We start from the raw sequence: 144,179 nt of genomic DNA, 5'->3' as shown, positions 1-144,179 counted from the left end.
TCAGAGAACCCCATTGGGTTGGAAGAGACGTGAAGGAGGTCTGCGTGGGTCGAAGGCACCTGGAAGTAAGATGTAGAGGTGAGTGATGGGTGCAAGTGTGGAGTGGTAAGTATGTAAGGTGAGTGATAAGTTTTTTTAAATATTCACTTACCTTGTTTTCTTCCTATAGCCTTCATCCACCCTGGATCGGGAGACCCGACATCCTCCTTGTCGATTTCACAGACTGGCTGTTGGATCCTCCGAACCAACAACCATGTGAAATTTACAAAGTTGAAAGGTTTGATGAGTCCTGAACGCAAGGCCTCATTAAACTACAGAGAATGTCGGTGCTTGAAAGCTTCACAGAGCTGTCAAACGCTGATATTTCTTCTTTCAAGAAGTCTTGACAGATAGCACGTCTGACGTTGAAGTGCTCTGTCAGTGACTTCCTCCCTAATTGGCCTGCTGAGCCCGCTGGGCGGGCTTAACAAGGTCAATCAGGGGAAAATCCCTCTGGTTGGTCAGACGATGACGGAGGCGGGACATTGACACGACAAACAGCAGTCCCGCCTCCAACCCGTCTCCATTGAGAAAATCCAGGCAACAGCCTCCATTCATAAAGCCAAGGATTCTATTCTATTCTAAATAAACTGGGCAGAAGCTCAGGTAACGAAATGCGCATCCTTTCAGTTTGTATAAGTGGCAAGCTCATTGGTTTCTGCAATATTTTTAACTCTGGTGATCTTTCAACGGAGGGAGGATGCCTAGCTCACAATGGCTGTAACCGCCAATCATGTCAAGCTGAAAAATAATTGACATGGCATCTCCCACGTTACCTCAGTCTAATCCTTGAGGCTTGTTGTGCACCATTCTTTTCTGACATAATTAAAAACCAGCATGTCCCACCCTTCTTAGCAATCCTGACTATACCCAGGGGCTCTGGGATGGTCGAATTATACCTTTATTTAACATAAGCTGAACTGATGTCTCAATCAGTGTCTCCGAGTACCTAGGAATTTGTTCAACTGGTTATGCATTCTCGGTGCCAATACTGATGAAGAGAGTTGATCGGGTACTTCCTGTGAGTCATGAAAAGGAACAATGTCACTGCACTCATCAGCAACAGCAATAACCTGCATTTATATCGTGCCTTCAACGTCCCAAGACACTTCACAGGAGCGATTATCAAACAAAATTTGACACCGAGCCACATAAGGAGATATTGGCCCAGAAATTTGGGTCGGAGGCTTCCCGTGGGTGCAAGCCCCCAACCTGCACTTACCTAGCGTGCCGGCCGTTGAGCTGTGGGCCCCCGTGGAATTCCGATCCTGGGCCTCCTCCAACTGCCGGCGCACAGTGCTTGCAGTTAGTTCGATGCGTCCCCTGGGATCACGTGGGCCATGGAGAGCCAATCGGAGCAGGGAATGCCCATTCATAAGTCAAAACTTATAAATACTACGGGCCCCAAAACATCACTAAATCTTCAAATACATTTTTAAAACATCACATTTTTTAAATAAACTATAAATTACATGAAATGACTATTTTAAACAATAATTTAAATTTTTGAAAAAATTAATTTTATTTTCTAACGGGGCTAAAAATAAACTTACCTTGCTTTAAAGTATTTAAAAATAATAAGCCTGTGGAAAAAATGTTTTAATTTTAATTAATTCACCACTTACCTTGGAAAAAGCAGGCCTTACGCGTGCTTTTTAAATGTCTAACTTCTGGAGACTTACCCTCCCGGGAAAACCTGCAAAAAAAACCTAAGTTCGATGTGCACGCGCTGCCTCTCCTGCGCACGCGCTCGAACTCTGAACCCCTTCTTTCAGGGGAACAGAAGTGCCGGTTTCCCGTGCATGCGCAGTGCATGCACGAAACCGGCACTTTCATTGGGCCTATGGGTGAGTACCCAGCGCATACTCACCCGTGGAGACCCGAAGTTCTGGTCCATTGATATTAGGGCATGTGGCCAAAAGCTTAGACAAAGAGGTCAGTTTTAAGGAGCATCTTAAAGGAGGAAAGAGAGGCAGAAGTTTAGGGAGGGACTTCCAGAGCTTGGGGCCCAGGCAGCTGAAGGCACGGCTGCCAATGGTGGAGTGATTAAAATCGTGGATGCACAAGAGGCCAGAATTGGAGGAGCGCAGAGATCTGTAGGGCTGGAGGAGGTTACAGAAATAGGGAGGGGGCGAGGCTATGGAGGGATTTGAAAACAAAAGATGAGAATTTTAAAATTGAGGCGTTGCCGATATTGGCATTGGCCCATTCACCCATCACCCCTGTACTCGCTGACCTAAATTGACTCCCGATCTTGCAATGCCTTGATTTTAAAATTCTCATCCTTGTTTTCAAATCCCTCCATGGCCTTCTCCCCTCCCTATCTCTATAACCTCCTCCAGCCTTACAACCCTCCGAGATCTCGGTGCTCCTTCAATTCTGGCCTCTCGTGCATCCTCGATTTCCATCGCTCCTCCATTGGCGGCTGTGCCTTCAGCTGCCTGGGCCCTAAGCTCTGGAATTCCCTCCCTAAACCTCTCCGCCTCGCTACCTCTCTCTCCTCATTTAAGACGCTCCTTAAAGCCTACCTCTTTGGTCAAGCTTTTGGTCACCTGTCCTAATAACTCCTTCTGTGTCTCAGTGTCAAAAAAAATTTGATAACTATCCCATGAAGCGCCTCGAGACGATTAATTACATTAAAGGCACGATATAGAGTCATAGGGCGTGATCTTGCCAGCCCTGGGGAGATGGGTATGGAGGCAGGACCGCCGGGAAAATGGCAGAATCTGGGGACGGGTGCCTTACCCGCCCCCAGCCCGCCTCTGTGCCATCTTGCCAGGAGTTAACAGGCAGATAAGAGGATTATCCCCATTTTGGCCACACAAGTGCGGGCTTCCCAAAAGCTCCGAACCCCTCCAGGGTCACCGAGGCGAGTAGTGAGTCTGCGGGGGTCGGAGGGGTGCAAAAGTGCGCTGTGAAGGTAAGTGATGGGTGCAAGTGTAGAGAGGTGAGTGTCTGAGGTAAGTGGAAAGTGTGAGTAAAAGTTTACTTACCTTTGTTTCTTCCTGCAGGCTTCAATCGGTGTGTATGTGGAGAGTCTCGCACCTCCACAGTAGAGATGACAGATGGCCATTGCATTCTCCAATGCAACTACCATCTAATTTCTGCTAAATAAAGAGGTTTGATGTGTCTTGAATTCAAGAACTCATCAAACTACAGAGAATGTCAGTGTTTGGCAGCTTCTCAGAGCTGTCAAACGATAACAATTCATCTTGACAGATGAAACGTCATACGTTGACGTTCTCTGTAACCGGCTTTCCCTTAATTGGCCTGCTAAGCCTGCTGGGCGGGCTTAAAAAGGTCAATCAAGGGAAAATAGCGTGGGTTGGCCAGAAGTTGATGGAGGCAGGACTGAAACCCAACAAATGGGAGTCCCGCCGTCAAAAGTTCCCCATTGGCAAAATCCAGCCCATATAGTCATAATGGCACAGAAGGAGGCCATTCGGCCCATCGAGTCCGTGGCAGTGAGTTCCAGGACCTCACCACTCGCTGCGTAAAAAGGTTTTTCCTCACATCCCCTTCGTATCTCTTGCCCAAAACCTTAAATCTATGTCCCCTAGTCCTTGTACCATCAACTAGTGGGAACAGCCTTTCCCCGTCTAGCCTATACAAACCCGTCATAATCTTGTACACCTCTTATCAAATAACCCCTCAACCTCCTGTGCTCTAATGAAAACAACTCCAGCTTCTTCAACCTGTCCTTGTAGCTAAGATCCCCCATCCCCAGAACTATTCTGGTAAATCTCCTCTGCACCCTCTCAAGTGTCTTCACATCCTTCCTAAAGTGTGGTGACCAGAACTGGACGCAATACTCCAGTTGTGGCCTAACCAGCGCTTTATAAAGATTCAGCATAACTTCTCTACTTTTGTACTCATTTGTGAAACTCAAGATCCCATATGCTTTGCTAACCACTCTCTCAATATGTCCTGCCACCTTCAGGGACCTATGCACATTAACTCCCAGGTCCCTCTGTCCCTGCACACTCTTTAAAACTGTGCCATTAAGTGTATATTGCCTCTCCCTGTTCCTTCTGCCAAAATACATCACCTCACACTTCTCTGTATTAAATTCCATCTGCCACTTGTCTGCCCATTCTGCTAGCCTTTCTGTGTCCTGTTGCAGTTGATTGGTATCATCCTCACTGTTTGCCACACCCCCAAGTTTGGTGTCATCGGCAAATTTAGAAATTCTACTTTGTATTCCAATATCTAGGTCATTTATATATATCAAAAAAAGCAGTGGCCCCAGCACTGACCCTTGCGGAACACCACTGTCTACCATCCTTCAGTCTGAAAAACAGCCATTTACCACAACTCGCTGTTTTTCTGTCCTTAAGCCAATTCCTTATCCAAGCTGCCACTGACCCACCTATTCCATGAGCCTCAATGTTGTTAACCAGCCTTCTATGTGGTACTTTCTCAAACGCCTTCCGAAAATCCATGTAGACAACATCCATTGCATTCCCTTCATCGATCCTCCCGATATAAATGAACATTGATGACAGACACTAATGAAGTCACACTGGTCCTCGAGTATTCTCAACACAGTCCAGCTTCCTATTACCTCCACCTAAGCCTGTTACAATAAAATCTGACTCCAGAATATTTTTGGCACCACAATAGCATGCCCATTGGCCTCGGGCCAATCTGGATAGTAGGTCCGCAGCCCCTTTAATTGTGACCTCCTGTCTTCCAATCTCCTGCTCCCAGAGAGGACCTGACGGTTTCTTTACTTATCATCACTAATAAAGTCCCCAGTAATAGCTGACCTAAACAAAGGCAGTTTAAATTTATTGACCCAGGCTCTCAGAAAGATAGCAGTTGGTGAAAATCTATTAATGCAAATGGTTTCAGTGTCAAAATGTCTGTACGGTGGCTCCTAGCCACCAGCACGGCTACTGCAGGCTCCTCTGCTGGGGTTAGATAAAATATCTGTTGTAGCACCTACGGTGCGAATAGCCCCAACTCACTGCAATACAGCACGTTCCTTTTCTGTCCACACCAATTAAGAATGTGTTGCTCTTAGTATCCTGAATGGTAAGAATTCCTGGCTGGTCAGAACACTGACACAACAGTCTCTCAGAAGTGGGGGCGGGTGGATGGGAGATTATTGTCTGTAGCTCAGGGCAACAGAGAAAACTCCTACTGCTTGCATGTCACGTTCAGCAGGAGACAACCTTTCAGCGAGCTGCGCAGTGCTTGCGAATTCAGTAACCCCCCGCCCCCCCCCCCGGTGAGGTACTTGACACATTCAACTTGACCTTCGGGGGACCAAGGCTGCATACCCTGAATAAACTGATGTTGTCACACTGTATCCCTGCGATGAATGCTACGTTTAGGACTCAGTGGGTGCACTGAGTAAGAAGTATGCATATTAATGGCTCAATTGGGTTTCCACTGCCTCTGTTGATACAATAGCATCCATACTTGGTGAGGTTCCCTGAGAGAAAACGCTTGCTCAAGTGCCTTCTTTATGGCCATTCCTTTCCATCTTTTTTAATCACTCTTTCATAGACCGCTCATACGCTCTCACTCAATAGCATAGCAATTTAAATAAGATACACGTAGTAACAATGGGCAGCAGCTGTGTATAATTCAAACTTGCTGAACCAGGTGGCAACATCCTCCTCCAAAAGTGCTTTAGGCAAACGCAGGCCCAGTGACCTGTTGCTTTGGAGTCACGCAGCAGATGTTACACCTCTTAAGCTGTCCTCTTCAAGCATCTTTATTGTGAAATAAAATTGTACATTAGCAGAGGAATGGCAACTTAAAAACCAGTTGTTTTTTTCTTATTCTCACGCTGCACATGTACAGGTCTCACAGAGCGGCAGAAATATGTAAAGAAGCCATTTTAAGCAGTTAATGCTTTCCTCATGGACCCCCTTCGAAAAGCACTGGAGGAAAAATAGGACGTGGGACAGAGTGAAAGAAATGAGGATAAGCATAGACACTGCTAATCAATAAGCAGAACAAGCACATACCATTGGAACACTTATCATCCCAGCCTCTTCTTACAACTCTGAAAATGGCGTCTGTGGAATACAACTGGTGAGGGTTGAATAATGTGGAATGCAATGTTAATAAAAAGAACGAACTTGCATTTATATAGCATGTCCTGAGGATGTCCCAAAGTGCTTCGTAGCAAATGGATTATTTTGAAGAGTAGTCACTGTTGGTTTGTAGGCAAACACGGCAGCCAATGTGCGCACAGCAAGATTCCACAAACCCACCAATGAGATAAATGACAACTTAACCTGTTTTTTTGGTGATGTTAGTTGAGGGGTAAAACTTGGTCAGGATACTAGAACTCCCCTGCTCTTCTTTGAATAGTGCCGTGGGATCTTTTACATCTGACCGAGCAGGCAAATGAGGCCTCAATTTACTGTCTCATCCAAAGCATGGTGGCCCTGACAGTGCAGTCGTCCCTCATTCCTGACTGAAGCGGCAACTGAGATTAGGCACTCAAATCCATGGAGTGGGCCTTGAACCTATGACCTTCTGACTCAGAGGTTAGATGCCCTGCAGTTTACATTCAATTACCTTTGGGAGAATTTCGCAGAGGTTTATCGTTTTTAGAAATTTCATCTGTGGCTATGCGTCTCCATCACAAGAATAAGGGGACACAGTCAACAACAACAGCTTATACAGGAAACTCTCGATTTACCGGCACCTAAATAACCGGAAATCTCTATTAACCGGCAAAATTCAGGAGTAGGTTCAGGCAAGTTTTACTTCATATTAGTGGCAGTTCCTGGATCTGTGGCTGTGTAACTGGGGTTCGTGCACTTGTTGCTAAGCAACAGGGACGCTTGGTCTGTGGCCGGAGTTCCTGCACATGTTGCTAAGCAACAGGGAAGCCTGGATTTGTTGCTGTGTACGGAGCTCTCGTACCTTTTAAACTATACCTCTCTGTAATCCGGACTTTTTGATAAACCGGCACCACGCCGGTCCCGTCGGTGCCGGATAATAAAGAGTTTCCTGTATTTCCAAAGCACTCGTCGGGCAGTTTACAGGACTGAGAGAAGAAATTTGGATGTTGAGCAGAAGGGAGAAAGTTAGAGGGTGAGGGTGAAAGCACAATTGAACAGAACAGTTTTTTTTTAAGGAGAGCTTTGCAAATAGGAAGGGAGAGGGCAAGGCAAGGAGGGCAGCCCAGACGGCAGGGGCTTGTGGCTGAAAGAATGGCCACTGATGGTGGTGCGAGAAGTGTCCCTAATAATTAAATATATACATGGTCCGTTGGAAAGAGTGAGTTTGATTAGTGAATGGCCTATTTCCAATCCATACATGTGTTCTTATGCAATTCTTCCCAATTCCCCAAACCAGCTGACTTCTCTTCAACATGTTTCTAGCTTCTTTTGGATTGGTTTCAGTTAGTGATTTGCAAACAAAAGTTGACACCGAGCCAGATAAGGAGATATTAGGACTGGCGACCAAAAGCTTGGTCAAAGAGGTCGGTTTTATGGAGCATCTTAAAAGGAGGAGAGAGAGAGAGGTGGAGAGGTTTAGGGAGGGAATTCCGGAGCTTAGGGCTTAGACAGCTGAAGGCACGGCCGCCAATGGTGGAGCGTTTGAAATCGGGGAAGCGCAAGAGGTCGGAATTGGAGGAGCGCAGAGATCTCAGAGGGTTGTAGGCAATGTTCACTTTAAGCTGGCTCACCGGCGTGTCAATGGGAAAAACCGTGTATGCGCGCTATTTTGAATGGCCCCTTAAAAAAAACATGAACGGGAACAAGGGCAGCACGGTGGCATAGTGGTTAGCACTGTTGCCTCACAGCGCCAGGGACCCGGGTTCGAATCTGGCCCCGGGCGACTGTCTGTGTGGAGTTTGCACATTCTCCCCGTGTTTGCATGGGTTTTCTCCGGGTGCTCCGGTTTCCTCCCACAGTCCAAAGATGTGCGGGTTAGGTTGATTGGCTATGATAAATTGACCCTTAGTGTTAGGGGGATTAAATATGTGGGGTTATGGGGATAGGGTGGGATATGTGTTGGTGTAGGGGTTACAGGGATCGGGTGGGATATGTGTCGGTGCAGGCTCGATGGGCCGAAATGGCCTCTATCTGCACTGTGGGGTTTCTGTGATTCTGTGATTCTGTGATTAGTTGTAGAGCAGGAGGAGGTTACAGAGATAGGGTGGGGCAAGGCCATGGAGTGATTTGAAAGCCAGGATAAGAATTTTAAAATCGAGGAATTTTAAAATAAAAGCTGAAAAAGTAAAAGTTACCACAGTACCTAATAATCCCAGCTAATTGCAACAAGATAACCTATAGTTCCTATCTACTCGGGTCCATTGAATGTTTGTTCAGTAGTGTCTGTTGGGAAAATAACTTACGGAGTTAGATTCCTTCGCCTGCTTTCTATAGGGATTCTACAGTTTCTGCAGCTCCAATCTACCTAAGCAGCCAGTTAACATTGTCCCAACTAAGACCTGATCCATAAAAAGCATAAAAACGTGAAACATTTTGAATTAGCCCATATGTTGAAAGTAGAATTCATTTTGTCCTGTAAGACGTGTATGTATCTTATACAAGAATCATTTTAAAGTTGTGATAACTGTAAGTTGCTTCATTCGGCTGATTTTCTACATCAAAGCACGAGGAAGCTTTGATCCAGAATGAGCTGAGTTACAGGTTATCATGGACGGGAGGGGCAGCTTAACTGCTAATGCCACGATCAACATTCCGGATGAGTAATTTGTTTGCAACTGGTGTGTCAATAATGATACTGGCTTCCCCACCATCTCGAAATTAACTGATGGATACCCATGACCCTTTGCATATATAATTGCTAAGCAATTGGCAATCCATTGTAAATTGTGGTTTAGAAATGACATCATTGTCACAAGGCAAGAAACCATTGTTGCTTTGATGTTTAATGTAATCAAGCTGCGTGGCAATTAAAGGGATTTGGTCCGGCTTCAAAGGAAGGAGATCTTTTAACCCATGGAGCTTCTCATGCTCCTCAGTTATCTATCCCCGCGCGTTGCTACGTGGGACTGAGGCCCATGGAGCTCCTGAAGCAGAACCTATGTGTGTCCCACCAGAAACAGTAGCCTGGAAATTCCCGTGACAGCCTCCACGGGGTGGATTAGGATTGGAGCGGAACTTCCGCCTGCCCCATGGATGTACTCCTGACCAATGTTCCCCGTGATTTTGTTTTTGGGTGCCCGACCCTGTCCAAAAGCTCCAGGGGTCAGCTCATTTGAATATTGTGGTTGGGCATCAATGTTCCCTGTCTTCATCTTCTTAGGCAGTCCCTCGGAACCGAGGATGACTTGCTTCCACATTAAAAATGAGTTCTCAGGTGACTGATGAGTCCAACGCGGGACCTGCAGTCTCTGTCACAGGTGGGGCAGACGGTGGTTGAAGGGGCGGGTGGGTGGGTGCTTGGGTTGACGTGCGCTCCTTGCGCTGCCTGCGCTTGGCTTCCGCTTGCTCCCGGCGAAGAGACTCGAGGTGTTCGGCACCTTCCCGGATGCTTCTCCTCCGCTTTGTGCGGTCCTGGGCCAGGGATTCCCAGGTGTCGGTGGGGATGTTACACTTTTTCAAGGAGGCTTTGAGGGTGTCGTTGAGGGCGTGGGACCCCTGTAGGCTGTGTGGCACGCTCCAGGGATCCCGGGAAGCCGGCTTTTCAATAGAAAAACCGCAAATTTTTGAATGGGCTGAGCAGCCCCTTAAAGGGGCCGCGCACCCAAAAAAAAACAATTAGAGGGAACATTGGTGGGCATCCATGTAATTTTCGATGCAACTGGGGTTCCAGCCTCAGCAGTGGGAGTGGGGAGAGGTATTGTTGCAGCAATTTGCTTCTGTGTAGGATGGGACACCTTGCTGACCAAAGATCTCTATAGACTTTTTTATCTAATAGTCTAATTTCAAAATTTGCTACTTTTCTAATTACAGCCTGTGATTGCCTCTTACTGTGACGCCCGCAGAGAAGGGAACAGACACAAGAAGCCTCCACCCCGACTTCAGGCGGAATTTTGACTCGGCCAAGAAAAACACTAGACGCCCAACATAACCGGGTCCCGCCCCAAATTAATTCGCCAGATAATAGCAGCTTTGCGTTGCCAGGGTACAGATATTTCAGGGCTCGTGTCCTACTAAGAGCTTGACAAGAGAAGCTGGAAGAACAACACACTTTTTTATGCAATACAAATTAATGCTGGTGAAAATATTTTCCTCATTTCTTTTTGTTCCCAATAATTATTTGCAAATAAACCTGGCACTGTCATTTAGCCTGTATAAAGTGGCCCAGAGGTATGGTATTTTCCCCCATTCATGGTGATAGGAAGCATATTGGCTAGCCCAGAAGCAATTCACTGCCATCAGGGTTAATTGTTGGACCCGGGCTGCCCTAAACCCAATACAGCAGACAGAAAAGATAATGGTTTCAGTTCCTAGATTCTGGCCTCTTGCGCATCCCTGATTATAATGGTTGCATTGGCGGCCGTGCCTTCAGCTGCCTAGGCCCTAAGCTCTGGAATTCCCTCCCTAAACCATTCCGTCGACGCTGCTTAAAACCTACCTCTTTGACCAAGCTTTTGGTTATCTGCCTTAATTTCTCCTTATGTGGCTCAGTGTCAATTTTTTTTTGTCTTATAACACTCCTGTGAAGCGCCTTGGGACGTTTTACTACCTTACAGTTTTGGTCTCCTTATCTAAGGAAGGATATACTTGCCTTGGAGGCGGTGCAACGAAGGTTCACTAGATTGACTCCTATGAGGAGAGATTGTGTAGAATGGGCCTATACTCTCTGGAGTTTAGAAGAACGAGAGGTGATCTCATTGAAACACAAGGGGGGAAAAATTCAGTATCGCCCCGTTTGGGGCGCCATTATCGGCCGTGCGCAAAGTTTAGCGCCTGGCGCTAATTTTCACCTCTGACAGCAAACTTGGCTTTTATCGCCCCTGGAGGTGATTGGAGCGCTAAATCAGGTGCTTCACACCTGTCTTAAGATGCAAAGGCCGAGGGGCGAGGCGCTACCTCAGAGCGCTGGCGAAGCAAGGAAGGGCAAATCAAAATAAACCTGCAAAGTGCTGCTCAGTACTCAAAACTCCTTCACACAGCGTTGAATCTCTCCAGAAGTCTCTCTCACAGAATGTGTGGTGCAAAAATGTCACCGGCAAAAAAAGGCAGGAAGCGGTCGCCTTTAAATAGTGCTCCCCCAGTCCCTTCCTGACAGCAAATCGCTCCCCTCAACCTGTCGTTGCTAGCGGCAGGCGGTAAGGCAGGGGGCGCCACTCAATATCCGGTCCGGGGTGCTAATGGGGCGTTGTGCACTCGACTGACGTCACGATCTGCCGGTGCAGGAGATTGTGGCGGTAGTGTTTAGCACTGCCGCAAAATGTCTGGTTAATTTCGCGAGCGGTGCAAACATCGCCGTGCCCGGGCGCCAGTTGCTTTGCGCCCCAATTGGCGCCCTCTTAAGGCGCTAACGTGAGGCGCAAACAACTGAATTTTCCCCCCATGATTCTGAAGGGGATTGACAGGGTAGATGCTGAGAGGTGCTGTGTTCTGATGAAGGGTCCCAGACCTGAAACGTTAACTCTGTTTCTCTCTCCACGGATGCTGCCTGGCCTGCTGAGTATTTCCAGCATTTTCTGTTGTTATTTCAGATTTCCAGCATCCGCAGTATTTTGCTATTGTAATAGATGCTGAGAGGTTGTTTCCCCTGGCTGGAGAGTCTAGAACTAGGGGGGAAAGTCTCAGGATAAGGGGTCGGCCATTTAAGACTGAGATGAGGAGGAGTTTCTTCACTCAGAGGGTTGTGAATCTTTGGAATTCTCTGCCCCAGAGGGCTGTGGATGCTGGGTCGTTGAGTATATTCAAGACTGAGATCGAGAGATTTTTTGGACTCTAGGGGAATCAAGGGATATGGAGATCGGGCGGGAAAGTGGAGTGGAGTTGAGGTCGATACTCCTGCTCTTATTTTTTATGTTATTCTTATGTTCTTAAGGGCGCTATATAAATACAAGTTGTTGTTGTTGTTCAAACATGACATCTGTTTTCCCACAGGCTGTGAAAATCAGTTGACGCAGCCCATAAACAGCTATCAGAACTGGCGAATAGGAAAAGAAAATCATAACTATCACCTCCTCCACAGCTAGCACCCTTCCTTAGCCAGAATGCTTCTTAATACTTATATTGAGTGCTTCATGCAGATCAGCTGATAAAATCTGGATAAAATAAAATGATTAAACTAAATTATTTTTAAAACATGAATCGGCAATCACACCCTTTGGATGAAACATTAAACAGAGATCCTGCCTTAAATAAAAACAGAACATGCTGGAAACACTCAGCAGGTCAGGCAGCATCTGTGGAGAGAGAAACAGAGTTAACGTTTCAGGCCAAAGTCCTTCCGTCATAATTGGCAAAGGTTAGAGATGTAACGGGTTTTAAGCATGTAGAGAGGCAAGGAAAGGGGGGAGAGGGAGGAAAGAATAAATCAAAAGGTCTGTGATAGGCTGGAAGTCAGGATTGATTTGAATGACAAAAGGGATGATGGTGCAAGGCAAAAGGGGGTGCTGGTAATGGGACAAGTAAAAAAACAAGAGATGGGTCTAGAGGAGCTGTAAGTAGCAAGAGCGGAATCATTACCAGTGCCTGCTGTCCGGAAAAAATTGGAGCAGTAGTTATGATCTGAAATTGTTGAACTCTGTGTTGAGTCCGGAAGGCTGTAAAGTGCCTAGTCGAAGATGAGGTGCTGTTCCTGTGTCTTCCATTGAGCTTCATTAGAACAGTGTAGGAGGCTGAGGAGAGAGAGGTCAAATTGGGACGGAGAATTAAAATGGCAAGCGACTGGAAACTCAGAGTCACGCTTGCGGACTGAACAGAGGTGTTCAGCAAAGCAATCAGCCCAATGTAGAGCAGACCACATCATGAGCAGCGAATACAGTATACTAAATTGAAAGAAGTCCTAGTAAATCGCTCTTTCACCTGGAAGGAGTGTTTGTTTGGGTCCTGGACGATGGGAAGGGAGGTGAAAGGGCAGGTGTTGCATCTCCTGCGCTTGCACGGGATGGTGCGGTGGGACGGGGAGGGATTGTTGGGGGTGATTCAGGAGTGGACCAGGGCATCACGGAGGGAACGGTCCCTTCGGAATGCTGAAAGGGGAGGGGAAGATGTGTTTGGCGGTGGCATCGCGCTGGCGGTGGCGGAAATGGCAGAGGATGATCCATTGAATGTGGAGGCTGGTAGGTTGAAAGGTGAGGACAAGGGGAACCCTATTGTTGCTCCCGGAGGGAGGGGAAGGGGGTGAGAGCAGAAGTGCGGGAAATGGGACGGACACGGTCGAGGGCCCTGCCTACCACGGTGGAGGGGAATCCTCGGTTGAGGAAAAGGGAGACATATCGGAAGCACTGGTGTGGAAGAGAACCTGCCTGCCTGTTCAGGTGGATGTTAAAGATCCCAAAGTTCTAAATGAACACAATCAGGGAGCTTTGCTTAACCAACACCATGAAAAAGTACATACTAAGTGGTTATTCAGTTCATTGCTGTCTGTGGATTGTTGTTGGTTTAGAATGGCTGCCGCATTTGCCTTCGTAACGTAACAGCACTTCAAAACTAACTGATTGTGTGAAGCGCTTCTAGACGTTTCAATGTGACAAGGCGCTGTAGAAATGCAAGTAACAGTGCGTGACACAAGCCGGTGGGGCAAGAGCAAAAAAAATTAAGACTCTCTGGATGGAAAAAAAGGCTCATTATACTCTCGTTTCAAAACAGAAATTAAAATAAGGCGTAACACCTCCATTCAGTCCGTAAGGGTGACCCCGAGCTTCCGGTCGCCTGTCATTTTAATTCACCGCCCCATTCCCACTCGGACCTCACCGTACTCGGCCTCTTGCATTGTTCCACGGAAGCTCAGCGTAAGCTCGAGGAACAGCACCTCACCTTTCGATTAGGCACTTTACAGCCTTCCGGACTCAATATCGAGTTCAACTATTTCAGACCATAACCTCGGCCCCTATCATATTTATATATTTTTTATCCACACCTTTGGTTTGTGCCTTTTCCTTTCTCTCTCTCCCACACGGCAACTGTCTCTCACTCTGCCAGCGCATTTCACACTTCATCTAGAGCCATCCATTGTCTCTTTACCTGTCCTATTACCATCTCGTCTCGCCTTGAATATTTCTTAATGTCTCTTCACCTCTCCCAGACCTTCCCTTTTGTTCTTTCATCCCCTCCCCCATTTCCCAGCCCCCAAACTTGCTTTTGCATCTGTTTCATTTGCTGCCTTTTTTTCTCAGTTCTGTAGAAGGGTTTCGACCTGAAACGCTGACTCTGTTTCTCTCTCCATGGATGTTGCCTGGCCTGCTGAGTTTTTCCAGCTTTTTCTGTTGTTATTTAAAATAAGGCGTACTGCTCCTTTAACCTCTCCTCAGAATGGTGATCTCATTACCTCTCCCAGCCAGCTGGTGTGTCAAGGTTTCACATGTTTTTTTTTGTGTGTGCACGTATCCTGGACTCTGCAACAGCACGTGGCTTTCTGTTTCCCTTTCCCCCTGTGCATTCAACATCAGTGCCCCCTTTTTTTTTGGCTTGGTTTATTCGCTGTGTGACTCATTTTCAACATGTGCAATCTCAGTGTAAACAGCAGGCTGACCCCCCGCCCCTCCCCTTGCTTCCATTCAGGTACGTTCCCTACTTTAGCTTCCATTGAGCGTTTCTCATAAAGTCTTCTTCTTCTTAGGCAGTCCCTCGGAACCGAGGATGACTTGCTTCCGCATTAAAAATGAGTTCTCAGGTGACTGATGAGTCCAATGCGGGACCTACAGGCCTAGAAATTGAGTTGCCTTAGCGCCGCTTTTGCGGCGCTAGAGGGCCTAGCGCTGCAATTGGCGCCGGCGCCGAAATTGCCTGGGGCCCTTCCGCTGCGCTAGACCGGTAGCGCTGCGCCGGCACCGATGACGTCATCGGTGTGCGCAGCGTCCCGGTTGCCATGGCGACGGGCCCCAGCGCCGAAATTCAGTTGCGGCCGCCTCGCCCGTGACAGCCGCAACTAAGACTCTGGCAACAGAGTCTTACCTGACTTTGCGCCGGCGCATTAAAGGCCCCGCGGCGGCCGGCCGCTTTCCCGCCGGCCGCCTGGCCGCAGCTCCCTCCCCGGACTTCCCCCCCCCCCCCGGAACAGAAGCAAGCCCGGCACTTGTCCGAGGTGCCGGGCTCATTTTTAGAACGATTTTCGCGGGCCGCGGCCGGGTGCAGGCAGCTCCTCCTTAAGGGAAGGAGGAGGCCTGCACTTCCCGAACCTGCCGCACCGCAGCGGGCGCCGCAGCGCCGGAATAGCGCCGATATTCAGCATGTAGCGCCAGTTTTCAGGCGCAAACACCTCTCAGCAGCGCCGGCAGCCGTTTGGGCGCAGAACTATTGAATTTTGGGCCCGACCAGCGCGACTTAGCTCCGGCACTAACTTCCGGCGCTAAAGCCCTGGCTGCGCCAAAACTCAATTTCTAGGCCACAGTCTCTGTCACAGGTGGGGCAGACGGTGGTTGAAGGGGCGGGTGGGTGGGGTGCTTGGGTTGACGTGCGCTCCTTGCGCTGCCTGCGCTTGGCTTCCGCTTGCTCCCGGCGAAGAGACTTGAGGTGTTCGGCGCCTTCCCGGATGCTTCTCCTCCACTTTGTGCGGTCTTGGGCCAGGGATTCCCAGGTGTCGGTGGGGATGTTACACTTTTTTAAGGAGGCTTTGAGGGTGTCCTTGAAGCATTTCCTCTGCCCACCTGGGGCTCTCTTGCCGTGCCGGAGCTCCGAGTAGAGCGCTTGTTTTGGGAGTCTCATATCGGGCATGCGGACAATGTGACCCATCCATCGGAGCTGATTGATCGTGGTCAGAGCTTCGATGCTGGGGATGTTGGCCTGATCAAGAACACTGATGTTGGTGAGCCTATCCTGCCAATGGATTTGCAGGATCTTGCGGAGGCAGCGTTGGTGGTACCTCGCCAGTGCTTTGAGGTGCCTGCTGTACATGGTCCATGTCTCTGAGGCACACAGCAGGGCAGGTATCACTGTTGCTCTGCAGACCATGAGCTTAGTGCCGGGTTTGAGGTCCTGGTCTTCAAACACTCTCTTCCTCAGGCGACCGAAGGCTGCACTGGCACACTGAAGGCGGTGTTGGACTTCATCGTCGACGTCTGCCCTTGTTGACAGTAGGCTCCCGAGGTATGGAAAGTGGTCCACGTTGTCCAAGGCCTTGTCGTGGATTTTGATAATCGGGGGGCAGTACTGTGTGGCGGGGGCAGGTTGGTAGAGGACCTGTTGGTAACGTGGCTCCAATTATTCAGCGGGCCGGTTTCATTACATTCAGTGCATCGCACGGGTCTCTTCCCACTTCTTGCCGACTGTATAATTCTGAAATGATTTTTAGTTCAGTTCAGTTCTATCAGGCACAGCGTATAACAGGAGGCCGATCCGATGCCCGTCCATTCTGCACCACTGCCCGAGACCAATTTCTCGGCCCCTGTATTTATATAGCACCTTTTAAAAGAAAGACTTGCATTTCTATAGCGCCTTCCATGACCACCGCACGTCCCAAAGCGCTTTACAGCCAATGAAGTACTTTTTGAAGTGCAGTCACTGTTGTAATGTAGGCAACCCGGCAGCCAATTTGCGCACAGCAAGCTCCCACAAACAGCAATGTGATCATGATCAGATGATCTGTTTTAGTGATTGACATGAATCAGTCATTCATGAAAGAAAGACTTATGAAATAATACTGAGAGGCCTGCGGGTGGCGCTGTCCAGGGAGAGTATAAATACTCGGGCACGGGCCCAGCTTGCGCAGGACATTCTTAACAGGAACTAGTGAAGGACACAACTAGACCTCCATGTAGTAAAACAGTTGATTAAAGCTTTGTTTAACGCTTAGACCAAGTGCCTAGTAGTTTTCTTACGTCAGTGATGTTGGTTGAGGGATAAATATTGGCCAGGACACCGGGGAGAAGTCCCCTGCTGTTCTTCGAAATATTGCCGTGGGATGTTTTATGTCCACCTGAGAGGACAGACAGGGCCTCGGTTTAACGTCTCATCTGAAAGACGGCGCCTCCGACAGTGCAGCGCTCCCTCAATACTGCACTGGGAGCATCAGCCTAGATTTTTGAGCTCAAGTACTCTGGGACTTGAATCCACAACCTTCTGACTCAGAGGCAAAGGGTGCCACCCACTGAGCCCCTGGCTGACACGTTACAGAGTAAAAGGTCCCAAGGCACTTCATAGGAGCGTTAGCAAACATAATTTATCACTGAGACGCATATTTGGACAGGTGAGAGGCAGGTTTTAAGGAGCGTCTTAAAGAGGGAGCGAGAGGTAGAGGCAGGGAGGTTTAGGGAGGGTAGCCTACACGGCATAAACGACATTTTTAATCGCTCATTAAAAAATACAACAGCTGAATAGTTTGTGCCTTATTAGCATAAATATACCTTTCGTCCTGAAGCAACCTGACTCCCAGGCCCATTCTCCTGCACAAAAATGTATTTAATCTCTTTAGCTTTTGTTCAAAAGCATTGAACAAAAAGTTATGAAAATGACTGCAGTAATTATATAGTACTTCTATCTATTATCTCATTACATATCTTACAACATTAGTTAAAAGTACTTATCCCCATTTCTATAGAGCATAGGAGCAGTTTCAGAGATTACACCTACATGCTGCCAACCAGAATTATAAAATTATTCTCAATAATTTCACTCAAGGGCAGGGGAATGTCCCACCTTCTTTAATGTTCCCACCTGCTTTTTCCCCTCCTCTCCTGAAGGCACTCGTATAGGTTTAGTTGAAAGTCCAACCTGTGAGCTTCAGAATCTCACCTCTGAGGCTACTATTTGTGAGGAGTGAGAATGAATGTCGACAAGCTAGTGGACCCTGAGACAGGGGGAGGGGTATCATAATCAAACCCAATGCTCTTCCTTGACTGACAAATGCGCATTTCCAGCAGGATCACTGGAGTGCTATCAGGAGTGGGATCTCTGGCTGATTTTAACCCTCCCTAGCCTGAGGAGGCCAAAGCCAACTGTAATGTTTCTACCACCACCTGTCAGCTATTCAGCATAGAATCATAGGCCTCGGTGGTTTGATAACTCAGTAACACTCATGGTGGTGCACTTACCAGCTAATCAACCAAGGAGGACCATAGAAAGAAACTGATGAAGTTCCAGAATCGGCGTGGAGGTCAAATCATCTTGGCGGTCATCAAGAAACCAGAGCAGGATGAGTGAAGCAATGGTCTGGAGGCGATGCAGAGAGCTCTGCAGATGGAGAAGAATGTCAACCAGAGTCTGCTGGATCTGCACAAACTCTCCACTGGGAGTGCCGACCCTCATTTGTGTGACTTCCTGGAGACCCACTATTTGGATGAACAAGTGAAGATGATCAAGAACTTGGAGATCACATCACCAACTTGAAGAGACTAGGAACCGCTGAGAATGGCATGGGAGCGTACCTGTTTGACAAACTCACTCTGGAAGAGAGCGATTAAAGTGACTAATGCCTTGTAACGAATGATGGCTTGTGACTTTGTACAAAGAGCTGAGACCTGGGCTCTGTAATGTCATTAACTGTAAATAAATTGTTCAATATTAATTTTTTTTTAAATAGAAAGAAAAGAAAGACTTGCATTTATACGGCGCCTTTTACGATCCCTGGATGTCCCAAAGCGCTTTACAGCCAATAAAGCACTTTTGAAGTGTAGTCACTGTTGTAATATAGGAAACATGGCAGCCAATTGGCACACAGCAAGGTCCCACAAACACCAGATAATCTGTTTTTAGTGATGTTGATTGAGGGATAAATATTAGCTGGGACACCAGGGATAACTCACCTGCTCTTCTTCGAAATAGTGCCATGGGATCTTTTACATCCACTGGAGAGGGCAAACGGGGCCTCGGTTTAATGTCTCATCCAAAAGACAGCACCTCTGACAGTGCCGCACTCCTTCAGCACCGCACTGGAGTGTCAGCCTAGATTTATATGCTCAAGTCTCTGGGGTGGGACTTGAACCCACAACCTTCATGACTCAGAGGCAAGGGTGCTACCCACTGAGCCACAGCTGACACCTAACACCATACAGCCAAATCTCCTTGGCCTTTCCAGCATAGTAACACTATATTGAGGGCAGGCATGTTTATACTGGGTCTGACTCCTTTATCTCGCCTGTCAAAAATCCCGGCCCATTTGGAAGCGGGCACATGGTATGCCCACCTAGAAATGGGCGAGTGTGTAAAAATACTGCAATGACGTCGTTAAACATCAGTTTCGTATTTGCGTGCTTAGCAATATGGGGCACAAGGGACACCTACGCACCCCAGGCATCCAGTGTTGCTAAGGGCATCAGAGGCTGTTAAATTGTTGACGTCCAGATTGCAGTACAGATAGTGCCATTTTTTAATCCATTTCTGCAGGATAGTTTACCAACTCCACAGCTTCCCGCCCCCCCCCATCCACCCCCACATCCCCGACTCTGAATTTCTCTAAGTGGGTGTTAATGCTGTCGGTGTTAGCTGTGGCTCAGTGGGTAGCACACTCACCTCTGAATCAGATGGTTATGGGTTCAAGACCCACTCCATAAGACTTGAGTACATAATCTAGGCTGACACTCCGGTGCACCCCACCCACCCGCCCCTTCAACCACCGTCTGCCCCACCTGTGACAGAGACTGTAGGTCCCGCATTGGACTCATCAGTCACCTGCAAACTCATTTTTAATGTGGAAGCAAGTCATCCTCGGTTCCGAGGGACTGCTTAAGAAGAAGAAGAAGAGTGCTGAGGGAGTGCTGCACTGTCTTTCAGATGAGACGTTGAACCGAGGCTCCGTCTGACCTCTCAGGTGGATGTAAAAGAGCCCACAGCACTATTTTGAAGAAGAGCAGGGGAGTTCTCCCGTAGTCAAAATCACTAAAGCAGATTATCTGGTCATTATCACATTGCGGTTTGTAGGAGCTTCCTTCCTAAAGTGTGGTGCCCAGAATTGGACACAATACTCTTGCTGAGGCCTTACCAGTGATTTATACAGGTTTAAATAACGTGTGTAATGTCCTGGACAATATTGATCCCTCAAACAACATCACTAAAAAAAAAGGTTATCTGGTCATTATCGCATTGCTGTTGGTGGGGCCTTGCTTTGTGCAAATTGACTGCTGCGTTTCCTACATTACAACAGTGACTACACTTCAAAAGTACTTTGTTGCAATGTTCCCCTTAAGCAGCGTGGCCGCTCTGAAGGTCCCGCGCAGGCTGGTCACCGGCTTTTGAAAAACCGCGCATGTGCAGAAATTTGACTGGGCCGTGCAGCCAAATAAAGATTAAAGGGAACATTGCTTCATTGCCTGTGAAGCACTTTGGGATGTGCTGAGGTCGTGAAAGACGTCATAAAAATGCAAGTCCTTCTTTCTATTCTGAAAATTTTAATTTTGCCTTTACATTATCTCTAACTAATCACCCTATTTTAGTCACTGTTGTAATGTAGGAAACATGGCAGCCAATTGGCACACAGCAAGCTCCCACAAACACCAGATAATCTGTTTTTGGTGATGTTGATTGAGGGATAAATATTGGCCGGGACACCAGGGATAACTCAGCTGCTCTTCTTCGAAATAGTGCCGTGGGATCTTTTACGTCCACTGGAGAGGGCAGACAGGGTCTCGGTTTAACGTCTCATCCAAAAGACGGCACCTCTGACAGTGCAGCACTCCTTCAACACCGCACTGGAGTGTCAGCCTAGTTTTTTGTGCTCAAGTCTCTGGGGTGGGGACTTAAACCCACAACCTTCTGACTCAGAGGCGAGAGTGCGGCCCACTGAGCCACAGCTGACACCTAACACAATACAATCAAATCTCCTTGGCCTTTCCAGCATAGTAACACTATATCGAGGGCTATGACTTAAAACACTTTACTTGGCTGCTTTTTCTCACCCTGCCATGTCCAAATGTCCATTTAGGAGGTTAGACCCACAGCATCAAAATTATCCGTCGACTGAAATTCTGCTCTAAAGGCTCCAGTTTCAGCCGATCACCCACCAACGACACTGAGTGCACTAATTGCCAGTAAAATGGTTAACGCTGCTTCCATGGATTCCACCGTACATGCTATAAAGAGAGGTGTACGGTGGAATCCATGGAAGCACTTACACATCTGAACCATCGGTTGTCGACTTTTATCCCTCTATTTTTATTCTGCTTTAAGCAAAAGTCTCACCATCAAAACCTGTTTCAAATATCAAGCCGATAACAAAGAGTTATGATGAATTTGAACACCTGTTTAGTTCTTTTTTTATAATGCCGTTTTTCTCAATATTATGATTTAAACACTGAGTTATGCCCTGCACCATCATCAACGCAAGGTCTTTCAGCCTCAGCTGTGTGTATGTTATTTCAGCTTCTACAAACCGTTGGCCTCAGTATCTCCTCTAAGTCGCGCTCCTCCAGTGATGTCTCACTGGGGCTCAAATTAGTCTACGCCAATCACGCGAAACGGGCTCACAGCCAATTAATCGGCACCGCGATTCACATCGTGCCCGATTTTCTAGGGTGCAGCGTAAAACGTGCTACGATTTGCTACGAGCTTGTTTCGCGCTACTAACGTAAACTAATTTCACCCCCACTGTTTAAACAGTTTTTTTTTAATCTACAGAACTAAACCAGAATAATGTCAAGATGGGCAGGATTTTCATTGGGCCGTGGAGGCGGGATTGGAGGCGTGTGGGGGGTTAAAATCTCGAAATTGGGGGGCACGAATCCATCCCGCCCCCAGCCCGCCTCCATGCCAGTTTCAAAAGAGGCGGATACCCAACCTGAGCTGGGACCCGCCTCCCCGAGGCGGGAAGGGGATTAGTGCCAATTAACTGCCTGTTAACAGGTAGTTAACAGGCAGTTTTTAGCCTAATCCCTATTGTTAATGTTGAAGTGTGGGATTCCCGACAGCTCCAAACCACGCCAAGTTAGCGAGGCGGACCGTCGGGATGAAGGGCTTGGAGGGGTCGAGATGTCCGGTGTTCAGGTGAGCGATGTGTGCATGAGTGCAAAGGTAAGTGTGTTTGGTGTGTGTAAAATGTTTAAAGAAGTTTTAAATACCTTTACTTACCTTTACAGCCTTCCTTCCTTCAGTTCTCGGGAGTCCCTCATCTCACCGGCACAGAAAGCAGAATGGCTGCGAGCTATCAAAAATTGCAGCATTCAGCTTTCTGTTCCGGGGAGATCTCTAAATCATCCTGAGAGGAAGGAATTAACTTAGAATACAGATTGTCAGTGTTTGACAGCTTCAAACAGCTGTGAAACGCTGATATTTCATCTGTCAAAAGGTCTTGACAGATGAAATATCAATCTGTGACGTCACCTGTTGCCGGGTGGCCCTTAATTGGCCTGCTGAGCCCGCTGGGCGGGCTTAACAAGGTCAATCAAGTGACAATCGCGTGGGTTGGCCACAACTCGATGGAGGCGGGACCACAACCCCGAAAGTTGTAGTCCCGCCTCCTACCCGCCTCCTCAATGAAAATCCAGCCCTATATCTTTTTAACTCGATTTAAAGAAGGTGATGTGAATAGTTCCAAAACTGGCCAAATATATGGATTCCTCCATGGGAAACAGAAGTTTGAGGATAGTGTTTAATTTTCAGCTATGTGGAAGGAATGAAGTGAACCGAATGCACTCAATTTAGATCAGGTATATATCTTGGTTATACTCATGTTCACTACTTCTACAAGGTTGCCCATGGTCAGCTAGGATAGACGCACCCTTTACTCTGCCCCATTTTTGAGGTTCATATTAACAAAGGACGTACTGGAAACATTTTCTCCGCATCAAGTCTACAGGAACCTGCCTTGCTGACCCAAATAGGCAACAGAAATTTGGTTAAACGGGCTAAATGATATTAATTGTGTAATCGGAGACAGCACTTCATGCCTACCAATAAAATAGGTAAAGCTTTGCTGGGAGACATTGTAAAGCATTGAACGCCAATGTGAGCGTTGACATAAGAAAACTACTAGGCACTTGGTCTAAGTGTTAAACAAAGCTTTAATCAACTGTTTTACAACATGGAGGCCTAGTTGTGTCCTTCGCTAGTTCCTGTTAAGAATGTCCTGCGCAAGCTGGGCCCGTGCCCAAGTATTTATACTCTCCCTGGACAGCGCCATCCGCAGGCCGCTCAGTTGATTCATGTCAAGCGCCATGCCTGTTAAGTGCTATTTCATGTTCGAACTATTTCGGAAGCTCGACAGATATGAAATATTGATCCTTTGAGCACTGCAATTACTGATGAGGCCCCAAAGAATAAATATAGAATAATGAATACCCAGGTCTGATTACAGTGTTGCAATCTCTGCAGTGGTCAAATTGCATCAGAAACTGTGAGATTACAGTGATTACAGCTTTAAATCACTTCCATGTAACTGTTGCTTTTTATAGTACAGGTTGAGCGTCCAAAATCAGGAGTTCCGGAATCCGGGATGCTCCAGAATCCGGACTCTGGGACAATTGGTGGCAGGGTCGTCCGGAGTCCGTAAAATGTTCCGGAATCCGGACACCCTGTCAAACCGTTTTGAAAGAAGCGAGGACTACAAGGCCTGCGAGGAGAAGAACTACAAGGTGACGTCCAAAAAAACGGACGTATCGCAACCTGGGCCCAGGCATTTCCGGACCCGGAACGTGTAACCAGTTTTTGCGGTGGCCAATTTCCTATGGCCCCTGCCGCAATCGCCAATTATTGTAAGTGGATTCGCCCTGCCCATAGCAAGCACGCAAACTGCCTTACTACAAGTTCTGGACGATAGGGATTACTGAGGACAGATTTGAACATGGACAGCGTTTTCGGGCTCACCCGTACAGTGTTTATTAAGGTTAACAAAAACCACTCCACTCGCGTACAGTACGAGCAGTGTGAACACAACAGTACAGTTTAAAACAGTACAACCCTGACTTGTCCAACAAGCCCCTGCCGTGCTGACTTATCACGGCCTAAAAACACCCTCCCATGAATTAAACTATCACAGGGCCCTTCCAACGCTAAACCCCCTCTGGTTTGGTAGGAACATACAGGCACCCCCTCACACAGCTAAGTGATCTTGTGGGTGTGTAGGCTTGGCAATGCTCACCTAGAATGCCCTTTTGATTTTGCTTGCAGCTTTCTCCCGTACGTCTCGGCTACCTGGCTCCATACCGGCCTTGCGGCATGCAAGTCCCAGCCTCAGTCGAAGTCCGTCTCGGTTGGAAGAGCAAGGCCCTGCTCCCCTTGATGTTCCATTGTGTGAAGGGCAGGAGAGAGGGAGAGCTTTCCAAACTGCTCTCTAAATATACCCCTCCAATACACAAACCGTTGTCTGTGGTTTTAATGGACACATGGCCTGGGGGAATGGTTTTCGATCTCTTGAATGGTTTGAATGGTTTTTGATCTCTTTCCGATCTTCCTGCCGATTAAGTTAACGAGTTCATCTTGACTGGAACAATGAGTCATCAGCCTTGTTAATTAAGACTTGGGAGTGGGCCTCTCGGGCCATTGTTTCCAGGACAGTTTGTTTCCATACGAATGAGTCATCTCCAGCTTGAGTGGGTTTTCACTGCCACCCCCCCCCCCCACCCCCAAACAGCCCGTCCAGTTTTTAATAAGGGTTAAAAATCCAAAAATCCATGGAGTTTGCGCCGACTGCTACAAACGTGTTTCTGACGTCCGAAGTCCGGAAACGCCCGAGCCCAGGTTGCGATATTTCCGGACTTTGGACATCAGAAACACATTCCGAAGTCCGGAAAAACACGAAAACCGGCTCGGCCTCGGTCCCGAGGTTGCCGGATTCAGGACGCTCAACCTGTGTGTACTTTGGAGTTCACGAGAGCAATTTTAATCCTTTTTTCTTTAAACCAGCAGCAAGTATGTTAAGCGTGTATGATGGTTAGTATCATTCACACTGCAGGATTACTGAATGTGATGCAATCACTATGGCCCCGATTTTAAAGGGGTAGGGGGTGGGTATGGTGTGCATGAGCCTTGAAGCGGGAGGCAAACCCGGGGAGTCTGGGAACGTGGAGACCTGGCTGATATTAACGGCTGGCCTCATTACCATAAATTTGCTCCTCCACGGTTCCTAATCCGTCATATTTAAGAAAATATTCCAGTTTGCCTTCCTTGGGATCCAAAGTGGATGACCGTTACACTTCTCCATATTAAACTCCATCTGCCACAGCTTTGCCCACTCCCTTAATCTGTCTATGTCCTTTTGTAACTTCCTGCTGCCGCCTGCACAACTTCCTCTGTTTCCTAACTTGGTGTCGTCTGCAAACTTGGATATATAATTCTCTATTCCTTCATCCAAGTCATTGATATCCAAGGTGAAAAGCTGAGGCCTGAGTACAGATCCCTGGTGAACACCACTTGTCACATCCCGCCAATCAGAGTACATTCCCTTTATCCCTGTTCTTGGTCTCCTGCCTCCGAACCAATTAGCAATTGGTAGAAAATGCTGAGATAGATTTTTTTTCCCTTCAAATTTCAGCAAAAAGGCTTTACTGTCAGCCACCTATAAATGACCCGTTATTACTTTATACATAAGCTTCACATCTCTGAATCAACAAACCCCCCTGAAGGTGCCTGCAGATGAACTTTAAGCTTTTACCTCTGAAAGTGTCACCATGCACAGGTGCATTTCCCAACGTATGTTGTGGTGGGGGTGGAGGAGGGAGGGACTGATGGCTACCATGTGCCCAGCCTGAAGCTCATACTGAGTGTCAGTTAGTAACCATGAGAGGGATGAGAGGGGATCTTATTGAAACATATAAGATTCTGAAGGAGCTTGACAGGGTAGATGCAGAGAGGATGCTTCCCCTCGTGGGGGAATCTAGAACTAGGGGGCATAATTTCAGAATAAGGGGGCACCCTTTTAAATCGGAAATGAGGAGGAATTTCTTCTCTCAGAGGGTCGTGCATCTTTGGAATTCTCTTCCCCAGAGAGCTGTGGAGGCTGGGTCATTGAATATATTTAAGGTGGAGATAGACAGATGTTTGAACGATAAGGGAATCAAAGGTTATGGGGAGCGGGCAGGGAAGCGGAGTTGAGGCCAAGATCAGATCAGCCATGATCTTATTGAATGGCGGAGCAGGCTTGAGAGGCCAAATGACCTACTCCTGCTCCTACGTCTTATGTCTTATGTTCTTATGTGTTCTAAAGCTTTGCTGTATCAGTCCCTTGGAAGATGCGAATGTGGCAAGGTTTTCAATTGCACTTTCCCCCTGTTGCATGAAGGTGCAATGAAAAGAGCTGTAAGGTTATATGAGGGCTGGGCATTGTCAAGCAGTAAATGTGAAACAGGTTAACTGGACACATTTTTTGCGGCATGAAATCATGGGCCATCTACCACGTGTATGGCGCTGGTGGGTAGTCCTACCTTGCCAGAGTCCTTAAAGTGTACCGTCTTTTCCAGGTAATCTTCTTCTTAGGCAGTCCCTCGGAACCGAGGATGACTTGCTTCCACATTAAAAATGAGTTCGCAGGTGACTGATGAGTCCAATGAGGGACCTACAGTCTCTGTCACAGGTGGGGCAGACGGTGGTTGAAGGGGCGGGTGGGTGGGGTGCTTGGGTTGACGTGCGCTCCTTGCGCTGCCTGTGCTTGGCTTCCGCTTGCTACCGGCGAAGAGACTCGAGGTGTTCGGCGCCTTCCCGGATGCTTCTCCTCCACTTTGTGCGGTCTTGGGCCAGGGATTCCCAGGTGTCGGTGGGGATGTTACACTTTTTCAAGGAGGCTTTGAGGGTGTCCTTGAAGCGTTTCCTCTGCTCACCTGGGGCTCTCTTGCCGTGCCAGAGCTCCGAGTAGTGCGCTTGTTTTGGGAGTCTCATATCGGGCATGCGGACAATGTGACCCGTCCATCGGAGCTGATTGAGCATGGTCAAAGCTTCGATGCTGGGGATGTTGGCCTGAGCAAGAACACTGACGTTGGTGTGCCTATCCTGCCAATGGATTTGCAGGATCTTGCGGAGGCAGCGTTGGTGGTACCTCTCCAGTGCTTTGAGGTGCCTGCTGTACATGGTCCATGTCTCTGAGGCATACAGCAGGGCGGGTATCACTGCTGCTCTGTAGACCATGAGCTTAGTGCCGGGTTTGAGGTCCTGGTCTTCAAACACTCTCTTCCTCAGGCGACCGAAGGCTGCACTGGTGCACTGAAGGCGGTGTTGGACTTCATCCATATAAATGCAGGTGTGTCGGCAACATTCGGGTGGCCACCACCTCCTGCCAGGCATGATGCTCTGCCATCCTCTGGAGAATTTCCCTTGGAATGCCAAGCCGGGCAACTCTCCTTGTACCCTCCCATACAGCAGCATGTCCACTTTGGAGATTGGGTGCAATTTGCCCCTTAGTGTCATCTCACTGTCGTTTGAATGATGTATACAATCTTTCCTTCAAAAAGAAAGTGTAAAATCCACCAATACAAAAATTCTGTCAGCTACCGATGATTGACAGCTATAGTATCAGTGAAACTATCGAGGTTTCCTACATTACAACAATGACTACACGTCAAAAAGTACTTCATTGGCTGTAAAGCGCTTTGGGATGTCCAGTGGTCATGAAAGGCGCCATATAAATGCAAGTCTTTGTTTTTTTATTTTCTTTTTACTATAATGGTCCAGAAATGGTGAAGTGTAGAATAGAATTGTACAATCATACAGCACAGGAGGCCATTCGGCCCATCGATGCAGCGCCGGCTCTTTCAAAGAGCAACCCAATTGCTCCCACTCCCCCTATAAATATAAATATTAAATTCTATGCTTCTGATTGAGATTGTTGAGAGCCCTGTATCTATGGTGCAAAACGTTATGGTTTTTGCCTTTTAGCTATGGATAAGAATCGCTGTTTTTTTGTGATTTATGGGACATTTTACTGATTACTGGATATGCATGCCCTGTTGCCTGTCACGTAGTCATGTGTAAACTAGCACACGGGGTGCTCGGAGGGGAATGGGAGCTGTAGCATGGTCGTGGATGTTTCGCTGTCAGGTGAGTTAACACACGCACAAAAAGCATAAGGGGATATTGGTTTGCTTAGACCTGAAAAATGGGCCTGTACACAGATGAAGTCTGCAAAGGACACTTCAGGTTACAGTTTGGGCACCATTGCTAGATTCCCTGGCAGTAGCCGGTACCAAACCAAGTTACAGCATAAGGAGGTCACATTGTCCATGGAAAATAAGGGTCTAAATGCGGTAGAGGAGCAAAGGGATCTAGAGGTACAGATACACAAATCACTACAAGTAGCAACACAGATTAATAAGGTCATTACAAAAAACAAACAAAGCACAGGGGCTCATTTCTAGATAGATAGAACTGAAAAGCAGAGAAATTATATTAAACTTGTACAGAACCTTGGTCAGACTACATTTGGGTATTGTGCATAGTTCTGGCCTCCATATTATAAAAAGGATATAGAGGCACTGGAGAAGGTGCAAAATAGATTTACAAGGATACCAGAACTGAGAGATAATACCTATCGGGAAAGGCTGAACAGGCTGGGGCTCTATTCTCTAGAAAAGAGAAGGCTGAGGGGTGACCTGATAGAGGCCTTTAAGATTATGCAAGGGTTTGATGGGGTAGGCGTAGAGATGTTTCCACTTGTGTGGGAGACCAAAACTAGGGGCCATAAATAAGATAGCCACTAATACATCCAAAAGAATTCAGGAGAAACTTCTTTACCCAGAGAGTGGTTAGAACATAAGAACATAAGAAACAGGAGCAGGAGAAGGCCAATCGGTCCCTCGAGCCTGCTCCGCCATTCAATAAGATCATGGCTGATCCAATCTTGTCCTCAACACCGCTTTCCCGCTCTCTCCCCATACCACTTGACTCCCTTGTAGTTCAAATATCTGTCGATCTCCGCCTTGGATATATTCAATGACTCCGCCTCCACAGCTCTCTGGGGTAGAGAATTCCAAAGATTCACGACCCTCTGAGAGAAGAAATTCCTTCTCATCTCTGCCTTAACTGAGCGACCCCTTATTCTGAAACTATGCCCCCGAGTTCTAGACACCCCCATTAGGGGAAACATCCTCTCAGCATCCACCCTGTCAATCCCCCTCAGAATCTTATATGTTTCAATAAGATCACCTCTCATTCTTCTAAACTCCAATGAGTATAGGCCCAACCTGCTCAACCTTTCATCATACGTCAACCCCTTCATCCCAGGAATCAACGTAGTGAACCTTCTCTGCACTGCCTCCAATGCAAGTATATCCTTCCTTAAATATGGAGACCAAAACTGTACGCAGTACTCCAGGTACGGTCTCAACAGCGTCCTGTAAAGTTGCATTAAAACTTCCCTACTTTTATACTCCATACCCCTTAGAATGTGGAACTCACTACCACATGGAGTAGTTGAGGCGAATGGCATTGATACATTTAAGGGGAAGTTAGATAAACACATGGGTGAAAAAGAAATAGAAGGATATGCTGATAGGGTTAGATGAAGTAGGGTGAAAGGAGGCTTGTGTGGAGCATAAACACCAACATAGCCCTGTTGGGCCGAATGGCCTATTTCTGTGCTATACATTCTATGTAATTCTATGAATTGGCAACATGTAAATTTCTTTATCACAAACTGTCACCTCCCTCAGTGAGTTTACTGTGTGATTTCAACCCTCCGCCCCCCCCTCCACCCTTCGCTCCCTCTGCAGTTTCTCTTCTCGAGCCTGTTTTCTCACCTAGTGTGTCCCTACCAGCACATCACTGCTATTCCCTGTAAATACATGGAAGATACAGCCATTCTTTCCCCCCGTCTATGAGCTGCAGCTTTTTAGAGCACCCAAAAGTTAGCGCAGACGTAGGTTAAGATTTCAGAATGAAAGAAAGAAAGACTTGTATTTCTATAGCGTTTTTCATGACCTCAGAACCTCCCAACCAATGAAGTACTTTTGAAGTGTAGTCACCGTTATAATGTAGGTGGGTTGAAGGCCTTGAGTTTCTGGTAATGGGTTCTTCCTGAAGCATTAACCTACCTTTCTTTTTCAGATCCTGACTGTATGTATGTAATTCCAGCATTTTCACTTTTTCATTTCAGGTTTCCAACATTTATAGCTTTTTTCATCTTTTTATTCCCAACTCGTTAGATGGTTGGTGATTTTCACTCAAATGTGTCTGTCACCACTCTGCCATCTCGGTGACCTGTTGGTACTGTGAAGTCCTTCAAAGTCAGGGAGGTTCTGACAGTATTGCTATTCTTTTCAGCTGGATGAAAATCCCTAAGTCCAAGATGGAAAGTTGATTTTTATTTTTGTAGTCAATATTCACCAACTGTTCACTCTGTTTAGGAAATATTGCCAGGTGCTCGCGGTGCTGTTTGTTGGCTAGCAACATAACATCCAGCCTAATCTCCTAGTCACTAGGGGGTCAACTTTCCGGCTGTTGGCCATTCAGATTTTTCTCTAAGGAACTGGTCACGCAACGTTAGCAATCAATGAACACGTGGGAACACCGAACCAATTCCGATCACCTCCATGATACCGCTCTTCCTCGAGTTTAGTAAACCAAAGCAGAGGTGAAACATTTTGCACCTTAACAAGCAGGTAGTAAACATCATGACCCCTGAAAGAAAGAAATAAGTCTTTTTTTCTTTTCTTTAGGTGAGACCCTCCATCACAATTATTAGTATGTTCATTGGGAGCACTAGAGCTATGATTCAGAAATCCACAAGAAAGGCCCATTTTATCTCCTCTGATGGGTCAGTTTCCATAGAAACAGAGGGCCCAGGGTTCAGTCCCTGGTCTGTGCAATACAGGTGCTGCCACTGAATTAGGGAGGAGAAAACAGCCAGAATTCTCCCTCCTGACCACTATCCAGCGACTCTGGTTGAAAAGTGCAATGGTGTGGACATCATGTGAGGTTGTATTATTAATATAAACAAAAAAGCTATTTTTTAATATCGAGTTCAACAATTTCAGATCATAACCTCGGCCCCTATTACATTTTCACTTATATTTTTTATCCACACCTTTGTTTTGGCCCTCCCCCCACCCCCCCACGCCCTTTCTTTTTTTTCTCTCTCCCACATGGCAGCTGTCTCCCACTCTACCAGCGCATTTCACACCTAATCTAGAGCCGTCTTTTGTCTCCACTAGTCCTATCACCATCTCGTCTCGTTTTGAATACCTCTTAATGTCTCTTCTTCTCTTTTGTTCTCTCCCAGCCTGGCCTCTTAATCTATTTCATTTCCTGTGCTTCTTTAGTCTTGACAAAGGGGTTTTCACCTGAAACGTTGACTCTATTTTCTCTCCACGGATGTTGCCTGGCCTGCTGAGTTTTTCCAGCATTTTCTGAAGCTATTTTTTAAATTTATTTTGCCCCATATCTATTTTTTCCAAAGATTTTTTTTAATCAAGGAAAGAACTGTCTTTATCTGTGAAGAAGATCTGTATGATTGGAATTTAGAAAACTAGTATTTATTGAAGATAAGGTCTGCATTTCTATATACATTAAGTAAGCTCTCATTAGTGGCTGTGCCTACATGTTGAAAGGCTTCAGTAACTGCCTTAACTCATCCAATTAAAGCCTTTGGCTACTCTCAGAAGAACAACTATCACATTTTTTTCTCTCTCTGTTCTCTGCTTTTTTGTTGCAAAATACCTCGAGATTCATCCTTCCCTTTCAGTTGATCTATCTCTCACGGCTCAGTCAAAGTTGGGAATTTTAATCAGAAGTTAGAATAAGTTAGAATTTAACTCTTCCCCTTTATAAATGTAAAAAGATAAATTAAATGAACAATGGATTCCCATTCATATTCTTGCATCAGTATAATGTATGCATAAAACCCGCAGGCAAATATGAGGTAAGAACGTCACAAGGATGAAAAAAAACAACCACAGAAGGAGAGGTTCTGAAATCAAGACAAAAAATTCTGGCAAGTCAGTCAGCTCCTGAAAGAGAAAGACAGGTTAATGCCTACATTACAACAGTGACTACACACAAAAGTACTTCATTGGCTGTAAAGCGCTTTGGGACGTCCGAAGGTTGTGAAAGGCGCTATATAAATGCAAGTCCTTTCTTTCTTTTCTTTAGGTGAGACCCTCCATCACCAATCTAATGGACTGAAATTGCACTGTGCTTTATTATTAATGTTTTTTGGTATTAACCCCTCCCTTAAAATAGTGAAAAAATGAATTTTATATGAGCACATTGGCATTTTTGTTGCTACTACTGCACACACTGATTTCAAAGTATTACAAAGTACTTAACAGCAGAGAAACGGGCCATTCGTCTTGCTGCAGTTGTACAGGGCCTTGGTGAGACCACACCTTGAGTATTGTGTGCAGTTTTGTTCGCCTTATCTGAGGAAGGATGTTCTTGCCATGGAGGGAGTGCAGCGAAGATTCACCAGACTGATACCTGGGATGGCAGGAATGACATATGAAGAGAGATTGGGTCGATTAGGCTTTTACTTGCTAGAGTTTAGAAGAATGAGAGGGGATCTCATTGAAACTTATAAAATTCTAACAGGACTAGACAGACTAGGGGTCACAGTCTAAGGAGAAGGGGCAAGCCATTTAGGACAGAGATGGGGAGGAATTTCTTCAACCAGAGAGTGGTGAACCTGTGGAATTCTCTACCACAGAGACCAATTCGTTAAATATATTCAAGAAGGAGTTAGATATATTTCTTAAGGCTAAGGGGATCAAGGGATATGGGGAGAAAGCAGGGACAGGGTACTGAGTTTGGATGATCAGCCATGATCGCATTGAATGGCGGAGCTGGCTCGAGGGGCCGAATGGCCTACTCCTGCTCCTATCTTCTATGTTTCTATGTTTCTAACAGGGCCATGCTGGCTCCCATCCTTCTTCATCTAACCCTATCAACATATCCTGCTATTCCATTCTCCCTCATGTTATCCAGCTTCCCCCTTGAATGCATCTATGCTATTTGCCACAACTACCCCTTGTGGTACATTACAGTCTCACCCCTCTCTGGGTAAAGAGGTTTCTCCTGAATTCCCGATTGGGTTTATTAGTGACTAGCTTATACTTATGTCCCCTAGTTCTGGTCTCACTTGCAAATGAAAACATCTCTGCTATGTCTATCCTTTCATAATCGTAAAGGCCTCTATCAGGTCAGCCCTCAGCCTTCCCTTTTCTAACTCTTATTGGTTGATAACTTTGATTGGCTGGTGCCACCACCAATAAAACAGAAGCAAGTGCCCCCCTTTCTTAAAGGGGGCACGAGCAATGACGTAAGAAAACTACTAGGCACTTGGTCTAAGCGTTAAACAAAGCTTTAATCAACTGTTTTACAACATGGAGGTCTATTTGTGTCCTTCACTAGTTCCTGTTAAGAATGTCCTGCGCAAGCTGGGCCCGTGCCCAAGTATTTATACTGTCCCTGGACAGCGCCACCCGCAGGCCGCTCAGTATTATTTCATAAGTCTTTCTTTCATGTATGACTGATTCATGTCAAGCAATATACTGTAACTTCAACTAAACTTAAATGAAACTTAATAAATCTAATTAAAATACGATTACGAGTGGTGATGAAGCACTCCAGTTCCTCCGGTGCCCACCGGCCACGGAAGGCCTCAAGCGTACCGGTGGACACCGCGTGCTCCGTCTCCAGGGACACCCGGGCACGAACGTAACCGCGGACGAGAGGCAGGCAGTCGGGCATAAGCACCCCTCTGACCGCCCGTTGCTTTGACCTGTCCCTTCCCTTTTCTAGAGAAAAGAGCCCCAGCCTGTTTAATAAGGGTCTCAAATGTTTGAAACTTGGTCTTTTTTCACAAAATTTGACGCACAAAGGAACTGTAATCATTACCTAATAACAATTGTAATAATATTGGTAACAATTAACCTAATTAATCAGCTAATGACAGCTGAGTTTCTGTCTTAGTTGGCTAAACCTCAGAAAATCACATCTGGTGCGTATAAAAACCCAGGCCTCGAAATTGCACCGTGGCATGCGAACATATGAGCACTTAATGCATTCATCTGAAATTCCTGTCTTTGTTATTTAAACGGAGACTTTAACCCTTTAAAAATAAATACCATGGAGTCATTTCAAGGCCGCAGCGTTGGAGCCTAAGTCTGAGCTTGCCTGATGGGCCAGTGAGTTTATAAAATGAGTGGTAGAGCCATAGCGGCCAGGACGGTCACAGGTTTGATCGCTGGCCGTCACTGAGGTAGCTGATCTCAGCCAGCACTGCAGTAGGGAAGCCACAATTGGCCTCTGTGATTTTCTACATTTGGAACAATCAGCCAGTGTTCTCACACTTGATCACTATCCAGTGAGCCCTGCTAGAAGTGTGTATGTGTAGCTGATGGTTGGGGGACAGGATAGGGCTCGGCTGTGGCGCCTTGCGCAGTCGAATAGCCTGTCCACATTAATACAAAAGCAAAATGCTGCGGATGCTGGAAATCTGAAATAACAACAGAAATTGCTGGAAATACTCAGTAGGCCAGGCAGCATCTGTGGAGAGAGAAACAGAGTTAACGTTTCAGGTCGATGACCTGACGAAGGGTCCCAGACCTGAAACGTTAACTCTGTTTCTCTCTCCACAGATGCTGCCTGACCTGCTGAGTGTGTCCAGCATAATTTGCTGTTTTTATTAGCCTGCCCACACCGGCTGTCAAGGCTCATAAATGAATATGAGGATGAGGCACTGCTGGGTTACTGACACATCTGCAACCATACTCCAACAAACGTTATAATTGAATTATGATTAAAGGGCTGGATAGCGTGCCTATTGATAAATTATTTCAGTTTAACAAACTGGGGAGCACCAGGGGACACGAGTTTAAAGCATGTAAGAGTAGGAATAGACTGGATGTTGGGTGGTTCTTCTTTTCCCAGGGAGTAGTGTGCCTCTGGAATGCGTTGCCGGATGGTGTGATGGGTGTTGACTCTCTGTATGTCTCCAAGAGGGAGCTGGACTGGGTGGAGATCGCATCATATAGAAGGTAAGTGTTTTTAAAGATAACACTTAGTCCATGTACTCACTGGTTTCAATCACCTGAGAGGCTCAGAGAGGAATTTTCCAAAGTATTTTTTCCCTTATTGGCCCTGGGTTATTTTCTCTTTTTCGCCCCCCCCCCCCCCCACTCCCGGGAGATTACATGATTGCGGCGGGGGGAGAGCTGTGGGTGAGAGCGGGGAGAGGGGGAAGGGATGAATTGTTTATATAATAGCAAAATACTGCGGATGTTGGATATCCGAAATAACAACAGAAAATGCTGGAAAAACTCAGCAGGTCTAGCTTCTAATACCTTTTATTGTCTCTTTTTCACTTCTTTTGTTTCTTTTATTCTTTTGTCCGATCGCAGCCCTGCCTCCGATCTATCTTTTCTTTCCAGTTTTGAAGAAGGGTTCGACCCGAAACGTCAACTCAAATCAAATCAAATCAAATCAAATCAAATCAAATCAAATCAACTTTTATTGTCATTGTTAGTGCACAAGTGCAGTACAACGAAATGTAGGCTTGCGGCTCCCGAGAGTGTACAATTTGGATTGGACACTTAAACATTTCAACATACATTTGTACATATATATTAGCATAAATATGACCATAATAAAGTGCATCGGCAGATGTGCAGGCTTTAGTGTTTATTTGTGGAGTTCAGTAGGATGACAGCCCTGGGAAAGAAGCTGTTCCTAAATCTGGTCGTACGGGTGCGAATGCATCTGTAGCGTCTTCCAGATGGTAGGAGGGCGAACAGACTGTGGCTGGGGTGGGTAGGGTCTTTGATGATGGACCGTGCCCTCCGTAGGCAGCGTTTCTGATATATATGTTCTATGGTCGGTAGCCGGGTGCCGGTAATGCGTTGGGCAGTTTTGACTACCCGCTGCAGGGCTTTCCGGTCATGGGAGCTACAGCTGCCGTACCATACCGTGATACAGTTTGTCAGGATGCTCTCTATAGTGCAGCGGTAGAAGTTAGAGAGGATCGGGGGTGACAGATTACATCCCTTCAGCCTCCTCAAGAAATATAGGCGCTGCTGGGCCTTCTTCACCAGAGAGGAGGTGTTGAGGGACCAGGAGAGGTCCTCCGTGATGTGGACTCCGAGGAACTTAAAGCTGGCCACCCTTTCCACCTCCGCCCCATTGATGTGGATGGGGGTGTGACTTCCGCCTTTGGACTTCCTGAAGTCCACGATTATTTCCTTTGTTTTCTTGGTGTTAAGGGCCAGGTTGTTGTCGGCGCACCACTTCACGAGATGCTGGACCTCCTCCCTGTAGGCTGACTCATCGTTGTTGGTGATCTGGCCTACTACTGTGGTGTCATCTGCAAACTTGATGATGGTGTTGGAACCATTAACAGCCACACAGTCGTGGGTGAAGAGGGAGTAGAGGAGGGGGCTCAGCACACATCCTTGTGGGGCCCCCGTGTTCAGGGTCAGGGGGGGGGAGGTGTGGTTACCTAATTTGACAGACTGGGGTCTGTTTGTTAGGAAGTCCAGGGTCCAGTTGCAGAGGGAAGTGTTCAGGCCAAGAGTTTGGAGTTTGGTGGCCAGCTTGTTGGGGACGATAGTGTTGAATGCTGAGCTGTAGTCTATAAACAACATTCTGATGTAGGTCTCCTTACCATCTAGGTGGTTCCAACAAACTCCAACAATCAAATTTCTGTCCACGGATGTTGCCTGACCTGCTGAGTTTTTCCAGCATTTTCTGTTGTTATGACGAATTGTTTATAATGCTCTGGTCATCGTGGTGTGAGGCAGGCTTAATGGACCAGCCGGTCTTTTCCTAGCCGTTACTTTCATATGTTCGTAAGCAGTTAGGACCTTCAGGAGGGAAGGGGAGAAATGTTGAAAGATATTAGCATTAAGAAAGAACTTGCATTTATACAGTACCTTTCATGTCCCAAAGTGCTTCACAGCCAATGAAGTACTTTTTGAAGTCCAGTCACTGTTGTTTATGTAGGCAGACACAGCAACCGATTTGCACACAGCAAGGTGTCTCAAACAGCAATGAGATGAATGACCTGTGAATCTGTCTTGGCGGCGTCATTATTGCAATAATGTTAGTCAGGACACTGGGAAAGCTCTCTGCTCTTCTTCTTCAAACAATTATCACAGGATCCTTTATGCCCACCTGCAGAAGTACAAGGGGCCCTGCCTTTAACGTCGTACCTGAAAGACTGCACCTCCAACAATGCAGCACTCCCTCAGTACTGCACTGAAGTGTTAACATAGATTATGTGCTCAGGAACATCATTAAACTTATGATTCATTACTAAGATAATGTCAGTTCAGCAGAATGAAAGCACAACACCACCTCTCCAAAATTAATATAGCCTTGGTTGAGGGAGAATTATGTTGTTGAATTTATCATACTGATCACGACATGTCCTCACTGAGGGGTTGGCAGAAGAATCAATCAACCATTGTTATTTAATGGCTTTACTGCCAACTTACCACAGCCTGTTGATTGAAATAAAATGGCTTGTTAGACAGGTAGAGCAGTGTTGCAATGAGAACTGACTGAAACAGCTGTCATATATACCAGTTGATCTCCCTTGGCATTGTCCATGGGGAGCCAAGACCAAGGTTGAGATTCTCTTCTTTGAGATGGAGTTCTAGTGCGATGGGACTTCCGCCTACCCATCTCAATCTGCCTCAACTCCAACGCATTTTCCTGGGTCGGGGCCATTTATGATGCGTGCTGGGTTCCTGGCAGGATTCCTGCTACCAAAGAGGAGCCCACCTATGCTGCAGCACCAGAAGAGCCAGCAAAAGACCTTCAAGGGGCAGAAGCAACAAATCCAATCCGGCCAATTACCGCCCCATCAGTCTACGCTCAATTATTAGCAAAGTGATGGAAGGTGTCGTCGACAGTGCTATCAAGCAGCACTTACTCACCAATAACCGGCTCACTGATGCCCAGATTGGGTTCCGTCAGGACCACTCAGCTCCAGACCTCATTACAGCCTTTGTCCAAACATGGACAAATCAGGAAAAATCAGAGAGCAAGTTATTATCTTAATGGCAAGAAACTGGAAAGTACTGTAGTACAAAGGGATCTGGGGGTCCTGGTGCACGAAACTCAAAAAGTTAGTATGCAGGTGCAGCAAGTGATCAAGAAGGCCAATGGAATGTTGGCTTTTATTGCTAGGGGGTTGGAATATAAAAACAGGGAGGTATTGCTGCAGTTGTACAAGGTATTGGTGAGGCCGCACCTGGAATACTGCATACAGTTTTGGTGTCCATACTTAAGAAAAGACATACTTGCTCTCGAGTCAGTACAAAGAAGGTTCACTCGGTTAATCCCGGGGATGAGGGGGTGGTCATATGAGGAGAGGTTGAGTAGATTGGGACTCTACTCATTGGAGTTCAGAAGAATGAGAGGCGATCGTATTGAAACATATAAGATTGTGAAGGGGCTTGATCGGGTGGATGCGGTGAGGATGTTCCCAATGATGGGTGAAACTAGAACTAGGGGGCATAATCTTAAAATAAGGGGCTGCTCATTCAAAACTGAGATGAGGAGAAACTTCTTCACTCAGAGGGTGCTAGGTTTGTGGAATTTGCTGCCCCAGAAAGCTGTGGAAGCTACATCATTAAATAAATTTAAAACAGAAATAGATAGTTTCCTAGAAGTAAAGGGAATAAAGGGTTACGGGGAGCGGGCAGGAAATTGGACATGAGTCTGGGTTCGGAATGGTCATGGCCCTGTGGGTAGTGGAGCGGGCCCAGGGGCCGTGTAGCCTTGTTCTGCTCCTACCGTGTTCTAATTCTGTTAGATTTCAGGAGATGGTTTTATTCCTGTTCCTGGCTGGGGTGGAGATCGCCTTTACAGAAGGTAAGTACTGTAGAAAATATAGGGACAGCGTGATCTCCTGGAAGAAATTCGATCGCCTAGATGGGTCGGAGAGGAATTTCCCAGATTTTTTTCTCCCAAATTGGCCATTGGGTCTTTATCTGGTTTTTCGCCTCTCCCGGGAGATCACATGGGTTCGGGTGGATGCAGAGTGATAGAAGATTTGAGGTTAGGATCAGATCAGCCATGATCTTATTGAATGGTGGAGCAGGCTCGAGGGGCCGATTGGCCTACTCCTGCTCCTATTTCTTATGTTCTTATGTTCTTAAAAGAACTGAATTCCAGAGGTGAGGTGAGAATGACTGCCCTTGACATCAAAGCAGCATTTGACCGAGTGTGGCATCAAGGAGCCCTAGTAAAACTGAAGTCAATGGGAATCAGGGGGAAAGCTCTCCACTGGCTGGAGTCATACCTAGCACAAAAGATGATAGTTGTGGTGGTTGGAGGTCAATCATCGCAGCCCCAGGACATTGCTGCAGGAGTTCCTCAGGGCAGTGTCCTAGGCCCAACCATCTTCAGCTGCTTCATCAATGACCTTCCCTCCATCATAAGGTCAGAAGTGGGGATGTTCGCTGATGACTGCACAATCGCAACTCCTCAGATAATGAAGCAGTCCATGCCCGCATGCAGCAAAACCTGGACAACATTCAGGCTTGGGCTGATAAGTGGCAGGTAACATTCGCGCCACACAAGTGTCAGGCAATGACTATCTCCAACAAGCGAAAGTCTAACCACCACCCCTTGACATGCAACGGCATTACCATCGCAGAATCTCCCACCATCAACATCCTGGGGGTCACCATTGACCAGAAACTTAACTGGACCAGCCACATAAGTACTGTGGCAACAAGAGCAGGTCAGAGGCTGGGTATTCTGTGACGAGTAAATCACCTCCTGACTCCCCAAAGCCTTTCCACCATCGACAAGGCACTAGTAAGGAGTGTGATGGAATACTCTCCACTTGCCTGGATGAGTGCAGCTACAACAACACTCAAGAAGCTCGACACCATCCAGGACAAAGCAGCCCGCTTGATTGGCGCCCCATCCATCACCTTAAACATTCACTCCCTCCACCACCGGCGCACCGTGGCGGCAGTGTGTACCATCTACAAGATGCACTGCAGCAACTTGCCAAGGCTTCTTCCGCAGCACCTTCCAAACCCGTGAACTCTGCCACCTAGAAGGACAAAGGCAGCAAGCGCATGGGAACACCATCACCTCCAAGTTCCCCTCCAAGTCGCACACCATCCTGACTTGGAAGTATATCGGCCGTTCCATCATCGTCACTGGGTCAAAATCCTGGAACTCCCTCCCTAACAGGACTGTGGGAGTACCTTCACCACATGGACTGCAGCGGTTCAAGAAGATGGCTCACCACCACCTTCTCAAGGGCAACTAGGGATGGGCAATAAATGCTGACCTTGCCAGTGACGCCCACATCCCATGAACGAATAAACAAAAAAAGATGGCACCAAGTTCCCACTAAAGGCTTCATCTGAGACCTTCAGCAGGTAAGCGCTCTGCCCCACTTAGAGGGAGAGGAGGCTGCCATCAGGTCATCACCCTCCATTGTGCAAACTCGGTGCCTTTACTGCTGCTTCCCAGGGCCTACCGTCACCTTCCTCATGGCAGCCCCAGGACGTGTTGGTAAGTGAGATGGGCTGGGGGGAAATCCCCTGAGGATATTTGCCCCACCACCATTTACATGCAGTGGGGAAGGAGTGGCCAGCAGTGGTCCCGGTAGAAGTGGAGTGAGGGAAATGTCGGTCAGGGTGGTGCAGTAATAGTAGGCTTCACCCAGTAAAAAAGTAAGACGTGCAGTAGCGCCTTTCACGACCACAGGACGTCCCAAAGTGTTTACAGCCAATGAAGTACTTTTTGATGTGTAGTCACTGTTGTAATGCAGAAAATGCGGCAGCCAATTTGCGTACAGCAAGCTTCCACAAACAGCAATGTGATAATGACCAGATAAACTGTTTAAGTGATGTTAATTGAGGGATAAATATTGGCTAGGACACCGGGGATAACACTCCAGCTGCTCTTCGAAATAGTGCCATGGGCTCTTTTATGTTGACCTGAGAGAGCAGACAGGGCCTTGGTTTAACGTCTCAACCAAAAGAAGGCACCTCCGACAGTGCAGCACTCCCTCAGCACTGCAGAGTGTCAGCCTGGGTTTTTGTCCTCAAGTCCCTGGATTGGTGGTGTCAGTGGGAGATTGGGGGAGTTATAGTGGAGCTGCTAACAGAGGGCACTTCGGATAGGCTAAGTTGGCTAAATCTGCGCAAATCAGCTAAATTTGGAGTTGGAGCCCCCACCATCCCCCCCAATCATTCGACCCTAGTTCCGTCAGTAGCCTCATCGCCCAAATTTTCCCTCATTTCAGGTAGAATCATGGAGGAGAATCCTAGCCCAAACTTAGCCTTCAGGTGGAGCGTGATCAGAGGCCAGTGAATAATTGAACCTGGCGTGCAGATGTAATTCAGTCCTTATTTTTATATTTCCTTTGTAAATTCCTGTCTATGGTTATAATAGAAAGTTTCTATGTAAACTTGTCACATTGCAATTACAGACTTCTGCCAGTGCTGATGCTGCAATCCTGGCTAATTGCTGCCCTGGATTTTTTTGGTCTCATCGTGGGTCCCACATTGTTGTGCCTCGGTCCAAATGGCAATCGACCTTCCTTACCATTTACCATTTGACACAACATTGTGGGGATCCCCTTAGAGCACCTGCAGGGCAAGTACACCTGCTTCATACAGTTTTACTTGCTGCTAGCCGTATGCTGCGCGGAACTGGCAGGATTTCCATGGGATCCCAGTGGTAGTTAGGGGTTGACTATCGAAGATGCACCCATGACCCCTGATGTAAGAAAACTCACTACGCACTTGGTTCGAGTATAAAGCAAGGCTTTAATCAACTTGTTTCAAAACATGGAGGTCTAGTTGTCCTTCACTAGTTCCTGCCTTACAAAATGTCACTGGGCAAGCTGGGCCCACGCCCGAGTATTTATACTCCTTGGACGACGCCACCAGCTGGCCGTCCAGTGTTATTTCATGAGTCATTTCTTCATGATGATGAGATTTATAACAACCCCCCTCCATCAGAATTGATCAATTGGGCCAGGAACAGGCAGAAATGGGCTCCACCCCCAATCTCCTCCAGGATTACGCTAATTCTGCGCTGATAACAGCGTTGACTTTCTAAGCTTATGATTGCATGATTTGATGAGGGCGGTAGTACTTCCACTGTTCTGAGGTCCTAGGGTACAATTAGTTAAAGGATTCTACGATGTGAAAAGCTCAATATGAACTGGACATAGATCTTCTGAAAAAGTTACATTTTGCAGTGGTAGCTGCAGTTCTTCTGAGACCTCTGAGACTCCCCTCATAAACAAATCTGTTTCCTCATTCTTATTTTTCACCCTTACTCAATAACTTTTCCTTTCTTTCTCACTACATTATCTTGTGTTCTAAATATATTTTGTTTATTTTAAAGTTTGTGTTGCAGAACTGCTTTTATGTCTTTCTCTGTACAAATTCCAGCCAAGATTAACGGGATAAAAGTCTCCTCTCTGCGGGATACAAGTTTAAAATGAGCTTTGGCGCGCTCAACCCAGTTCTCAATGGGTGTGGATCTGGAGCACAAAGCTACCCACAATGTAGCACAAATTGACAGTCTCACTCAGAGAGGACATAAGGATGACTGATGTGGGAAGTACATAAATTCAGACCACTAGAATAAAGGGTTGCGTTTTCTGAACTTGAGTTTATAGGAAATTGATGCTAGAAAGTAGAGAAAGCTTTATTTTGATCTTGCTATGTTGTAAGTGGCCTGCAAGTGGTTGAGGCTGACACTGGGTAACAAAAATGGAAAAATTCTTCAATTTCCCCATACTGACGTCCCTTGATGAATGCAAAATTCTCTAAAAAGAATAAAGAGGTACAAGAGAACTTAAAAATAAGTTAAGAGGAGGAATTCATTGGATTGAATATGTTTTTTTAAATGGTAATGGAGAAAATAATGGGACTTAAGATAGACAAATCACCAAGACCTGATGGTTTCCACAGCAGGGTATTAAAAGAAATAACAGGTGTGTTAGTCATAATTTTCCAAAGCTTTCTAGATTTGGGAATTATGCCTTTGGGTTGAATAATCACTCCATTATTTAAGAAGGGAGGGAAGCAGAAACAAGAAAACTACAGACCTGTCAGTTTAACATCAGTTGTGGGGAAGTTAGTAGAAAATATAATCAGGGACATAGTGGCTGAGCACTTGGACAAGTATGAGCTGATCAAAAAGAGTGAGCATGGATTTGTGAAGGGTAGGTCATGTCTGACTAATCAATATATGTGTGAATATGAATAGCTTTTTCTCTTCACCAGAAGTCCTTATTGCAGGATTGGGTACAAGTAGCTCACAATTTTCCGTCCATTAAAATGGACACATAATCATGAGCAGCATGTGCCAAACTTTGCGATAAAGGCTTCTGCCCCGTCTTACACTCCATTGTGGGGCATCTGTGTGCACAGGACAGTGTGTGTGACTATGAAAGTATACGCATGTTTATGTCTGTGAATGTGAGTGTCGGCTTGATTGAGTCGACAGTCACACTCAACTCTGCAGAGTTGTGAGCATCTAATCTCGGCTGACACACTGTACAGTACGGAGGGAGTGATGCATTGTTGGACTTCAAACAATAACAACTTGTCACTGAACTCCAGTAAGATGTTTCAATGTAAAAGCTGCTGTATAAATCTAGTATTTGTATGTACTTTTAATGTATATCCATAGCAGTGTATGTGTAGATGGATAATCATTCTTTTGTATGTGTATATGAATGATAATCAATGTGTATATAAATATGGATATGAATATGGATACCTGTGTACTCTTCTGGTGAAGCTGTAAACAAATAAACTGTAACTTAAAACATTAAATGAAACTTAACAAATTAAATTAAAATTTGGTTGCCGGGGGCGCTGATGCACTCCAGTCCCTGCGGTGCCCACCGGTCGCGGAAGGCCTCGAGCGTACCGGCGGACACCGCATGCTTCATCTCCAGGGCTACCCGGGCGTGAACGTGGCCGCGCAAGAGAGGCAGGCAGTCGGGCCAAACAACCCCCTCGACCACCCGCTGCCTGGACCAGTTCATGGCCACTTTGGTCAGGCGCAGGAGCAGTCTAACGAGGAGGTCCCCCGACCTGCCCACTCCCCTTCATACCGGGTGACCAAAGATCAGGAGTGACGTAATAAAACTACTAGGCACTTGGTCTAAGCGTTAAAGAAAGCTTTAATCAACTGTTTTACAACATGGAGGTCTAGTTGTGTCCTTCACTAGTTCCTGTTAAGAATGTCCTGCGCAAACTGGGCCCGTGCCTGAGTATTTATACTCTCCCTGGACAGCGCCACCCGTAGGCCGCTCAGTATTATTTCATAAGTCTTTCTTTCATGAATGACTGATTCATGTCAAGGAGTGTGGGACTGAAGTGCAGCCAAAAATCGAGGAGCAGCCCCTTCAAATAGTGGAAGAGGGGCTGCAACCTCTCACACTCCATATAGATGTGGAACACGGACTCCTCCAGGCCACAGAAAAAGCAGGTGGTCTGGGAGTCCGTGAACTTACTTAAAACTTTATTGCACGGGACTGCTCCGTGCAACACCCTCCAGGCCAAGTCCCCAATAGATAAAGGGAGGACTCCCACGTAGAGAGCCCTCCATCAGGGACCCCCGCCTCCTCCGGACGGCAAGATGGTGCGCCAAGGCGTGTGCGGAAGGCAGTTGAGGATGGCAAAATGGAGGGTGTGTACTCTTTTTGATTAGGTGGTTAAACAATTGGTCTGTAAATTAATAAAACTTTAAATAAAACTTAACAAATTAAATTAAAATTTGGTTGGTCAGGGTGATGATGCACTCCAGCCCCCGCGGTGCCCACCGGTCACGGAAGGCCTCGAGCGTGCCGGCGAACACCACGTGCTCCAATTCCAGGGCCACCCGGGCACAAAAGTGGCCGCGGAAGAGAGGCAGGCAGTCGGGCCGAACGACTCCCTCGACCGCCCGCTGCCTGGACCAGTCGATGGCCACTTTGGCCAGGCCCAGTAGCAGTCCCACGAGGAAGTCCTCCGATCTGCCCGCTCCCCTCCGCACCGGGTGACCAAAGATCAGGAGTGTGGGACTGAAGTGCAGCCAAAAATCGAGGAGCAGCCCCTTCAAATAGTGGAAGAGGGGCTGCAACCTCTCACATTCAATGTAAATGTGGAACACGGACTCCTCCAGGCCACAGAAAAGGCAGGCGGCCTGGAAGTCCGTGAACCTACTTAAAACTTTATTGCGCGGGACTGCTCCGTGCAACACCCTCCAGGCCAAGTGCCCAATAGATAAAGGGTGGACTCCCACATAGAGAGCCCTCCATCAGGGAGCCCCGCCTCCTCCGGACAGCAAGATGGTGCGCCAAGGCGTGTGCGGAAGGCTGATGAGGATGGCAGAATGGAGGGTGTGTAAGGGCAGCCCGTACAGGAAACCCCTCATGGATACCTGTGTATGTGTTGGTATAGATACACATTGATTACATAGGATATACAGCACAGAAACAGGCCATTTGACCCAACCAGTCCATACCGGCGTTCATGCTCCACTCGAACCTCCTCATCTAACTCTATCAGCATAACCCTCTATTCCCTTCTCCCTCATATGCTTGTTTAGCCTCCCCTTAAATGCATCTATACTATTTGCTTCAACCACTCCCTGTGGTAGCGAGTTCCACATTCTCACCACTCTCTGGGTAAAGAGGTTTCTTCTGTATTTGTGTGTATATATGAATATATATGTATGTGTGTGTATGGAAATCTCTGTATAAAGCTAGTGTTATGCATACACTTATTACATGTATGAATGAATCGGTATTGTATATAAAAAAACAGACTTGCTTTTATATAGCTCCTTTCATGACCACCGGACGCCCCAAAGTGCTTTACAGCCAGTGAAGTAATTTTCAGTGATGTTGATCGAAGGGTAAATATTGGCTAGAACACCGGGGATAACTCTCCTGCTCTTCTTCAAAATAGTGCCGTGGGATCTTTTACGTCTACCTGAGAGAGCAGACAGGACCTCGGTTTAACGTCACATCCGAAAAACGGCACCTCCCACAGTGCAGCTCTCACTCAGTACTGCACTGGAGTGTCAGCCTAGATTTTTGTGCTCAAGTCACTGGAGTGGGACTTGAACCCACGACCTTCTGACTCAGAGACGAGAGTGCTACCCACTGAGCCACAGCTGACCAGAATATATATATCTGTGTGTGTGTGGAAACCTGTGTATAAAGATAGTGTTATGCGTGTACGCATTACATGTATGAATGAATCAATATGTGTGAGAGTAAGCTTGCAGGGAACATAATAACTGACTGTAAAAGCTTTTATAGATATGTGAAGAGAAAAAGATTGGTGAAGTCAAGCGTAGGCCCTTGCAGTCAGAATCAGGGGAATTTATAATGGGGAACAAAACAATGGCAGACCAATTAAATACATAATTTGGTTCTGTCTTCACAAAAGAGGACACAAATAACCTCCCAGAGATGTCGGGGAACATAGGGTCTAATGAGATGGAGGAATTGAATGAAATCAGTATTTGTAGGGAAATGGTGTTAGGGAAATTGACGGGATTGAAGGCCGATAAATCCCCAGGGCCTGATAATCTACATCCTAGGGTACTTAAGGAAGTGGCCCTAGAAATAGTAGATGCATTGCTGGTCATTTTCCAAAATTCTATAGACTCTGGAATAGTTCCCATGGATTGGAGGGTAGCTAATGTAACCCCGCTATTTAAAAAAGGTGGTAGAGAGAAAATGGGGAATTATAGACCGGTAAGCCTGACATTGGTAGTGGGGAAAATGCTAGAGTCCATTATAAAAGATGTAATAGCATAGCACTTGGAAAACAGTGGCAGGATCGGACAAAGTCAACATGGATTTACAAAAGGTAAATCGTGCTTGACTAATCTACTGGAATTTTTTGAGGATGTAACTGGTAGAATACATAAGGGAGAACCAGTGGATGTGGTGTATTTGGACTTTCAGAAGGCTTTCGATAAGGTCCCGCATAAAAGATTGGCATGCAAAATTAAAGCACATGGGATTGGGGGTAAGGTACTGACTTGGATAGAGAACTGGTTGGCAGACAGGAAGCAAAGAGTTGGAATAAACGGGTCTTTTTCCGAGTGGCAGGCAGTGACTAGTGGGGTACCACAGGGATCGATGCTAGGACCCCAGTTATTCACAATATATATTAATGATCTAGACAAGGGAACTAGATGTAATATCTCCAAGTTTGCAGACGACACAAAGCTGGGTGGGCATGTGTGCTGTGAGGAGGATGCCGAGAAACTCCAGTATGATTTGGACAGGTTGGGTGATTGGGCAGATGCATGGCAGATGCAGTATAATGTGGATAAATGCGAGGTTATCCACTTTGGTGGCAAAAACAGGAGGACAGATTATTATCTGAACGACAATAGATTGGGAGAAGGGGAAGTGCAACGAGACCTGGGTGTCCTTGTGCACCAATCACTGAAGGTAAGCATGCAGGTGCAGCGGGCGGTTAAGAAGGCAAATGGTATGTTGGCCTTCATAGCGAGAGGATTAGAGTACAGGAGCAAGGATATCTTGCTGCAGTTGTACAGGGCCTTGGTGAGACCACACCTTGAGTATTGAGTGCAGTTTTAGTCGCCTTATCTGAGGAAGGATGTTCTTGCCATGGAGGGAGTGCAGCGAAGATTCACCAGACTGATATTTGTGATGGCAGGAATGACGTATGAAGAGAGATTGGGTCGATTAGGCTTATATTCGCTAGAGTTTAGAAGAATGAGAGGGGATCTCATTGAAACTTATAAAATTCTAACAGGACTAGACAGACTAGATGCAGGAAGGATGTTCCCGATGGCGGGGGAGTCCAGAACCAGGGGTCACAGTCTAAGGATAAGGGGTAAGCCATTTAAGACTGAGATGAGGAGGAATTTCTTCACCCAGAGAGTGGTGAACCTGTGGAATTCTCTACCACAGAAGGCAGTTGAGGCCAACTTATTAAATATATTCAAGGAGTTAGATATATTTCTTAAGGCTAAAGGGATCAAGGGATATGGGGGAAAGCAGGGACAGGGTACTGAATTTGAATGATCAGCCATGATCTCATTGAATGGCGGAGCGGGCTCGAGGGGCCGAATGGCCTACTCCTGCTGCTATCTTCTATGTTTCTAAAGGGATCAAGGGATATGGGGAGAAAGCAGGGACAGGGTACTGAATTTGGATGATCAGCCATGATCTCATTAAATGGCGGAACAAGCTCGAGGGGCCGAATGACCTACTCCTGCTCCTGTCTTCTATATTTCTATGTATGTTACAGATATTAATACTGGTGTAGGGACAACATTTCACAATGTGTGTGTGTGTGTAATACTTATGTGTCAGAGTATGGGTGTGAACAGATACCTGTGTAGATATCAATGAACAGATACCTGTGTAGATATCAATGAGCAGATACCTGTGTAGATATCAATGAACAGATACCTGTGTAGATATGAATGAGCAGATACCTGTGTAGATATCGATGAGCAGATACCTGTGTAGATGTCAATGAACAGATACCTGTGTAGATATCAATGAACAGATACCTGCGTAGATATCAATGAACAGATACCTGCGTAGATATCAATGAAGAGATACCTGCGTAGATATCAATGAGCAGATACCTGTGTAGATATCAATGAGCAGATACCTGTGTAGATATCAATGAACAGATACCTGTGTAGATATCAATGAGCAGATACCTGTGTAGATATCAATGAGCAGATACCTGCGTAGATATCAATGAACAGATACCTGCGTAGATATCGATGAGCAGATACCTGCGTAGATGTCGATGAACAGATACCTGCGTAGATGTCGATGAACAGATACCTGCGTAGATGTCGATGAACAGATACCTGCGTAGATATCGATGAACAGATACCTGCGTAGATATCAATGAGCAGATACCTGTGTAGATATCAATGAGCATATCTGATGTAAGTGTGTGAATGCAATCTACTGCCCAGCTTTGACAGTGTGGCTCTGTACGTGGGGCGGGGAGCGCGGTGACGTCACTGGCGAAGGGGCGCGGCGTGGCGACGTTCCCAGAGCGCCGTGCGGCGGCGCCATCTTGGTTTGAGTGCAGTGAGGGAGCGGGGCTGGGGGAGAGCGGAGAGGCAGGGCCCGTGTGAGAGAGAGACAGGGAGAGCAAAACCGAGTGCCCCCTCCACAATAATAAATAGACCAATAAAAGAGAAATAAATTCCTCCCCCCCCCCCCCCTCTCCTCGCCATTTAAAATCCTCTGTTGTGTGGGGTGGTGGTAGTAGTGGGGAGAGAAAGGCCGCGCTCCTGAGCTGTGCTGAAGGCCCCGGTCCACCACCAGCCCTTCCCTTCCCCCTCCCTCTTTCTCATTCCCCTCGGGCGGAAAGAAGGCGGATGGCATCGCTGGGCGGCTCGGGTTAGTGAAAGGTCCGTCCCCCGTTCCCCCTCTCTCCCCCCAGGCAGCCCGGGGGGAGCTACCCTGCCGCGGGCAAACAGCAGGAGCAGGAGGAGGAGAAGAGAGTGGTGGAGGAGGAGGAGGAGGAGAGGGGGGAAGGTGGGGGGTTTAGTCCCGGGAGGAGAGAGAGAGAGAGAGAGTCGGGATTGTATCTGCGACACCGGCCGGCCCTTCTGTCTGTCCGTCCGTCTGCCCGGCAGCTTTAACCCCGGGGGGAAGCTGCGCCACTCCGATTGCCGCCGCCTTATTCTTCATTTGGGAAACGCTACGAGAGGGGTGGGGGGAAAGGAAAGAGGGGAGGAGAGAGAGGGGGGGGGGGAGGAAATTAAAGAAAAAAAGCAGCAGCTGCTGATCCATTCCGGGCAGGACTCGCTTTCAAAAAAAAAAAGCCCATTGCTTTTGTCAATTCGACCACAGCAAGCTTCTCACTCCTTCACCCCCTCCTCCTCCTCACTCTCTCTCTGCGTTTAATCGACAAGAGAAAAGAAGTCTGAAGAAAATAAATTGGGAGAGTTGTTGAAAAAGGGGGGTGGGGTGGAAAACCCCCCCTCTCCAAACACCGAGGACCTGAGCTGCCCGCAGTGCTTGTTGTAAGTGGAAGAAGGAAGATGGTGTGTCGTTGTCACTGATGAGAGGGAGCTGGAGTCGTCCACACGTTGCTAAAGTGCCACCCTTGGCTGCTGAAGGAGGAAAAGTAAAGAGAGGAAAAAAAAAGACAAGTGCGGGAGGAGGAAAAGACAAATTCTTCCTCACACCCCCTTTCTCGAAGGAGGATTCAGTTGTAACCCAAGAGGAGCTGCAGAGATGGTTTGCTTCAGACATTGTTTCCAACTGTGTTAGTTCATTTTTTTTTTGGTTTTGTGAGAGAGGTTTAAAAGGGAGGGAAAAACCCCCCTACAGAACAATCTGCAAACTCTGAAGATTTATTTGCCCATTCAAAAAGAACTTTAATCAATTTTTTTCTCTCGGCTTGGATATTTCCACCGCAACAAGGAGAAGATGGTGCGTGTTGGTTTTTCAGAACTGCTGTGAATTATTATAAAAGGAGAGGAGAGGAGGATTGTGTCTGGTGTTTCACGACACTTGTTAAACTGAAAAGCAAACTACAGACTTTACTCGTGTGGATTTAATTTTTTTTCCTGGGGTCGGACGAGAGAGAAGGTTTAAAAAAAAAAGGCTCGACACTATATATATCTTTTTTTTTGTGAAGTGTTCAAAATGCCGGTTAAAAAGAAGAGCGGTTTCCAGATCACCAGCGTGACCACGGCTCAGGTGGCGGCCAGCAGCATCACCGAGGACACCGAGAGCCTGGAGGATCCGGACGAGTCCCGCACCGAGGATATCTCCTCCGAGATCTTCGACGTCTCGTCCCGGGCCACCGACTACGAGCACGCCGAGGTGTGTGGCCGCAGCTCTTCGGACGAGACCCTCAACAACGTGGGCGAGGCGGACACCCCCGGGGCGGTGTCGCCCAACATCCCCCACGACCGGGATGGAGTGGGGGCAGCTTTCGGATCCCGACTGGCCGCCCCAGGAGGAGGAGGAGGTGGAGGGACGGTCACCCCGCTGCCCGGCACGGTACAGGCACCGGGAGCCACGCCGGCCCCGTCCACCTCGGCCAGCGGCACTGCCACCGGGGGGGGAGTCGCCATGCAGCCGGCGGCGGCCTGCACCTCCCGCTTCAGGGTCATCAAGCTGGACCACGGCTCGGGCGAGCCTTTCCGCAGAGGCCGCTGGACTTGCACCGAGTTTTACGATCGCGACTCGGACGGCGGCGCCATCCGGCACAACCACCACCACCCTCACCCCCACAACAGCAGCAGCACCGCCGCCGCCCTGGAGCCGCCGTGCGCCGACAGGGACAGCGGTTTGGGGGCCACCGCCAGCTCGGGCATCCTCCCCGCCGTCCACTCGGTGCACGCCGCCGAGTCCCTGGCCGACACCCCGCTCAACGCCACGGCCACGCAGTTGGCCCAGTCGGAGGCGATCAACCAGCACCAAAGTTTCGTCAAGGGGCAGCAGTCAACAGTGTCTCAAGCGGCGTCCGCCACTCAAATCTACGCCACCTCTGCGGTGGCTGGCCAGCAGCATCAGTCGCAGGTAAACCTGCAGAATAGCTTGGGGCAGCTGGGTGTTCTGCAGACCGGGATTAATGGCATGGCCATTCATACACCCAGTGCATCTATTTCCCAGACTAACGTGGTTGGGGTTTCTCAACAGACTGCGAATATCCCTGCTTCCCAGCCTCAGTTTCAGTTTTCTCAGACCCAGATTCCGCATTTACTGCCACCACAGCCTACTGCTCCAAACAGCCACACAGAATATATGCAACATCTGCCGGTTATGCAGGGTCCAGGAACTGTTCCGCAACCTTCACCAGGTACAGTACTCCAGAATACTGCCGCTGCTAGCCTGCCTGCAGGCCAAGCGACAAGTCATGGTCCTTCACCAGTGATGCAATCATCTGCCAGTGGAGCGCAAGTGATGGGAGTGCCAGCCCAGAGCTGTGATTTGGTCAATCAGGGTGGGCAAGGGATGCAGAATGCTCAGCCAGGTCCTGCACAGGGTCTGATCTTGCAGCAACAAAGTTTGGGGTCGTCGGGTGTTCCGCAACAACATTTAACCCAACAGCACCAAGCTTCAGGTCTCCAGTCTGGAATGGTCAGTCAGGTGTCTGGGTTGCCCAGTGGACAACCCAATGTGGCTGCTGGCATCCAAAATGTGCCTAGTACTGGCGTTTCAGGTGTACCGACTGGTGTGCCTGCTGTGGTGCCTAGTGTATCTGCCACTTCTGTTACTATGCCAAGTGTTCCAGCAACAATGGTTCAATCGCAGCAAAGTACCCAGACACCAATGACCGGGAGTACCGGCCTCCTGCAATCTGGGCTTCCTCCTGTGATGCAAGGTTTAATCAACTTATCTTCAAACATGTCGCAGACCAACCTGTTCCAGACACAGCAAGGTATAGGCCAGCTAGAGGAGAGACGGAATTCGGAGCACCTTATACCTCCGACACCTCAGTCTGGCGAAAGCAAGCCCTCTATGAAGCCTCTTATTCCAGAAATTCTTGGTAACCGTCTGCATTTGCAAGTGGCTAGCCCAATGAACAGCCTCACAAATTCTGTGTTCTCGATACCTATACAGATTGATGGAGATGAAGACAGGTATGATTGTTTTTTATCCTATTGAATAGATGTTTGCTTTTTTTTTTGCATTCTGGGCACCTGGTATTAAAAAATGGTACACCATTTATAACTTTTTTTATTCGCCACCCCTTTCCCAAATGTGGTAGCTAGTGCTGGGGTATGGTTTTACAGGTATCCACACCCTCTGGTAACTCACTAAGTAGGAGTTCACGTGATCCTGAACAGTAAGTGTAGGTGAGTTATTGGACTGTGGAAACCATCACAGCTGAGCCCAATCCTGTCCAGCATGGATCACTAAATAGCACGCAGGAGTGGGGATGCTGTTTTGTTTTCCCCCTGGGGGTGCTGCTGAGGCAAATTTAGTAACTTCTTTGCTGCCACCCTACTGACACTGCAAAGACAAGGGATCAAAGATAACTATTCTGCAATGAACGAACAGTTTTTGTGTATGTGCCGATTGAGGAGACATCCAGGAAATGGATTATAACAATCAACCTTGCCGAATGACCCCACCTTTTGGGGCTGCCATTAGATGGCCTGAGAGTCTTTTACAAAACCAAGTCTAAATCTTCCATTTATGGTTTGAAATCGCATTGAGTTGACAAATTACCTCCCTTTTCAAAAGCTCATTTCACAAAAAAAAATATTATAATAAAATAACATAATTACCACTTAAAAAAAAATATTAAGGTTAAATTTTGAGAAAAATAATGGTTGATTTTTATTGCCTACATTTTAAACATAGTTAAGGCTGAGCAACAGAAATCCAGTGTTATCACTTTCTTTAAATTATTGCTGTTATATTATAATTAATATTCAAAAGAGTAATTTATCCAGCCCTAATTGTTGCATATGTGAAGTGCTGTATTCAGTTAATTGAACAACCCAGTATTAAACTAGTTACCAAATCTCTCAGCAGTTAAGGATTAAAAAAATCTGGCCTAATTGCATCTAATGAGGTGCTGTGTCCAGCTAAGTGAACAACCCAATGTTTGGCATTAATTTAATTCATTAATACTGAGCTGAACTTTGAGGAGTCACAGTGTATTGATTTTGGTACATTTTAAATTATTCCTCTAGGCCTCTGGTAGTGGGTATCGGTGTTTGCTAATTGTCTCTCAGTTCAGATTTGCAGCAGAAAAGTACTAAATCCACAGTAATGATCCATCGGTTGCAATTTTAAACTTAATGCTGTTCATTTCTGTTGGCATAGCTGTATAACATGTAAAATTAGTCTTGAGCAATTTCCTTTTTATGGGGGAGGGGGAAAAAACCTCACTTTTTCAAAACGTTCCTTCATCATGGTATGGCAAAAATGCAGACGGATAAGTGGTTTTGGACATGATGTAACTAACTACCAAATATTCTGTCAGCCTTTGGAATAATTGAACACCAAGAAATCTGGAGTTAGAAGATGGTGTCCCTTTTTTGCTGTTTATACTGTGATTCCTTGTCTACTGCCTAAAAACTCTATGTAGTATGTCAGATTTTTATAATGCCAATTTCCACAAGACTGGTGTTTTTGAGTAAAGCCTTTTTTTTCTCCCTGGCTAGCTACGTAAAATACCTTGAACTTTAGGCCTAGCTATAGCCTCAAGGGGATATACCGATGCACTTGATGTAGGCCTGGAGATCACATTTGTGCTCAAAAGTTCATTTTAATAAGGTGTGTAAGTTGTGGTATTTCATAACATTGCCACTTGGTCAAATAGTTCCTAGTTTAGTAATGCCCCAGAAACGCAATCTGTAGCTTTTATATATTAAAAAAAAAAAAAAATTTAAAAATAGACTTTTTTAGCAAGAGTTAGACAGAGTGTCAGCTGTGGCTGAGGCATTTTGGTTGCCAAGCATAAGTGGAAAATGAGAGTTGAATAGAATTTTGCACATTAGCAACCCTTAACTGCATCAAACCAGGGTGTTGCATATTTAGGAGAACTATCCTTGGCGTGGGCTTTACTTTGACCACAGTATATAATGAGTATACTAGTTCTTATTTTCTAGTCATTAACGGACTGCCACTTTGCTGTTGGGTTAACAGCTGTGGTTATCCACTGTTTGTGCATTCAAATGAGGCATCGGCTTTTTGCACTACTGGCGATGTGCATGTAGAGAAATGTGACCTGGTTTAACAGGTCTCCCCAAAGTGTAACTAACAGACTGTGTGGGTTAAGAACAGTATTCTTTCCACAGAATAAAATTGTATCTCAAGCACCAACGCTGATTCAAAGCAGGATGAAGCAGAGAACAGCTGACTTTAGTTGGAGCAGACTCCTAATCTGTGCCAAAATAAGTACTGGATATTGAATAACTATAACTGAAAAGAATTGGTCTATGATCTCATGACCTAGTTAAACTACATATTGATGTAGTTGTCTGCTGTCATGAAAAGGCAGTCAAGTATTGCTGTTAAGTTAACTTTTCTCAATTGCATGCTTACCTATATTGGAAGAAAATAATTGAAGTATTGTATCTGATTAGGGTGTGTATCATTTTTTATTACTCCTTTCAGTAACCATTTCATATTAAGTCTTCAAAGCTATTTAGTGCTGCAACTGTCTGCTTTAAAGTTGAGAAACCACTAGCTAACTGTAAAAGAACTCTCCGACAAATTAATTGATCATTCAAACTCCTTAAAAATATATCCTCCAAGCCCAGCATTGTGTTTGGCGCTCGCGTGGGTGTGAAGTGTGTGGGTTGATCGCAATATTGTCCCAGGGCCCCTAATTCAAACCCTGCCTGTTTGGTGTTTATTGCTGCAGTAGAGTTTTTGCCAGTTATTCCCATGGAAACTGTTCCAATACCGGGGGTTCTTTGAGTGACAGGACACCAGTATTGGGCGTTCTTTCACGGGTCTGTGGGACATTTTGTTGAAATGAAATACCAAGCAAGTTCCAGAACTTTGACCAGTGGAAATGTTTTGACCCCTTCATCCAATATCTCTAGGTACAGTGCAGACTTTGGCTGTATACACTTTACAAAATGTTTAAAAGAATTTAACTATGTACAGTCATGTGAGAAATAGTCTCACTCAAATTACATCAAAACGATAAATGTCTGGTTTATTGAAATGAGCTACAGATCTTGGGGACTCATTAGTAAGAGACTTGTATAACACAGCTGAAACTGGGTTGAATGCATATGATGGTGGCAAGAGCTATTTTTAGATCTCCGTTGGTGTGTTACCATAAATAATCTTTAGTGGTGGGGGGGGGGGGGGGGGGGAGAGAGAGAGAGAAAAGAACTTGTGCTCATATCTAATTTAGTGATTGGGAGAATACTACACTGCTGTGGGACAGCATTTTTGGATGAGATATCAGGCTTGTGTGGTGCCAGTCTCCGAGGCAGTAACTAACACCATGGACTTGTCTAATACTTCGCTCGCTTTCTGAAATGGGGGCAACTGTGTAACTTGTGCAGAGTCTAAGGTAAAGGGAAGTTGATTATTGGTTATTCTTTAAGTGTGGGAGGGGAATCTATGCATTAATTGAGGTTCGAGTAGAATGTCAATGATGCTGCTTTGTTTTTTGGAGGGGGTGGAAGATTTGATATAAAATGCTACTTTTTGTTGCTCTTGTCCAATTTAAAGAAAGGCTTTCAAAATTTGTAACATTCATAAATCTTAATTCAAGTGAATTAAAAGGTTATGCTTCAATGTGCATGTCCTGTATGCAACGCTACATTTGCTTGGTTTATGTGAACTGCATAGTTCAATTGTGAAATGTAAGGACCTCGTCTGTTAATGTGCCAACTGATAGCAGCTAGCCATATGGGAATGAGGACATAGTACAGAGAATTTTCCAGAGATAGCTAACCCCTGTGAACTCTATGGGCTGCATTCCAAGATCGCAGTGAATGGTTGCAATTGTGAACCCGGCACTGCAACAAATGCAAAGGGTTCATAGAGGCCTGTGCCTTATGTATACCCTCCAGTTAAAAGTGACTGAAGGGAGTAGTTTGTGTTAATTGCCACTCAAAGTGCAGAGTACATTGTCAATATTGTTGCTGTCCATCTCTAACAAAAGAGGATGTTTATAATTTTTTTTATAAGTAGATGAGTGTTGTAGAACTAGTGTTGTAACCTGATATCTGTGTTGGGCTGGTTAGGAGCCTTCTAGATGATATTTTAAGGAAGGAATGTAAACATTGGTGTGTAACTCCTCTGCAAAGGATCTGTACCTAAGCTTGGGTGGCCTGGGAAGTTTTGTCCATTTTCGCTTTGCGGTGGCGTCCTATTTCTCTACCTTTTGCTGCATAGGAAATCACGTGGAAGTGTGTGCTGCCTTTGGCCGCGTCTTGTGTGAGCACATCTGGCGGTCGGTATTGTGCTGGCAATTTCATATAGAAATCTTTGGAATCAGTTCTCTCTCTTTCTGTCCCACCCCCCCCCTCTCCTAAAGGTGCTGACTGGTGTTGTGGTACTGGTTCAAGGGTACTGCCAGCCCTCTGATAGCTCACCAACCATTCTTTGTCCCCTGGATGGTGAATGCCAGTTGACTGTTTTACAGGTAGCATCATACTTGAGCCTGATCCTCCCTTTGTCAAACAGCCACACTTTTTTTTATTTGTGTTGAAGATTTCCAGACAGCAGAATTGATTTGGCTCAGTTTAACTTCATACTTGGGGCAACTTGACTCCAGTGAATAAATATTGTGTAGGTTTGCAGGCTGCGCTGCATTCAGTGCTATGAGATCTGGGATAGTAATATGAAAAATGTGTACCATATCTTGTTAAATTTCATAAGGTGCGTGTGCAATGTTCTATAAAGGATATAGAATTCTTTAAAATTGATATCTGTGTAGCTAAATTTCAATAGTGAATTGACCAATTAAGTATGTTCAGAACCGACACTTTTTTCTCTGAGCACTCCTAGTGTCTCTTCCCCCCCTTCCCCCCCCCCCCTTCCCCCCCCTCCTCCCAAACAAGGAGAGAAAAATTGTTCTTTACAGATAATTCTGGAAATGTACATTGATGGCTAGCACTTTGACCCGTAGAAGTGTCTTTCTCCTGACTTTAATATCTATTTTTGCACTGAAAAATGGCACTAATATCTCCGGCCTGCGTATCAATGCATTGTGTAACTGCTGAGCTCTCAAGAAAAGTGACTTGTTTGCAGCTCATTTACTCCCCGGATCACATCAGTAGTTCTCAGTTTAGAAAATGATACCGGTTTTTTTCAAAAGCCACAAGAAGCCCCAAGAAACTAAAGCCTGTATTTTGAAAAGAATATAAAGCTGCCTTTGGGGGTATGGGTGTAAGCTATTCTAATAGGAATATTATTTCCTTTTAAAGGAGTTAAGTTTTGTTCAATTCAATATATACTAGTAGATCTGCTGTGGCATTGCTCATGAGCAATTTGGGTGTTCCTTCTATGATGCCAACATTGGTTTTGTTAAGTCTTGCAGCTGTCTCAAGGGCTTTGTTTATCCATCAGAATATCAGGCATTGGGAGCACTTGGCAGTGAGCTTAGAGCCTGTGAGCGGGAAATAAAATTAGTTTTGATCTGCTTGTAAAGCACTTTTTGGGGCTCAGGTGATTTCACTCAGGTGTATTTCATTTCTCTGTCTTGGAGGCACCTGGAACACCCAAGTTTCAGAAAAAAATACATAAAATAGACAACAGCTGTCGAGCTGTGAAAGAGTAGTTAGGAGAAGCGATCCAAAAGTTTGGTTTTGAGTAGGGTTTTTAAGTATTGGAGAGAGGTGGAGGACTTTCAGGAGGGAGTTCGAGTGTAGGGATGAGATGGCTGAAGGCTCTTCCGCCGATGGTGGGGCGAAGTGAAGATGGAATGCACAAAAAGCCAGAGTCAGAAAGCCAAAGGGAATGGGAGAGAGTACAAGGCTGGAGGAGGTTCGAGAGATGGGGTGATTCAAACCCATTGAGAGGTTGGAGGACAAGGAATTTAAATCCAGTGCATCGGGGACCATGTGCCATTGTAGATCAGTGAGGGCAGGGCTGGTGGGTAAGTAAGAATAATTGCAGAAAAATATTCTGTATATATAGAGAATCGCTGCTGGAGTAAATCTATATGTTGTAACCTTTTTTTAAAAAGTACAATTTTAACTGGCTGAACATGCTGGATCCAAACCTATGTGAATGAGGATGTACCAACATCAGGCAGGATGTCAACGGCTTGCTTCCATGCCTCCGTGACGGTGCTGATGTTTAAACCTTGGCAATGACTGTTGAAAACTGCCCCTTTCCAGAATTGATTGGTGGCAGAAACTGATTTGAATGAATTATTGTGGCTGCACTGTACCGACGAAGTGGGGACAGTAGAACAATCTGAAACACTAGCTTCAGCCTATCTGTCCTAAGTTCCTGAAATAGTAAAAATTTATTCACTAAATTGCATATTTTGGGATTGAGATGGTGTAAACTTGAACAATGCTTTAAAACCCACTCCCACACTGCACCCTTACTGGGGTCTCCAAGCCTGCTATTATATTTGGAAGCACTTCATTATTTATTTAAAAAAAAAACCTTGTGTAATATTGTACGAAGCTCACGTTTGTAAAATGCCCCATCACCTGAACCTGGCCAGCATGATCAGCTTTCAGACAGTTTGCACCAGTTTACGTAGGATTACATAGGATACACAGCACAGAAACAGGCCATTCGGCCCAACCAGTCTCTGCCGGGGTTTATGCTCGACAAACCGTCTAGCAGACTGGAGTGCCTCCATTTTGCTGTGGTTTTTGTTTGAAACATTTATAAGTCCTTAAGCCAAATTTGTATAATGCGGAAATACACTGTGAAAATTGCAAATCAGTGAAAGGGGTATCAGATGTAGCTATTGCTGGATATTAAAATTAGATCAAATTGGCACTAGTGTGAAGCTGCATTTGTTTCTGGTATGAATAAGTTATTTCTGGAAGAGTCTGTTAACATTTTTACACTTCTCTCCATTATCTGGATTGCTTGTTTCATTGACAATCCCAGCAAATGTTCCTTGCACTGATGTGCTACAAATTGTAATGAATACAAAATATAATCGGTGCAACTTGATTTGGTTTTATATGCGGAGGGGGCGGAGCAGATCGTTGGGATCAGAATCAAGGGCCCAAGCACTTGTTCCTTAGCCCAGGGACTTTGAGATCAGTTGTACCCCCCCCCCCCCCCGCCTCCATATAGGCCAGTGATTGAACCAGGTCTTTGTAGCTTGGTACCGTATTGCATTGTGCACTTACTGGTTAAGCAGTCAGCTGTAGCTCAGTTGGCCTGAGTCAGAACTTTGTGGGTTCAAGTCCCACTCCAGAGACTTGAGCACAAAAATTTAGGCTGACACTCCAGTGCAGTGCTGAGGGAACGCTGCACTGTCAGAGGTGCCTTCTTTCGGATGAGACGTTAAACTGAGGCCCCGTCTACTCTCTCGGGTGGATGTAAAAGAGCCCATGGCACTATTTTTGAAGAAGAGCAGGGGCGATACCCCTGGTATCCTGGCCAATATTTATCCCTCAACCAACCTCAGTAAAAATAAAAAAAAAGGCACTATTTGAAGAAGAACAGGCGAGTTCTCCGTGTCCTGGCTAATATTTATCCTTCGATTGACATCAGTAAAAACAGATTATCTGGTCATTATCACATTGCTGTTTTGTGGGAGCTTGCTGTGTGTAAATTGGCTGCCGTGTTTCCTACATTACAACAATGCCTACGCTTCCAAAAAAAAAAGTACTTCATTGGCTGTACAGCGCTTTGGGATGTCTGGTGGTCGTGAAAGGCACAATATAAATGCAAGTCTTTTTGCTTTCTTGTATCTAGCCAAGCCAAATTTGAAGGCACCTTTCAACAGAATCACAACTGTAGAATTTAGCGTACAGGGCATCATCACTAATAGAAATTTAAATTCAAAGTAAAAGCTGACCAATTGCACTCAAGCTTATCAGACTGTTAATTTTGAGCTCTGCAAAATGAGTATATTAAACCTCTCCTGGTACCCCTGTAAGACATTGTCTCCAGTTCAAAAAGGTGTACTGTATTATGGTTCTGCAGAGTTCAGGGCCACTGCAGTGCAGTATATCACCATTCCCCTTTCTGGACCTGCTGTTCTGTTCCTGCTTCAAATATTGCATGTTACAGCCAAATGAAAAGTATAGTGCAGAATATCTGCAGGATAACTTCAGTGTTGATTGTGTAAGAAAAAAATGAATTTGCTTTTGAAGTTGGTTTCTTGAAACTATATTTATTTTCAGAATTTCACATCCTCGGGTCACAGCAAGGCTTCCGTGTAGGAGAGCAGTTTAAATGAACTAAGTTTGGATCTCTGAGTTCAAAGCGGAGTATAATTAACTGGTTGAGCAACTATGCAGTTTGTTTTATTGAACTTTTAAATCATTGACATGTTTACAGACTGGCTGGCTTTTGTTCTGTGGATTCTTTTTGCAAGAGGTATAAAAATGTTGGTGATTCTTCACTCGTATCCTAACCTTCCACGTACAGAACAATCAATTCGGCAACTCCTCGTTCTGAGTTTTTATAATTTTATCTTTCATATTAAAGACTTTTGAGTGAAATATGGCTAGTTATTGGGCCATCCATCAATATATATTTTAGAAGAATCAAAGAGCACTTGGAAAACAGTGACGAGATCGGACAAAGTCAACGTGGATTTACTAAAGGTAAATCGTGCTTGACTAATCTACTGGAATTTTTTGAGGATGTAACTGATAAAATAGATACGGGAGAACCAGTGGATGTGGTGTATTTGGACTTTCAGAAGGCTTTCGATAAGGTCCCGCATAAGAGATTAGCGTGTAAAGTTAAGGCACATAGGATTGGGGGCAAGGTGCTGACTTGGATAGAGAACTGGTTGGCAGACAGGAAGCAGAGTTGGAATAAACGGGTCTTTTTCCGAGTGGTAGGCAGTGACTAGTGGGGTACCGCAGGGATCGGTCCTAGGACCCCAGTTATTCACAATATATATTAATGATCTGGACGAGGGAGCTAGATGTAATATCTCCAAGTTTGCAGACGACACAAAGCTGGGTGGGCGTGTGTGCTGTGAGGAGGATGCCGAGAAACTCCAGGATGATTTGGACAGGTTGGGTGATTGGGCAGATGCAGTCTAAAGTGGATAAATGCGAGGTTATCCACTTTGGTGTCAAAAACAGGAAGGCAGATTATTATCTGAATGGCAATAGATTGGGAGAAGGGGAAGTGCAACGAGACCTGGGTGTCCTTGTGCACCAGTCGCTGAAGGTAAGCATGCAGGGACAGCAGGCGGTTAAGAAGGCAAATGGTATGTTGGCCTTCGTAGCGAGAGGGTTCAAGTACAGGAACAAGGATGTCTTGCTGCAGTTGTACAGGGCCTTGGTGAGACCACACCTTGAGTATTGTGTGCAGTTTTGGTCACCTTATCTGAGGAAGGATGTTCTTGCCATGGAGGGAGTGCAGCGAAGATTTACAGACTGATACCTGGGATGGCAGGAATGACGTATGAGGAGAGATTGGGCTTATACTCACTGGAGTTTAGAAGAATGAGAGGGGATCTCATTGAAACTTATAAAATTCTAACAGGACTGGACAAACTAGATGCAGGAAGGATGTTCCTGATGGCGGAGTCCAGAACCAGGGGTCACAGTCTAAGGATAAGGGGTAAGCCATTTAGGACTGAGATGAGGAGGCATTTCTTCACCCAGAGAGTGGTGAACCTGTGGAATTCTCTACCACAGAAGGCAGTTGAGGCCAATTCATTAAATATATTCAAGAAGGAGTTAGATATATTTCTTAAGGCTAAAGGGATCAAAGGATATGGGGAGAAAGCAGGGACAAGGTACTAAATTTGGATGATCAGCCATGATCTCATTGAATGGTGGAGCAGGCTCGAGGGGCCGAATGGCCTACTCCTGCTCCTATCTTCTTTGTTTCTATCTACTAGTTGGTTACAATCATAAATGGGCTGAAACATTTGTCACAAGGTTTTGGTTTGTTTTTGAAGTGTATTTGAGTTTTCTTTACCTCAATTAAGTGTAAGTAGCTTGTCAGTTGATGAGCAGGCTCTAGTTTTCATTTCTCATTTAGTACACCTATTGATAATCGGACATTTTGATGGTTGCTGATGAAAGCGTAAAATCAGCTCAATTTGATGATGCCAAGTTGCTTTGCTGGGATTGTTTATTAGCAGACACTGGACATCCTTGCAACTGCAAAATGCTCTTAAGTCAAGTAGAATTTCCCAAAGGTTAAAAATGCATAGTTTAAATGTGCTTTCCCCCCCCCCCCCCCCACTTGAGTTGAATTGGAAGGATAAAGGTACCAACTTGATTGGGAACGAGCGAGAGGAGATGATGATTGCATGGCCCACCTTACACCAGAGTAATGGTAGGGGTGAATAGTTGGCAAAAAGTATAATTACAGTGTGATTTTTTTTTTTAAGCGGATGTTGTGCTGAGACTTAGTTATCTGGTCATATCGCACCTTGAGTACGGTGTCTAACATTGGCCAACAAGATCCAAGGGAAGCATTTAAGGCTTGGAGGTAGTACAGAGAAAAACTCGGCAAATTCCTAGTTTTATAAAGAGTGGAAAAACTTGACGTTTAATATTTGAAAGCCGGGAACCTTTTTAAAGGTACATCTGAGATTAAATTGCATAAGGAAGTTAAATCCAGTGTACTACAAGGGGGGCGGGGGTGTCGCAGGTTCAAACTGGTGAAAAGCAAATTTGGGGCTGATGTCAGTTGTTCTTGAAAAGAGTAATTAATGCTTGGAATGGGCTTGCAGTTTTAGGTCGTGAAGTCAGTTTGGGATGCTATGATTTGAGGGACTAGGATTTTCTACGTGGATGAGCTTAAGCCTTCCTTATCTGTCGGTATCTTGTGAAATTTTGTGATAATGTCTGGGAGATGAATCAGTTGATTCAAGGTTTTCTCATGCTGTGCAGTACTTGCTGTCCTCGACCTCGCTGTTTCATCTGCAATGCAGCTTGGACTCCGTATGCTGATTTCTTGGCTGTATTTTTGCTGCTGTTTATAACTAGTAGTCTGTGCTTTAAAGATGACTTCGATTGATTTTTAATATTGGTCGTGCAGTGTTTTACCAAAGGTGCTGATTGGTTTTTTTTTTTCAATCTTGCTCATGCTTAATCCAGTGCAGGGATGGTTCTTAAAAAGGATTCTTGCCATCAATAAAATATCAAATGATTTGCAAAACAAAATTGGAGGATATTTTAACATTCCTTTTGTTTCCATCGCCAATTAAAATGTTTTGGCTGTATTGAGACCAACTGGAATCTGAGTCCAGCCAGTGTGTGAAATCTGCATTGATGTAGAGTTGAAGCTGTAATATTGCTGAAGCATCTGGATTGATGATCAGCTCTGGATATTGTTTCACACTCGGTCACGGTAAATCTTTGTTCCACCCCTTCCCCACTCCCAAATTAAGTCATCAACATTTGACAAAGAATGATTTATTTCAGTGGCTATGTATTATTTAATTGAAAACAGATCCAACAAAAACTTGATGAAATATATCAATTATATAGGAAACCTCCATACCTGGTACATTTCTTTTTCCCCCCCGCCGCCTCACTTTTTTAAACCCCACAGGGGAAAATAAAATGGCGCATAAAAGGATTGGAGGCGACCTGGGTCCAGTCCTTCGGAGATGCAGGAAATTGGACCCGAGGTAACTTGCATGCCGATCAGTCTTTCAGCCTTTGGCGGTGCCTATCCAGATACCATAGATCAAGAATTCCAACACATGGGGGTGTTGGGCACAAATCTGCTCCTTATCCGTCTGTGTCATTGTTTGTTTGAACCCCATTGTATTAAAACACTCTGTTTCTATTTATATAAATGGGAAGAACTTGTTGTGGATGGTATCTTAACAGATTCGGTATATTTTTGTTTTTAGCCCAAGTGTTTCCTGCTGAATTTGTTTAGAGAAACATAGAAAAATAGGAGCAGGAGTCGGCCATTCGGCCCTTCGAGCCTGCTCCGCCATTCAATATGATCATGGCTGATCCTCTATCTCAATACCATATTCCCGTTCTCTCCCCATACCCCTTGATGCCTTTTGTGTCTAGAAATCTATCTAGCTCCTTCTTAAATATATTCAGTGACTTGGCCTCCACAGCCTTCTGTGGCAGAGAATTCCACAGGTTCACCACCCTCTGAGTGAAGAAATTTCTCCTCATCTTAGTCCTAAATGTCCTACCCTGTATCCTGAGACTGTGACCCCTCGTTCTAGACCCCCCAGCCAGGGGAAACATCCTCCCTGCATCCAGTCTGTCTAGCCCGGTCAGAATTTTTACGTTTCAATGAGATCCCCTCTCATTCTTCTAAACTCTAGTGAATACAGGCCTAGTCGACCCAATCTCTCCTCGTACGACAGTCCTGCCATCCCAGGAATCAGCCTGGTGAACCTTCGCTGCACTCCCTCTATGGCAAGTACATCCTTTCTTAGGTAAGGAGACCAAAACTGCACACAGTACTCCAGGTGTGGTCTCACCAAGGCCCTGTATAACTATAGTAAGACATCCTTGCTCCTGTACTCAAATCCTCTTGCAATGAAGGCCAACATACCATTTGCCTTCCTAACTGCTTGCTGCACCTGCATGTTTGCTTTCAGTGACTGGTGTACAAGGGCACCCAGGCATTTCCCAATCTATCGCCATTTAAATAGTACTCTACCTTTTCTGTTTTTCCTACCGAAGTGGATAACTTCATATTTATCCACGTTATACTGCATCTGCCATGTATTTGCCCACTCACTCAACTTGTCTAAATTGCCTTGAAGCCTCTTTGCATCCTCCTCACAACTCACAATCCCACCTAGTTTTGTGTCATCAGCAAACTTGGAAATATTACATTTGGTTCCCTCATCCAAATCATTGATATATATATTGTGAATAACTGGGGCCCAAGCACTGATCCCTGCGGTACCCCACTAGTCACCGTCTGCCACCCCGAAAAAGACCCATTTATTCCTACTCTCTCTCTCTTTCCTGTCTGTTAACCAATTTTCAATCCATGCCAGTATATTACCCCCAATCCCATGTGCTTTAATTTTTCACACTAACCTCATGTGGGACTTTATCAAAGGCCTTCTGAAAATCCAAATACACCACATCCACTGGCTCTCCCTTATCTATTCTACCAGTTACATCCTCAAAAAAAAAAAACTCCAGTAGGTTTGTCAAACACGATTTCCCTTTCATAAATCCATGTTGACTTTTGTCTAATTCCGTTGATATTTTCTAAGTGTCCTGCTATCCCATCCTTTATAATAGATTCTAGCATTTCCCCTACTACTGATGTTAGGCTAACCGGTCTGTAGTTCCCTGTTTCCTCTCCCTTTTTTAAATAGTGGGGTTACATTTGCCACCCTCCAATCTGCAGGAACTGTTCATAATCTATAGAATTTTGGAAGATGACAACCAATGCATCCACTATTTCCATGGCTACCTCTTTTAGTATTCTGGGATGCAGATTATCAGGCCCTGGGGATTTATCAGCTTTCAGTCCCATTAATTTCTCCACTTTTTTTACTAATAATTTCCTTTTAAGTCCTCCTTCTCACTAGACCCTTGGTTCCCTAGCATTTCAGGGAAGTTATTTGTGTCCTCTTCTGTGAAGACAGAACCAAAGTATTTGTTTAATTGCTCTGCCATTTCCTTGTTCCCCATTATAAATTCTCCTGTTTCTGACTGTAAGGGACCTACATTTGTCTTCACTAATCTTTTTATTTTTACATACTTGTAGAAGCTTTTATGTTCCTTGCAAGTTTACTCTATTTTTCCCCTCTTAATCAATCTCTTGGTCCTTTTTGCTGAACTCTAAATTGCTCCCAATCCTCAGGCTGGCTTGCTTTTTCTGGCAACTTTATATGACTCTTTGGATCTAATACTATCTTTAATTTCTTTTGTTAGCCATGTTTGGGCTGCTTTTCCTTGTGTTTTTGCGCCAGAAAGGAATGTATAACTGTTGCAATTCATGCATTCGTTCCTTAAATGTTAGCCATTGCCTATCCACCATCATGCCTTTTAATGAAGCTCCCCAATCTATCATAGCCAACTCACTCCTCATACCATCGTAGTTTCCTTTGTTTAGATTTAGGACCCTAGTTTCGGAATGGACTTCTTCACTTTCCATTTTAATGAAGAATTCCATCATGTTATAGTCACACTTCCCTAAAGGACCCTGCACAACAAGATTATGAATTAACCCCTTCCCATTGCACAATACCCAATCTAGGATAGCCTGTTCCCTGGTTGGCTCCTCAACGTACTGGTCTAAAAAAACCATCTCGTACACACTCCAAGAATTCATCCTCCACAGTATTATTGCTAATTTGGTTTGGCCAGTCTATATGTAGATTAAAGTCACCCATGATTACTGTAGTACCCTTGTTACATGCATCTCTAATTTCCTGTTTGATGCCATCCCCTACATTACCACTATTGTTTGGAGGCCTATAGACAACTCCCACCAATGTTTTCTGCCCCTTGGTGCTTCTTAGCTCCACCCAGACTGATTCTACATCTTGATTTTCTGAGCCAATATCCTTTCTCACTTGCTCTGATTTCATCCTTTACTAACAAGGCCACCCGAGCTCCTTTTCCTTTTCGCCTGTCCTTCCTAAATATCGAATATCCTTGGATATTCAGCTCCCAGCCTTGGTCACCCTGCAGCCATGTCTCCGTAATCGCAATTATATCGTATCTGTTTACATCTATTTGCGCTGTTAATTTGTCTACCTTATTACAAATGCTTCGTGCATTCAGATACAGTGTCTTTAGATTTGTCTGTGAATCTTTCATTTCAAAAACATTCTGTTCCTCAAGTTAAGTTAGGTACTTACTAATAGTGATTTAAAATGTTTGTTTTCCATCAATCAGTGCTCCCATAGGTAGAATGCTCTAGGGATTTCAAAAGAAAAAACCTGCATTTATATAGTGGCTTATCACATTGCTCAGATATCTCAAACCACTTCATGTACACTGAATTGCTTTGAGGTCCAACAAACCGCATTGAGATGAATGGCTATCTGTGTTTGCATGGTGTTGATTGAGGGGGTAATGTTGGCTGCGAGCAAGGGCTCCCTGCTCGCTTTTGAATGAATACATGGTACAGGACCTTTACATTCACCTGACCGGGTAGACAGGACCCTCTGTTCATTGTTTTAATTGTTTGCTTTAAACACTTTAGTCCAGCTTCCACCTTTCTCATAGCACCAAGACTGCCATGACAAAAATCATAAATGACATCCAAACTCATAAAAACATCATTGTAACACTGGCTGCAGGGCATTATCTCTTCTCCTCCTCGACCTCCCTGCAGCATTTGATCCACTGCCGCTCTTCCATTGTCCAGCTCTGTGGAGCTGCTCATGCCTGTCTCAGTGTGCCGAGGTGTGATAAATGGCAGTTGGAAAGATTACCTGTAAACATCTGACATTATTCTCTGACTATATAAGCTGTGTCTTTATGCATTTCTCCACTTTACCTGACGAAGGAGCAGCGCTCCGAAAGCTTGTGATTTCAAATAAAGCTGTTGGACTATAACCTGGTGTTGTGTGACTTCTTACATTTGTCCACCCCAGTCCAACGCCGGCATCTCCACACCATGTCTCAGTGTAGCCAATGCACGGACAGTGACTTCTCGCCGTACCATCCTCTTGAGTTCCCCAGGGATTTGTTCTCGTCCTCCCCTCTACTCTTCATCGTCTACATGCTGCTACTATTTGGTGACATTACCCAGCGGCACTGGTTCAGCTTTCTAGTGCACGTTGATGACAACCAGCTCTACCTCTCCATCGCCCCCTTCAAGCACCTACATGCTGACTCACTGCCTATCCGATATTAAGTCATGGATGAGCTAAAACGTCCTCCAACTGAACATTGGCAAAACCAAGACTTTTTTTCTCTCTAGACTACCCCATGTGTCGTTTATTTTGAAATGTGTACTGCCCTCTGAATGCGAACTAATCTTTATGGACCATTTCCTTTTAAAGTCCCTCTGTTTGCCCAATTCCTTTTTATAAATCGGATTTTAATAGGCAGATGTTTTGTGATGTTATGAGAAATGGTGGGAGTAGAAATGCTGGAGTCTTTTGTTATCAAATAAACATGAACTTGAATGTAACAGAAGTACAATAATGTGTTCTACAAAAGTCAAGCTAAAATGCAGTGAGATATTTGGATTGTGATCATTTCTATTAGGATGAGGATTTCATTATTGCCCTAGGGCATCAGTGAATGACCTTGACTTGCACTCGGTGTACTTTTGGGGGTGGGGTGCAGAAGAGAGCCGTTCCTGTGCCAATGTCATGGGGTCAATACTAGGATTAAGTTCCATTGCCGGACAGGGGAGGGATAGAAAGTTCTGTTTTATTTTCTCTCGTTCCTCCATACTACATTGTAACCCCAACGCTAAAGCTTTATGCCTCAAAGTAAGCATGCAGCAGTAGAGTGCATTATATTAAACTTAGTGGACAAATCTAACACTTTTGAAGTCTCTCTTTTTATTGATGTGGATGAAGGCGAGTACGTCTTGGTGATTTAGAGATCATAAGCTTGGGTGAAGCACAAGTGCTATCTGAGAACTATATTGGACAGGAAACAGAAGTTAAGAGAACAAGAAATAAAATTGAAGCTTAAAAGACATAAAGAAAATGAGGGAAATGGTTAGTGGGATGAGCTGAATTAATATAGATTTTTAAATATATTGTAGTTTAGGGTTAATTACAGTAATAGGTCATTTTGATACGAGTAGTTTCGTTTGTTTCATACTGCATGAACTGAAAACCTACAGAACTGTCTGGCCCAGGAAGACTTTCATTTCCCTTGACCTCCCAGCAATCTAAGCGCTGTGTTTATATTTTAAGTACACAGGCAGGATGTGCATTACTCATTGGGTTTAACCACTGCAGTAGAAATTTCCTTAGGTACTTCCACCCCCCCCCCCCCCCCCCCCCCCCCCCCGAGTTCTTTGGCTAAGAACCTTCTCAATGAGATGCATTTTTGCCATATCTGTGGTGTTGAGGGTGGGTGTAGCAGGGAGAAGCAAGAGAGGGTGAAAAACAAAGGGTTTTGTCTTCGTTTCCTTGCAAGCAGATTTTTACATTAAATTGAATTTTGTACTTTTTTGTGCCTTTTTAGAACACTTCCTGCCTTCTGCAACTGTTGTGTGTAGATTTCCAATGAGGGTATAGTTGAAGGGCCTCTGATAGGAAAGTTCGCTATGTGACATAATCCTTAATCCTGATATCAAATGTTAAATTGAGATTGGCATGTCTTGAATAATGCTCAAAAGCTTCTTCTGAGCAATCCGATACTAAAGGGGCAGGATAACTCTACTGGTTGTATGCACCACTAAAAGTGTTAAGTGATGGCAAGCTTGTAGGTACGGTTGAAGTGAATCTTGCAGGATGACTATTCTGCAAATTCATTTTGAGCTTACTCTGTTCTCCTGAGGCCATGTTCCTAAGATCTCACATTTGACTTGCACAGAAAGACTAATATGCCTGGAGAGTGGGTGAGCCCTGATCTTGTCTAATGTCCTGATTTATGGTGAGAAGCTGTTGAGTTTGTCATGAAATTTGAGGGCCTATTGCTATTGTAAAGCTGTCTAACCCAGGAGTTTTGAATCTACACTAGCGTAAACCAGACCTGCCTCCGAGTTGGGTCCATCAGTCCTCTAAGCTGGCTGCACACGTTAGTTGCTGAGTCTGCACTACAGCATAGAAATGCTGGGTGTCCTGTACGAATGTGCACTGCAGGCAGATCTGCAGGAATTCTTTACGGCCATATTCCTGAAATGGTGACTCCAGACAAGTTTGCCAATTATGGATGTTCATAAGTGTATTCTATTGACAGCGTTGCTGGCCATCGGGGTGAAGTTTAATACTTGATCATATCAAATCCAAGAATATGAAACATTTCACTTATCAGTAGTACATAATCTGAACATAAAGGTCTCTTCTGCTGGGAGTTGCCTACTTGTAGAAAGTAATGGGTGGAAGCCAGTTATCTTTCTCCCCCCTCCACATATCAGCAGAAATGTCTGCTAGTCGAACGTCCAAATGGTGTTTTTAGAAACTGCTTGTGCAGTCTCATGGTTTTTAACCTTATTTTGATCCCTTAATTGTGCAACTGACCTATAACCCTCCTAAAATACAAATCCACTTATTCTACGTTTCGTTCATTCTTGCGAAAGACTGCCGGGTTGGAGTTAGAAGTCTTTCATACTGCCGTGGGTGAAATATTTTCTGTACAGTGTTGGTACAGTTAAGTGTGCGTATGTGGAACCGATCCATTTTTTTAAAAACATTAAATTCTTTTAAATAACCGAGCAGTAGCTCTAGAGCTTATATTTGAAGTCATACATAGATTTATTGAATGTTTTGCAAAATCCTTCCTCAATGAATTCTTGGTATGCAGAAAGCATGATTCATGTCCTGTTGGAAGATCTGGTTCCAGGCTAAGAGATATTTCAAATTCTAGTTTGCAAGCTATGAACATTGAAAGCCCTTTGAAGAAAGAAGTAAACGGTTCTCATTACATAGGAACAGGAGTAGGCCAATCAGCCCCTCGAGCCTGTTCCACCATTCAGTCAGGACATGGATGGATGATCGGTACCCGCCATTACTCCATATCCTTTGACGCCCTTCCCTAACGCAATCTGTTGCTCTCGGTCTGAAATTTCTGTTGACCCAGCATCCACAGACTTTGGAAGGGAGAGTTCCAGATTTCCATTATCCTTTGTGTGAAAGTCATTTCTGATTTAATTCCTAAAATGGCCGAGCTAAGATTGTGCCCCCTTATTCTGGATTCCCCCACCAGAGGAAATAGCTTCTCTCTATCTCCTCTCGCAAAACCCGTTGCCATTTTCAATACCTTTTATTCGATCACCCCCAACCTTCTAAACTTCAACAATACAAACCAAGTTTATGCAGCCTACCCTCATAACTTAACCCTTTAAGTATCATTCTGGTGAAAAATGTGTAAATCATTAAGTGCTGCTTTTATTTAAAATCTTAGTGTGATTATATTCCCAAGAGGGTACCAATTCAGAATGAAGCTTTGTGTGAGTTACTCATTGATTGAAGAGACATCAGTTTCATTGATGCCCAATTTGCCACGTGGGGTTGTGGAACAGTTTAGAATTTATGCTGTCACTAAAGATTAATTGCTTGAGGACTGAGGACATTTTCAGCTCATTAAAGAGAACACCATCCATCTGAATCAACCATTGAGTTGGTGTGGGTTACGAGGCTGTAATGCAATACAGAGTTTAAAAAGTACTTGTGAATTTTAACATTCAGATTGTCAGACTGTAGTGCACAGCCACCCACTTGCTCATATAATAAAGTAGAGCCTGTTGCAGTATGAAAATCATTCTATTCTTGCTGTTCACATCACATTTATAAAGCTGAGGTTCACTTGCAGTTTACGACATCTGAAGCTCTTGATAAGGTCAAACTTGCAACTGTGAAGGAAGCTGTTATTTTCGATAACTCTTAAATCCATTATACAGGACCAAGTAAAACCTGAGGAAATTGTGTAGCGTACTGTACAACCAGAAATCAGGCCATCTTAGACTGGGTATTATGTAACGAGAAAGGATTAATTAGCAATCTTGTTGTACGAGGCTCCTTGGGTCGGAGCGATTATAATATGATCGAATTCTTCATTAAGATGGAGAATGAAGTAGTTGACTGAGACAAGGGTCCTCAATTTAAATAAAGGAAACTACGATGGTCTGAAGAGCGAGTTGGGTAGGATTGAGTGGGGAATGGCACTCAAAGGGTTGACGGTGGATAGGCAATGGCAAACATTCAAAGACCGAATGGATGAGCTACAGAATTTGTTCATCCCAGTTTGGCATAAAAATAAAACAAAAAAGGTGACTCAACCGTGGCTAACAAGGGAAATTAGGGATAGCATAAGATCCAAGGAGAGGACATATAAATTGGCTAGAAAAAGCAATAATCCTGAGGATTGGGAGCAGTTTAGGAGTCAACAAAGGAGGACAAAGGGATTAATTAAGAAAGGGAAAATAGAATATGAGTAAGCTAGCAGGGAACATAAAAACTGACTAAAAGCTTTTATAGATATGTGAAGAGAAAAAGATTGGTGAAGTCAAGCGTAGGTCCCTTACAGTCAGAATCAGGGGAATTTATAATGGGAAACAAGGAAATGGCAGACCAACTAAATACATACTTTGGTTCTGTCTTCACAAAGGAGGACACAAATAACCTCCCAGAGATGCTGGGGAACATAGGGTTCGATGAAAGAGAGGAACTGAAAGAAATCAGTATTTGTAGGAAAATGGTGTTAGGAAAATTGATGGGACTGAAGGCCGATAAATCCCCAGGGCCTGATGGTCTACATCCCAGGGTACTTAAGGAAGTGCCCCTAGAGATAGTAGATGCATTACTGGTCATCTTCCAGAACTCGATAGACTCTGGAACGGTACCCATGGATTGGAGGGTAGCTAATGTTACCCCACTATTCATAAAAAGGTGGTAGAGAAAAAGCGGGGAATTATAGACTTAATTATCGGAATTAAGCCTGACATCGGTAATGGGGAAAATGCTAGAGTCTATTATAAAAGATGTAATAGTGCACTTGGAAAGCAGTGACAGGATCGGACAAAGTCAACATGGATTTACAAAAGGTAAATCATGCTTGACTAATCTACTGGAATTTTTTGAGGCTGTAACTGGTAAAATAGATAAGGGAGAACCAGTGGATGTGGTGTATTTGGACTTTCAGAAGGCTTTCGATAAGGTCCCACACAAGAGATTAGCGTGCAAAATTAAGGCACATGGGATTGGGGGCAAGGTATTGACTTGGATAGAGAACTGGTTGGCGGACAGAAAGCAAAGAGTTGGAATAAACGGGGCGTTTTCCGAGTGGCAGGCAGTGACTAGTGGGGTACCGCAAGGATCAGTCCTAGGACCCCAGCTGTTCACAATATATATTAATGATCTGGACGAGGGAATTGGATGTAGTATCTACAAATTTGCAGACGACACAAAGCTGGGTGGGCGTGTGTGCTGTGAGGAGGATGTTGTGAAACTCCAGTACGACTTGGACAGGTTGGGTGATTGGGCAGAAACATGGCAAATGCACTATAATGTGGATAAATGTGAGGTTATCCACTTTGGTGGCAAAAACAGGAAGGCAGATTATTATTTGAATGGCAATAGATTGGGAGAAGGGGAAGTGCAAAGAGACCTGGGTGTCCTTGTGCACCAGTCGCTGAAGGTAAGCATGCAGGTGCAGCAGGCGGTTAAGAAGGCAAATGGTATGTTGGCCTTCGTAGTAAGAGGGTTCGAGTACAAGAACAAGGATGTCTTGCTACAGTTGTACAGGACCTTGGTGAGACCGCACCTTGAGTATTTTGTGCAGTTTTAGTCACCTTTACCTGAGGAAGGACGTTCTTGCCATGGAGGGAGTGCAGGGAAGATTCACCAGGCTGATACCTGGGATGGCAGGAATGACGTATGAGGAGAGATTGTGTCGATTGGGCTTATACTCACTGGAGTTTAGAAGATTGAGGGGGGATCTCTTCGAAACCTATAAAATTCTGTCAGGTCTGGACAGACTGGATGCAGGAAGGGTGTTTCTGATGGCCGGGGAGTCCAGAACCAGGGGTCACAGTCTAAGGATAAGGGGTAAGCCATTTAGAACTGAAATGAGGAGGAATTTCTTCACCCAGAGAGTGGTGAACCTGTGGAATTCTCTGCCACAGAGGGCGGTGGAGGCTAGTTCATTAAATATATTCAAGAAAGAGTTGGATATATTCCTTGAGGCTAAAGGGATATGGGGAAAAGGCAGGGACAGGGTACTGAATTTGGATGATCAGCCATGATCACATTGAATGGCGGAGCAGGCTCAAAGGGCCGAATGGCCTACTCCTGCTCCTATCTTCTATGTTTCTAAACCAGGTTGTACAGGTCAGCGCATTAAGGAATAGAGTGCACGTAAATTGTCGTCTTTGGATTGTTAGTTTCTACACTTGTTTTTTGAATGACTGGTGAAACTGCCATAATTCACCTGTATCAAAATCCAGAGCTAAACTCCCATGAGGCATTTCTAATAATGGCAGTGCTGCGTGCAGCCACTGCATCACTTGTATGTTTAACCAGTAATAAAATCACTTGTGCTTGGAGAAACTCGCATCTGCCCCATTAGGTGGGGGTAACTGGATAGTTGCAGTTGAGCACACTCACTAAGTTCTTTCTGTGGCATGACTAAGTGAAGTAACGTAAGCCTGGTGGGTAGGCCAGGTTTACATCTTGTGTTCTTGACCAACAAGCCTAAGTCACTGGCTGTGCAATCATTTCTATTTTTAAAAGCAAAAGCGATGCACAGAATGAGATGGCGACAATTAAAACTAAATTAAAGTTAAGTGCTTAGGAAAACTGAATCAAAATGTTTTTTAAAAAAGGTCTGGACCAATGTTCCCGCTAATTTATTTTTTGGGTGTGCGGTCCCTTTAAGTGGCTGCGCAGCCCATTCAAATTTTCGCGCATGTGCGTTTCCCTCCCCCACCCCCATTTTAAAAGCCGGTGAGCGGCCCTTGCGGGACCTCCAGACTGCTGCGTGGTAGCGGGAACGTTGGTCTGGACCTGAAATATTAACTGGTCTGTTAACAACACGTGCTGTAGCCTGACCTGCTGCGTGTTTTCAGCATTTTGTGTTTTTGTTTCAGATTTCCAGCCTTTGTACTTTTAAGTTTTGCTTTTTGAATCAATGTTACTTGATGCACTTTAATTTTATATGTTGCAATTACGAAAAGTAATTGGATTGATGAGAGGAAGTTACAGCGTATGTTCATCTCGAATGGTTTCCTGGGGAAGAGGGTTCATTTTTTTTTTTACCTTTTTTTTATTTCAAGAACTGACGACCACATTTTTTGACTCATAGATAACAAGGTATCTGAAATAGTAGTTTCCTATCTGCTATTCAATCCGTGCAACTCTATTTTTTGTGCATCTATTCGATCAACCAAAATGACCATATATAGCCTTTGAGCAGAATTTTACCCAGTTCAGTTTTGACTTCTGCTTACTAAAGCTTCTAGATTTGAACAAGCTGAGTAGAACATTTCTGATGAAGTCACATGAGGAAAATGCTCCTGGGCATAATGAAAGTCGTAATGAGGAAATGGGATAGTTGTAAAGGGGTAACGTTTAAAAAATGTTTTATTTTGTCTGGTGACCTGTGAAGCTTTCGGTCAGTTTCGGATATTCTCTCCGATACTGTGGTGCCGCTCACTCTTGTAAGTGGTCTGAGGATCTTGTGTTCAGGAGTGTGCCTGTACCGCCCAATATCTAAATAGTGTAACGTAGAGGTGTAACAATAGGGCCCCCTTTGATTCAGACTGGATATTGTATTGAAAGGTCCAGCTTGTTCCCAATGAATTCTGGGATACACGACTATGTTAGGAAGGAATTGATTCAGAAAGGAATTGTATGAAATAGCTTCGATTCAAAGATGGGTTTTAATTAATTCTTGAACAGAGACATGACAACATGTAGCTGGGAACAGATAGCAGAAAGGCAAGCAAGGTCGAATATCGAGCACTAAAGACAAATAGAAGTGATAAGGGAATTGTAAAATGCAAGGAAACTAGCACATTTGCAGACTGCGAGACGTCACTTCACTAATCTAACTTCGGAATGTGTGTTCACAGCGCCTCAGTAGAGCCATTGTCTAAACACGGCCTGTCCTCCCAAGAGTTGAGGGTACAAATTAACAACCAACATTGTACTAGTCGCAGAATGCATGAATCACTGTGGCCTTGTAGTCACCCTGCTTGTTCGACAGTTAAGGATAAAACATGTTTTCTCAAACAATTAGTACAACGGAGAAGATATAACAGCAGGAATGTGGGGAGTAGGATGAAACACTAACATCTGTGACTAGCATGGTCAGAGGGTACCTGAGTTCAAGGGGTGGGCCCGACAGTTGAGTGACTAACCACATAAACCAATAAAGAGTAACTGTTGTGACACTTTGTACGTATACGCCCCCATTCTGTAGTAGGTGGGCGTTGCTTATATAGAATTGTATAACTTGAATGAACATCTGCTTGTCCTTTTGTGAGTGCATCTTGAGCTTGAGGAAGCTGGGTGACTCTCCCTTGTGCACAAGTTTCTCTTTTAGTAGTTTTAATAAATTCTGAACTTGTCATCAGTTCCGTCTGGGGTTTCTCCAAAGTCGAATCTAACAGTATCTTTCCTGTATGCCCTATGCGTATGCTTTTCCGATCTTTCTAAACGTGGACTGAAATGCTTGGTGAGATGAGGCCAGGTATGAATCGTTAAGTTGCCTTATTTCACGGCCAGCATGTAAACATAGAGCAATGCTCAAAAGTAAATTACATTTAATTCAATCTCGCGCCTCTCCTCAAAAAAATGTGGGGGGAAATTAACAAACCACTCACCTTGCCCCTTTCATGGGCTCTCTTGTTTTTGGCATTGCATTTCTTTCAGACTAATTGCAAAAACTGACCCGCTGCATTTTAGCTCCCAACTCTGGGTCTCGGGCTTGCACCTCGCAGCCTCTTGTTTAAAATCTGACGGCACCTGTCTCCCTTCGTCCTCTTCTTTCTGGGTTTCCAGCAAGGGGGGAGGACTGTAATTTCCACGTGCAATGTCTTAGTTGTGGAATGTCTCTTTCTTTGGCTTGGTGTCAAATTTTGATTGATAACACTCTTGCGAAGCACCTTGGGACGTTTTGCTACGTTAAAGGCGCTATATAATTGCAAGTTGTTGTTGACTTCCTCCCTAGCTAGATATTCACCAACCAGCTTGTCTGTAGAACTGGATATCCAGACGCACACTCCAAAGTGGGAGGACAAGAGAATATCTCCTGTTTTCACTGAATTGGGTGGGCCCATCTTGATGACCTCTATTAGTTTGGAACAGACTGTGAGCTGTGACATTCCACAAACTGGCCCATCTGGCTTTAATGCATATATTCAATTCCTTCTGCTTTTACCTGTGCAAATTCACTTTTTGTCTGAAAACACAACACTTGACCATAACTGATTTCCAAAGTCCTCTCTGCGAACAGAAAAGGCATCAATAAATCCTGAAATGTGACTGTGATCATATGTTGAAAGAGGTATAGGATTAAATTTCCCTGTTTGAAACTGGTAGATTGAAGGTCATAATTTGGCTAAAGTTGAAGTAAATTTACAGTCAGCATTTTGGCGCTTGCCCTCTTGTTGCAATGGGATGTAGTTTCCACCTAGGTTCCTTCATAAGCCAGATTCTTTATCTTGCCCTGCTGCAATGCAGAATGAAGAGTGTGAATGAACATAAGAAATAGGAGCAGGAGTAGGCCAATCGGCCCCTCGAGCCTGCTCTGCCATTCAATAAGATCATGGCTGATCTGATCCTAACCGCCAATCTACTATCTCAGAACCATCTCCTGAATCTAACAGAATTAGACACACGAAATAGGAGCAGGATCAGGCTACACGGCCCCTGGGCCCGCTCCACTACCACAGGGCCATGACCGATCCGGACCTAGACTCATATCCAAATTCCTGCCTGCTCCCCGTAACCCTTAATTCCCTTTACTTCTAGGAAACTGTCTATTTCTGTTTTAAATTTATGTAATGATGTAGCTTCTACAGCTTTTTGGGGCAGCATATTCCATGAACCTACCACCCTCTGAGTGAAGTAGTTCCTCCTCATCTCAGTTTTGAAAGAGCAGCCCCTTATTCTAAGACTATGCCCCCTAGTTCTAGTTTCACCCATCATCGGGAACATCCTCCCCGCATCCACCCGATCCAACCCCTTCACAATCTTATATGTTTCAATAAAATCGCCTCTCATTCTTCTGAACTCCAATGAGTAGAGTCCCAATCTACTCAACCTCTCCTCATATGTCCATCCCCTCATCCCTGGGATTAACCGAGTGAACCTTCTTTGTACTGACTCGAGAGCAAGTATGTCCTTTCTTAAGTATGGACACCAAAACTGTACGCAGTATTCCAGGTGCGGTCTCACCAATACCTTGTACAACTGAAGCAATACCTCCCTATTTTTATATTCTATCCCCCTAGCAATGAAAGCCAACATTCCATTGGCCTTCTTAATCACTTGCTCCTGAGCCAAAGTCTGGTGTTTCATGGCAGGAGATGTGGGCGGTAAAAGTTGCAAGGAAGTGGTTGTAGATGGAATTGTATATGATCGAGACCATGGCGTAGAGAGGTAACGAGATGGCAAGTCAAGGGTGTGGCCTTAGTGTAGGAGAGTTTTATATGGAAGGAGCGATTAGGGAGGGCAGAAGGGTAGTGAAAGCAGAAGAGAGGACAAAGTGAGTTGTGATGGAGCTTGAAATCACCATGGGCGAAGAGTTGCTAATTGCAGAAGTTGAAGGAGGAAAGCAGGGCAGAGATTTGAAAGACTAGATCGGGCTTGGAGTGGGTGGTAGAGAACGAGGATTTTAAAGGATATGCGAGAGGGGTGGAACAAGGTGAGGTGTTTAATGGAGGAGATGGTACCAGAGGAGTAGGGAGAGCGAGCAAGGTGTCATTTGCTTGTAAAGGTCACATTAACCACAGCGGTTTTTGCGAGGATGCTTCATTAAGGGGAAAGTTGTCGCCACACATGAGCCAAGTGTCAGTCAAAGCTAGGATGTTGATGGCGTTGTCCAACAATAAGGTTGTACCTGGCAAGGGCTTTGTTCGTGAGTGATCTGATGTTCCGGATGGAAATGGAGAGGTACAGTAATTGGCAGAGCCCAAGGCGGTAGTGCTGCATAGTGAGTGGGATGAGAAGGAGAATGACTAGGTTTGCCCCCAGCAGGTGTACTGGGTGGGAAGGTTGGCAAAAGAGATTGATGGGGCACTTGGGATTGCTGCTTGCAAGAAAGCAGCGACGGGAGCTTCGGTGGCACAGAGGGTAGCTGTGGACATCCAAGGTGTGGGGTGGGGGGGTGAGATTCAAGCCCATAATGGTAGCGGGAGAGTAGGGAGGTATTGAAGTAGTGATGGTTTAGGGGTAAGGATTTGGTGGGGGCACTGTACCAAAGAGGGGAGAAATTAATAGGAAAAAAGGTAAATTCTAGCTCCCTTTTTAAAGGGTTCTGCTCCCAACAACTTTTTGTTCAACATAACTGATCCAAAATTAAAATCTGATGTGACACAGTTGCATGGCATCTCATCTCCACTGATATTGGAATATTAGTCTGTCAGCAACGAGATAGGATGTTGCCAGTAAAACTCGATTGCTCTTGGCACCCTTGAGGGTGGTATCTGATGTTTTGGAGTTGGTTTTGCTTCAAGTTCAGTCTTGCTGTCATGGTTCAGGAGCTTTTGTCCATTTTCACACACACGGGGGTGAGGAAATAAATTCCTTTTAAATATTGTGTAGTAAAATCCAGCATATTCCTGCACGTGAAAGAGATGGGGAGGGGTATATGAGACTGGGTAGTTGGGATGCCAGTGAGCTAGCATTGATGTTTCATCATAGACTACAAAGATTAAGCAATTTCTTGTTTTGTTCCTGTAATTGATAAACCCCTCGCATCCATTATGCTGGAAGATTTAGAATGTATTTCTGGGTGTGAAGAATTAGAAATCGCAGTTTGACTTTTGGAAATGGATGCCAGTCAGGCAGACAAAGACTGAGAAGGATGGAGTGTTGAAGAGAAGCTAGAAAAGTGATTTTAAGTGGGGTGGTGAGTTCATTATTTTTGTATTATTACATGAAGGAAAGGTACATGGCTGGAAAATACGCAAGTTAGATCATAACTTCTATTTGCCCACCTCAAATAAAGCAGCTGATCGTTTCATATATCTTCTTGTCTCACCAAGTGTTCACTCAGTCTGTCCTCAGATTGAAGAAATACATGTGCAAAAGACACTAATATCCAATTCACATCACAAAGGGGTGCTCGTCTTCCTGCCCCCCCCCAATGTTGCATTATTGTACGAGCAGATATAGGACAGTGTGATACTTAGACTCTTAAGGGAGCAATTGACGCTGAGAGGTATCTGGCCGACACGAGTCCTGTTTTACATCGCAATGAGTAATCCCTGGAAATAGCTGCTTTGATTCCAAATGTTATCTCAATAATGGAATTGTGTGTTGGTCGAAGGAAGAGTGTAAAGCTTTGAGGTAATTTCTTTCAGTTAATGAGTGTAATGAAATGGTGCTATAAAGAAAAGTCCTTTATTAAATTTCTCCCCAACCCAGTAGCTTTTCCTCCTTGTAGTTGATTCAGGATACAACACAGGTGGTAAACTTGGCTATTTCAGAAGCTCCCACGTGTTGAATAGCTTAGTTCAGGTTTTATTATAATTGTACAGTTGTAATTTTTCACTGGCTATAACCATAAACAACTGGGAAAGGAAAATGAATCTTAAACAGAGGCATGAGGGACAAGTTGGCCATGGTAGATTGGGAGACTGCACTAAAAGGCATGAAGGTGGACATACAATGGCTAACGTTCAAGGAAATAATGCATTATTTGCAACAAACATATATTCCTCTAAGACATAAAAACCCAAAAGGAAAAGTGATCCAACCATGGCTAACAAAAGAAATTAAAGCTAGTATTAAGTCAAAGGAGGAAGCTTATAAAGTTGCCAGAAAAAGTGGTCAGCCTGAGGATTGGGATCTTTTTAGAAATCAGCAAAGGGGGACCAAGGAATTGATAAAGAAGGGGAAAATGGAATATGAGCACAAACTAGCAAAATATAAAAACTGATTGTACAGGAAACTTTCGATTTACCGGCACCTAAATAACCGGAAATCTCGGTTAACTGGCAAAATTCAGGAGTAGGTTCAGGTAACTTTTATTACTGTTTTTTACTCCATTTGTTGCTGTGCAAGGGTGTGGCTGCAGCTGTTGCTAAGCTACAGAGACGCTTGCAACTTGTGCCCATTGTTCTGAAGCTGTTGCCAACAGGGTTTGTTGCTTTATACAGAGCTCTCAGCTCTGTATCTTTTACTATAGCGTTCGGTTATCTGGAATTTTTGATGAACCGGCACCACGTCGGTCCCGTCCGTGCCGGATAAAAGAAAGTTTCCTGTAAAAGCTTCTAGAGGTATGTGAAAAGGAAAAGACTGGCGAAGGTAAATGTAGGTCCTTTACAGTCAGAGAGGGGAGAATTTATCATGGGGGATGAGGAAATGACAGAAATTTAAATAAATACTTTTGTTTGTCTTCACGGAGGAAGACACAAAACCTCCCAGGAATACAAGAAAACCAAGGGTGTGACGAGAATGAGGAACTTAAAGAAATTATTATTAGTAAAAAAACAGTACTAGCAAAATTAATGGGACTAAAAGTCGATAAATTCCAAAGACCGGATGACCAGCATCCTCGGGTTTTGAAAGAGGTGGCCATTGGGATAGTGGACGCATTGATTGTCATCTTCCAAAATTCTATAGATTCTGGAACGGTTCCTGCAGATTGGAGGATCGCAAATGTAACCTCGCTATTTAAGAAAGGAGGGAGAGAGAAAACGGGGAACTACAGACCTGTTAGCCTCACATCAGTAGTTGGGAAAATGCTGGAATCTATTATAAAGGATGCAATAACTGGGCACTTAGAAACTAATAGTAAGATTGGGCAGAGTCAACATGGATTTATGAAAGGGAAGTCCTGTTTGACAAACCTATTGGAGTTCTTTGAGGATGTAACTAGTGGAGTAGACAAAGGGGAGTCGGTAAATGTGTATTTGGATTTTCAGAAGGCCTTCGATAAGGTCCCACACAAGAGGTTGGTGAACAAAATTAGGGCACATGGAATTGGGGGTAATATACTAGCATGGATTGAGAATTGTTTAACAGACAGAAAACAGAGAGTAGGGATAAACAGGCCTTTTCCAGGATGGCAGGCTGTGACTAGTGGGGTACTGCAAGGATCGGTGCTTGGGCCCCAGCTATTCACAATCTATATCAATGATTTGGATGAGGCGACTAAATGTAACATTTCCAAATTTACTGATGACACAAAGCTAGTTGGCAGTGTCAGTTGCGAAGAGGATGTGAAGAGGCTTCAAGGGGATCTCGACAGACTCAGTGAGTGGGTGAGAACATGGCAGATGGAATATAATGTGGATAAATGTGAAGTTATCCACTTTGGTAGAAAAAACAGAAAGGCAGAGTATTTCCTAAATGGTGAAAGATTGGGGAATGCAGATGCTCAAAGGGACCTGGGTGTCCTTTTATACAAGTCACTGAAAGTGAATGTGCAGGTGCAGCAAGCCATTAGGAAGGCAAATGGTATGCTGGCCTTCATTACAAGAGGATTTGAGTACAGGAGTAAAGAAGTCTTACTCCAATTATATAGGGCCTTGGTGAGACCACACCTGGAGTACTGTGCACAATTTTGGTCTCCTTACCTACTTGCCATAGAGGGAGTGCAACGAAGGTTCACAAGATTGATTCCTGGGATGGCAGGACTGTCGCATGAGAGATTGAGTAAACTAGGCCTGTATTCTCTTGAATTCAGAAGAATGAGAGGGGATCTCATTGAAGCATACAAAGTTATTACAGGGCTTGATAGGGTGGATGCTGGGAGAATGTTTCCCTTGGCTGGGGAGTCTAGAACCAGGAGCCTCAGGATAAAGGGTAGGCCATTCAGGACTGAGATGAGAAGAAACTTCTTCAGAGGGTGGTGAATCTTTGGAATTCTCTACCCCAGAGGGCTGTGGAGGCTCAGTCATTGGGTATATTCAAAACAGAAGTCGATAGATTTCTGACTAGTAAGGGCATCAAGGGATATGGCGATAGGGCCGGTGAATGGAGTTGAGGCAGATCATCAGCCATGATCTCATTGAATGGCGAAGCAGGGCCAAATGGCCTACTCCTCCTATTTCTTGTTATTTATATGGCGCCTTTCACAACCTCCAGATGTCCCAAAGTGCTTTACAGCCAATGAGGTACTTTTGAAGTATAGTCACTGTTGTAAGGTAGGAAATGTGGCAGCCAATTTATGCACAGCAAGGTCCTACAAACAGCAATGTGATGATTGACCAGATAATCTGTTTTGTGAAATAACAACAGAAAAGGCTGGAAAAACTCAACAGGCCAGGCAACATCCGTGGAGAGAGAAACCGAGTTAACGTTTCGGTCGAAACCCTTCATCAGAACTGATGAGAAGAAATTTCTTCAGAGTTCTGAGTTCTTCAGAGCACCTCTGAGTTCTGCCGGGTCTTCGACCCGAAACGTTGACTCTCTTTCTCTCTGCACGGATGTTGCCTGGCCTGCTGAGTTTTTCCAGCGTTTTCTGTTATTTCAGATTTCCAGCATCCGCAGTATTTTGCTATTGAATCTGTTTTGTGATATTGATTGAGAGATAAATATCGGCCAGCGGTTCAAGAAGGCGGCTCACCACCACCACCTTCTCGAGGACAATTGGGGATGAGCAATAAATGCTGGCCTTGCCAGTGACGCCCATATCCCACAAACATTTTTTAAAAAGGACACTGGGGAGAATTCCCGTGCCATGGGATCTTCTACGCCCACCTGAGAGCGCAGACGGGGCCTCGGTTTAACGTCTCATTCGAAAGACGCCACCTCTGATCGTGCACTGGCGTGTCAGCCTAGACTTTTGCGCTCCAGTCTCTGGAGTGGGACTAGAACCCACAACTTGAACGCACTTCGAGGCGAGAGATTTTGTGACATCAGCGCCGACCTGTGTGGCTGCTGTTTTACGAGCTCCTCCCCAACTGGTATTTTAATGTATTTAATATTGTATTTTAATATCGTACTGTTAGTTTTTAGTATTCTACAGTTTAGTATTTAGCATTCTAGTTTTAGTATTAGTTTAGTTTTTTTAAAAATATTCTACTGTTTAATCGACCTGTGGCTCATGAGGGTAGCCGCTGTTTTACGAGCTCGTCCACAACTTTCCACTTTGTTTAATAATAACAATAAAATAATAAATAATTTTGTAAGTACTGTTTCTTCGCTTATCCGTTACGACCGTCGATCACTTCTGGACATAAGATCGTCCGGAGATATAGGACCTACCCCCGATTTTTCTAACTGGGATTCTGCTACTACTACCATCTACCCTCCCACCTGCTTACCTGACTTCATTCCTGTGATCAGGAAGCGACGATGGCGCAAGCGGGGCAGACGAGCAGGTGCATTAGTGAAGCTGAGGCGACGTGAACACCACCCCCCCCTTCCGAGTATTCTCCTAGCGAATGTGCAGTCACTGGACAATAAGCTGGACGAACTCTGGGAGGCTCACCTTTCAGCGAGACATTAAGAACTGCAACGTCTTGATTTTCACTGAGACTTGGCTTGATCCATCGATACCGACTTCGGCCATTCAACCAGAGGGATTCAACATTCACTGGCTAGACCGAACAAAGGACTCGGGGAAGAATAGAGGGGGTGGATTATGCTTTATGATCAACAATTCTTGGTGTTCCGACGTGGAACTACTTACATCTTCTTGTTCACCCGATCTTGAACACCTGATGATCAAATGCCGACCCTTCTACCTCCCGAGAGAGTTCTCATCCGTGATCATTACAGCGGTGTATATTCCACCACAGGCCGACGCAAATAGGGCACTAAACGAGCTGTATGGGATCATTAGCAGGCTTGAAACTTCCCATCCAGAGGCTGCATTCATCGTGGCTGGCGATTTCAACAAAGCCAATCTGAAGAAAGTACTGCCTAAATACTATCAGCATATCACCTGCCCAACGCGAGCCAAGAGCACACTAGATGACGTTTACACTCCGTTCCGGGATGGATACAAGGCTCTCCCCCGCCCCCCCCTTCGGCAAATCAGATCACGACTCCATCCTGCTGCTACCGTTCTATAGGCAGAAACTGAAACAGGAAAAGCCTGTGATGAGATCTCTACAACGGTGGTCGGATCAATCAGACGCTATGTTACAAGACTGTTTTGATTCCACTGACTGGGATATGTTCCGGAATGCCTCGGACAATGACATCAACACATATACAGATTCAGTCATTAGTTTCATAAACAAGTGCATAGATGACGTCGTTCCGAGGATTGTTGTACCGAACATTTCCCAACCAGAAACCATGGGTAAATGGCGATATCCATGCTATGCTAAAAACACGGTCCATCGCATTCAACTCTGGGGACATAGGTCGCACTTTGATTTCTTGTACTCATCTAAGAAAAATCATCAAAAATGCAAAAAGACAATACACTGAAAGTGGAGTCACACTATCGTAGCTCAGATTCGCGAAGGATGTGGAGTGGTCTACAATCTATTACGGACTAAGGGAAACCCAGCTGTGTCATGCCCAGCAATGCCTCTCTCCCGGACGAGCTTAACACTTTACGCCCGGTTTGAGGCCAACAACAACTGGCCTGTTACAAGGGCGCCTGTGGCTCAGGACGACCGGGTCTTCTCAATCTCCGTGGCTGACGTGAGCAAGACCTTTGAGAGTGAACACCCACAAAGCACCCGGTCCAGATGGAATCCCTGGGTGTGTCCTTAGCGCATGCGCTGACCAGCTGGCAGCCGTGTTTACGGATATATTCAACCATTCACTGTACCAGTCTGTAGTCCCCACCTGCTTCAAGATGACCGGTTATTCCAGTCCCCAAAAAACCAAAGTAACCTGTTTAAACAACTACCGCCCCATAGCACTCACTTCTGTCATCATGAAGTGCTTTGAGAGGCTGGTCAAAACCCACATCAACTCCTTACTAACTGACACACTGGACCCACTCCAATTTGCTTACCGCCCAAAAAGATCTAGGGATGATGCCATCGCCACTGTACTGCACACTGCCTTATCACCCCTGGATAAGAGGAACACCTATGTGAGAATGTTGTTCATTGATTATAGTTCAGCATTCAATACCATATCCCCTCCAAGCTTGTCAACAAGCTCAGTGAGCTAGGACTTAACACCTCCCTATGCAACTGGCTCCTGGACTTCCTGACGGGCAGACCCCAGGTGGTGAAAATAGGCAGTAACACCTCCTCCACACTGATCCTGAACACGGGAGCTCCCCAGGGCTGTGTGCTCAGCCCCCTTCTGTACTCTGTTTACTCACGATTGCGTGGCCACGCACAACTCCAACTCCATCAAGTTTGCTGATGACACTACCGTTGTAGGCCTGATCACAGATGGCGACGAGACAGGCTACAGGGAGGAGGTAAGAGCTCTAGCAGAATGGTGCAAGTACAACAACCGCTCCCTCAACATCAGCAAAACAAAGGAGATGATCGTGGACTACAGGAAACGGTAGGGGGAGGGACACATCCCAATCTACATCGAGGTGGAGAGGGTCAGCAGCTTCAAATTCCTGGGTGTATTCCTTACGGAGGACTTAACGTGGTCACATCACATCGACGTCGTAACGAAGAAGGCATGCCAGCGCCTGTTCTTCCTCAGGAGACTGAAGAAATTTGGGATGGCCCCCCAGATTCTCACCAACTTCTACCGGTGCACCATCGAGAGTATCCTGTCCGGCTGCATCACTACCTGGTATGGCAACTGCACCGCCACAGACCGCAAGGCTCTACAGATGGTGGTGAAAGCTGCACAACATACTATAGGAATTAAACTTCCTGCTGTCCAGGGTATCTACCCCGAGAGGTGCCGGGGGAAGGCCCTGAGAATCATTAAAGACACGAGCCACCCCAGCCACAACCTCTTTGCCCTGCTCCCGTCCGGTAAGATACCGAAGCATACGGTCTCGTACCAGCAGGTTTCGAAACAGCTGCTACCCCTAGGCCATAAGACTCATGAACGTATAATTTATTATTATTTATTACTGTTTTATTTATTATTACTGTATTTCTATTATTTTTATCATTGTTATGCCATATTTATTCCAATGTTGGGAGGACTCGTAAAAATCAACATTTCATTGTGCAGTACACACGTCTGCTGCACGTATGACAAATAAAATTGAATTGAATTGAGTGTCACCAACTGATCCACAGCTGCGACTAGAGCAGTGCAGCAGATCTTGGTAGTCCTACAGTTTTTGCACTGGCTGGTAATGCAATTATCAGAGCAGTTTTCATCTCCTTTAAATTTTTGATTTGATGGGGCTGGTGAGGGAGAGAAGAATCTGTATTTGCTGCTTATAGGAGTACAAGGTGTTTTGTATGAGTTTTTTTTTCATGAATGAATCTACAAAAGATAAATGTCCCGTGTGGTAATTGTGCAAAAATGTGTTGGTCGATGTTGAGTAACCAGGAAAGTCCTGGTGACCTACTTTATAATTGCACAACTCAGTAGCCTGCTTATCAAAAAATCAAATCTGAATCTGACTTCCTTTGATAGCTAACTGTTAGAGAATGTTTCACCCTCCCTGTATACTATTAGCTGGAGGAGAATTTGGAGTCTGGTCAGTCAAATTTTCCATTCTCTACCTTTTTGATGAAAATGCTGAGTTTGTGTCTTTATCCAGTTCCCATTCCATTGAAGTGTACAGTGCAGAACCACTTTGAAGTTTAGCGCATTTGGTAATCTTCAGGTACTTTTAGCTGCCCCCTTGCTTTGGTAGGATTCTGGGAAAGCCACCTCCTGGTATTTGCATTACTAATCTGCCACCCATATTCAGGCTGCAGAATTGCCAATCCACTTTTTCAAGGTCTCACAATTCTGCCACGACCGTGCAGTCATTGGGACCTGGCTCCGGGACATTGTTCCCCTGGAATCCAGCCTTAACGAGCACCAGTATCAAAGCAGCTTGAATTGCCGCTTCATATTTGAAAGGACAGTTAGAATAATCTGGGCACAGTAAGGATAATCAAAGACACTTTTGCAAATTTCCAGGAAAGGCTGGTAGAATGCTAAAACTTGCTGATATCTGGGATGGCAGGAATGACGTATGAGGAGAGATTGGGTTGATTGGGCTTGTACTTGCTGGAGTTTAGAAGAATGAGGGGGGATCTCATTGAAACATATAAAATTCTAACAGGACTAGACAGACTAGATGCAGGAAGGATGTTCCCGATGGCGGGGGAGTCCAAAAGCAGGGGTCACAGTCTAAGGATAAGGGGTAAGCCATTTAGGACAGAGATGAGGAGGAATTTCTTCACCCAGAGAGTGGTGAACCTGTGGAATTCTCTGCCACAGAGGGCGGTGGAGGCCAGTTCATTAAATATATTCAAGAAAGAGTTGGATATATTTCTTAAGGCTAAAGGGATCAAGGGATATGGGGAGAAGGCAGGGACAGGGTACTGAATTTGGACGATCAGCCATGATCTCATTGAATGGCGGAGCAGGCTCGAGGGTCCGAATAGCCTACTCCTCCTATCTTCTATGTTTCTATGTTTTGCCATCTTATATAATCAAGTAATTTAACTTGGTCTTTATGAAACAATGGTCCTAATTATGAATAGCGGTTTCTTTTGAATAATCTGCTTCTAATCAACTTTTTTTCTACTAAAATATGAAATTATCCAATAATTTGAACTAGGCAATGTAAGTAGCACAAAGTGGAAGTGCTTAATTTTTTGAAATGAAGTGAATTGGGAGTAGATCATGAGCAGGGCTATGCCATAGAAACACAGTATACAATACCTAAACAATCAGTAAAAAATCTGGGAATTCATTATAACAAAAATGTAGTTCTACTTGACATGCAGCAGTGGCTTTAAATTGGATTTTTTGGGGGAGGGAAGGAGGAGGGTTAAGAGCTGTTTGGCAGTGTCTCCTACCCAAACCATGCTTGAGTTTGAAGTTACTGGAAGAAAAATTGCAGAATGAAATGGCCCACTTTCTCTTCCCAAAGATAACTGAACCAACAGAGATGTAAGTTATCCCATACTTTTCCATCTGCTGTCTGAGCCAAACCTCAGTTCCTGAATACGTAACCCGAGGTTTTTCCAGTTTTGGTCCCGAAGAGCCCTTCCTGGAAGGGAGCGGACGGATGTGATTTGAACGATTCTGTATCAATGTGTGCAGCATCTGGTTTTGAGTACGCAATCAACGTGTCTTTAAAGAAAAAAATGGGAAACACCCGTGGTTACTAAAAATTAAATGTGACTGAAAAAATGATTTGCTTGTTGGGTTATTGGTCGGAGCTGCTTTTCAGAAGCTCGATTGGCCTTTATCAATGCAGTTTTTCATTCCTGCTCATTTCATTCTCTTCACAGTTGCAGTTAAAGGGCTTTATACCGTGCTTGCTTTGTATTTTGTTTACTTTTCGCAAGTCTTTTCAATGCTTCAATATGTTTGTGAAGTTTCTCAACCTAACCTATAATGGATCAGTATCAGTGACTTTCAGGTGAAAAATGACTTATTTATTGAAGAGATGAAATCAGACGCCGTCTCTTTTTTCCTGCTGAGCGATATAATATTTACTTTTTGGAGATTAAAAAGCTGTACTTCTGCTAATGGATTACTAAAATCCACTGTTTTTATTGTGAAAAGACTTCAGTTCATAAAATCATCCCTGTATGTCACCTATCCCATGATCTTCAATGCCATTGTATGGTGGTGATGTTGCTATACTGATTAAAACTAAAGATTCCTAATTTTTAAAAACTTTGTAGGCCAAGATTTGATTGACCAAATCTACAGCGTACTGTAGTTGTCCCAATGACCCATCCACTGGTTTGACTTTCCCAAGTTCAAGCAGTGTTTGAATTGAGCTGCTGTTTCTTCTTGATGGGAGATCTCATGATTTAAGTGAGTGGCTCATCAGTACGATCGCATAAGGAACCTATTTGGATTATGTGAGCAATATTTTGAGGTTATTTTTCTTTAACTTTTTTTTGCAAAAAATATTCAGGGGTTTAAGTTGCAGCAGAATTGTATTCCACCACAATCTGTAACCTCATGGCCTGGCATATCCCTCGCTCTGCCATTACCATCAAGCCAGGGATCAATAAGGAGTGTAGAAGAGCATGCCAGGAGCAGCACCAGGCGTACCTAAAAATGAGGTGCCAACCTGGGGAAGCTGCAACACAGGACTACATTCATGCTAAAAAGCAGAAGCAGCATGCTATAGACAGGGTTAAGCGATCCCACAATCAACGGATCAGATCGAAGCTCTGCAGTCCTGCCACATCCAGTCGTGAATGGTGGTGGACCATTAAACAACTAATGGGAGGAGGAGGCTCCATGAATATCCCCATCCTCAATGATGGTGGAGCCCAGCACACGAGTGCAAAAGGCAAGGCTGAAGCGTTTGCAACCATCTTCAGCCAGAACTGCCGAGTGGATGATCCATATTGGCCTACTCCTGAGGTCCCCATCATCACAGAAGCCAGTCTTCAGCCATTCGATTCACTCCACATGATATCAAGAAACGGCTGAGCGCACTGGATACAGCAAAGGCTATTGGGCCCCGACAACATCCTGGCTGTCGTTCTGAAGACTTGTGCTCCAAAAGTAGCCTTGCCTCTAGCCAAGCTGTTCCAGTACAGCTATAACACTGGCATCTATCCGACAATGTGGAAAACTGCCCAGGTCTGTCCTGTCCACAAAAAGCAGGACAAATCCAATCTGGCCAATTACCGCCCATCAGTCTACTCACGTTCCATCACTTTGCTGATGATTGAATCATCAACAGTGCTATCAAGCAGCACTTACTCACCAGTAACCTGCTTACTGATGCCCAATTTGGATTCCGCCAAGACCACTCAGCTCCCGACCTCATTACAGCCTTGGTCCAAACATGGACAAAGGAGCTGAATTCCAGAGCTGAGGTGAGAGTGACTGCCCTCAACATCATGGCAGTATTTGACCGAGTGTGGCACCAAAGAGCCCTAGTAAAACTGAAGTCAGTGGGAATTGGGGGGGGGAAATCTCCACTGGCTGGAGTCATACCTAGCACAACGGAAGATGGTTGTGGTGGTTGAAGGTCAATCATCACAGCCCCAGGGCATTGCTACAGGAGTTCTTCATGGCAGTGCCCTAGGCCCAACCATCCTCAGCTGCTTCATCAATGACCTTCCCTCCAACATAAGGTCAGAAATGGGGATGTTCGCTGATGACTGCACAGTGTTCAGCGCCATTCACAACCCCACAGTTAATGAAGCAGTCCATGCCCGCATGCAACAAGACCTAGACTGCGTTCAGGCTTGGGCTGATCTGTGGCGCGAATGTTACCTGCCACTTAAGTGCCAGGCAATGACCACCTCCAACAAGCGAGAGTCTAATCACCGCCCCTTGACATTCAACGGCATTACCATCGCCGAATCCTCCATCATCCTTGGGGGGTCACCATTGACCAGAAACTGAACTGGACCAGCCACATAAATACTGTGGCAACAAGAGCAGGTCAGAGGCTAGGTATTCTGCAGCGAGTGACTCACCGCCTGACTCCCCAAATCCTTTCCACCATCTACAAGGCACAAGTAAGGAGTGTGATGGAATACCCTCTACTTGCCTGGATGAGTGCAGCTCCAACAACACTCGAAGCTTGACACCATCCAGGACAAAGCAGCCCGTTTGATTGGCACTCCTTCCACCACCTTAAACATTCACTCCCTCCACCACCGGCGTACCGTGGCTGCAGTGTGTACCATCTACAAGATACACTGCAGCAACTTGCCAAGGCTTCTTTGGTAGCACCTCCCAAACCCGCAACCTCTGCCACCTAGAAGGACAAGGGCTGCAGACACATGGAAGCACCACCACCTCCAAGTCGCACATCATCCTGACTTAGAAGTATATCACCGATCCTTCATCGTTGCTGGGTCAAAATCCTGGAACTCCCTCCCTAACAGCACTGTGGGAGCCCCTTCACCACATGGACTGCAGTGGTTTAAGAAGGCGGCTCACCACCACCTTCTTGAGGGCAATTAGGGATGGGCAATAAATGCTGGCCTTGCCAGCGATGCCCCCATCCCATAAACGAATATAAAAAATAAAAAAAAGTTTTGATTTTGAAACTTCAAAACTTTTTGAATGTTATGGAAAGCACCAAATATAGAATGAGAGCTACAAGTAGATAACTACAGGTCCCAGTCCTCGTCTTGCAACGTAACCATAGTCATTTGTGATGCCATTTACTATAGTGGTTTGAACCTGTTCAGATTTTAGTAACCTACTGAGATAACATCTAGGCTTTGAGGACCGGGCTTGTAGAACTCCCCAGGCCCACCACAATAAGTCTGTACTACAGAATAATAACCTGATGGATACAATAGTAAATTATTTTAGGTTGTGTAAGTGAGACTTTGGCAGGGCTTTATGGGTGGGAACAGTTGCTTCATAAGTGATTCATGCAATCCTTACAATGAATGTAAAAGGGATACTGGGCTATTACACATTCAGTAGGCAAGGCTGAAGATAATTGGATACAAACTATTTTCAAAAAGCAGAAGTGCTACAGTTTCATGTAGAACCAAAGTGACACGTCAATCGACTTCCCATTTTCAAGCACTTTTCTGATGCATCTTGCCACCATTTCCTTGCTGGTGGCCAAGTACCCTGCCCCAGTTGTCTGGCATGATCTACAGGGCAAGAGCCATTTGAAGATGCTTTGTTAATGTTGGGCTTCTAGCGGAAGCATTCGGACTTTACAAATTCATGAATGCTAAAACTTGCTGATACCTGGGATGGCAGGAATGACGTATGAGGAGAGATTGGGTCGATTGGGCTTGTACTTGCTGGAGTTTAGAAGAATGAGAGGGGATCTCATTGAAACTTATAAAATTCTAACAGGACTAGACAGACTAGATGCAGGAAGGATGTTCCTGATGGCGGGAGAGTCCAGAACCAGGGGTCACAGTCTAAGGAAAAGGGGTAAGCCATTTAGGACTGAGATGAGGAGGAATTTCTTCACCCAGAGAGTGATGAACCTGTGGAATTCTCTACCACAGAAGGCAGTAGAGGCCAATTCATTAAATATATTCAAGAAGGAGTTAGATATATTTCTTAAGGCTAAAGGGATATGGGGAGAAGACAGGAACAGGTTACTGAATTTGGATGATCAGCCATGATCTCATTGAATGGCGGAGCAGGCTCGAGGGGCCGAATGGCCTACTCCTGCTCCTATCTTTTATGTTTGTTTGGTGTGTTTCATTTTTACTGTATTCTGGCTAGCCATGCAGGGTGGGGAGAAAGGGATGTCCTTTGCTGCAGAGCCAATCTAGGCAGTCACATCAGTGATTACAGCTTTAGGGAAGCCCACAGCCAATATTGCCTTGAAATGAAGATGATTGTTGTGTGTACAGAGGAGGTTATTTCATTTACGCTAGTTCGCTCAAGTATGCTTCTAGTTTTTGTTTGGAAACCACCCCCTGAAAGCTAGTGAAGCATCTGATTGTAAGAAGTACCCTGCTTGTGTGTGCTGGGAACTGGGGAAGAAATGTCTGGCTAAGCCATGTTATGTTACACTAAAAGATGATGTTGAATCATGCCAACTAAAAAATCTTTAGATAGAGCTTGGCTCCAGCACCTGCTGAAAGGTTGCATCTTTCATTCTCTAGGATAGGCAGCAAGGTAGTAATTGGTTGTTTACACACTGATTTTCGAAGCTGTACTTTAGAAATTTGGTGCAGTGAATTAATCATACTCAAATGTGAAAGATTGCAATTATCGAAACTTGTGTATGGTATAATGTCCTGTTACTAAAATGACTTAACATTCGGGTAACAATCTGGATCTAGAATTTAATGGTGATTTTCCCCCCCCCTCAACCCCATCATTTGTACTGTCCGCTCCTAGTAACACTTTCTACTCTGTCAAATATGCTATTCAGTTTAATTCTGGATAAGATTTATCTGATCTATATTCTGCTTATTTTTATGTTTTATTTACTATTCTTTTGTTTCCATCTTTGATTCTTGAAACATACAGGGATCCATCTGCTGCTTTCTACCGAGCTTTCCCTGTAAACAAGTCTCGGGATGCAAAGAACCTCTACGATAGGTATGACTGTACGTGAAAATGCATACAGGCAGTAGTATGCATGTATTTGCTTTGCACTGTTCTGGTTTCTCGTCAACCACTTAGCTGCAAGAATAAGTGCAGTTTGAGCCACAAATGCAGTCATTTCGAATATCTGAAGGCCACTGGCGTACAACACCGGGCCCCTCAAAACACTAGCAGAAGGTACTCCTAACCCATGCCTCATGTAGTAAGCTGTTCAGACAAGGTTACCTCCCACTGGGATGGAATGCTCATCAAATGACCGATAGTTTGGGCAGGAGGAAAGAGGAGAAACACCTTGCTTTTTGTCCTGTAAGCTCGCCGCTCCTTGGAGATTCCAAATAAAATGAGGTTTTGTCATCGGGCCACTATATAACATCAGTATTAAGATAAATAATAATGGTGGATCACTCCAAGGGTACGAGGCACAGCTTTGGTTTCCATTTGGCCCCTTGTGTTGAGTTCTGTTTCCACGCCAAGAAGTTGAAAATGTGTGAGCATGCTAGATATTTCTTTTCCTATTCCCTATAGGGAAGGTTTTCTCCCTTAAGGGCCCATTTAAAAATTGGTACTTCCATGTGAAAAATCGTGAGCACAGACTCGTACCATAATTCTATGGTTCAGTGCATTGGTATACTGGCAGACTGCTGCAGTGTGCCGTATGTGTATAAGTCCCATACGTGTACTAGAATTTTAATATTACCGTTTGAACGTCCAAGGAAATAAGGTGAGCAAAGATGCACTCCAGACAGTTGATTCTTTTTTTATTGCCCAGACTAGAGAGAGAGTAGATATCTGCTGATTGTAGTAGACGTAGTTTTCTTACTCAAATCTACATGATGGAGCAATGCTAGGATACCTCGTGTTGCTGCTGATCTGTGTTGTAGCTTCTGTTAGCACTGGCTCCTGCAGTAGAAGAAATGCCAGCATTTTGGGAACTTTTTACTGTGCTCAACCCCAAAAGTTATGAATTTGTCCTCTTGTGTATTTTTTCTTCAAAAGTTTGGCGAGAAACATTCTTAATGAGTGTTATTTTCGCATGAGCTAATCAGATGTTTGAGATGGCCGTTTGGAAAAGTTGCATTACTAATTCTTCCATTGCAGCTTCCTTCTCTTGCTTTGTTCAGTACAGCCTCCAAGCTGCACCATAAGAAGTAACTTTGAGTGTGCCTCTGCAAATGTTGCTTTCTTCACTGCCTGGTAATGCTTGTGTGGGGCACAGAGTAGTGCATACACCTGAAATGCCACTAGACGTCTGCTACAACACTGCAGTGTCGTGTCTTGGCTTCTAAAGTCAGCACCGTCTGTTTAAATTTTTTTTAATTTTTTTATAAAGGTCGCTTTTTTTGAAAACAAATTGTTCAGGTTGAGATATTTGACAGTCTCTCTTTCAGCGGATTATGTCCACTCGTGTATTTATACACCTGTCAGTTTTTTCCTCCTGGGCGTTTAACTTTTGTGATTTGTAAATAGGTAGCTGAGCTCCATCCATGTTTCGTAAATGCAATTACAGTAAATTAAACTGCCCTGCTTCATTATTTTTTCCAAGATCTACTCCAGGATTGAGGAATTTTCATCAACCATCGCCTCTCTTTTTGTATAGAAACATGGAAGCCAGCAAAAGTGAACAATCAGATCGCAAGAGTAGGTGCTACAGTTAAGTGCGAGATCAAAGAATATTACCAAGTATCGTGGTGGTCAGAAACAAGAACTCAGCAAGTCTGAGTTTTACAAGTAGGTTAACCACTTGAAAGGGAGGTCAGGGGGAGAAACTTAACTACCCGATTTCAGAGAGGAGTTGTAGAGCATAACTGTAAGCTCACAAGTGTATGTTCAGTTTTCATTTATTCTCTTTACCCAACAAAACGGCAATTTCCATTTATATAGCATCTTTTAATGTAGAAAAGCGTACCCCTATTGAACAGGGGAAAATGTTTATTACGTATACTTTTAAAAGTTTCATTAACCTTTGCAACCATCTCAAACCAATTAATTCACTGCTATCAGTTTAAAAAGCCCTTTGCTGAGAGCCATTGTCTGCAAGCGTGGTCTGTCATTGCTGTTTTTGAACACCAATATTGTTTCATCAATAATTTTCAAATCACGAGGTTTATACTTCTGTGCCTATTTATATCTATCTTCCATTATACAGTAGACGAGCCTTTGGAAGTTGACCTTTCTAGGTCACTGAATGTTCTGTTGATTAATTGCTAACTATTTGCATTGTTACTGCTTAGTTAAATGGGGTGCAGTGCCTTGCACAGCTAATCTCCATTTACTGTAGTTATTTTATTGCAATTTCAGCAGTCCTCTTAATACAGGAAACTCTTTTAACCGGCACCTAAATATCCGGAAATCTCTTACCTGAACCTACTCCTGAATTTTGCCGGTTAAGTTTTACTATATATTAGTGGCCGTGTAACCGGGTTTCCTGGATCTGTGGCCGTGTAACCGGAGTTCCTGCCCCTGTGGCCGTGCAACAGGGACCCCTGGATCTGTGGCTGTGTAACCGGGACTCCTGCACAAGTGCCGTGTAACCGGGGCTCCTGCACCTGTGGCCGTGTACGGGGCTCTCGTACCTTGGTAAGTATACCTCTCTAATCCGGACTTTTTGATCAACCGGCACCGTGCCGGATAAAAAAAAAAGTTTCCTGTAGTACTGTATGTGGTAAGATACCAATGTAACCCAGTAGCAACGTTCCCTCTAAGCAGCGGCCTGGAGGTCCCGCGCAGGCTGCTCACAGTTTTTACAATGGAAATTACTGCACATGCGCAAAAAATTGAATGGGCCGCGCAGCCCGTTAAAGGGCCGTGCACCAAAAAACATTACACCGGGAACATTGCCCAGTAGACTACATTTTTCAAAATATTTTTTGCTGTGCACAAACAATCCTTGTGCCCTATTTTAGAAGGCCTGGGAGCCTAAACTCTAATTCCAAAATTCCATAGATTCTAGACCGGTTCCCGCGGGTTGGGAGGTGGCAAATGTAACCGCACTATTTAAGAAAGGAGGGAAAGAGAAAATGGGGAACTACAGACCAATTAGCCTGACATCGGTAGTAGGGAAAATGCTAGAGTCTATTATTAAGGGCGTGGTAACAGGGCACTTAGAAAATAATAATAGGATTGGGCAGAGTCAACACAGATTTATGAAAGGGAAATCGTGCTTGACGAATCGGTTAGTTTTTTGAGGTTGTAACTAGCAGAATGGATAAGGAGGAACCAGTGGATGTGGTGTATTTGGAGTTACAGAAGGCATTCGATAAGGTGCCACACGAGGTTATTAAACAAAATTAGGGCTCATGGGATTGGGGGTAATATACTAGCATGGATTAAGGATTGGTTAACAGACAGAAAACAGAGAGTAGGAATAAACGGGCCATTTTCAGGTTGGCAGGCTGTAACTGGGGTACCACAAGAATCAGTGATTTGGATGAGGGGCCAAATGTAATATATCCAAGTTTGCTGATGATACAAAGCTGGCTGGGAATGTAGGTTGTGAGGAGGATGCAAGGAGGCTTCAAGGGGATATAGACAGGCTGAGTGAATGGGCAAGAACATGGCAAATGGAATATAATGTGAAGAAATGTGAAGTTATCCACTTTGGTAGGAAAAATAGAAAAGCAGAGTATTTTTTAAATGATGAGAGATTGGGAAATATTGGTGTTCAGAGGGACCTGGGTGTCCTTGCACAATCACAAAGTTAACATGCAGGTACAGCAAGCAATTAGGAAATGGTATGTTGGCCTTTATTACAAGAGGATTTGAGTACAAGAGTAAAGACGTCTTACTGCAATTACATGGGGCCCTGGTGAGACACACCTGGAGTATTGTGTACAGTTTTGGTCTCCTTACCTAAGGAAGGATATACTTGCGATCGAGGGAGTGCAACAAAGGTTCACCAGACTGGTTTCTGGGATGGGGGGATTGACCAATGAGAGATTGAGTAGACTGGGCCTACATTCTCTCGAGTTTAGAAGAATTAGAGGTGATCTCATTGAAACATACAAAATTCTTACAGGACTTGACAGGGTAGATGGAGGGAGGATGTTTACCCTGGCTGGGGAGTCTAGAGCCAGGGGTCACAGTCTCAGAATAAGGGGCCATTTAGGACTGAGATGAGAAATTTCTTCACTGAGTGGTGAATCTTTGGAATTCTCTACCCCAGAGGGCTGTGGAGGCTCAGTCGTTGAGTATATTCAAGACAGAGATCAATAGATTTTTGGATATTAAGGGAATCAAGGGATATGGGGATAGTGCAGGAAAGTGGAGTCGAGGTAGAAGATCCGCCATGATCTTATTGAATGGTGGAGCAGGCTCGAAGGGCCAAATGGCCTATTCCTGCTCCTAGTTCTTCTGTTCTTTTTATGTACAGGAAACTTTGTTATATCCGGCACCGACGGGACCGAGCTGTTGCCGATCTATCAAAACTGCCGGACATACAAAGTTAATGTTGAAGCATACGGAGGTTTTCATCTCCGTATCTGACAACAAACACTGTTGCTTAGCAACAGCTTGTAAACAGTCGGCCCGTACCTTGGAAGCATCTCTGTAGCTTAGCAACAGCTTCAGAGAGACGTTCCAGAGCCCGACTGTTGAAAACAAAGCCACGAGAAGAAAAAAAAATTAACAAAACGGCTCCTGATTTCTGTCGGTAGATCGAGGTTTCCGGACATACAACCTCCAGATAAACCAAAGTTTCCTGTACTGGGGTTCAATCATTAAAGCTGAATTTAGTCACTTTCACTCTTGCTTTATCCCTTAATTTTGCTGGTCTCTGTTGTTGGAGAGAAAAGGGGAACCAAGAACTTACAAGAAGGGGGGAGCCTTAAATCCCTCAAATGATAAATTAGAGCCCAACAGCCTGTTCTTTTGACAAAGGACAGAATAGAAGAAATGTGGATGGAGCAGCATACGATGATTGTTGGGTGTCTAGTTTTCAGTAAATTGGATGACTTCCTCCCCTAAAAGCTGTGCTCACTTTGAAACAGGACAAATCAGGATCTCTGTCTTGGTGCACGTAACAATATTAAAGTTTTTTTTTAAAAATGCATTGTGACTAAAATATCAACTCCAAATATAGATGTAGTCCATTCTGGTAGCTCGCTTTTTATGTTTTGAGAAGGGAATAAGTGACATGACTATACCTGGGGAGGAAAGAAACTTGAATTACTTTTGACCTTTTATTTCCTTGTGCTGTGTGCAGCGAGTCACATGGGGCCTTTCACTATAACTTACTCGTATGACCTGTTTCCTCAACTGTACAATTATATTTGCAGTTCCTTCAGTGGCTACAGTATCCTGCTACATTTGTTAATGCTCTCCTACATTTTAAAAGTCAGGCTTTTAAATCAGTAATTTTCAGTAACGTGTCAATGTTTGTACCACTTTTTGAAATACTTTGAATGATTTTCCATGCTTCATAAGGATGTAATTGCACAGAATATACAGCACAGAAACAGGCCATTCGGCCCAGTCAGTTTATGCCCCATTCGAGCCGCCTCCCAGCCTTCCTCATCTAACTCTATCAGCATAACCCTCAATTTGCTTCTCCCTCATATGCTTATCTAGCTTCCCCTTAAATACATCTATACTATACACCTCCCCGTGGTAGTGAGTTTCACCACACTCTGGGTAAAGTTTTTTCTAAATTCCCTATTTGATTTTTTGGTGACTATCTTATTATAATGGCCCTATAAGTGGAAACTCTCTGTGCCCACTCTGTCAAAACCTTTCATAATTTTAAATGCCTCTATTAGGTCACCCCTCAGCCCCTTTTCAAGAGAAAAGAGATCCAGCCTGTTCATTCTTAAGCTGCAGTTCTGGTGTCATCCTTGCAAATCTTTTTTGCAGCCTCTCCAGTGTCTCTGTATCCTTTTTTATAATATGGCGACCAGAACTGCACACAGTACTCCCAGTGTGGTCTAACCAAGTTTCGATACAAGTAATCATTCATCAGTTTGTAGAATTTTTGTGGAACTTTAATCCCTATTTAGGGGGGAAGTGGGTGTGGTTAAATTAGCACTAGTCGTTAATTGTACATCATGAAGAACATTAAAAAAAAAATTTAGTACGCTCTTTTGCTGTGATTTAAAGTGACACTGTCTGAATGCATGGCACACAAATTTCCAAGCTTCAGTGTACTAAATGCCAAAACATTGACACTTCAACAGCAAGAAAAAAATGTTACAACCTACAAATTGGATTGGTGAAATTTTAAGTTAGCGCCTCCATAACTTTGCCTGTGCATATTGAAATTTAGATTAGCCTTTCTCTGTTCAGAACGGTGCCCCGTTACAAAGCATGCATCTTAACCTGGCAGAGCTCTCGCAATCTGGTAACTTGATCAGTTACTCAGATTGCATCCAATCAAATACTTGGATGCTTTCAATGTAAAAGATCTGCTGCCACTATAAATACTTGTAGTATGGTATCCCCTTAGCCACAGGGACGTGAGAAAATGCCATTCAGGCCACTGAACTTGTCCCTTTAGTCATTTGGTTCACCCAGCCTTGCATCTTGAACTCCACAAGCATCTTTGATTTCCCCTCCAATACCTGTTGGATCATTCCAAACATTTATCACCCTTTGAACCAAGACGTTTTTTCCTAAGATTTACTTTCCATTAATACAAGTTCCCTTGTTTTACTGGACTGACTTTCCTTAAAGTAATACCGTTCACTGTACCATCAGATCATTACGGGGAGAGGGCAGGGAAGTGGACGTGAGTCTAGATTCGGATCAGCCATGATCCTATTGAATGGCGGAGCAGACCCGAGGGGCCGTGTGGCCGACTCCTGCTCCTACTTATGTTATTTATATACCTCGACGTGCTCACTTCTTAATCCTGTTCTCTCTAAACTGTAGAGCTTCAGCGTCTCAAATCTTTCCTCGTAGCTCATGAATGAACTAAGCTCTAAATTTGACTTTTAAAGTAGGTTTCTGCTGACTTGCATAATTAAAAATCGGTGGTGGTCATTAAGTACTTGGGCAAACAGTGTAGTGCAGGAATTTGAAATCCCCCCCCCCCCCCCAAAAAAAAAACCCAATCCCATCAGTCGTTCAATGAGTAACAGTGAATGTAAAAGTAAGCATTGAAATAGGATGCTAGTTAAGGCACAGTGAGAACCTTACTGTGCCTCCTCTAGGTTTGTAAAGATGAGACTTGCAGGTGCTGAATAAGAAAATCTGCAAATATGATTTGCACAAGTCCAACAATATGACCCTTCACATTTCATACAACTTTACTGGATTCTAAATAGTTTATATCTGTGTCTGTCTTTCGCCGCCTCTTTCCTCCCCACTCAATTTTATATGGCTAAAGTAAAAATGGAAGTTATATAAAAAGGTCAGTGGTTCCCAAAGGGTTAATAACCCAAGCAGAAGAACTCTAAAATGTTTGTACAGTAATGATGAGCAACATTCCTACTACTTGTCTTGCAGAGGCACATTTCACTGCTTACTGTTGCATTCTCTATTACTCACTGACCACATTAGTGGGAGGGGGCGGGGGGGGAAAGAGAAGTTATCTTGAAAGAAGTTTCTGCAGTATTATGGAACTTATTAATTTGGCTAAACCATTTCCCCTAAGTATTTAATGGCCTTCCCAGTTTGAAACAGGCATTCCTGCAAGAACCTACTTTTAGTTTTTCATTCATAAGAATACTTTGTATAAATTTCGGAACTGCAATTCCTTTTATATTGAGGTAGAAAAGCTACGTCATTGCCTGTCGGATATCCTTTTCAGTTTAGAGTAGTGGGAAATAGGGATGTCATTTGAGAATTGGTAACCATGTACAAATGTAGACTGGTTCAGTGTTCCAAAAAGTTGGAGTCATTGCAGGCTATGTGACAATTTTCCCAAGTTACAGGAAACTTTGTGCTATCCGGCACCAACGGGACCGAGCTGTTGCCGTCCCATCAAAACTGCCGGACAAACCAGCGCTAATGTTGAAACATACGGCGATTTTGAGCTCCGTATCTGGCAACAAACCCTAACAGCTTCTAAACAGTCGGCCGTACCTTGCAAGCGTCTCTGTAGCTTAGCAACAGCTTCAGCGAGACCTTGCAGAGCTTGACTGTTAAGAAAAAAGCAACGAAAAAAAAAAAAAAAACCCTAACTAAACGGCTCCTGATTTTTGCCGGTGGCTCGAGCTTGCCGGACATTTAGCTTCCGGATAACACACAGTTTCCTGTATTTCAAAGTTGTTGTACCCTATGGTTACTCCGGAGTTCCTCACAGTATGAGCAGAGAAGCCTACTGTTAACAGAAGGAAAAATTTAGTGCTATGCATTTTCTTGGACTGACGATCTGCTTAAGTTCAGGCTCTGATTGGTCGGAACTCGGACAAGTAGTGAGAGTCAGCAACCACAAATTTGCATTTATATAGCAGCTTTAACGGAGTGAAATGCCACAAGGTGTTTCACAAGAGTGTAATTGCACAAAAATTGACACCGAACCAAAGGAGGAGACATTAGGACAGGTGACCAATAGCTTGGTCATAAGAACTAGGAGCAGGAGTAAGCCATATGGCCCCTTGAGCCTGCTCAACCATTCAATAAGATCAGGGCTGAACTTCTCCATCAACTCCACTCTCCTGCCTTATTCCCATACCACTAGATGCCCAAAAATCTATCTTTCAGTCTTGAATATGCTCATTGACTGAGCATCCACGGCCCACTGGGGTACAGAATTCCAAAGATGCACAACCCTCCCAAGTGAAGAAATTTCTCCTCATCTCGGTCCTAAATGGCCGACCTCTTATCCTGAGACTATGCCCCCTAGTTCTAGACTCTCCAGCCAGGGGAAACAACCTCTCAGCATCTACCCTGTCAATCCCCCTCAGGATCTTCGATGTTTCGATGCGATCACCTCTCATTCTTCTAAACTCCAGAGAATATAGGCTCATTCTACTTAATTTCTCCTCATAGGGCAGCCCTCTCCTGTCACCACAAACTCCGTTCCCTAGCTACCGACTCCATCCCTCTCCCCGGCAACTGCCTGAGGCTGAACCAGACTGTTCGTAACCTTGGTGCCATATTTGACCCCGAAATGAGCTTCCGACCACATATCCGCACCATCACTAAGACCATCTATTTCCACCTCCTGAACATCGCCCGACTCCGCCCCTGCCGCAGCTCATCTGCAGCTGAAACCCTTATCCATACCTTTGTTACCTCTAGACTTGACTATTCCAATGCAATCCTGGCTGGCCTCCCACGTTCTACCCTCCGTAAACTTGAGGTCATCCAAAATTCTGCTGCCCGTGTCTTAACTCGCATCAAGTCCCCATCACCCCTGAACTCGCTGACCTACATTAGCTCCCGGTTAAGCAACATTTCAATTTTAAAATTCTCTTCCTTGTTTTCAAATCGCTCCATGGCCTCTCCCCTCCCTATCGCTTTAATCTCCTCCAGCCCCACAACCCTCCGAGATATCTCTGCTCCTCTAATTCTGGCCTCTTGAGCAACCCCGATTTTAATTTTATTATTGGTGGCCGTTCCTTCAGCTTCCACATTCCTGAGCTCTGGAATTCCCTCCCTAAGCCTCTCCACGTCTCTACCTCTCTTTCTTCCTTTAAGACACTCCCTAAAACCGATCTCTTTTACCAAGCTTTGTCATCTTCCCTAACACATCTTCTCGTGAACCTTTGTTGCAGCCTCTCCAAGGCAAGTATATCCTTCCTAAGGTAAGGAGACCAAAACTGTACGCAGTACTCCAGGTGTGCTCTCACCAAAACTGTACACAGTACTCCAGGTGTGGTCTCACCAAAACTGTACGCAGTACTCCAGTCGTGGTCTCACCAAAACTGTACACAGACTCCAGGTGTGGTCTCACCAAAACTGTACGCAGTACTCCAGGTGTGGTCTCACCAAAACTGTACACAGTACTCCAGGTGTGGTCTCACCAAAACTGTACGCAGTACTCCAGGTGTGGTCTCACCAAAGCTGTATATAATTTCAGCAAACCTTCCTTACTCTTATACTCTAACCCCCTTGCAATAAAGGCTAACATACCATTTGCCTTCCTAATTGCTTGCTGTACCTGCATGTTAACTTCCTATGATTCGTGTACAAGGATTCCCGTGTTCCTCTGCATACCAACATTTACTAGTCTGTCGCCTTTTATATTTAAAAAAAAATTACGCTTTTCCATTCTTCTTACCAAAGTGGATAATTTCACCCTTCCCCACATTAGACTCTACCTGCCACATCTGCCACCTTCTTGCCCAATCACTTAACCGGTCTATACCCCTTTGTATCCTCTTTGCGTCCTCCTCACAGCTTACTTTCCCACCTAGCTTTGTATCGTCAGCAAATTTGGATACATTGCACTTGGTCCTTTCATCTAAGTTATTTATGTAGATTGTAAATAGCTGAGGCCTAAGCACTGATCTTGCGACACTCCACTTGCTATACCCTGCCATCCCAAAAATGACCCATTTATTCCTACTCTCTGTTTTCTGTCCGTTAACACATCCTCAGTCCATGCTAATATATTACCCCCAATCCCATGAGCCCTAATCTTGTGTAACAGCCTCTTGTGTGGCACCCTATCGAAGCCTTCTGAAAATCCAGATATACTACATCCACTTGTTTCCTCCCTATCTACCCTGCTAGTTACACCCTCAAAAAAACAAAAAAAACTCAAATAGATTTGTCAAACACGATTTCCCTTTCATAAAACCTTGTTGACTCTACCTAATCATATTGTGATTTTCAAGCACCCTGTTACCAAGTCCTTAATAAATTCTAGCATTTTCCCCTACTGCTGATGTCAGACTAACTGGCCTATAGTTCCCTGTTTTCTCTCTCCCCTCCTTTCTTGAACAGTGGGGTTACATTTGTTACCTTCCAATCCACAGGGACCGTTCTAGAATCTAGGGAATTGTGGAAGATGAAAACCAATGCATCCAGTATCTCTGCTGCCACCTCTTTTAAAACCCTAGGATGTAGACTATCAGGTCCAGGGGATTTGTCAGCGTTTAGTCCCATTAATTTCTCCAGTACTTTTCTTTACTGATATTATTTACTTTTAAGTTCCTCGCTCTCATTAGACCCTTGGTTCCCACAATTTCTGGTATGTTCTTTGTGTCTTCTACTGTGAAGACAGACAAAAAAATATTTATTTAACGTCTCTACCATTTCCTTATTTCCCATTATAATTTCTCCTGTCTCTGCCTCTAAGGGACCCACGTTTACTTTCACTAATCTCTTCCTCTTTACATACTTGTAAAAGTTCTTGCAATCTGTTTTTATGTTTCTTGCAAGTTTACTTTCATATTCTATTTTTTCCCTCTTGATCAATTTCTTGGTCATCATTTGCTGATTTTTTTTTTTTTTAAACCCTCCCAATCCTTAGGCTTACTATTTTTGGCAACATTGTAAGCCTCTCAATCTAATACTATCCTTAACTTCTCTAGTTTGCCATGGCTGTACCACTTTTCCAGTGGACTTTTTAATTCCTCAAGGGAATGTATATTTGTTGAGATTTATGAATTATTTCTTTAAATCTACCATCATATCTTTTAATCTAATTTCCCAATCTGCCTTAGCCAACTTGCCCTCATACCTCCGTAATTGGGCTTTGTTTAAATTTAAGACCCTGGTTTTGGTTTTAACCACATCAGTCAAACTTAATATAAAATTCTATCATTATGATCACTCTTTCCCAGAGGATCCTTTATTATAAGATTGCTAATTAACCCCCTCTCATTACACAATGCTCGATCTAAAATAGCCTGTTCCCTAGTTGGTTCCTCAATATATTCTAGAAAACTCTTGAATGCATTCCATGAACTCGTCCTCCAAGCTACTTTTGCCAATTTGATTGCCAGTCTATATGAAGATTAAAGTCCCCCAGGCTTATTGCATTACGCCTAGTTACATGCTCCTCTAATTTCCTGATTTATACTGTGTCCATCACTATGCTTACTGATGGGCTTATAAATTACCCCCACCAGTGTTTTCTGCACTTTATTTCTTAGCTTCACCCATACTGATTACTACATCCTGATTTTATGGGTTAAGATCCTTTCTACCTACTGTCTTTATCTCATCCTTTATTATCGGGGCTACCCCACCTCCTTTTCTATTTCACCTTTTATAAAAGTCACATACCCTGGAATATTTAGTTCCCAGCCTTGCTCACACTGTAACCATGTCTCGGTAATGGCTACTAGATCAAATTCATTTATCTCTATTTGTGCCATTAATTCATCTATCTTGTTACGAATGCTTTGTGCATTCCGATATAGCGCCTTTATTTTTAGCTTTTTACTATTTTTCCCTGATGTGGCCTTAGTTTTGAATACCTTATTACTGTTATTAAACTCTGCTTTCCTGACGCAATCTGCTTGATTTTAGCCAAATCGCTACTCTGCTGTACAGACTTGACTTTTCTCTTCAGACTTGCAAATTTACCCTTACCTTGAACCCTCCCTTCATCCCCCATATTAGTTTAAAGCCCCATCTACCGCCCGAGTTGTTTGATTTGCAATAGGTCAATGAGGTAGGTATTAAGGAACGTCTTGTGGCGATGACAGAGGTGGCGGGGTTAATGGAGGAAATTCCAGAGCTTGGGGCCTAAGCAGTTGAATGCATGACCGCCAATGGTGGGGCGAAGGAAGTTGGTTATGGACAAGCAGCCAGAGTTGAAGGAATGCAGAGTCCAACTCTGCAGCTGCATAGCTATGTAGCAGTAGTATCTCTGCTGCAGAGACAGATGGTGCGAGAAACTTTCAGCCTATATGCAGTAACAGTTTCATTGTGGGCACTTGAGCTTTCTTAATTTCACTTCCACCTTGCCTTTTGATTGTCACATTGCATGTGTGTTAAGAGGCAGAGCTGTGCAGCAAACCTGCTTTGTGTGGGGTGGGTGTTAGGTTGTGGGTGTTCTTAAACTTACTGGCCCGTAATTTCCGATAGGCATCCTGCGTGCGGGTGCCTCCCATCTGGGGGAAAAAATCTATGCCCTTACCTGAGGGCTCCTGAGGTCCGGACTCTTCCGCTCCTGGTGCGCGCGTGCAGAGGCCCAGGTATCCCAGGGGCGCAGGCGGTTCGCAAGCATCCCTGGGATCACGTGGACCACGGGGAGCCAATGGGAGAAGGGAAATCTCCCTTCATACTTTTGACAGGTAGACCTGTCAAATATATGAATGGGGATCAGTGAAAAAAGACACAACAACATTAAATACATTTTTTTTAAAACCATCATGTTTTTCAAATGAGTTAAAATTACATTAAATTCTACCAGGCGTAAGATTTCTAAGGGTTTTCTGCGGGCGTAGGTTCTGCAGAAAGCGGAACTCTTTCTCTCTCTCCCCCCCCCCCCCCCCCCCCCCCCCCCCCCCCCGGCAGAGGCCCTTCTCCAGGGCAGGAGTGCGATCTGTCAAGAGGATCCTTGACCGATTGGAAGTGCCGGTTTTCAGCGTATGCGCTTCGCGTGCCTGAAACCGGCACTTGCGAGGCCCCTACGGGTGTGTACACAGCGCGTACACACCCATAGGCATCGGAAAATATGGGCCATTCTCTAACTACAGTGAGTTCCAATTTTTGGAAATGTTGCCTCACTTAATAGAAGCAGTAGATTGAAACCTTAAAAATAGTGTTGGAAACTGCAATAGTTTGAGTAATTTAACTTGTTAACGGGCAGTGAGCTCTGCGAATTGCATACTTATTACCAAATAAAAATGGGCAACACTAAACCTCAATAGTGGTTTGGTGTCTTAAATGGTACCCTTTCCTGATTGGGAGGGAGTTCTGCCAGTTTTTGCCTCGTGTTCGAATCAGTGCATCACTTACGAGTTTTCACCTTGATGGAGTGATGCTGGCTGCTGGCCCTAACTCCCCACTCTGGGGGAAAAGTCTGCAGTAGATAAGTAACTCTCATGGGAGAAACTTACGGATGAGGGAGAAAGATGAGAATTGAAATGGGAGATATGTGGTCTTAATTGGTTAAACAAGTTGTTGGAGAAGTTCCGACTTGATGTATAGGGAAAGAGGGTTTTAATGGTATGGCATTCACTGCTACTGAGAGTCCAAGCTACATTTTAACAATTGCCTGTAAATTTGCTTCACAGTTAAGGCAACTGTTTAGCCAATATTTGCATATTCTTTACTAATGGATATAGGTACTTCAAAGCAGCACTGCTGTTTGGCCAGGGGAAATGTAGGTCAGCAGAACTAGCTGCCTTGGAAAGTGATGAGAGGGGCAACTTTTACTACAGAAAGGGTATTTTATTAATTTGATTAGGTGGCAATAGCTGACCCAAGCTACTTCTGCTCCAGGAGCAGAAAATGGCAAGTTTTTAACATTCCAGTAAAATGCTGCCCTGTTGCAGTTATTAAATTGCTTTAATACAGGAAGATGAATTTTGCTGAATCCTGTTTCACAAGTCTCTTGAAATCTGCACTGGGTCTCTTGTTTGCATTTCAGTATTACGCTTCCTATATTTTTTAAATTTGAGATAATTACAATTCTGTTGTGTTGTCTCGTGTATTTGTGACCCTTTCAAATAGCCTCGGGTTTGGAGAGATCACTGGCCTTCATGTTTTATTCATGATATTTGTCTCATTATTTGAAAAGGGATAATAAAAATACGGTTTTGTGCTCTATTTAAGTGTAAAATTATGGGAGCAAACAAATTGAAATCCGTGAGTCATCTTGCTGCTACAGAATAGAAATGTACAATATAGGACCATTCTTTGCTTGAAACATGCGAGTATGTGACAATGAGTAATGCAGCCATTGTTTCTAAGCCACCTGTTTCGATATGTCCAACCCTATTACTCGGCCTTTTTATTCAGCTAAATCACAGTTATTGCTGTTCCATTATCTGAATTGACGTAAATGAAAGGACATTCTGTTTTTAACTGAAACTGCCTGCATGTTGCTTCCAAACCGGTAAAATTTATTTCCTCAAAATGTACGACTGGTTTAATGGAAGAAGTTGCAGGATGTAAGGCGAAGGGAGGGAGGAGGAAGAGCACAGTGAAGGCAGAGTTATTGGTAAGTAAATGGAACAGCAGTCAGATGTAGCTCTCTGAAGAGGAGGAACGGTGGTGGGAGGAACGTATTCTAAATGTAGGCAGGACTGGGCGAAAGGCTAGAAACTGAAAATTCTAGTATAGTCATCTTCAAAGTAGGTGGGTCTAACTTAGCAAAAAAGATTGGAGTGGGAGTGGCAAGGTGGTTCAGCATTGTGCAGATTAAAAAAGTACTTTGTATTTAACCACTTATATTAAAACTAGTAGATCCAGTGGCTTTATAACTTTGGAAGCATTGTACCATGGAAAATACTCTGCTGAGGGGGGGAACCTGTGTGTGATCGGGTCTCCTGTACCTTTAAGACCACAAGGTTTTGATGTACTCATTTACAACCTGAGGTCTGTTGGAAGCCTATTACTTTTGGGCACATCCTGAGGTCATTTTGTTACTGGGGAAGTAGAAAATGAGCTGCTATTTTTTTTTAAGTGGCAGAAATTTGCATGTCTGACGTGTTACAAAGCTTAGATCGAAATAGCATGCAGCTAGCTATACCTAATTCCCCATGAAAGAACATATTGGCAGCTCTAAAAGATCTGTAATTTCCTACATGACCTTTTTTTAAACTTCTCGGTCAACACACTGGGTTATGTCCCCCTGTTTTTCATTTTACCTTGACTGTACTCTGCTCATCATCTCTCGCCAGCTTAAATGCCCTTGTATGCAGCTATTTGCAGCAAATAACCTATTTGGTGCATGAAAAGATAGTTGCACTTGCTTCATTTCAGTTCTGTTACGGGCCTGCACAGACCTATTTTTCTTTCCTCCTTCCTCCCCCAACTCACATCTGTGCCACATGTGCATCCCTATGTAAATTTTCTTGGCTGATTTTTCTCCATGCTGTGGTGTTCGCCTCCCTGCCGTGCCTCTCACCTGAAGTCAGCGACTCTGCTGGGGCATGATTTCACCTGGAGCCACATGCCTTCTAATAATTTGCCCGAGTAGCCATAATTTGCGTGTGAAACCTAAAAAGGTGAAGTGTCGAGAGGCTATTTGACTGCAGGGGACACTTCAGCTGGACCTGACCTTGATGTTCACCGTGCATTTCCAGCAGAGCTTGTTGTATAGTAATTAGCAGTGGGAACTCTGGCTAATGGCCTTTCTCCTGGCCCCTCTTTTCCCCCCCACCCCCCCCCCCCCCCAAACCAATAATCCAGGGCCACTGAGGCCAGTTGCATCACTCCAACTGTAACTACCTCAGCAGATTGGAGATTAGACTGCTGTACAAATTCAGTATGAAGTTATTGGCAACTAGGGAAAGTAGAACTCTGTGTAGATGGACCTCCCAATTTAGTGCCCCTCACACCTAGAACTTTAAGGAGACAGTAAAACTGATTCCACTAGATTGATTCCTGGGTGAGAGGATTGTCCTATGAGGAGAGATTGAGTAGATTGGGCCGATACTCTCTGGAGTTTAGAAGAATGAGAGCTGATCTCATGGAAACATCTAAGATTCTGAGGGGGATTGACAGGATAGATGCTGAGAGATTGTTTCCCCTGGCTGGAGTGTCTAGAACCAGGGGGTACAGTCTCCGGATAAGGGGTTGGCCTTTTAAGACTGAGATGAGCAGGAATTTCTTCACTGAGGGTTGTGAACCTCTGGAATTCTCTGCCCCAGAGGGCTGTGAATGCTCAGTCGTTGAGTCTATTCACGATTGAGATCGGTAGATTTTTGGAAATGAAGGGATATGGTGATAGTGCGGGAAGGTGGAGTTAAGGTATAAGATCAGCCATGATCTCATTGAATGGCGGAGCAGGCTTCAAGAGCCGAATGGTCCACTCCTGCTCCCATTTCTTCTGTTCTTATGAAGACAGTAAAACTGTTTCCAGGAGTTTGTGCCATGTTGCAGATTCTATTTGATACAACAACTTGCATTTATATAGTGCCTTTAATGCAGAAAATTCACAGAAACATAATCAAAATGCTTGGTCAAAGAGATGGGCTTTAAAGAGGGTCTTAAAGGAGTAGAGGGAGGTGGCAGAGGTTTAGTGATGAAATTCCATAGCATGGGACCCAAATGGCTGAAGGCAGTAAGTTAAGGGTGAGAAATAGGAGAATTGAGAGATTTTGCTGGATGGCTGTTTTCTCAAACGAATGAAACGGGTGCAAGGACGGTGTTTTGTATCTCTATGTATTCCCGCCACTGTCCTGTCCGGTGCCCAAAAGGTAAATGCTGCATCTGGAATCATTTTTCTTTAAATTGCAAGGTAATTTTTAGTTGAATTGCTGACCTGTCTTCAATTTGTTGCATTGAAGGTTTTCTATAAAGCAACTGCTCATAAAACCAAAAATTGACTGATCTGATTTGTAATGGTGCTCAAGTAATTGAGGTCTTGCGTCATGGGCACCTGTCTTGACATTACAGTATCTGGCAGCACCTTGTAATGGTCTCCTTTTGATAGTGATTCAAGTGCATTGACTTATCTCCCACTGTCACTTGGTTCTGCTTCAGTGCATTGCTGGACCTGATTTATAATCAGTCCAGGTGAAGGTTTTTGTTGCAGAAGAGAACTTGATAAATAGGGTGGTTCTTCCGTTTATAAACTCCCAAGGATTTTATCTGTTAAGTTAAATCCAGAGGGAAAAGCTGCTTTCTCTGGGTGACTATTTAGACGAGGCAGGGTTTGAATGTTTACATAGAAACATAGAAGATAGGAGCAGGAGTAGGCCATTCATGGCTGATCATCCAAATTCAGTACCCTGTCCCTGCCTTCTCCCCATATCCCTTGATCCCTTTAGCCTTAAGAAATATATCTAACTCCTTGAGTATATTTAATGAACTGGCCTCCACTGCCTTCTGTGGTAGAGAATTCCACAGGTTCACCACTCTCTTGGTGAAGAAATTCCTCCTCATCTCAGTCCTAAATGGCTTACCCCTTATCCTTAGACTGTGACCCCTGGTTCTGGAATCCCTGGCCATCAGGAATATCCTTCCTGCATCTAGTCTGTCCAGGCCTGACAGAATTATATAGGTTTCGATGAGATCCCCTCTCAATCTTCTAAACTCCAGTGAGTACAAGCCCAATCGACCCAATCTCTCCCCGTACGTCATTCCTGCCATCCCAGGTATCAGCCTGGTGAATCTTCGCTGCACTCCTACCATGGCAAGAACATCCTTCCTCAGATAAGGCGACCAAAACTGCACACAATACTCAAGGTGTGGTCTCACCAAGGCCCTGTACAACTGCAGCAAGACATCCTTGTTCCTGTCCTCGAACCCTCTTGCTACGAAGGCCAACATACCATTTGCCTTCTTAACCGCCTGCTGCACCTGCATGCTTACCTTCAGCGACTGGTGCACAAGAACACCTAGGTCTCTCTGCACTTCCCCTTCTCCCAATCTATTGCCATTCAAATAATAATCTGCCTTCCTGTTTTGGCCACCGAAGTGGATAACTCCACATTATAGTGCATTTGCCATGTTTCTGCCCAATCACCCAACCTGTCCAAATCGTACTGGAGTTTCACGACATCCTCCTCACAGCATACCCTCCCACCCAGCTTTGTGTCGTCTGCAAATTTGGAGATGATACATCCAATTCCCTCGTCCAGATCATTAATATATATTGTGAACAGCTGGGGTCCTAGGACTGATCCTTGCGGTACCCCACTAGTCACTGCCTGCCATTCGGAAAACGACCCGTTTATTCCAACTCTTTGCTTTCTATCTGCCAACCAGTTCTCTATCTAAGTCAATACCTTGCCCCCAATCCTATGTGCCTTAATTTTACAAGCTAATCTCTTATGTGGGACCTTATCGAAAGCCTTCTGAAAGTCCAAATACACCACATCCACTGGTTCTCCCTTATCTATTTTACCAGTTACATCCTCACAAAATTCCCGTAGATTAGTCGAGCACGATTTACCTTTTGTAAATCCATGTTGACTTTGTCCGATCCTGTCACTGTTTTCCAAGTGCTCTGCTATTACATCTATTATAATGGACTCTAGCATTTTCCCCACTACCGATGTCAGGCTTATAATTCCCCGCTTTTTCTCTACCACCTTTTTTGAATAGTGGGGTAACATTAGCTACCCTCCAATCCATGGGTACTGTTCCAGAGTCTATCGAGTTCTGGAAGATGACCAGCAATGCATCTACTATCTCCAAGGCCACTTCCTTAAGTACCCTAGGATGTAGATTATCAGGCCCTGGGGATTTATCGGCCTTCAGTCCCATCAATTTTCCTAACACCATTTCCCTACAAATACTGATTTCTTTCAGTTCCTCCCCCTCGTTTGTCCCTATGTTTCCTGACATCTCTGGGAGGTTATTTGTGTCCTCCTTTGTGAAGACAGAACCAAAATATGTATTTAATTGGTCTGCCATTTCTTTGTTCCCTATTATAAATTCCCCTGATTCTGACTGCAATGGACCTACGCTTGACTTCACCAATCTTTTTCTCTTCACGTATCTATAAAAAGCTTTTACAGTCAGTTTTTATGTTCCTTGCAAGCTTACTTTCATAATCTATTTTCCCCCTCTTAATTAATCCCTTTGTCCTCCTTTGAATCCTAAACTGCTCCCAACCCTCAGGTTTGCTGCTTTTTTTGGCCAATTTATATGTCCTCTCCTTGGATCTTATGTTATCCCTTGTTAGCCACGGTTGAGTCACCTTTTTTGATTTTATTTTTATGCCAAACTGGGATAAACACATTCTGTAGTTCATCATCCATGTGATCTTTGAATGTTTGCCATTGCCTATCCACCGTCAACCCTTTGAGTGACATTACCCAATCAATCCTACCCAAATCGCGTCTCATACCATCATAGTTCCCTTTATTTAAATTCAGGACCTTAGTCTCTGAGTCAACGACTTCACTCTCCATCTTAATGAAGAATTCGATCATATGATCGCTCTGACCCAAGGGGCTTCGCACAACAAGATTGCTAATTAATCCTTTCTCATTGCATAATACCCAGTCTAAGATGGCCTGACCCCTAGTTGGTTCCTCGACATATTGGTCCAGGAAACCATCCTGTATACACTCCAGGAATTCCTCCTCCACAGTATTGTTACTAATTTGGTTAGCCCAATCTATATGTAGATTGAAGTCACCCATGATGACTGCTGTGCCCTTATTGCACGCTTCTCTAATTTCCCTTTTAATGCCATCCCCAACCTCTGCGTTACTGTTTGGGGGTTTATACACCACTCCCACTAACGTTTTCTGCCCTTTGGTATTTCTCAGTTCTACCCATACAGATTCCACATCATCAGAGCTAATATCTTTCCTTACAATTGTGTTAATCCCCTCTTTAACCAGCAATGCTACCCCACCTCCTTTTCCTTTTTGCCTATCTTTCCTTTTTGCCTATCTTTCCTGAATATTGAATACCCCTGGATGTTGCGTTTTCAGCCTTGGTCCCCCTGGAGCCATGTTTCTGTAATTCCAATCCTATCATATTCATTTACCTCTATTTGCGCTGCTAATTCATCCACCTTATTACGAATGCTCCTTGCATTAAGACACCAAGCCTTCAGGCTTGTTTTTTTTAACGCTCTTAGACCTTTTAGAATTATTACTTAGTGTTGCATGGAAAGCCTTTTACTAGATTATGTACAAATCTTGTGTCGATTTTCACTGTATTCTGCTTGGCGTGAAACTCTTGTTGTTGAAGGCTCAAATGAGCTGTTCCTTAACTTCTGCCAAAACTTTGGCCCCCATGCTGCCATCTTGAGTCAGTCCAGGCACCTGTGGGAATTGTTACTAATGGGCAAAGTTCCCGTGAGACCGTACAGCGGTCTGGATGTCCCGCGCCACCCTCTCGCCGGCTTTACAATGGAAAAACGGCGCCTGCAGGGAAATTTGAATGGGCCGCGCAGCACCCAAAAACAAAATAGAGGGAACATTATTCGTGGGTACTATCCAGCAAACTGGGTTATATTCTTATAAAGGCAAATCAAAAGGAAGTTCTTGTGGTTGGCTGTTACTACAAAGGGGTTAAACTGTTCTCTCTTGTAAGTATGACTGTCTTCTAAAGGGCTTGAAGGAAGGGAGGTTGGTCTCTGTGAACTGACTCACTGCACACAGGCCCATTCTAACCCCTCCTTTTCCTGTACTGTAGTGAGTAAGGTGTCATGGTTTTCTTTGAATCATTCATTGACTCACTGATCAGTGTGAATGTATCTGGGAAAGTGTATTCTCCAGGTGATTGTGTGTGAATTTCACAGAGATTTAAAAAAAACCCTATAAAGGTTAGTTGCGTGATTGTAGACCTGAAATATCAGAAGTAAAGAAAGAACATTCATTTATAGAGCAACTTTCAGGATCTCTGTTTCACAATGAATGAAGTACTTTTAAAGTTACAGTAGCAAAACGTAAGAAATCGCACAACACCAGGTTATAGTCCAACAGCTTTATTTGAAATCACTATAACCTGGTGTTGTGTGATTTCTTACATTTGTCCACCCCAGTCCAACACCGGCATCTCCACACCACAGTAGCAAAATACTGCGGACGCTGGAAATCTGAAATAACAGAAAACGCTGGAAAAACTCAGGTCAGGCAACATCCGTGGAGAGAGAAACAGTCAACGTTTCAGGTCGAAGACCCTTCGTCAGAACTGGAAACAAGCAGGAAATGAAACAGATTTTAAAAAGTTTAGGGGCTGGGAAATGGGGCGGGGGGGGGGGGGGTGATGAAAGAACAAAAGGGAAGGTCTGTGAGAGGATGGAAGGCAGCGTTTTGTTACTTTTAAAGTTAGTCAGACACGACCTTCCCTTAACAAATCTATGCTGACTGTCCTTGATTAATCCGTGCCTTTCTAAATGACGATTAATACTGTCCCTCAGAATTTTTACCAATAATTTTCCCACCCCTGAGGTTAGGCTGACTGGCCTGTAATTACTCAGTCTATCCCTTTCTCCTTTTTTAAACAGTTAGCAGTCCTCTGGTACCCCACACCTGTAGCCAGAGAGGATTGGAAAATGGTCAGGAATTAGTGTGGTTGATAGTGAGGAAGAAAGCTGTAGACTGCAGGAAGATATCAATGAACTGGTCAGGTGGGCAGAAAAGTGGCAAATGGAATTTAATCTGGAGAAGTGTGAGGTAATACATTTGGGGAGGGCCAACAAGGCAAGGGGACACACTATAAATGGTAGGATACTAAGAAGTGTAGAGTAACAGAGGGACCTTGGAGTGCATGCCCACAGATCCCTGAAAGTAGCAGGACCGGTAGATAAGGTGGTTAAGAAGGCATACTGGATACTTTCCTTTATTAGCCGAGGCATAGAATATAAGAGCAAGGAGGTTATGCTTGAACTGTACAAAACACTAGTTAGGCCACAGCTAGAGTACTGCGTGCAGTTCTGGTCACCACATTACAGGAAAGCTGTGATTGCACTAGAGAGGGTACAGAGGAGGTTTACAAGGATGTTGCCTGGACTGGGGAATTTTAGCTGAGGAAAGATTGGATAGGCTGGGGTTGTTTTCTTTGAAACGGAGGAGGCTGAGGTGTGTAAAATTGAGGGGCCAAGATAGAGTGGATAAGAAGGGCCTATTTCCCCTAGCAGAGGGGTCAATAACCAGGGGGCATAGACTTAAAATACTGTAGTTGGTAGAAGGATTAGAGGGGAGTTGAGATCTTTTTTCACCCAGAGGGTGATGGGAGTCTGAAACTCACTGCCTGAAAGGATGGTAAAGGCAGAAACCCTCCTTGTATTTAAAAAGTACCTGGATATGCACTTGAAGAGGTGTAACCTAGAGGGCTACGGACCAAGAGCTGGAAAGTGGGATTAGGCTGGAAAGCTTTTTTTTTGGCCGGCACAGACACAATGGGCCGAATGGCCTCCTTCTGTGCCATAAATTTCTATGATTCTATTAAAATATAGTCATTGTTGTAATGTAGGAAACCGGACAGCTAATTTGCCCACAGCAAGGTCCCACAAACAGCAATAGGATAATGGCCAAATAATCTGTTTAGTGATGTTGATTGAGGGATAAATATTGGCCAGGACTCCCCTGCACTTCTTCGAAGTAGTGCCATGGGATCTTTTACGCCCACCTGAGAGGGCAGACGGGGCCTCTGAAAGTCTGCACCTCCGACAGTGCAGCATACCCATAAGTACCGCACTGGGAGCGTTGCCCTAGATTATGTACTCGAGTCTGTGGAGTGGGGCTTAAACCCACAACCTTCTGACTTGGAGATGAGAACGCTATCACCTGAAACAAGGCTGACACCTATAGCTCAAACTAGTTAGCGTGCACACTTTCTCAGAAATTTTCCTTCATTACCTCATTCTCTTAGAGCAATTCCAAACTGGGGTGTGTCCAACTGCACGTACGCGGTCCCCTCCTTTCTATCTTTTTTTCTGTTAATTACATATCTAAAATATATTTGCACGTATTCTTACAGCACAGGCTGAATGAAGCTAATGTTGGCCAAAGTCAAACTTGCAATGGCACTTTACTTGCAGAATTGCATGCATGCATTCCTATATTCTTTTGTCCTCTCTCTGGTAATTAACTGATAAATTGTTCTGAAATGTTTTACGTGCTTTTAGGGTCAAAAAGCTGCTTTTAAAGCGAGAGAGAGTAAAAATGCAATTTACTCTGAAACTAATGAAGCGATGGTGACAAGCTAAGCACTTGGGTTACATAAGTCTGGCCAGAATATTCTAAATTAACACAGTTCAGCAGCAGCGCTGGAGAGTATTTTGGTGCTTTTAATCTAGAAATATTACTTTAAAAAAAAAATTTTAAAGCTAGAAATGTAACTAATTTAATAATCTGGAAATGTCGCAATGCTGATGAGGGTAACGGTTTCAGCGTAACAAGCAACCAATGCATAGAAAACTGAACCGATTTGTGTTTTTGCACTGAATGGAATTCTTTTTTTTTTAAGTCTTGCATTTATATAACGCCTTTCACAACCTCAGAACATCCCAAAGTGCTTTACATCCAATTGGGTACTCTTTGAAATGTTGTGATGTAGGAAACACGGCAGCCAATTTGTGCACAGCAAACGCCCATAAACAGCAATGTGATACGACCAGATAATCTGTGATGTTGGTTGAGGGATAAATACTGGCCAGGATACCGGGGCCAACTCCCCTGCTCCTCTTCGAAATCGCGCCACGGGATCTTTTACGTCCACCTGAGAGGGAATGTCTCGTATGAAGGACGGCCCCTCCGACAGTGCAGCGCTCCCTCAGTATTGCACTGGAGTGTCAGCCAAGTTCTTGTGCTGAAGCCTCTGGAGTGGGACTTGAACCCACAACCTTCCAGCTCTGAGGTGAGAGTGCCACGGCTGACACCAAATGTATGTTGGTAAAATATTTATCACATTATTTTGTGTCTGTGAACGTGGGGGGGGGGGGGGGGGGGGGAATCCAGTGATGGCGCTACGAAAATGTATTAGTGGAAATCCTTCAAAGCTTTTTCTAGCTGTTGTATTTGGTGACAGTGCAGCTGCTGAACTGGGATTGTCACTTCATTGGGAAATGAAATTGGAGAACGAGGTTTTCTCCCTCTTGTTTTTAATGGAATCTGGCCTTTGAAGCTTTTCTTACTGTGGGGTTGTCATTTGTAGATGAACACTAACCTAATCCTTTCTGCTGCTGCGTGCTGTAATGTAGTGACATCTGTTATGTCATTTAAACAGTTCGGCTAACAAAAATGGCAGAGCAGGCTGAATGGGCCAAATGGCCGCCTCCTCTTGTTGTGTTCCCTTTTGAAAATGTAATTAAATTGAGTTTGAAACGATGACTTGTATTGCCGAACTGCCTTCTGCATTTCTTGTTGCTGCCTAAACCGTCACTTTACATCACAGGCTAGAGTGGTTTCTGTGGAACAACATTAGAAAAACTTTGCTGTTTGCAACCATCTCCCAAGGGGGTGCTCATCATCCCAAGCAGCTGGGAAGAGTCCATACAGAAAACAGCAAGTGGAAAATTGCTTTGCTGGCTGTTAAAAGAGCAGGCATGAGCCCTGCCAGTCGGCAAAAACCCAAGCACACCGCCGAAAGGGATGGCTTTGGCCAATAGCTCGGGTGGTACAGCCTCTGCAACAAATGTGAATCCGGTTGCTGAAGGGCCAGGGCCAAGCCACAACCTCTGGTGGCCCACCACTTCTCGTGACACACGTGTCTTTGCTTGCTTTGACAATTGATGCCACATTTGACGGGCTTCTTTTGACAACAAACAGCTGAAGTAAATGCAATATTAACAAGACTCCCAACTCTCCCACCACTGGACCATTTTATTGACACGCTGCAACTGTTAAATACTTGATGTATTAATTTGCGTGTCATGCCACTTCCTGTTTAATGTTTATTCATGGTTGTGCACATTTGGATAATGTTGGTATGATGTAATTGAACTGCTGTGACGTGCTTCGTTTAGCAATACAGGTAGACTATCCTTTATCCGAAAACCTTGGGACCAGCCGTGTTTCGGTTTTCAGAAAATTTCGGATTTCAGAAGGTATTTTATAAGACTGGGAAATTTGGTGGGGGGGGGCGGGGGGCGGCGTCGGTGGGGGGTCGGTGTCGTGCGCACGACTTACGCTGAACGAAAAAACTCGGTTTTTAGAGGTTTTCGGTTTTCGGAAGTTCGGATAAAGGATAGTCTACCTGTATTCCAATATGGCTATTAAAAAAAAAAAAAAAAAAAAAAATGGTTCAAAATTTATCACCTCAGCTGTTGGTGTTTGGGGAAGGTGAGGGTGCAGTGTTGCTCATCTCCATGTGCAGCGTGTCCTTTTTGTGGCCATACGTGTGTTGTGACTAGATTTCATTAACAAACAAGTACGACTAAAATCTCTTGTCTTGTGACAGGTTAACTTCTGCAGAGACCTAAATGAGCACTACCTGTGCTGGCTGTCTTGTTGCCATGATTACCAGATTAAATCTCTTGATGAACTGAAAATTTAAATAAATAGCTAACATGGAATTATTTGCTGCAGCCCAAATTTGTGTGTGTATATAGCCTGCAATCCTCCTTTTGAAATGAAAAATAACTACGGTCTAACGTGACAAATTTGAAATGAAGAGTTCTTTTGTGGAATGGAATCTATTTCTAGAAGTTATGCATGCAGTGTGAATTTTGTGTGAAGTGTAGAATAAGCTGCATTGTGTCCAAGTGAAGAAAGAAATCTAATGCCTGCTTTTGTTTGAGGGTGAAAGATGGGTTTTATCAGTTGTAGCCCTGCCCTCCAGAAGTGCCGCATATGTTCACGTCGAGCCAGGTTTGCCAGCTACCTCCACTAGAGGATGCTGCTGTTCCTAAGTCAGCTGATGTTTTGCCAATCTCGCCCTATGCGGCGTTTGGCTGGTTAACTGCAGTTGGGATTTGCAGTACAGTATTCTGGAATACTTGACTTGCACTTTGTAATCAGGACCGTGAATTGAAGTGCTCGGAGACTCCAGTTTGAGTCAGCGCAGCACCTCTCAAAAAACCTCGCCTTTCCTTGCACAACCTGTGTTTGCCTAGTGCAGGAGAGAGAAAAGTTAATATTGTACAAAAGCATTAATTGAAATCAGTGTCTGGGAGTGCAGCATTTGTTTTAGATAGTATGCATCCTTAAGATCTAGAGCTAACTCCAGTATTAGGGTGATTTCTCTCTCTTTTGAGGCTAGTGATAGTGTGATAGATTGACTCTCCGGGTTATAAACAGGTATTTTTGTAATTCACTTCTTGCACTGCAGCAGTACCGTGCCACATCATTACACTATGCAGATCCACACACACTCCACCCCCCCCCCCCCCCCCGGCCTCTCAAATATAATTATTTTCAAGCGGCAGGAGCAGAGACTGCTGCTCAGCACCAAGGAGCACATGGTTCAGTCAAATACACAGATCTGGATTTTGCTTTCAGTTATAAGTTGTAAAAATGCCCAGTCAGAATTGAAAGGATATAGCTAAAGGCATTCATTTTTTTTACTCCAAATGTAAATTGAGTTCAAAAACTGTTGGGATAACAGCATCCTAAATTTAGATTTTTTTTAAATTTATGCATTGATTGCCAAATAATCAAGAATTTTTAACTTCTAAACTACAGGGGGGGGGGGAGTGAACGAGGAGCTCTTTGGCTCCTAGCTGTTATTACCTGATTCAGTCAGCGGTTGGTGAGTCTATGCAAATGGTTCAGACACTGCTGAGCAGGACGCTCTGCAGTGCAGAAGAGTTGCTGCAGTGTACGAGTGATGCTGGCTGCTCATGCATATTGATTCTCTGAAACTGCGTGTAACGGGAGCTGCATAGGGCTCCTACTGGTGCAATATCACGTTGTACTTGTTTAGTGTGGATGGCATGTCATTTATTCTGAGTGGTGCCTCTGCTACACAGAAATGGTCAGAATGGAGGTTTGGCAGATTCCTCTGACCTCTGTCTTCTAAGGCGTTCCAGACAACACTGCATCCAAGTGCACAGCTGCCTACCATTTGAAAGTGATGCTTTGCTGATTATGAAGCAACATGACTAAATATAGTTCCTAGCTGCAGATTACTGAGCTGTCTTTCATTGTTTGACAATGGCCACGTTGTCCACCCTGCACTGTCCAGTCTTCAGCAGTGTCTTTGGGCAGCAGGCCTAGATAATCGGTATTAATGAGCATTGTGATGTCTTTAGCAAGGTTTTAGTGATGCCTGTGATAAAAATTTGTCGTGTACCTTTTTTTGTTGAATACAATGGATGCAAACTGTTTTCTTTTTTAACCATGTGGAAGTTACAGGGATTCATTCATTAATTGCAAACATAGGAGCAAGGGTGGGAAACGCTTATCTGGTCCATTCATTCTCTCCCTATCTACGAAATGGTGCAACCTCGTGCCAACTGCTAGTAATGCTAACTGTTACGCCGCTTTCAGGAAACACTGGCCTAACCCAGCCACCCTCTATGTCCGTGTCCCTCAGGAATTTGTCAACGCCCTTCTTAAAGGGCTATAGCATACCCACACTTGCATCCACCAACGGTCTGCTCTAGAGGGCAACAAACACCCGAGCAAATACGTGAAACAGATTTAAAATGTTAACCTAATACAACTATTAATACACTGAACTAACACTACAAAACATCCATCAAATTCACTTTATAGCCTGAAATAAGACTACACTGCAATTTCCTAGAAAACTTGATGCTCATCATGCGGTTTTTAGTAAGAACTGTGGGGATAGTTTAGCATGTGTTTACCATTTAGATTTAGTTGGGGTTGACACTGAAAGCAAAAATGCCTGCTTAAAACCTTAGAGGCTCTGGAAATTCTGAAATCCCGAGGCAATAAGCTAGCAACTGTGCACGTACTAGTTATATTAAAATCTGATAAATGGAATGTGCTGTTTAAATTTTTATTTCAGTATTGTACGACTGAGAAAAGAGAGCAAATAGTCATTAAAGAATAAAATTCACCAATGCAATTTTTATATTGTAGTGGAAAATTATTTTCAAGCTTTTTGCGCTCCATGAAATAGGGTCATATTTTTGGGTCTTAGTCTTAGCCGGGCATGATCTAGCCACCATCCAGAATTTGGACATATATTGCCATTCCTTCATTGTCACTGGATCAGTATCCTGTCTACCTGTATCATTGCGGCACTGTCACAAGGACTGCTGCAATTCACACACAAGGCCTACCACCTCGGGACGACTAGCGATGGGCAATAAATGTGGCATTGCCGGCATCGCCCAAATCTTGAAGTTGGAAAAAAAAGTGTTGGGGGTTTCCAGCATGCGTCGTCGCACATTAACCTCCCTTTGGTTTTATTGATGATTGGTGGTTGACCTGCAGCCGCCCAAGCTGGGGGGAAAAAAATCACTTGGCTCAGAATATGGGTAACACTGGCAAGGCCTCATTTATTGCCAACCCATAGTTGCCCTGACAAGGTTGTGGTGGACCTCCTTATCTCATTGAAACTTATAAAATTCTAACAGGACTAGACAGACTAGATGCAGGAAGGATGTTCCCGATGGTGGGGGAGTCCAGAAGCAGGAGTCACAGTCTAAAGATAAGGGGTAAGCCATTTAGGACAGAGATGAGGAGGAATTTATTTGCCCAGAGAGTGGTGAACCTGTGGAATTCTCTACCACAGAAGGCAGTAGAGGCCAATTCATTAAATATATTCAAGAAGGAGTTGGATATATTTCTTAAGGCTAAAGGGATCAAGGGATATGGGGAGAAAGCAGGGACAGGGTACTGTTTGGATGATCAGCCATGATCGCATTGAATGGCGGAGTAGGCTCGAGGGGCCGAATGGCCTACTCCTATCTTCTACTATGTTTCTATGGATTGCTGCAGTCCTGTCATGGTGTTCCCAAGATTCTCAATTGGTGGTTCACTTTCTGAAGTTGATTGTTGCTGTTGTGGATTAGTTGAAGGGCAAGGTGATATCAAATGGAAGTATTCAACTAGTTGTCAGCCTATACTGAGGTCTACTGACAATCTATAAGCCTATGTTTGTAGTGTTTGCATATGCAGTCATGCACTTAAAATAAATTAATGCTCCTGTCCCCTTTCTCTCTATCCTTGGGCCATGAACTATTCTGGACTCCTCAGCTTCTGCTAATGCTCGATACAACAAAATCTTACATTTATATACAGGAAACTTTTTTATCCGGGACCGGCGTGGTGCCGGTTTATCAAAAAGTCCGGATTACAGAGAGGCATAGTTAAAAGGTACGAGAGCTCCGTACACAGCAACAAATCCAGGCTTCCCTGTTGCTTAGCAACAGCTGCAGGAACCCCGGCCACAGACCAAGCGTCCCTGTTGCTTAGCAACAAGTGCAGAAACCCCCTGATTACACAGCCAAGAATCAAGAAACGGCCACTAATCAGAAAAACTTAACTGAACCTACTGCTGAATTTTGCCTGTTAACCGAGATTTCTGCTTGTTTGGGTGCCGGTAAATCGAGAGTTTCCTGTAGCGCCTTTAACATGCATAGTCAGACAGAAACCGACACCGAGCCAAAGAAGCAGACATTAGGACAGGTGACTTAAAGGAGGAGAAAGCCAAAGAGGTTTGGGGAGGGAATTCCAGAGCTTAGGGCCGAGACAACAGCTGAAGGCACGGCCGCCAATGGTGAGACAAAAGAAGTGGGAATGTACAAGAGGTCAGAGTTGGCGGAGCACAGAGTTCTCCGATGGTTGTTGGGCTGGAGGAGGTTACAGAGATGGGGAGGGGCGAGGCCATGGAGGGATTTGAACACGAGGATAAGTTTTAAAATTGAGTTGGTGGTGAACCATAACCAACCCCAAGGAGATCTATTGTAGCTGTTTGTGTGACTGAGCATTTCTGTCCTTACGGGAACGTGCATTGCCTCTGCATGGCAGCTCCCCTGATGCCATAGCTGCAGTCACGAGTTCACAGTTTGGGGATTGGTAAGATCGTACATCCCACCAGCTGTGGCATATCATGTTAAGAGTGCCGATGTGCTGCAAACCCCCAAATTTTACTTTATTATTAGCTGCTGTTAAACTAACCGGTTTAAGTTGACGACATGGTTCAACATATCCTTGCTAACTCATCAGTCAGATGTTCATCTACCTTGCCAGTTCTGGTTAATGTAAATGTTGCTAATTCCAGTCCATGGTTTGCAAGTGCATAGGAGAATGTGTTCCTGACTGACTTTGTTTTTAATTGTAGATCATTAATGCAAGGCCATGCTCTGTAAACAGTCTGCTCTTTTGTTTTCACTCCCTAAAGCAAACTGTATTCACTGTTGCCTCTTGTTCAGCTCAGGCATTTATGGTGCAAAAGAAATGCTAATCCTGGGCGTGGGTAAAACCCAAGTTAGAAAAAGTAAATTTAAGCAAGCGTACAACATGGAAAATGCAGGTGTTCAGTAAAATTGAGGTGTTTCAGGTAAAGCGGAGTCTGATATGCTGGAGTTGTATGAAGGGACAAGTAGTTCTAAAATGGACAGCTTTCTGTGTTGAAGAAAAAGGTAACAATTTGAGAATGCTGTTTCTTAGGCTCCAGTTAACACACTAGTGTGGATGTGTGCGTGCTACTCCTCCTCATAGCCTACTCACTGCAGTCTGTTTTCACTATCTTGCCATTAGAACATAAGAAATATGAGCAGGAGTAGGCCATGCGACCCACCCCCTCCCCCCCGAGCCTGCTCCGCCAGTCAATAAGATCATGGCTGATCATCTACCTCAACTCTACTTTCTCGCCTGATTCCCTTCGTGTCCAAAAATCTATTGATCTCTGCCTTGAATATACTCATCGACTGGGCCTCCACAGCCCTCTGTGGTAGAGAATTCCAAAGATTCACCACCCTCCTGAGTGAAGAACTTTCTCCTCATCTCAGTCCTAAATGGCCGACCCCTTATCCTGAGATCATGACCCCTAGTTCTAGACTCTCCAGCTAGGGGAAAACAGCCTCTCGGCATCTACCCTGACAAGCCCTGTAAGAATTTTATACGTTTCAATGAGATCACCCCTCATCCTAAACGCCAGAGAATATAGGCCCATTCTACTCAATCTCTCCTCACAGGACAGCTCTCATTCATCCCAGGAATCAATCTAGTAGAGCTATTAAGTGGAACAGTTTAAATACAGCCATTGAATTTTGTTTTGTGGCCTGTCTTGTAAAATACTACTTCATGCTGCCGCTAGGTGATGCTAGTTAATACTAAATATTTGGGTAACGGCAACTGGGTAACACATTTGGTCCTGGAAATCCCGAGTGAGCTTTCTATCGCTGCAGTAAAAGATGAGCTGTCAAAATTTACGGTGCTTTAAAGCACTCAACTGTCATGGGCGGTCCAGTGCGGATATGCTGGGCTTGAAGACTTAATGGCAGATAGAGAGTGCGTTCTCGCCAGTGCGCATGCAGTCGAAGAATTTTGAAGCCCAATAAAATCAGGACAGGCAATGAAAGGTAAACACATGATTGGGAACAGGGCACTTTACAAAAAAATCCAGGAGGGTGGATGTAGTGGTGGGAGGAGCGTATAGGAACAGGAGTAGGCTATTTAGCCCCTCAATCCTGTTCCGCCATTCAAGGAGATCATGGCTGATCTGTGACCTAACTCCATATACCCACCTTTGCCCCATAATCCCTTAATACCTTTGGTTAACAAAAATATATCCGTCTCGGGTTTAAAATTAACAATTGACCTAGCATTAACTGCCGTTTGAAGAAGAGAATTCCAAACTTCGACCACTCTGTGTAGAAGGGTTTCCTAACTTCACTCCTGAAAGGTCTGGCTCTAATTTTTAGGCTATGTCCCCTAGTCCTAGAATCCCCAACTAGTGGAAATAGTTTCTCTCTCTACCTTATGAGCTCCCCTTAATAACTTAAACCTTGATCAAATCACCCCTTAACCACCTAAATGCCAGGAAATACAACCCTAGTTTGTGTAATATTTTTAATTGACCAGGAAATCGGATGGGAGCTGTAAGGAAGCACCTTTTCACGTGCCGCTGAGGTATAGCAATAAAAACAGTGGAGATGTGAAGTGACGAAAGCTTCATTGGGCACCGATGAGAGATTTCTGGGTTGGTGCAGTAGCGTTGTCACATAACAACAGCAGTTGACCTCCACTGGACTTAATAGGTCACATAATGTTACCCTCCCAGTGCCACCTACAGGCTTCAGTAATATTAGAATATTGTGGCCAATCACCATTTTTTAATGGTATGCAAGACATTTTGCATTTTACAGTTTGCACACAATGCTGAAACATTGAAGTTATAATGCTACTCAAGTGTAGGAATAGCTTGATTTTCTATAATAAACAAACAAACAAATGAGCAATGTTAGTTCAATTTCAACACTTGTTTGTCCCTTTCTACATTCTCTACCCCAGAGGGCTGCGGAGGCTCAGTCGTTGAGTATATTCAAGACCGAGATCGCTAGATTTTTGAATATTAAGGGAATCAAGGGAAGTGGCGATGTGGTACAAGGTCAGCCATGATCTAGCGATCTGTCTGTGGCATGAATTTTGAGCTCTCCCAACCTTTGTTTGAATTTGGTGCCAAATCAAGCAAATTGTAAGCGTCCAGCAACAGTGATGTCATCAAGCTGGCTAAGCAGCCAATCACATTGAAGAATTCTCTCAGATCACAAACCAGGAAGTAAAATGCACAGATTTATAAATTTTAGAGAGAGCGAAATAAAGATTGTGACATACACACACACATGATTAAGGTAGAAGCTGAAATATTTTTACGGTGATTTATATTAAAAGCCATGTAATTCTTATCAATAAAAATATTTGACATTTCCACAAATATAAAATTATTTTTTCAGGGCCAGAACGGTTGTTCAGCAGTCAGCACGCTGTTAAAAACACCATAAAACTTTAAGCCTTGTTGAAAGAGTTGTAACTGGGTTTTTAAACAGCGATATTCCATTGTAAAAGGGGAAGTTTTTGTCCTTATGTGATTTCAACTGATTGCCGGCTCTGGGGAGTTCCACAGCCCAACCTGTGGCGGAGCAGTGAATGACTGACGGCAACTGCAGGATTTCCGCATTTATCTGCGCATACGCTAACTCCTGAAGTTGTGGTCAGTTTCAGAGGGGTAATGACAGCGAACACTGACAGTTTCGCCGTCATGGCCATCGCAAAATCCGGGCCAATTTAAATGCTAGTTGTAGTTAGAATATATCTTTTTAAAGCAGTTATAGTACATCAGTTTTGATCTATTTTCTATACTCATTATTTTGACTTTATAGCATCTGTTAACTTTTTTATTTTCCTGTCTCCACTGATGCACCCTCAATTTTTATACTTCGGACCCATGTTTAAAATTTAGTTCCTGATTGGTTGAAAACCGTTTCTAAAGGCCAGGCTTTTTATTCAACACGGCGTTTAAGTCACTGAAGGAACTAGGCCGATGTGTTTCAGCATTTTTCCGATCTCCCTTTGCAGTCGTGAAGCATTGCATGAGATAACTCCATGGGTTTGGGGGAGGGAATAAGAGCCGGAATGGAAATGAACATGCCAGAACAAGTTATCTATTGGCAGTGGCCCATGTGGGTTAGATAGAACTGCTGTACGTTAGACTATGACTGGTAAATTTAATCAGAAGCCACTTTTTCCACGTACTGATTTTATTTGGTCTTCTAACAGGTCATCTTTGAACCCTTTTCCCTGAGTAGTCTGTGGATACCTAGTTTTATTTTCTACTTAAACTTGCCACATAAGAGAGCCCCATATTTTTTCCACTAAAACTCCCAGGTTTGTTGATTTTAATCTACAAACTACAGAAAGCTACTTGCTGTACTGACAGTTAATGAAGATACTAAACTGCAAGGGTACTGCTGGGGAAACTCCACCTTGGTGTCAGCCTTGGCTCAGTGGGTAACACGCTCACCTCTGAGTCAGAAGGTCATGTGTTCAAGCCCCCTCCAGGCACACGAGCACATAATCTAGGCTGACACTCCTGTGCAGGACTGAGGCAGTGCTGCACTGTCGGAGGTGCCATCTTTCGGTTTGAGACATTGAACCAAGGTCTCATCTGGCTTCTCGGGTAGGTGTAAAAGATGCTGTGGCACTATTCAAAGACAGGAGTTCTCGCGGTGCCCCATCAACCTTTATCCCTCGTCCAATGCCACTTGCCGATTATCTGGTCATTCTTCTCATTGCTGTTTGTGGGAGCTTGCTGTGTGCAAAACTGGCTGCCAGTACACTTCAAAAAAAGACTTCATTGGCTGTGAGGCACTGGGGCATCCTGAGGATGTGCAAGGTGCTATATAAATGCAAGTTCTTGTTTTTTTTATAAATTTGGAGGTTTTTGACTGCTCAAATGCTGTACGGTTTAGTAATGCATCTATCAATGACCTGTACAAATTACCCATGGTCACTTTTGCCTGTGGCTGGTCCTTGGCAGTTATGAGCTAAACCTTTTGTCAACAACAGGATTTTACCTGTTGTTTTGCTAATTACACAAATTAATTGGTTGGGTAGAGGGGGGGGTGGGTGGGGGCTGCAATAATTGTGAACATCCAACTTGACAAAGGAGCACAGTGCATGCAGTGCCGCAAAGCTGCTATGAATATTTACCAAAAAGGGGGAGAAGGAGAACAAGAATGCTTTCCCCAAAGCTCATTATAGGAGACTTCAGCTATGTACAACCACCTGTGAAACAATTATATAACAAGTTATGACACTGGAGTCACCTGGAGGGCTTAGACATTAAACTTCAGAGGATATGAAACCATTGATTTTTTTTTTTAAAGAAGGTAATGGGAGATGTTAAAATAACCATAACTGCTTTTAACTATTTAAATAGCAACCAGTTTGACCTGCTTTCTGTGACGGTGATGGAAATTACTTCTCCGTGTAGAGAAGCATCACTTTTCGTATGTCTTTCTGGACGTAGTCAGCTAAGACGTGATCTGTGCGGTGGTTTTGTGTTTCCTTGTGATCAGGTGCCAATGTAAATATAGTGCCTGATTTTTGCCTCAACCTGCCCCTTGCTGGCTATGACTGTGCCATTTCTGACTGCTTGATACATCCTGTTGCTGAAGCCGGAAGCGTGTGGTATATATTAACCGACAGCATTTGCCGATCACTCGCAGTATTTGTGAGTTTGAGCCTCAGAAATGCCAATAAAAATGCCGTCTAGAAGCTGTAAATCACACAGAATAAAAAAACCGAGTGCGCGGTAAGTTTTTGTTGTTTGGGTGTCTGGTGTCGGGATGGCATTTGTTGTGACTTGTGCCTTAAAGCACTACAGATAAATGTTTTAAGATTCCAGTTTCTGGTCATTGGAGCGTTTCATTTAAAAGCTTGAGTAGCGAAATAGTTCAGTTTATCGAGATTTCAGTACTTGTCGTCCTTTTGATGGCATTTGAACTGGGACCAGAGCGGAAGGATGCAGGAGGAGAATTGGTGTAACAAGAGCGTTGTAATAGCTGGGTACATAAAAGCTTTACTATCTAAACTGCAGTCAAAGGGAAAATGGTTAAGAAGTTGTAATGTATTGTGCTAATTCTGTCCGATTTGGAGAGAAATGGAAAGTGAGCAAAAAAACTGAACCGAGGGGGTTCCCCCAGATGTTTGGCAGTGCTTTGCTGTATTGGTGTTCAGCATTGAGCACACTGGCTCCATTGTTTGCTGCCATTAAACGTGGGAGGAAAAGGGCTAATAAAATTTTATATTTGCTTCACTGTCAATCCTAGCTTCTGAGCTGCTTTCAATACTGCGAGCAGTGTTCCCTCTAAGCTGCGTGCGTGGCCGCGCAGTAATCTGCAAGGTCCCGCGCAGGCCGCTCACAAGCCGTTACATTGGAAATACCGCACATGCGCCGAAATTTAAAGGGACCGCGCATTGCCAGAAACAGGCCGCGCAGAACATAGTGCAGCCTACCGGGGACATTGACTACAAGCCAGTGCAGAAAAATCAGCTTGCTGTATATACTAGTGTACAAGATGAGAAAATTGAATTTCTTGGAGCAGAAAGTTACGCGGCAGTTTTTTTTATACACTGGCCAAAGCCTTGCTCGACTTTCCTTTCTGGCCAGTTCGCCTCCTAATTTTGCTAAAGGTGGTGGGGCCCAGCAGCAGCATCATGCATGCGGTGTTTAAATGACAACTTTCCCTTCCAACTCCAGCCTCTGCCCCCACTGCTGATTCAAACCAGAGACAGCTGAACAAGACGAATGCAGGGAAAGCAGCTTTAAAATGAGCCTAGATTTTTGTGCTCAAGTCTCTGGAGTGGGACTACAAGATTATGATGGGTTTGGATAGGCTAGACGGGGTAAGGTTGTTCCCACTAGTTGATGGTAGAAGGACTAGGGGACACCGATTTAAGGTTTTAGGCAAGAGATACGGGGGGATATGAGGAAAAACTTTTACGTAGCGAGTGGTGATGACCTGGAATTCGCTGCAGACGGAAGTGGTGGAAGCGGAGACACTTTGTTTTCAAGGGGAGACTGGATAGGCACTTGAGGGAAATAAACTTGCAGGGCTACGGGGATAGAGCGGGGGAATGGAACTGACTGGATTGCTCTACAGAGGGCCGGCACGGACTCGATGGGCCGAATGGCCTCCTTCTGTGCCGTTATGACTCTGTGAACCTGCAACCAACTGAGCCACAGCTGACCGATAATTTGTACTAGTGTTGTCACTAGGTGTCGGAAGCATAGATTAACAGGAGCTGTGCACATTCAAGTGCTTCGATTTTAAAGAATTATAACTGATTTTAGGAGAAGGGCAGCGGACAGGATTTCTAGGTGACAATGAAGGTGACGGCTTGCATTTCTATAGCGCCCATTAGATGCAGAGGTTTCTGAGCACTTTACAGAGTGATGGATAGCAAGTGGACACAAAACAGAGGCAAAAAGGAAGGAGGTTAGAAATGTCAAAAGTACAGTTGAAGGGAAAAACAAGTCTTAATGTTTTTGAAGGTGGGGGTGGTAACAAGAAATGAGAGTTCCAGGGCATGTGGGCAACGTGGCTGAATGACTGGCCACTGATCGGGGCATTGAGAATATTTATATAAATACTTGTGTATCTATATTGATAAAATACAGAAGTATTTGTGCAATTTTATAAAATGGTTTCTTTCTGGCAGTGCAAATTAAAGGTCATCACATGCTAAGCAGTCAAACATCGGAGGTGCTTTTGGATGCTTTTATACTTGCGCTGTCGCTGGATTCTGTTTGAGGAGAGGGCCTTTGTGCACCACAAACCAACATCTACATTTAGACTGGGGAGCTGGGCTTCACTTTTTATAGAAAGTGCTAAAGGTCAAATGCGTGGGACTGGCTCTCCACGTTTACACGATGCAAACTGGCCCCATTTCTCCCCACAGCAGAATCGCGGGCCGAGCTCTGCGATGCTGCCCGTTAGAAACCTCTGATTCTGTTCAGTGCAAGAGTGCGGCTGATGGAGGAAGAGACCTGTGGGAGACGATGCCTTTTGATTATTCTTTTACTGGTTAAACTTGCAGCTGATGGTTCATTCAGTGTGTTGAATTGGGTTTCTGGGGAACTCGAGTTTGCCTAGAGGAAATAGATGAGCTCAGGACATTGCAACTGCTGTTTGACAGATGCATTTTATTATTAGTGTCGAGAGTGACTGGAAAATCCTTCAGTTCCAATTTCACTTTCAGTGCAAAGAGATGAATTTTGCAGCTGTTGGTTAGGTGAATTAGCTGCAACTTATTTTTAAGATTAGAATTTATAGATTCTAAAAAATGCACATCTTTCAGTAATCCTAATGTGTAATATTTGAATCTAAAATAATGGTAATCATTACCAAGATTTTCAACGTTTCTGCTATAAGTTTGGTCATTTATGAAGTTGCTTTTTTTTTTTGCTTCCCTGTTGCTTTGTGCCATTCCTCACTCCTTGGTCACGATGGCAGGCCAGCGACCTGCTTCCAGGTCCCTGCCACTAGGTAACCTGGAGAGATGTTAAACTGTGGCCCTGTCTGCCTCCCCTGGTGGTTCAAGTGGGTGTTTTAAAGATCCCATGCCATTATCTGAGGAAGGGCAGTGAGCTCTCCCAGTGCCCGGTTTCAACATTTCCCCTCTCAACCAGTAAAATGCAGATTAACCGGTCGTCGAATCGTACAGCCCAGAAGGAGGCCGTTCAGCTCATTGTGCCTGTGCCGGCTCTTTGAAAGAGCGCTCCAATTCGTCCCGCTCCCTGGCTCTGTCCCCACAGCTTTTTTTTCCCCTTCAAGTGTTTATCCGATTCTCTTCTCTTTTGAATGTTACGATTGAATTTGCTTCCACCAACCTTTCAGGCAGTGCATTCCAAATCATGACCACTCACTGCATAATTTGTTTTCCTCATGTCGCCGCCTCTAGTTCTTCTGCCTCGAGTTCTTTTGTCTATCACCTGATCAATTATTTGGGCTGCACAGAATGGTTGCTGTATTTGCCTGCATAATGCTCACTACACTTAAAATAATTATATGAAGTGCTTTTGAGATGATTCAGTGTTATGAGGCTCTGTATAAAAAGCAAGGATTAGTATTAGGATATCCGGTACAGTGTGACTAACAATCTGAGTTTTTTAAAAAGCATTCCTACTAGGGATGGGCAATAAATGCTGGCCTTGTCAGCGATGTCCACATCCCATAAAAACAAATTAAAAAAAAAAAAAAACATGCATCGAGATGGACTGTGCATTTAAGAGTTTAAATTCTTAAAGTTTCAGCTGTTATTTAAAATATTGGGCCGTAATTTGCGGCCCGTACGAGGTGCACACGCGCCCACGGGGGCCACGCAAGTTCCGGGTTTAGGCATGCGCTGCGCATGTGCTAAAACCCAGAACTTGCAATTTGTCAAGAACTAGATCATCTGCATCCCCGGGAAAAGGGCCTCTGCGGGCAGAGAGTTGGGCAACTTCTGCCCAGCGAATGCCTGTGAAATTCTTGCGCTTTTACCAGCGTAAGAGTTTTTAAAAAAAACAAAAATAAAATGTTATCAATAATTTATGCATTTTAAAAACCTGAGATAAAGTAAGTTTATTTTTAGCCCCTTTAAAACATGTAAATTTATTTTTCAAAAAATGATGTTTTGAATATTTAATTAAATGCCATTTGAATTCATTTTAAATGTGATTTTTTTTTAAATGTATTTGATGTCTGGGGGTATTTCCATTCCTACTTATGGGGATTTCTGTATACACGGAATCCCCATAAGCATGAATGGGGATCCCCTTCTGTCATTCGTTGGTCCGTCCCACGTGATCCCAGGGGCACTCGCGAACTGCCTGCACCCCTGGGATCCGTGGGCCCCTTCCTGCGGGTACCCGGAGAGGCCGTGGATCCCGAGGCCCCAGGTACACGGGCATTTTATTTGCGGATCGGAGGCATTTCCCCGCGGGGAGCCTCTGACCGCAAGCTCGGGGCCAGTATTTTAATCAGAATACGGCAATATTAATAGGACGCCTGCTGAGCATTTAACAGGTTTCTAATGCCTTCCAGAGTTCCCCTCTCTACAGTATGTGGTGCATCATGATCTAGCTATGCAAGGAAACCAGCATGAGCTGGTGCCACAATGAACAACTTCTTGAGTAGATTTAAATGATGTAAAGAATGGCCCAATCTGATGTAGGGACCCTGCCAGTCTAAATCTAATTGTGCTGCTTGTCCAGAATGGATGTCTGGGGCACTCGAGTATAAATTCCAAGAATAACATGCATAGGCTCTGCTGAAATGTGTGGATTGGTCTTTGAGGCACTGTCACTATGTATTGTACTTCTTTATGTCTTCTCCAGTAGGGAGGGGGCGGGGGAAGAAACTGGCACTGCAGTGATGCCATTAACCATGTGGCTCCTATTAGTGTTCAGATTGGGTTTAGTGGGATGCTAGTAAGCTTTTAAAACAATGAAAAGGAACAGTTTTCCCAGCAGTCAGCTTACTGAATATGGCACATTTGAAACATAGAAGATAGGAGCAGGAGTAGGCCATTCGGCCCCTCGAACCTGCTCCGCCATTCAATGAGATCATGGCTGATCATCCAAATTCAGTACCCGGTCCCTGCCTTCTCCCCATATCCCTTGATCCCTTTAACCTTAAGAAATATATCCAACCCCTTCTTGAATATATTTAATGAATTGGCCTCTACTGCCTTGTGTGGTAGAGAATTCCACAGGTTCACCACTCTCTGGGTGAAGAAATTCCTCCTCATCTCTGTCCTAAATGGCTTACCCCTTACCCTTAGACTGACCCCTGGTTCTGGACTCCCCGGCCATCGGGAACATCCTTCCTGCATCCAGTCTGTCTAGTCCTGTTAGAACTTTATAAGTTTCAATGAGATCCCCTCTCATTGGGCTTATACTCGCTGGAGTTTAGAAGAATCAACCCAATCTCTCCTCATAACGTCAGTCCTGCCATCCCAGGTATCAGCCTGGTGAATCTTCGCTGCACTCCCTCCATGGCAAGAACATCCTTCCTCAGATAAGACGACCAAAACTGCACACACTACTCAAGGTGTGGTCTCACCAAGGCCCTGTACAACTGCAGCAAGACATCCTTGTTCCTGTACTCAAACCCTCTCGCTTGGGGTGTTGCTAGTTACGAGAGAGCTGTGTGCCAGGAGCTGGTGGCACTAACATCTGACCAAAAGCAATTATTTTTCTCTCCAGTTTAAATTTGTTGAATACGTTGTCCAGTTTTTTTTTTCTTTAATGCAAAGGAAGTATTTTGCGGTAATTCAGTCGTGACTTACAGCTTCAGCTTTGCTGTAGGTGTAAAATGGGCTGCTCCCATTAAATTACTGGCAACTGTCTTCTGTGCATTTCTCAATAACCCAAGTGTGGAATGACATGTCTAACATATTGCTGAGGATTTTGGATTCTGATGAATTCAAAACAAATCAACCAAAGTTTGTGTTGCCAGGTACAGTGGGTTTAGTGTTTCCTAAACCCTCCACCACAAGAACATGTCTGTTGTGCCTTTTTAAATTCAGGTTCTGCAGGTTCTGGACGGTATTGCACATCACTGTCAGAAGTCAACATTGTGCTGAAATTTGTATCTGGAAATGTAAAAAAGAAAGTCTCTTCCTAGGAATCTGATTATGTAACTAGATTACATTGATATGGAGCTGGTTTATGGAGGAGTTTGAATAAAGCTGCAGATGTCATTTTGGGGAAGCTGACACTAAAACTCACTTTCAATCCTATTTGAAGGTGTGAGCCAACTTTTTGTGCTTCATTTACTCCATGTGCTAGTTTACTTCACTTTTAAATGAATAGTCAATCTTGTACTTTACATTCTGCTATGTGCTGCCTTTGAGGTCTGAGGAGACGTAGGTGGTGTGTTTTACCAGCCTCTAGTTTAGGCACATTGTACCCAGTAAAGATTTTCATTGGGAAGCTTCTGAAAATGCTGTGCTGTGTATTTCATGGTGCGCCTTATTTATGTTACAGTGCTTCGGGAGCCAGTGTGGTCGCAATCGACAACAAGATAGAACAAGCAATGGTAAGTGAAATGATCCCTTCATATTCAATTTGTTTCCTCTTCAAACTACAAATGCAAAGTTTCCACTGTTACCTATTTGCAATACAAATATGCAAATTTAAGTTTCGGTTTAAACTTGCATGCCCAATCTGTTATACATCTGTGCAAAGATTAACTTATCAAAAGGTGGCACAAGTCGAGCTGGTTCCTCGATCAGTAATTAGTGTCTCCTATTACAGGAAACTCTTTATTATCCGGCACCAATGGGACCGGCGTGGTGCCGGTTTATCAATAAGTCCGGATTACAGAGAGGTATAGTTAAAAAGTACGAGAGCTCCGTACACAGCAACAAATCCAGGCTTCCCTGTTGCTTAGCAACATGTGCAGGAACTCCGGCCACAGACCAAGCATCCCTGTTGCTTAGCAACAAGTGCACGAACCCCAGTTACACAGCCACAGATCCAGGAACGGCCACTAATATGAAGTAAAACTTGCCTGAACCTACTCCTGAATTTTGCCGGTTAACAGAGAGTTTCCTGTAACTGGATAATTTAGTCAGACTTTTGTTAGCATGTGCTCTAGGTTCTGTAAAGTCCAAAATCTATACTTTTTAGTAAATAAATGCAAGGCTGTTTCAATGCTAGTTATGATGTGTAAGATTTGATGAGTATTTTACAACTTTTAGCTGAACTGCTGTAACCATGATAGCAGTATTACTGGCTGTTAGCCGTGGGGGAGCCAGCACCCAAATTTAAGAGTGTCTCTAAATTGGACGGCCGTTGTCTCTCTCCCTGCTGAAAATTGGGTTCACGGGTGCTTGGTGATGGCCTTGTGTAATACAACAGTGTGTTCGTCATGGATATGATGCACGTGCATCTCCAGACCCGATCTTGGTAAGAAACCAATGGGAATTTTTTTTTTCTTCCAATTCACCACATGAACATTTTTTGGGGGGATTTATTGGTGGAAATTGGTAAACAATTTAATCTCAAAAATGCATGTTACCCAGACCCCCCCCCCCCCCCCCACCTCCCCAATCGTAAGCTCTCTGCTCCATAGTAAAAGCTGTCACTTTTATTTTTAAAAATTAATTCCTTTCCAAATCTCGGGCCTCTCCTGAAATAGACCCGTGCTCCAGTTTGGTTCTCCCCTCTGGTACATCATCCAAGTCCCTTTTCCCCCCCCCCCCCCCCCCCTCTTCTCTTCCCAACTGTAGCCACGGTCATTTGTTACACCCTTATTGCCAACCCAGCTAAGATCAATAGCCAACTTAATGTACACCAGGGTTAGAAAAGGGAGTCATCCTCGTCTTAGTAATATCATAAATTTACAAACTTGGCCGTTAAGGGAACAGATCTAAATCAATACAACAACAACTTGTATTTATTTAGCACCTTTTTAATGTAGTTAAGCATCCCAAGGTGCTTCACAGGAGCATTGTCAAACAAAATTTGACACCGAGCCACATGATATATTGGGGCTGATCACCAAAAGCTTGGTCAAAGAGGTAGGTTTTAAGGAGCGTCTTAAAGGAGGGTAGAGAGACGGAAAGGTTTAGGGAGGGAATTCCAGAGCTTAGGACCTTGGCAGCTGAAGGTATGGCCGCCAGTGATGGTGATTAAAATCAGGGATGCGCAAGAGGCCAGAATTAGAGGAGCGCAGATATCTGAGGGTTGTGGGACTAGAGATTACAGAGATAGGGAGGGGCGAAGCCATGGAGGGATTTGAAAACCAGGATGAGGATTTAAAATTTGAGGCGTTACTTAACCGTGAGCCAGTACAGGTCAGTGAGCACAGGGGTGATGGGCAAATGGGACTTGGTGCGAGTTAGGACACGGGCATGCAAGAAATCATTACTTGTGCAGTAAAGTACATATCCCAATGGTATTGCTTTCTGCTGGCCAGGTGGATGAATTACAAGCTCTCGTGATGTACGATCCTTGACTTTAGAGTTTAATTGGGTAGTTGCTATCCAAGGGAGCTTTATTGTGTTCTAGGGTTTCACTATTTCCTATCCCTGAAATCTACGAAGCCGCTCCATTATGTGCCGGCCCAGTGCTCGATTGAGTACAGGCACAGCCCTCTGAGTTCACCAATCATGGGCTGTCTTCAGAATGTGATAACAGGACACTTAGAAAATATCAACGGGATTAGACAAAGTCAACATGGATTTATGAGAGGGAAATCATGTTTGACAAACCTACTGGAGTATTTTGAGGATGTAACTAGTAGAATAGCTAAGGGAGAACCAGTGGATGTGGTGTATTTGGATTTTCAGAAGGCCTTTGATAAAGTCCCACAAGAGGTTAGTGTGAAAAATTAAAGCACATGGGATTGGGGGTAATATACTGGCATGGATTGAAAATTGGTTAACAGACAGGAAACAGAGTAGGAATAAATGTGTATTTTTCGGGGTGGCAGGCAGTGACTAGTGGGGTACCGCAGGGATCAGTGCTTGGGCCCCAGCTATTCACAATATAGATCAGTGATTTGGATGAGGGAACCAAATGTAATATTTCCAAGTTTGCTGACGACACGAAACTAGGTGGGATTGTGAGTTGAGGAGGATGCAAAGAGGCTTCAAAGCGATTTTAGACAAGTTGAATGAGTGGGCAAATACATGGCACTTGCAGTATAACGTGGATAAATGTGAAGTTATCCACTTCGGTAGGAAAAACAGAAAGGTAGAGTATTATTTAAATGGTGCTAGATTGGGAAATGCTGATGTACAGAGGGACCTGGGTGTCCTTGTACACCAGTCACTGAAAGCAAACATGCAGGTGCAGCAAGCAATTAGGAAGGCAAATGGTATGTTGGCCTTCATTGCAAGAGGATTTGAGTACAGGAGCAAGGATGTCTTACTACAGTTGTACAGGGCCTTGGTGAGACCACACCTGGCATACTGTGTGCAGTTTTGGTCTCCTTACCCAAGAAAGGATATACTTGCCATAGAGGGAGAGCAGCGAAGGTTCACCAGACTGATTCCTGGGATGGCAGGACTGTCTTATGAGGAAAGATTGGGTTGACTAGGCCTGTATTCACTAGAGTTTAGAAGAATGAGAGGGGATCTCATTGAAACATATAAAATTCGGACAGGGCTAGACAGACTGGATGCAGGGAGGATGTTTACCCTGGCTGGCGGGGGTGGGGGGGTCTGGAACGAGGGGTCACAGTCTCAGGATACGGGGTAGGACATTTAGGGCTGAGAGGAGGAGAAATTTCTTCACTCAGGGTGGTGAACCTGTGGAATTCTCTACCACAGAAGGCTGTGGAGGCCAAGTCACTGAATATATTTAAGAAGGAGATAGATTGATTTCTGGACGCAAAAAGCATCAAGGGGTATGGGGAGAGAGTGGGAATATGGTATTGAGATGGAGGATCAGCCATGATATTGAATGGTGGAGCAGGCTCGAAGGGCCGAATGGCCTACTCCTCCTATTTTTCTGTTTCTATGAAGTATCAAATTTGAGGATACCTACAAATCTGATTGCAGACTAACCCTTAGTTACCGTAGTGTTGAATTATCTCTCAAATTATTTTCTGACTGAAGCAAGATTGGATAGGACAATGTGGGAGAAAACTCTGCAATCTGAGCATTGTAGTAAATGCTTCCAGGTTCAGATATTGCAGTCCCTTCAGTTTCTGGACTGCAGGCTATGATGCTAAGCCCAAGGTATGTGACAGATCTTCAAGAACAGTCCACTTTTTTTCTTTTAAACATGCATACGGATAGATGGAATGCTGTGCCACGTGGAGCGGTTGAAGCAGAGGCCATCGTGTCTTTTAAGGGAAAAGGGGACAAATACTTGGAAGCCGAGGAAGACACGGGGCCATGGGGAGAGAGCAGGGAAGTGGGACTAGTTTTGGATTGCTCGACCAGAGCAGCAAGGCACGATGGGCTGAATGGCCTCCTGTGCTGTCAACATCTATTGCACATTGTTCGCCATAGTGTTTTCTAGGTACTCGTGCTTTACACTGCACTGCCAGTTTTGGGAGCTGAAGTTGTTCAATCCCCCTCCCCAATTACCCACCCGCGTTTGCGTTTCCAACTACCGCTATTCTCAATCAGATACTGTCTTAAGTGCACCTGGTAAAACGGTTTCCAAGTGCAGCCATTGGCGTTCGAATCATGCATTTGGCTGCAGTTTTCTAATCATACGTGCCTTGGAATGTGCAATCTATTACTATATGCAAATAGTGGCATTAAGCTGCACATTGGAAAGAAGATCTTTTGTAGCAGAAAACTGTCTACCCCGTAAGTCACTCACCTTGCTGATGTGGAGACCCTTGAATAGAGCAGCCCTCCCTGCTCGGCTGATCTGATGTCAGTCAACAGTCGCCTGCATTCCGGCTCTATTGGGAGCAAAGGCTCACAAGACCACAAACTGCAAAACCTACCCCCCCCCCCCCCCCCCCCCGCCTTGTGGACTGGCGACCATTTTGAAATCATGACCCCTATTTTCTATAATGGAGCTGCTCCTGTAATTGGGTAGCAGAGGGGCTGAGCAACCATTGATGTCTGTGTTGGCAAGAAAATTGGCTCTTTTTCTATTTAAAAAAAATATATATATATATATATTTTATTTTGTTAGAAACCAGGTATTCCAGGCTTGACAACACTTTCTCTTGTTAACAGACTAAGTGGAGCAGTTCTGTTATGTTGAAGGATTGCCAACCAGTGTGAAATCTATTTGGCCGTACAAGTCATTGATTATATATTTTTTTTAACGCAGGATTTAGTGAAAAGTCATCTGATGTACGCAGTGAGAGAAGAAGTGGAAGTCTTGAAGGAGCAGATCAAAGAGCTGATTGAAAAGAACTGTATACTGGAGCGAGAGAATTCACTATTAAAGTCACTAGCGAACAATGACCAGCTGTCTCAGCTGCAGACCCAGGTGACCAATCCCAGTAGCACTTCACAACCACCGCAGCCGACAGCAGCAGCACAACCTCAACAGAGCGCACAACAGACGCAGCCTCCGCCGCAGCCCAACGTCCCTTCTGCATGAAAATTGCTCGCCTGCATAGGAAAAGAAACCTTTGAAAAAAATAGAAAAAAAAATCTGTCTCTGCGTGCCACTGGTGTTCTTACCACTCTACATTGAACAGCAAATAGCCATGCTTAAATGTGTTTTTTGCTCTTTGGCCTTCTCAGTATTAGACAGTCATCCGCAAGAGCTTTCTACGTGCGATGTCTCGGTCGACATCCACAAGTGTGTGACTGTGCACGACGAGAGGTGGTTGAAGGATTTGTATCTCGTAAGAGGAAAGCTGATTTTCATCAGGTTTATGGACAAGTGGGTACCTACATCTTTCTGGCTTACCAAGGTTTTTTTTATATATATATATATTATGTAATATATTATATATATAAAAAGAAATAGGAATCTGTGGGTTATTGCGCCTTCCTGTCTAACATTAAGATCTAGTTAGCAGCTCTGTCTGAAAAGAGCCACCATTCTAGTAACTTTTTGCATACATGAATTTTCATTCACTGTTTGTTTTTATTTATTACAGGGCTGCTATTTTCATATGTAAATGAACAATGTCACAGAATCTTTTTTTTTGTAAGTTTGAAATTAAAGATTATAAAGATTACTGGTAAAAGCAAGCGATAGTTGGGATTGCATATATTAGTTTAAAAAAAATATATAGGCAATAAAATTCAAAAAAAAAAAAAAATCCTGGCTTCAGAGTTCTAACACTAATGGCAGTTTTACCATGGGGATTTTCTTCTGCGATAGTCGAATCCCGGTTTGAATGTAAATTTTGTATAGAGTGTAAGTATTATAAGGAAGACCATAGCAGACATGTACAAGTAGGCACCGGACATTGTGACCTAACACCTTGAAAGGATATTTGGGCTTTTTTTTTTGATGAAGAAAAATAAACTGTGCTCATTTTTGTTGTTGATTTTCTTTATCTTGGAGGAAAAAAAAATTGCCATGATTTTCTCTACATTTTTTTTTTAAAAGAAAAAAAAAATATTTTTTTCCTCAGAAGTGTGTTTGAGGTTTGGGGGGGTTGGGGGTGGGGAATAATAAAAAGCTGTGAAATTGTTCAACCTACTTTGTAACCAAAGAAGCTAAGCTGTGTATCTGAATTCAGTTATTTTGTACGGCTATTCTGTACGTATTATTTTAGGTTTTTTTCCAAGCTTTAACGAGCATCTTTTTTTTCCCCCTTTACTCTTCAGCATGTTCTGCATGACCCCTTTATCAAACCAGTTTCTTACCTCATGTTTTTACTGAGCACTCTTACTGTAACAAGTTTAGTCTGTGAACAATGTCCAATGAAAACTATATTAAAAAAAAAAACAGCTGTTGGATTCAAGCTAGTGTTAAGTGCTAGTCAGAGAAAAATGGAGTGAGCCATCTTTTGTTCATTTAAATGGTGTTTTGAATTTCATATGCATAAAGTTTTGTTACATTGCAGATTTTATTGTATTTAATAAATGCAACGTGCCGATTCAGATGTGCTATTCGTCCCGAGTGTTTGAATTAAAGTATGCAATACTGCAACAGTAGTTTAAAAAACACTCTCCCTCTTTGTGTCCAGACTTTGTAGCAAGGGGCTGAAATTGGTGGCTATAGGAATGGGCTGCTTGCTAGTGGAACAGCAGTGCCTGACTTACGGCCACAAGATCACAAGCGGATTCTTAGGAGTTGCATCTGATTCCCATAGGCTGGCTTTTCGGTTTGGAGGGTAAGAGGGGGAAGCAGGAAGGGCGCAAGAGTCTTGATGGTGCTCGGCTATGCCTCTGGTAGAATACCATGGGAAAAGGCAATCCACCTGAATAGTATCTCCTACCAGACTATCGCGGGCTGGAAATACTGTAGGATGCATGGTTTATGTTTAAATATTGGGAAGACCAAAGCCATTGTCTTTGGTCCCCGCCACAAACTCCGTTCCCTAGCCACCGACTCCATCCCTCTCCCGGAGGCTGAACGAACCAGACTGTTCACAACCTTGTTGTCATATTTGACCCCGAGATGAGCTTCCAACCACGCATCTGTGCCATCGCTAAGACTGTCTACTTCCACCTCCGTAACATCACCCGACTCCGCCCCGCCTCAGCTCATCCGCTGCTGAAACCCTCATCCATGCCTTTGTTACCTCTAGACTATTCCAATGCACTCCTGGCCAGCCTCTTGACGTTCTCCCCTCCATAAACTTGAGGTCATCCAAAACTCGGCTGCCTGTGTCCAAACTCGCACCAAGCCCCGTTCACCCATCACCCCTGTGCTCTCTGACCTACATTGGCTTCGATTTCAAAATTCTCATCCTTGTTTTCAAATCCCTCCTTATCTCTCTCATTTCCTCCAGCCCCACAACCCTTCGCGATATCTGCCCCACTCTAATTCTGGCCTCTTGAGCATGTCTGATTTTAATCTCTTAACCATCGGTGGTCGTGCCTTCAGCCATCTAGGCCCTAAGCTCTGGAATTTCCTCCCTAAACCCCTCCACATCTCTTCCTCTCTTTCCTCTTTTAAGGTGCACCTTAAAACCTACCTCTTTGATCAAGCTTTTGGTTCCCTGTCCCACTATCTCCTTATGTGGCTCGGTGTCAAATTTTGTTCGATAACGCTCCCGTGAAGCGCCGTGGGACTTTTTAACTATGTTAAAGGCGCTATATAAATACAAGTAGTTATTTATTCTGGACAGGAAAGGGGGAAAATGAGAAGATTGCAGTACCAACTTAAAGTAAACCATTACATCCCATCTAAATCTAATACTGTTTAATTTAAAATAACAAACGCTGGATAAACTCAGCAGGCCAGGCAACATCCGTGGAGAGAGAAACAGTCAACGTTTCGGGTCGAAACCCTTCGTCAGGACTGAGGAAAAAAACGCAGGAAATGAAACGGATTAAAAGGCAGTTTGGGGGCGGGGAAATGGAGGGGATGAAAGAGACGACATTAAGAGGTAATGGGCTCGATTTTCAGTGTGCCGTGGAGTCGGGATTGGAGGTGTGCGGGGGGTTAAATTCCTGAAATCGGGGGTCCCGGTCCCAACCCCAACTCGCCTCCATGCCAGTTTCAAAGGAGGCTG

At 44.5% G+C, this 144,179-nt stretch overlaps 1 protein-coding gene across 3 annotated transcripts; it reads left to right on the top strand.

The window, feature by feature from the left end:
- Positions 1-49,641: 49,641 nt before the first annotated feature.
- Positions 49,642-142,604, top strand: tsc22d2 (TSC22 domain family 2). Of its 3 annotated transcripts, none has more exons than XM_085989820.1 (4): positions 49,642-52,511; positions 94,199-94,278; positions 136,097-136,148; positions 140,861-141,031. In XM_085989820.1, the coding sequence occupies exons 1-3, from the start codon at positions 50,566-50,568 to the stop codon at positions 136,135-136,137; spliced, it is 2,067 nt and encodes a 688-aa protein (XP_085845946.1). In that variant the 5' UTR covers positions 49,642-50,565; the 3' UTR covers positions 136,138-136,148; positions 140,861-141,031. The 3 variants fall into 3 exon arrangements, with proteins under 3 accessions (XP_085845946.1, XP_085845944.1, XP_085845945.1); XM_085989818.1 differs by having other exon boundaries at positions 49,644-52,511; positions 94,199-94,270; positions 140,861-142,604; XM_085989819.1 differs by lacking the exon at positions 94,199-94,278 and having other exon boundaries at positions 49,644-52,511; positions 140,861-142,604.
- The last annotated feature ends 1,575 nt before the right edge of the window (positions 142,605-144,179 follow it).

The sequence above is a fragment of the Somniosus microcephalus genome, chromosome 6, assembly GCF_052327205.1.
Source record: "Somniosus microcephalus isolate GS21.2 chromosome 6, FLI_Smic_1.0, whole genome shotgun sequence".
NCBI classification, from domain to species: Eukaryota; Metazoa; Chordata; class Chondrichthyes; order Squaliformes; family Somniosidae; genus Somniosus; species Somniosus microcephalus.
Note: the sequence above shows the minus strand (reverse complement) of the source record. Positions and strands in the feature narration are given on the sequence as shown.

Bases quoted from the DNA above. Each gene is read 5' to 3' on its own strand.
- tsc22d2 (XM_085989818.1), top strand. From the start codon at position 50,566: ATGCCGGTTAAAAAGAAGAGCGGTTTCCAGATCACCAGCGTGACCACG. The intron at 52,512-94,198 runs GTATGATTGTTT...TGAAACATACAG, and splicing joins ATTGATGGAGATGAAGACAG to GGATCCATCTGCTGCTTTCT. The intron at 136,149-140,860 runs GTAAGTGAAATG...TTTTTAACGCAG, and splicing joins ACAAGATAGAACAAGCAATG to GATTTAGTGAAAAGTCATCT.